Source organism: Scardinius erythrophthalmus (genome assembly GCF_964197995.2).
Source record: "Scardinius erythrophthalmus genome assembly, chromosome: 16".
Classification (NCBI taxonomy): domain Eukaryota; kingdom Metazoa; phylum Chordata; class Actinopteri; order Cypriniformes; family Leuciscidae; genus Scardinius; species Scardinius erythrophthalmus.
Genome location: NC_138236.1, coordinates 27,845,552 through 27,989,730, shown reverse-complemented (window position 1 = coordinate 27,989,730; position 144,179 = coordinate 27,845,552). Strand labels below are relative to the sequence as shown.

The 144,179-nt window shown below is 38.5% G+C and overlaps 3 protein-coding genes across 4 annotated transcripts; 2 read left to right on the top strand and 1 right to left on the bottom strand.

The window, feature by feature from the left end:
* The first annotated feature begins 2,019 nt into the window (after positions 1–2,019).
* Positions 2,020–56,934, top strand: snrka (SNF related kinase a). Its single transcript, XM_081389368.1, has 6 exons — positions 2,020–2,222; positions 13,337–14,053; positions 36,831–36,972; positions 47,535–47,747; positions 49,339–49,473; positions 53,326–56,934. Exons 2-6 carry the CDS (start codon positions 13,465–13,467, stop codon positions 54,653–54,655), a joined length of 2,409 nt encoding a protein of 802 aa, XP_081245494.1. The 5' UTR covers positions 2,020–2,222; positions 13,337–13,464; the 3' UTR covers positions 54,656–56,934.
* A 4,176-nt stretch (positions 56,935–61,110) lies between these two features.
* ano10a (anoctamin 10a) lies at positions 61,111–111,943 on the bottom strand. 2 transcript variants are annotated; one of them, XM_081389676.1, is made up of 15 exons: positions 111,454–111,943; positions 106,487–106,637; positions 104,817–105,014; positions 104,509–104,643; positions 96,260–96,379; positions 95,568–95,901; positions 95,094–95,329; positions 92,359–92,414; positions 91,984–92,058; positions 91,662–91,844; positions 89,890–90,081; positions 88,654–88,782; positions 74,371–74,487; positions 71,954–71,970; positions 61,123–61,733 (listed from the first exon to the last, which is right to left on the bottom strand). In XM_081389676.1, exons 2-15 carry the CDS (start codon positions 106,623–106,625, stop codon positions 61,682–61,684), a joined length of 1,983 nt encoding a protein of 660 aa, XP_081245802.1. In that variant the 5' UTR covers positions 106,626–106,637; positions 111,454–111,943; the 3' UTR covers positions 61,123–61,681. The 2 variants fall into 2 exon arrangements, with proteins under 2 accessions (XP_081245803.1, XP_081245802.1); XM_081389677.1 differs by lacking the exon at positions 71,954–71,970 and having other exon boundaries at positions 61,111–61,733; positions 111,454–111,652.
* Positions 109,631–136,913, top strand: abhd5a (abhydrolase domain containing 5, lysophosphatidic acid acyltransferase a). The gene is made up of 9 exons (XM_081389678.1): positions 109,631–109,709; positions 112,618–112,671; positions 113,007–113,087; positions 114,032–114,117; positions 123,765–124,137; positions 125,754–125,908; positions 133,776–133,887; positions 134,101–134,287; positions 135,726–136,913. Exons 2-9 carry the CDS (start codon positions 112,640–112,642, stop codon positions 135,813–135,815), a joined length of 1,116 nt encoding a protein of 371 aa, XP_081245804.1. The 5' UTR covers positions 109,631–109,709; positions 112,618–112,639; the 3' UTR covers positions 135,816–136,913.
* The last annotated feature ends 7,266 nt before the right edge of the window (positions 136,914–144,179 follow it).

Genomic DNA, 144,179 nt, shown 5'->3' with positions numbered 1-144,179 from the left:
ACTTGGGACTATATTGGGGGAAGCACAGGCGAAGCACTGCTACTTGGGCGCAGAGATATCACGCCCAAGTAGCAGTGCTTCGCCTGTGCTTCCCCCTAATATAAATATATACAAGTATATATATACTTGTATATATACAAGTCAATATCTGCCTAGGAAATCGCCTAGTGTTAATCTGCATCGCTATTTGTACTCGTTGTGAATACGCAGGCCACAAGAAGTAATTAGGTGGGTTTTTATTTATTTTTTATATCACTTTTACTCAGGACATGCTAGCTGGCAACAAAGGAATCCATTCATTATGCTAAGCTAAGCTAGCGCCGACCCTGTCAAACTAAAACAATGCATGCACTGAGACAAAAATGCATTTGCCCACCAATCTAAATGTAGGAAAGAAGGTGAATAAGCCCTATTTCAAAAAAACGGTGCAGTGTTCCTTTAAACAAGCTGCAGTTATTAAATTACATTTCAAAGTGTTTAAATAAATTTTTTAGCACAATTTTCCACCGGACAAAATTGCGATTGTTAACTCATGATTTCTGTTCTGTCTGTGCGCACCAATCTTGCACTTCTATCTACTCCTCAACCAGACCACCTAGAGACTTCGGGTTTTCGGCATTATGTTAAGGAAGGTCTAATCTCGGGAACGCACAAAAAAAATCCAGGAAAAGATTTACTATCTCTTAGTGTTGTGATCCCATGACGTCAGAAAATTGCACTAAAACACTCACTGAGTTTTTATTACTTGTTTTTTTTTATGTCGGGCAGTACAACCAAATAGTTGTGTATAGTTGTACCACCAGACATGGAAAGTTTACCAACTTACCCATGATTGAAATTAGCCGTTTTTACCAGTATTTGTGAGAGATCAACCTTTTTGATCATTGTCCTCTAAATGATGCATTATCATGTGTACTGTTACCTGGTCAATTCATAATAAAAGAGCCATGTTTGCAGTTGTGCCACCCTGACTTATCTCAACAGCTTTAAAACTACTAATATTTAAAAAATTGGTTTATATGAAAGTTTTCAAACCTAAAATGATGCCATAGTATATTTTTTTTAATAAGACACCATTTTAAACAGTTTTCTTAGTCTGTTCATTTGTCCAGACAGTTGCACCACCTGACATTTTGGGGGGTTTAAGATAACAACACATAAAATAACATGTATTATTTAAATGTACTACAAATCTATTTAAACAAAATAAGTTTTATAGAATAAATTGGTCATGAATTTATCAAATAATTTAAAAAGGAAATAATGCACTTGAACACAAAAATATGCAGGTCATGTCATTGACCAGAATACGTTTTTTTTGTTGTTTTTTTTACAGTAGTTGATTTGCTTCAGCTTCACCAAACACAAGACAAATGTCGTCCATATTGTACATTGTAAGTACAATTGTACATTTTCAGCATCCAGACTGCGATATGTTTTTAAAGCATCTTTAGGCGGCGCACAGAGTCGGATAGTTGTCTGGATAAGATACTCCAGGTGAACGTTTAATATACTGTGTGAAAAGTTTGCGTCTCAATGTCTTATTTAAAGGGCCCAGTTATTCCACATAGTTTGTTTTCAGTTTTTGTAAATACCGTTCCGTTTGCGCTAGTTTCGACAGATCTGTGATTTAAAAATGGCGCCACCGGGAAGGCTCCAGAGCCAGACATGCGCAGTAGCGTTCAAACGAGTTTGTTATTGTTTACTTCCTTGAAATAGGTGCGATTTCTTTTCTTTTTTTTTCTTCTTTTTTTTTTACAGAAAAGCTGTTTGAAATGCTATTTAACCTTCCTTAAGCAATACTCAGAATTAAACATATTTAGTGTACTTGTTAGACCCCATTTCAGCATGATTTGGAAGATTGAATGCTCCACCATAATGAAGGAATGTGAAAACCGTATGAAGTCTCTACACAAGCGCGAAAGTCACGGCCACATAGCGCCCTCTGTTGACGGTATTTTTCAGTGCAGCCCGCTACAATGTGACTCATCCAATGTTTCCGTGCAGTTCCATGGTTTCAGGGCGGAGAGCGAGAAGCGCTGAGAGTCGCACTTCCACCAGCAGCCTTTACACACACTGATCAGTACTAACCTCACTCACTCACTCACACACACACACACGGGGCTGGACTCGCACTCAGCCGGGCTTCACCCGTCTTCGGATCCACAGCCGCCGGGACATTTAGGAGTTTAAAGTGGTTTTAATGTTCGCCTTAGAGAGCGGTAAGTCAAAGCTTTGTGTGATAGTGCGTTAGAATGCTAACACTGTTAGCCGGTTAGCATCTGTTTAAGACACAATAAACGTGCGTTAAACAACCTCCGTTAATGTGGATGTGATTTGACAGCTGCATGCATGCTCTGTGGGGGCACACGATGCTGGATCGGCCTGGTTCCAGTTTATCTGATAATCACGGGCTGTGGTAGAAGCGTGTAGCCAGTTAGCCATTATTTATATCCTCTTCCTCTCTATGGATGTATGGAGCTCATAAGGAGCTTATGGGCCAGATCAGGCCTGACTTGCATGGGCATATCAGGTCTGCTTTCACATGATGTGTCCATGATCATCACCAGACATGGATGCTTTTCTCTCTTTGCACTTGTGGTTTTGATAGTATTGATGGTAGAAGAATGTTTAATGATGATGGACTTTAACAAGTCTGCTTTTTTTTTTAAAAAAGGATAAGCTTGGTTAATTGCATAGTATCAAGAAGATGGATGTGGTTTTGCAGGCTTCTGATGTGAGTGTGTGGTTTGATGCTCTCAGTATTAAAGGTTGTATGTCCATTTTTTTGCAAGTTTCATTTAGTCTAATTAGCTTTGTGAACATAAAATGCCTTAATTTGCTTCACTTGGAGTTTTAATGTTTCATCAGTCCTTTCATACTCAATTGCTGAGGCATGTAAGAGTTCAGAAGATCAGGTTCAGCCTAGTGTACTCTGATCAATATGTCTCTTGTCACACTGGAATGTGTAAGGTGTGGAACACGTTCCTTCAGCCTAATTTACTGTAATCATGTTATGCAACCTGAAAGGTAAAACTGGGCCTGGAACTGCAGGCAATATGATTGTGTTGATTTGGCAGGTTTGTCTTATAATTTGTGGTTAGAATGTGATGTTAATATTAAAGAAATAACCACTTCTTGATGCTAAATTGAGCCTAAGAACAGCTCAAGTACATGACTTAGACCATAACTCTATAAAGCCTACTGTATCATGTTTGGCATGGAAGGCCTCTAAATTATCAGCATGATCAGAACTGCTGAAAAACCTATTTTACACAATCTACGGCATGCCTTCTGTCGTCTGATTGATAGTTCTTTTTTTAGTAAGTAAAAAGCTTTTTCGTATAATTCTAAAAGTTATTCAGGTTATGGTACACGTGTCTTTCTGCTGATTTTTTTAAAAAGTAAACGTCAGAACATTTACTGAAGTTACCTATATTTACGTAATTATACTTTTTTTTTTTTTAAATCTACATGTAATGATTGTACTAAGTATCAAATGTGGTACAACATGTTTTTGAGGAGTGTTTATTTATATTTCTCAGTCATTATTGCATTGCATTATGCACTACCCGTGCCCGGCCAAAAAAAGTTGCTGTTTGGATTTAAATAGGCAAATGCTTGGCCCGGTTTCACAGACAGTGCTTAGATTAAGCCAGGATTAGGCCTTAGTTCAATTTGGGCATTTAAGTAGCTTTTATAAACAATCCTTAGAAAAAAAAAAAAAAAAAAACCTTACCGGTGTGTATCATGAGACATGGCAATGGCACTGACATATTTTACGATATGTCGATGCAAGTTGCTTTCAGTTAAAACTTCTCAAACATGCACTAGTCTTAAGCCTTGTCTGTGAAACCAGGGGTGAGAGTCTATGACTGGATCATTATTGCAGTGATTATTATGTGTCTAGGATGTGATATGTTTGGCAACTGTTCTTCTAACCCTAATTGATGGAGTGTGTGGCTTTTCATTTCTTAAACAACTAGCCTATGTAGGAAGACACATCATGGTCATATTCCAGAATGACAATGTCAAGATTCATCAGGCTCAAATTGTGAAAGAATGGTTGGGAGGGAGCATGAAGTGTCATTTTCACACATGAATTGGCACCTCTGAGTCCAGACCTTAAATTCATTGAAAGTCGTTGGGATGTGCTGGAGGAGACTTTACAGAGTGCTGGACTCTTGCATTGTCAATACAAGTCCAAGAATTACCAAAGTACCAAAAATGTATGCACCTCTTGATGGAAATAAATGTTGTGATGTTATTTCCATCAAGAGGTGCATATATTTGATCATAAAACTAAGCATTTAATTAATATATGCATTAATTAATATATGCAGTCTGGTATACTGTTTGTGTAAAGTCTGCTAAAAAAATTGCATATTTTTGTCTCTGAATACAATTGAGCTGTTTTTTCTCTCAACTACGATCTCCATATTCTCAATATATCATACTAAATGGGCCATACAACTAAAAGCCTGATGTATCAAATATGAAACATAGATTTTATTTAAATGTTTAATAACCTTTGGTAAAAAAAAGACTTCATATGTCAGGCTTTACAGGGTTAACTCTGAACTCACCTGTGTAATTAGAGAGACTGTGCAATATTACACAACAGTTACAGTACATTCCTGGCCATGCACAGTCATTGACTGACAGATTGTTGGCTGATACGCTTGTGTTTTAGGAATTCTTTAAAAAAAGGTGGAGCTGTTGATGTGTTATTGTGAAAGGGCTGTAAATGCATTATGATTTTAGTGTTTCACATTGGAACATTCAAGGGGTTGACCGTTCAGCCGGGGTCATTTGAATCCATTACGACTGCATGGTAATTGGTTGGCAGCCAGCATTAGGCATTACAGCGGGATATGATTTATTTAAGCTTTTCTGTAGGCTGTTCAATAGGCAAGCTGAAATCTGAAATGCTATTTGTGGTAATCTTCCATTTTTGTTGTGTACAAAATGGTCTGGAGCATCTGGGCCGCCTTGTTTGGAAGAAGACCAGATTTTATAAATGCATACTAATATTATCCTTAGAAATTTTCACCAATTCAATGTGGGATTTGGTGTCGATATCAGTAATAATCAACCGTTTATGATGACAACATAATCACTAGTGAAGGGGGCCGAACAATCCAAATCCTTGAACAAGTGCTCCTCTTAAACCACAACAAGCTCTGTTTTATGAAAAGAGATGGACATTTCTTTTTCGGTTGAACAAAAGATGGTGTAGTGGCCTGTAGTGTTCATTGTTAATGATCCAAGCTATTATTTGTGTACTATGAAAGCACTATGTAAAATTAATGGATTTTGCTGACTAATTTATGTTGTTTGCTATTAAGGCAAACATGCTGCTGCTTCTCATATTTAGGGTTAGGGGTCTGAATGAATTTCTAACTTTAGGAATTATAGGTATAGGCCTAGTTTTGTATGACTTTTTGGTTAGACAGTTTAATAGGTCTTGAAGAAGGAAAAAAAAAACACTGAATTAATTGTAAACATTGAAAATTGTCTAGTTTTAGTGAGTGATTTTTTTTAAATGAACATGAATGAAACGGGCTGCAACAGTTTATTAGGCTGTTGTCCCTTTAAGAATGAATGCACATATTTTCAGATTTTCCCTAACTGTTTACATTCACAAGAGTGCATTTGGACATAATTTTGTGTGTATTTGACCATTTGAGCGCAATAAGCTGTGAAAGAGAACTGAATTCGGGACCGTATGCATCTGAGAGGCGGCATCTGTGCTTGCGTCGCATTGAGTCTTTCTTCATGGCTTATTGTGGTTAAGAACACTCTTAACGTGTCAGTAACTTTAATGCTGCGTTCACACCAAACGCGAAAATGCGTCTGGCGCGAGTGATTTCAATGTTAAGTCAATGGTAAGACGCGTTTACGCGCGTCTGGAGGTCTTGCAGCGCGAATGAGGCGTTTAGCGCGGCGCGGTAGACGCGAATTCGCCTCATTCGCGCGTCTAGTTCGCGCGAATGACGCGAATTGAGCGTCTGGCGCGTTTCGCGCGTCAAGCGCGAATTGTGCTTTTTGTGCATCACGCGTTTGACGCGAATTTGCGTCTGCCGCCCGAGTTGAAAAATCTGAACTTCTGCGTCAATTCGCGCCGCGTTAACCAATCAGGAGCCTGCCTGCTTGCTGCTGTCACGTGGTGAACTGACAGTTTATAATGTTATTTTATGTTTGGCCTCATTACATTATTTTGTAATATGACTAAAATGCACAACAAAGCAAATCTTTCACTTAAAAACTCGATTTCAATATGAGAGATAGCCTACTCATTTGTATTGAATGCTATTTATTCCATATCTATTCTAGATTAGCCTATATGAAACTTTATTAATCTAATGTAAAGACACCAAACACAATTAAGTGTACAAAAACTTTTCAAAAAAATCACAGGACAGGTTTCACTTCTGGAGGCTGGCTCCATTTATTATCAAAACAAAAATAAATGACAGATTAGGTGCGGGAGAGGGTAAACCTCGCGCCGGGCTGTACAGCGCGGGCTCGTCATGCAGAGACCACTCGAGGCCGAGGCTTTATACGGCCTACGCTTTCCTCGTCAGCGTCCTCACCGTTAGGTCCACCAAACCTACCTCCTGGAGCAAATTGTGAAACTCCTGAAACCCTCCGGAGGTTTTGGTGGACCCGAGTACAGCAACGATGTCCCCTACGCAGCTGTTTCTGCTCTCCAGAGCATATACGAGCGGTGATTCTCTCGATTAATGCTAATGCTATGCTCGATAAACATCTGAAAAAGGTGGCCGCCAACAGCTTTCGAAACTTTCGCCCCCGGGATTCGCCTTTGACGCGCGTGACGCGCGTAAATTTCGCTTCAAACTTTTGATTTTACGCGCGTCAATTTCGCTCTTGACGCGCGAATGCACACAAAGTGGTCACGCGTATAACTAGACGCGGCAGGCGCGAATTTTGACGCATTTTCGCGTTTGGTGTGAACGCAGCATAAGTGGTAGGCTACTGCAAAGTTAAAGTGTAATCGATTTTAAAAATTTGTGCATCGATAGAAGTAGAAGGTAGAATCGCAATTCATATGTGAATCGATTGTTCCCCCCACCTCTATTAATAATTAGTGCTTGTGTTGTGCATAATTTTACTAATTCTCGCAGGTTTCGGGCTCACAACAAAAGCACGCTGACTGATATATATATATATATATATATTAGGGTGCATCAAATTTGAATGGGAAATTTTAATTTCAAAATATCAATTTGGCTGGCATTGCATTTTGTTCCAATTAACATAAAAATGACTTTTGCAAAGTTTTGAGGGATTCCATTGAGATTTAGGGGTGCCACCTAACACATGAACTTTGGCGAAATTTCGAAAAATGTGCAATTTTTAGTCTAATTGCCAAAAGGTTGACCTGGAAATGTTGAGTACAGTGAACTTTTATACAGTAACATGTTCTATAGGGTTATCAAAGTAAAAGTTGTTTGTTTGAACCCTTTGGGCAACTTGGGCATTTCTCAGAATTCAACTTTCAAGATTGTCCATTCATTTGTCCTATAGACAAAATGAATGGAGGTCAATGGGACATGTTCATGTGGCCTTTCCCTGTTAATTTACTGTAACAACTACAATGCTACTCTCAATACACATGAGACATCTACAGTGGGGAGAACAAGTATTTGATACACTGCAGATTTTTAAGGTTTTCCCACTTACAAAGCATGTAGAAGTCTTTAATTTTGATCTCTAAAGTTGACTCTACAAACTGTGAGTGACAGAATCTAAAACAGAAATCCAGAAAATCACATTGTATGATTTTTAAGTAATTAATTTGCATTTTATTGCATGACATAAGTATTTGATACATCAGAAAAGCAGAACTTTGGTACAGAAACCTTTGTTTGCAATTACAGAGATCATACGTTTTCCTGTAGTTCTTGACCAGGTTTGCACACACTGCAGGAATTCTGGCCCTCTCCTCCATACAGACCTTTCTCCAGATCCTTCAGGTTTCGAGGCTGTCGCTGGGCAATATGGACTTTCAGCTCCCTCAGAAGATTTTCTATTGGGTTCAGGTCTGGAGACTGGCTAGGCCACTCCAGGAACTTAAGATGCTTCTTACGGAGCTACTTCATTAGTTGCCCTGGCTGTGTGTTTCGGGTCTCTGTCATGCTGGAAGACCCAGCCACGACCCATCTTCAATGCTCTTACTGAGGGAAGGAGGTTGTTGGCCAAGATCTTGCGATACATGGCCCCATCCATCCTCCCCTCAATACGGTACAGTCATCCTGTCCCCTTTGCAGAAAAGCATCCCCAAAGAATGATGTTTCCACCTCCATGCTTCACGGTTGGGATGGTGTTTTTGGAGTTGTACTCATCCTTCTTGTGGAGTGGAGTTTAGAGCAAAAAAAAAATCTATTTTTGTCTCATCAGACCACATGACCTTCTCCCATTCCTCTTCTGGATCATCCAGATGGTCATTGGCGAACTTCAGACGGCCCTGGACATGCTTCGGCTTGAGCAGGGGGACCTTGCGTGCGCTGCAGGATTTTAATCCATGACGGCGTAGTGTGTTATAATGGTTTTCTTTGAGACTGTGGTCCCAGCTCTCTTCAGGTCATTGACCAGGTCCTGCCGTGTAGTTCTGGGCTGACGCCTCACCTTCCTCATGATCATTGATGCCCCACGAGGTGAGATCTTGCATGGTGCCCCAGACCGAGGGAGATTGACCGTCATCTTGAACTTCTTCCATTTTCTAATAATTGCACCAACAGTTGTTGCTTTCTCACCAAGCTGCTTGCCTATTGTCCTGTAGCGCATCCCAGCCTTGTGCAGGTCTACAATTTTATCCCTGATGTCCTTACACAGCTCTCTGGTCTTGGCCATTGTGGAGAGGTTGGAGTCTGTTTGATTGAGCGTGTGGACGGGTGTCTTTTATACAGGTTCTGAATTTTTGTTTTAGATTCCGTCTCTCACAGTTAAAATGTACCTATGATAAAAATTACAGACCTCTACATGCTTTGTAAGTGGGAAAACCTGCAAAATCGGCAGTGTATCAAATACTTGTTCTCCCCACTGTATACTCTGAATATGACAGTGTCCACTCTAGAATACTGTTGATGTTAAGTTTAATAGCTTAGCTAACATAGATAGCAAACTGGTTAGCAAACTGTTGCTAGCTCACGTTAGCTAGATGTAATGAGCACCAAATACCTATAAATATGACTTAAATGACTTATAATAAATAAGTATACAAAGACACAATTACAGATATGATAGTAATTATGTAATAATACATACCCAACACAGAAAGATCACCTCAAACAGAAAGATCATCTCAGTTTTCTTGAGCTGTAGTATTGTTTACCTCAGATCTCCATTGTGACCATTGAGCACTGTTAAGCACTTTATCCAACAAAAACAGATGTGCGGTGGCACCCCTAAATCATCATGTACTGGACAAATATTTTGCATGTGTTGTTTCTACATATATTGGAACATTTTTAGCACCCAGCCATATCAAAATTCAAGAATTGTGTTTTTTGATGCACCCTAATATATATATATATATATATAATATATAATATATATATATATATATATATATATATATATATATATATATATATATATATATATATATATATATATATATATATATATATATATATATATATATATATATATATACTGTGTGCACATAAATCCGCCTCTCAAAATAAGTGGCTTACTGTTCTTAAATGGTCAACTAAACACAATTATGTCAAAATGCCTGTCTTGGCGAGTATTCAGTCAGTTTTGGAATGTAAATAGTTGAGAAAGAAAATACGTTTTATTCTTCTCAAATTCCGTTTTATTTTTTACCAAATTCTGTGTTTTCTGTTTAAAATTGTCTGGATTCCATTTTAATGGTTACATTAATAATCAAAAAACATGTCTATTTAATTGAATAAAAAAAAACTAATATTAAAACAAATTTATTTTTAAATATTTTTTTTCCATAAATTTTGTCTTGTATTAATTTTTCTGGAAATCAAATGTAGGCATAAAACATTAATTAAATTTATCTTTTATTTATATGAAATTGAACAAACTTTTGTCAAACAAAGTGCTACTCTTAAAATTAAAACATGGAAGACAATTTTTGATTATCCCTTAAAGTTTTAATAATTTATTATTATTATTATTATTAGTGTTAGTACCATTATTACATCGAGACGTAGCTAAATTCTGCTGTACAACAACTGTAATATAGCCTATTTCTGTCACAATTTCAAGCTGAACCGAACTTTTATTTTGACAGGTTGCCGTGAAGACCTTTAAGTTTGTGTGTTTATGATATATGATGATAGTTTTGTCAAATGAACCGGTAAAATGCTTAAGTAGCCTATCTCTCAGAGCGGCTCTGGTGATGAAGTTCATGCATTCATGTTGTGGCGGAGGCTGAAAACAGCGCGAGCGTCACGCGTGCTTCAGTGTGTGGTAAATGAAACCGCTCCATTCATTCACACTGAGAAATGCAGAACATGCAGGATTCATATTTAAGTCTTTTTGTGGTTTAATATTCACAGACACTAGTCTAAATCGCGATTTGATTTAAGTGAACTGACTTGCTTTTTATTAATGCATAAAAAAATTGACAAATTCCGTTAAATTCTGCATTATACAGTAAATTCAGTTTTTACGACTGGATTCCGTCCGTGTTTTCCGCATCGTATCGGAAATCATTGGGCCCTACCTGAATAAGTTTCAATTTGTTTATTTGGTCTTATTTTATTTCTGACTTTTTTGCTTGTTTTTCTTTTTGTGTGAATTTAGTTCAAAGATTTAAATAAAGCCTCTCTTTGCTGTTAAGATATTGTAACAAAATTACCCAAATTATCAAACAATTCTAATATAATATCTGTATGGCAGTATATATGGCAGTTTTCCCTGTGGTATCAAAAAATGTTTTAGTCCCCTTATTGATTTTACACTTCATTTCTTCCTGATGAGTGATATGATTTATGGAGATAAGGAGGATGCTGTGAACATGTGGAAGTCATGGCCGCTCTCATGGCAGTCATCTCCAGCACTGGCCTGAGGTTAATGCTACTGGAATTAAATCAGCCCTTTTAGGAGGCAGCCTCTCTTCTGGAGCACCAGCTTACTTGCCAGCCATGTGGCTTTTTTTTCACTAACAAGAGGAAATCAATACAAATCCATGATGGTCCATGTTGAAGGCCTGTGGCAGTGGGACCACTATGTAGCTCTGCATGATGGGAATGGATTACTCAGATTTTCAGTAAAATCTGTTGGACTATATAAACACGTGAATCCTTTATTATTTGAAGCTAGAATAAAGAGTTAAAATCGACTCTTAAACTTAATTATTAGGCCTAAATTTTTTTATTAGTGGCTCTTTGAAATGCTTGATTCTGATTTGACAAACTGTATATTTGACACTTCTACGCTTTAACTAGCATAACTGGTAGACTGTATGTTACTTGCATAACATGTAATTTTAGAATAGGGCTGCACGATTTTGAGAAAAAACCTAATTGCGGTTTTTCTGACAAATATTGCGATTGCGGTGCGATTTTCGATTTTTTTGGTTTTATTTATTTTAAAGCTTGAGTAAGCAAACTGTACTTTTTATGTAATTTATGTAATAAATATAACCTTATTGTAAAGTGTTACTGATTAGTTATACACCGTTTCAGACGTCTCCTGAGTTCACTGTTGGAAAGATCAGTTGTTTTAACCATTCATTAAAATGAATCGGTTCAAAGGAGTCATTAGTTCGCGAATTGGACGTGTCATGCGCGTTGTGTGATTATCCCAGCAGTTAGGACATGGACATCCAAGATTTCTGTCAACACAGAAAACATTTCATCACTGGATATTTTTTTAGTTTAATTAAAGTTTTTTTTTTTTTTTTTTTTTTTTTGGTCAGTTAAATGTCCGGAATGCTTTTCAGTTCAATTTATTTAGCACGATAATTCAGAAAAAAAAATCTCAGAATGATCCACATGAAACTTTGGTCTTCCGACCTTTTACCACCGTGTCGATTTATTTTGATTAATATGTGCGAGGGAGAGAGAGCAAGACAGCGCTTAGTTTGGAGACGGTGAAGTAATTGTTTACACTTTTGCCTGGCTCCGAAGAGAGAGAGAGAATGCGCGCGCGCGACCGGCTCTCTCTCTCTCTCTCTGCTCGTTCTTTCAGTTAAACATGCGCCCTGTCACTCACAAGCGCAGCTGTTCATCTACATTACTCACCGATCAAATAAGACTTTGGCGGGACAAAAATTCACTTTGGCGGGCGCTAAAACAAGTTCAATGCAGAAAATTCATGCGTGAATTTAACTTAGTAGGCTACATGACCATGCACTCGCACAAATGCGACCACATAAAATTTTAACTCGCACATTCTCAAAAAATGGTCGCAGTCTGGATCCCTGCTGTCGGTGGTGATTTTTAAGATGCTGGTATAGATTGGTAGTGTTTCCTCTGGATCTGGCCACGGCACGTCGACATATTTTAGCACTCTTTTGCTCCACGTCGTTCTTCGCAAATCCAAAATAAGTCCAAACAGCTGAAGTACAAGTGCTCTCCCGTCACCGAAGAAGTGCCTTCTGCTTTGCTGCTGCCAGAAAGCCGGTGCACTGCATACAACCTTGTAACTTTCCATTGCCATTTCTAATTGGCCAGCAAGCCAGGAACGCGAGATTCGACCATTTTGATTGGCTAATAGGTTTGTCACTCAAATGTCAGAGGCGGGGGAAAAAACCTCAGACTCCTGAGGTTAGGTTATTGCGGGAGTTAAAACCTCAATATCGATGCGATAAAGGTTAATCGTGCAGCCCTATTTTAGAAAAGCCTTTATTTTGACTTTTAACGTTGTATTCTATTTCATTATTAATAATTTCTCTTTTTGATATGTTGTAATGTTGCTGTGCATTTCATTCTGGACTTTTTCTTTATTTTTCTTTAACTTTAGTTTTTTGCCCTCCCTTATAAAACGCCTTGAGCAGCTACCTCTAACCGTCTACGTATTAAGGCCTATATAAAATGAAAAATATTTTTAAAGTTGTCTTTTTAAATCCCGCTTTTTTTTTTATCTATATTCACCACAATATTAACTGATTGAAAAACAGTGGTAAAACCTTCACAAATTTGGCTGAAATTGGTTAATGTAATAGCTCTCGGAAAACCATTGGGCCGCATGCAGCTTTAAGGTCTTCAGTGTGACGTCAACATGCAAGATTACAAACAATATAAAATGATAATTGTGGCGTTTATCAATTTATGACTGTTTGCGTTCTAATGACTAATTTTTGTACTGGTATATCTCTGATTAACAGGAACCTGCCATCATGGTATTGCCGTTACCAGCCAGTGTGCTAAAGTGAGCTGGATTTTCCCTCCGGTTTAAACCCCACCCCTCCCCCAGGGGCCACACCCCCTCCATCCCACCGGAGGACCAGCAATCATGGCGGGAATCAAGCGCGGATACGACGGAAAGATCGCTGGACTGTATGACCTGGACAAGACGCTTGGCCGTGGCCATTTCGCCGTGGTCAAACTCGCGCGTCACGTCTTCACCGGCGAAAAAGTGGCAGTCAAGGTAATCGACAAGACCAAGCTTGACACGGTCGCAACTGGTCACCTCTTCCAGGAGGTCCGCTGTATGAAACTGGTCCAGCACCCCAACATCGTTCGGCTCTATGAGGTCATCGACACGCAGACCAAGCTCTACCTGATCTTGGAGCTCGGCGATGGCGGTGACATGTTTGATTACATCATGAAGCACGAGGAGGGATTGAGCGAGGAGCTGGCAAAGAAATATTTCGCCCAGATAGTGCACGCCATCTCGTACTGTCACCGGTTGCATGTGGTTCACCGCGACCTGAAGCCAGAGAACGTGGTGTTCTTTGAGAAACAGGGAGTGGTCAAGCTCACCGACTTTGGCTTCAGCAATAAGTTTCAGCCGGGAAAGAAGCTGACCACCAGCTGTGGCTCGCTGGCTTATTCTGCCCCTGAGATCCTGCTGGGAGATGAGTATGATGCACCTGCTGTGGGTAAGTGCCTGTGCATCTCAGCTCAGTAATACACACTCCAGCGTACAAAACAAAGATTCAGTTTGCCATGGGCGTTTAGTCAAGCACTGTTTATTTCCTCATTATTATTTTAGTGTCTCTAAAATCTGTTTTAGCATTACAGTGATTTTTATCTTGTGTAAAGATGTTGTTTGGCACATCGTTTTTGGATGGTTGAGAAAACTTTCTTTACCCCCATAATAAAATTAAAGGATTAGTTCACTTCAGAATTAAAATGTCCTGATAATTTACTCACCCTCACGCCATCCAAGATGTTCATGTGTTTCTTTCTTTAGTCGAAAAGGTTTTTGAGGAAAACGTTCCAGGATTTTTCTCCATACAGTGGTCTTCAACGGTTATCAACGGGTTGAAGGTCCAAATAGCCGTTTCAATGCAGCTTGAAAGGGCTCTACACGATCCCAGCCGAGGAATAAGGGTCATCTAATCAAATGATCTGCCATTTTCTAAAAAACAAAACAAAAAAAACATACATTTTAACCACAGTTGCTTGTCTTGCACTAGCTGTGTTGCGCCACACATTACTTAATCATGTTGAAAGGTCACGCGTGACATAGACGGAAGTATCGACCCAGTGTTTACAAAGCGAACGTGCAAAGACTAAGTCAAACACCCTTTACAAAAAATGTAAAAAAAAAAAAAAAAGGTAAAATAACGATGTCGGACGATTTTGAAGTTGAAAATGAGAAGGGACCTTTCCAACGTGATTACGTAATGCGTGAAGTCATGGACGTGCAAGACGAGCATTTGTAGTTAAAAAAGTATATATATATATATATATTCTTTTAGAAAATGACCGATTGTTTCGTTAGATAAGACCCCTATTCCTCGCTGGGATAATGTAGAGCCCTTTGAAGCTTCATTGAAATAGCAATTTGGGCCTTCAACCCGTTGGTTCCTGTTGAAGTCCACTATATGGAGAAAAATCCTGCAATGTTTTCATCAAAAACCTTTATTTTCGAATGAAAAAAGTAAGACATGAACATCTTGGATGACTTGGGGGTGAGTATATTATCAGGACATTTTAAAGGGATAGTTCACTTTGAAATAAAATTTTGGTATGTTTTAGCTTACCTCAAGGTAGGGCTGGGCGATTTTGCCTAAAAAAAAAATCTTCGATTTTTAAAGAAAAATTCGAGTTTCGATTCGATTTTCGATTTTTTTTTTTCAATAAACTTAAAAAATGACTGCAGACATCAGATATTGTGTGAAAAGTGCAACTTTATTGCTATGACTGTCCTCAAGAGTTAAAATGCGTAGAATCCCAAAACAAAAAGTAAATGAGGCTCTGTCATTCAACAATTTCAAGCTTTAACCACTGATCTATATAGAATGACATTATATAGATCAGTGGCTTTAACCCAGGTTTAAGCAAAAGTGCAACAACTTCACAGTAGCTTAAATTTTCTGTTCAAGAAATCAGATAATTACAAATTTTGTAACATATAACATTACAATTAAAAAAATAAACTCTTCTCAGTATAGTGTGAACTGTGAATATAAAAAATTAAACATGCATGTGGCAGACATAGCCTGCTCAAAGAGTGAACAAATGTAAACTTTTATCTATAACAACAAAACACCTCGCTTTTCGACAGAATAAATTGGCAGCATGTCTGTGGCAATATAAAACGTGATCGCCTCTGTAATCGCTTTCCATCGCGCTCCGTTCTTATAAGGCACACAGTTTGTAAAGCTCTCAGGAAGTGTAATTTGCTTTTAGCAGGTGTGTTAGAGGAGCCGTTTTCGCTACGGAGCCGGCTGCACTTCTCCCATTCTTCGCGATATTTATTCCTCAGGTGCCATGTTGTTTTGATTGTGTTACGCGCTTCTTTTAGTATCTATGGTTACGCGGGGCGGGGGCCGGCTGGCTCATATCGCGCTATGGTAACGCACAAGGACGAAACGCGGAAAAGTCCGAAAAAACTATTGTGGCAAAAAAACTCGAGTTTGCAAAATAAAAATCGTTTTACACTACAAAATCGATAAATCGATTAAATCGATTTTTTGCCCAGCCCTACCTCAAGGGCATCCAAGATGTAGGTGTCTTTTTTTCCGCAGTAGTTTCAATTTTGATATTTTTAGGTCAAACCGTTCTTGTCTGTCAGTCATATAATGCAGGTCGATGGTCACTGTTTCAAAACACAAGCACAGAGTCCAAATTAAAACAATTCCCCGTCGTCCAAATTCAACAATTCCCCATCGTAAGTACACATTGATGGCCTAAGACACACGAAACGAGAGGTTTGTGTGAGAAAACGAACAGTATTTATATCGTTGTTACCTCTTGAACACAGCCGCGTCCGAATGATCTGAGGGCGCGGGCGGGTATAGATATATACACTAGATGTCGCCTTGGCTACGGTTTCGTTCCAATGAACTGCAGTAGCCAAGGCGATATCTAGTGTATACATCTATACCCGCCCGCGCCCTCAGATCAGATCACTTGGACGCGGCTGTGTTCAAGAGGTAACAACGATATAAATACTGTTCGTTTTCTCACACAAACCGCTCGTTTCGTGTCTTAGGCCATCAATGTGTACTTACGATGGGGAATTGTTTAATTTGGACGACGGGGAATTGTTTTAATTTGGACTCTGTGCTTGTGTTTTGAGGTGGTGACCATAGACCTGCATTATATGACTGACAGACAAGAACGGTTTGACCTAAAAATATCAAAATTGAAACTACTGCGGAAACAAAGACACCTACATCTTGGATGCCCTTGAGGTAAGCTAAAACATACCAAAATTTAATTTCAAAGTGAACTATCCCTTTAATTCTGAAGTGAACTACTCCTTTAATTGTAATCAGGCCCATTATCGTTAACTAAAAATAAACCATTAAAAACATTTCCTGGAAAATAAACGGTAAATGAAAAAATATATGTATACTTATTTTAATTCAAGTTGAAGTAGCCTAGGTGAAAATGTGTGAAAATGAGGTTGTCAGAACAGACACAGAAAGTCTGACTTGACTTTTACCCAAGATCTCACTGGTGTCACATGATCTAATCTCTTTTCCATCACACTGTGAAAAGCACAGGCTGTCACATGATTTTCATTAAGCGCCACCTACTGTCAGAGAGAAAATTTGCTTTTCCAATCAGGCTGTATGTGAAAGTCAGACCAAAATTTCGTGCCGAACATTCGTGTTGGTGTGAACAGGCTTGTACAATTAGCAGAGCTGATTTTCCAGCAATGGTTCCTGTTTACAGGTGACCTCTAAACAAACAAATGACATCTAAATATTGTTAATGTTTCAAACATGCATGCATTTGCCATATGATAAACTATCCCAGTGTGAGCAGGACTGAGCAGCGTCATATTCTATTGATTTTGTTGTCTGTCGCTGTAAGGTATTTCCATACTGCTGTCAAAAACACGGCTTAACCTCTTTATCAGAGAACATGTCAGAACAACCCCCCTTAACCCCAGATAGTGCAAATGTGGTTCTTCTCGTCAGTTATGAAGAGAGAATTTCATTTGAGCCTCAAGTTCTGGATTATTAGGCCATGGATTCCTGAAGTGCGTTGGTGGAATCATTTCATCATTGTTGTGTTGGCTCTTTGAGATAGTGAACACTATGCAAGTTGATGCAGGTTGAGACGTAACCTTTCCAAGAGTAAGAGGTGGTAGAGGCTTTAGACATGTCATGACATGCAAAGCTCCAATCTATCCACTGGCCAGGACAGGCAGGCAAAGGCGAGTACTCAAAACAAGCACTTCTTTGCACTTGATATGAAATATTCAAATCAGATAATGCCTTATTTAATGAAATACTACAACTGTTAAAAAACAGCACTGATATGATCAGTACCATATCAGTTATTGGCAACTATAGAGATTGTTTTTTTTTTTTTTTGTCTCTATATTTAACTGCATGTTCATTTGTTTTAAAATTTAAGGTGTCCCTCTTACAGTGTAATTATACATTTAAGTACTGAGTAATATTAACTATATGAACTTACTAAACTAACTTGCTTGTAATTACGCATAATTTAAAATTATTATTATAGTAATTATATGCAACATGTGTAACAAGGACACTGTAAAATAGTGTTACAGTATTTCACTTGTAGCATTTGAATAGTTTTGAATGTTTTATTTTTCATTTATTTGGACAAAATGCCAAATTTTGTAGGCCATTTAAAGAAATGTACATGTTATCTGCCATACCATAAAAAAATGAGTATCGACTTGACTGTATAGACCACAATTGTAATATCTCTAGTAATAAACGTAATATCCATAGAAAAGAGGTGTGGTTGTGCTGAAGAGCTTTAATCTAAACATGCAGTGTTATTCCTGAGCAGATAGGCTCTTGGTTAAGCTTTGTACACATTTGTACAGTAACTGTCACAACACTGCAGTCATAGTGACATGGTCTTGGGTTAATTGTATTTCCAGCCCTTATACAGGCACCAGGCAGGTGGTGGGACAGTTAATCTGCTCTTTGTTTGAGCCGAGCTTCCCTGCCGGAGTCCTGGTTAAACACTTGTTATTGACACTGTCAGTGTGATCAAACAGACATTGTGCTCTGATGCCGGCGGGCTCCCTGCTGAGGTGATTTCTGGTTTCGCTTCCTAATCGATAATAATTTGTCCAGTGTTTGGCTGGGAAACCTGTTAAATACCTCATTGTGCGACTGGAAAGATGCACCTCTGTGAAACAGAGACATATTTGGACCCTAACTGACAGGCCCTGTGAGCACTAAATATTTGTGTTAATATCTTGTGCAGTTCATACTATGGCCACGTGTACACAGCAACAGCATACTGTTGTCAGTCCTGTATCTGAGTCCTTAATACGGTTACGTTCATACACAGTTCGGATATCTGCAACAACTGCATTCACACCAAATAATTAACCGATGATAAAAACATCAGTCGTAGCAGCTCTGTCTGTAATATTGTGATATAACTTCAGTGGTTCATGCGTATTTATTTTTTGGAATGCCTTTCACATTTCTCCAATATCTCTCTCTCTCTCTCTCATTTGTCAGACTGCAACTAGTTAGTTTGACCATTCTCGACTGAGTGTGATCCTGATGCATCCCTAATTTATTTTTTTATTACATTTAATTTTTTACCTTAGCATTGATGCTTTCTAGCCATCTACTGTAATAAAATGAATAAACTAAAGAGAAGAACCGGCTTGTGAAAGCGACCGCCGTTTGAAACGATGTCAACTCTAAAAAGGAATTTGACTTTTCACATCAGTGAATTGATTGATTGCGTGATGCCTATCTGATTAAAAAGACTAATAAAAATGTTGAATCATGCCATGACATGTTTGTTGATGTTGGTTTCCTTCACTTCTCAATTCTTTACTTCAAGTCAAGCCAAAGATAACTAAGTCTTTTGTCGGGGAAACTTTGCATAGCAGGATTTGAAAACAAATTAACTCCAGGTTTCCCACGGTCATGGAAAACCTGTAAAACATTGTGATTTCCAGCTATGGAAATTACATTTATTTCAATTTTCCAGCTTTATTATTATTATTTCTTTTCATTCTTGACCTGATCTTGATGCTTGATCTGCAATGATCTGACTTTATTTTAATTCTAATTTGGTTAACGCTAAGAACAGTGTAATATTTGTCTAGCACTGTCTGTTTATCTAGTTTTTAATTTAGCAGCCTCAGGCATAGACTATGGGCCTATTTACTCCTGGTCACTTCATGCGTTTTCTCTGATCCAATAGCTATCCAATCGTGAAAACACCAGGTATAAATGCCCTCTGAAACTCTTTCGAGAGAGATTTAAATCCGATCGCTCATACCACTTCAGAAGGTGGTCTGAGACGCCCAGACGAAACTGGACATGTGTCAATGCATCTGGTTGTTGAAACCGCAAACTCCTCCCAAAATGAAAAAAAAATAAACGTGTGAGAGCTTGTTATAGGCTATGTGACATGTTATAGCCTTATATGACGGTGCTGCTGCAATGCATCGCCGCAGAAATATCGGCCCCTGTTGAGATCACAAAAGTATTTGTAACAAGCAGCACATGGAAAATTGAGTCCTTGTTAATTAAATAAATGTCTTCATCATGTTATGGCAAACTAGAAGCTTCTTTACACCAACATTATGACCTCTTAATCTTAAATATTTATTATTTATAGCAAAGCTGAAATTTTCCATGTTTTTCTTAGGCTCTGGAGTGTTGACGTTTGTTCGATTTGTTGTATGATAATCTAAACACCGGAAACAAGCCGAATTCCAGGACCATGAACACTGATGTCTGTAAAATTCAATCTTGACTCTGGTTGGTTGGTTTATTGGCACTGTAACAGTAGAATTTTGTTTTGTTTTGAACGTAACATTCCTGCATTATTCTGCTTTCAAAATCAAGATTTATCAAAAGGACTAAACGGACCGACTAGACTGCAAATTCCTGCGACGCATTTAAAAAATGTGCATCAGTACAAATGTACTCCTCGTCCAGACAGATAATGCAAATGTCTCCATTTTGCACATTCAAAAAGTCACATCTTAAAACTTTCCAGTGGCCTTGTGTGCATGTAGCCTCATTCATCTAGAACCCTGTCCATTCAGTCCTCTGAAACCATCACCAAAGGCAAACACGTACACACTGCGGGACACACACACACATAAATAAAGGCTGGTGGCTGAAGTGCAGCTTGTGTGTAAATGTTCTCCGCTTTCTTCCACACTTCCAGCAGAGTCCCTCAGGCTCACCTCCTAGAGCGTCTCACGCCTGCTATAAATGACTTTATTTGACGTTAACTCTCACCAGAGCATCATGAAATGGCACACACACTATAGTCATTGCATTATTTGTTAATGCTTTTAGGGCTCAATGCTAAGGATTTGTTTCTATGGTTAAAATTTTTACTTTTTTCAAAATCTCAAATATGATATTGGCTAAGTAAAGTAAACGGGAATTAAATAAGAACAAATAAACAAATCAAAAGCAATAGCACAAATAAATACAAAAGAACAAAGATGCAAATTAAATAAGACGTTTTTTTTATTAACAGGTCTAACAGTAATATTCAGATTCAAAAAATGAATAGGCTAATAAATGTAAAACAACACTGCATTGTCTTCACTTTATAAAGTCATTATAGAGTCATTCATTTCTCCTAATTGGCTACTTGTCAAAACAATACCTGTTACTCGAGTACTCATGGTTTATGTTACCGTTTTTAACGACGTATATTGGACAATGTGCATATACATATATTAATAAAATTCATTCTAACAGTTAGCCTAGGAGTATTATACAACATTAGCCTCCTCCATAAAACATTTCACAGGTCTTTAACAGTAAAAACAAGAACTGATCTGAACTCACACCACTTAGATCCTCACTCAACTGCTTCAAAATAGTTTTTAATAGAATAAGACAAAATTCATGTCAGGTCACCTTTATTTATATAGCGCTTTATACAAAACAGATTGTTTCAAAGCAGCTTTACAGAGATAACAGCGAAATGATTCAATGATGCAAATGGAGGTAATTTCGGCTGGACAGCAGCTAAAATATAGAACAGCGGTCTCCAACCTTTTTTCATTTCAGAGCTACTTTTTAAAAATGAAAGTGGCCGAGAGCTACTCATGTAATACAATACTTAAATCTCTTAAATAATGTCTCATAACTCTCAAATTAACAACTATTCAAACTGTTTTAGACCTAAAAGAGTTTTTGAAGGCCTATGTCACCCTTAAATGTCAGAGAAAAGAACAGAATCAGAGATAAAAAAAAATACTTTGCATATTATACTGTAAAAACACATAGTTGATTTTAGTTGAACGTAGTTGATCATAACTAGAGATGAAACGGCATGAAAATTTCATTTATTATTATTTCATGACCAAAATGATCACGGTTATCACAGAGTCCTGTTAAAAAAGTACTAATACTACACAATGAAATCATCTCACCAAGTTTTATGTCGAAAACCAGCAAATGACAAATAAAATTAGCATCAATATACACTTTTTGTTTACATAAACATTAAATTAATAACATTAAAAATGATGACCATTTTAAAGGAGGGTCTTGCAACATGTTATCTACTAACATGTACAAGTTCAAATAAAGTTTTGACAAAAAAAGGTTTTATAAAAAGATAATCCTCACATATTTCAGCCTTTAAATCATTTTGTTAAAAAGAATGAGTCAAAAAAGATAAATTACTGACATTTACAATGCACTTTAGCTTATCTCTTATTATTAATAGTAAAATTCGGTCCGATTTTCCCGTGGCGTCTGTCGTTGCTATGCAACCGTTGTGTTGCTAGGCAACTCTCCACAACAACAAAGAAGTTTTAGCCAAGTAGCTAATGGATTTCCACCACCAAAAAGCGCTTGCTGTAGCTCTACTACAAGATTTATTTAACACCCGTAGTGTTTGGGTGCACCCCCATCCTTCATGTTGACTGAGCTTTCAATGTTGGTCCGAAAAGGGTGAAGCTGATTGGTTGGTTCTTGCCACATGACCTGCGGTAAAATCTTAAAGGTTAGATTTTTGCAGTTTTTTTTAATGAAAGATCAAAAGGATAAACAATGCTGATTTATTTTTTTACAGCCATTTTTGATCATATTTACCAGGGGTGCCATCAATTCTGACCACAAGTGTATATGTAAAATAACGCGATCATCAAAATAAAACCACAGTACAGTCTTTCTACAGTATATAAAGCTCAATGTACTGACATTTGTACTGTTGTCTGACAGACAGGCGACTCTGTTCGAACAATCAGTACGTGCTCAATGGTGAATGTGCGTGGCTTATGGTATGCGTGTGAACAGTCTAATGCAAATTCCTATCTTGGTGAGATATTAATATAAACAGTCAAATGGATCAATGCATTAAGCCTTGGCAGTACATTAGGCTAATAGACCTGCCACTGTCTATTATATCATTAATATTAATAAAGCAACAATATTGGCAAAAGAAAAAAACTAACATACACTGCATTTCATTTATTTCTTCATTACTGACTGTTTGCTCGAATAATGATTTGAAAAACCTTGTAACACATTGTTTACTTGAGCAATACTTTAAGGCAATGTGCCATTGTTTTAACTTGTTTATAGTAATATTAAACTATTTAAAGTATTTGTGTTTAGTAGTGCTTTCGTTTTTGTTAGCATTGGAATCAATATCTAGAGAATGACAATTTCACTGCTATTATTATGGATTAAGTTGGTCAAGACATCTCTAACCAATAGAATGAAACTGGCAAAAGTGAAGGTTGGATAGACAGTTCATTGGGTAATTCCTTTGGCTGTGGCTGTTGATGGTAGCCTAGACCCTGCAAAGTGTCATTCAAAAATGTTCAGAAAAAATAAAAATGATTTCCCACAATTTTGTCAGAAAAACCCGAGGCCAGCTGACAGCTCATAGAGCCAAATGTGTGTTTGGTTCAAAAAGACTCGAGAGACAACTAAGTTTAGTATTCACACGCTGTTTGACAGGCTTTTAGTGTGTGCGCTTTGAGAAAAGTGCATGTTAGAACCACGCGTCAACAAGCGAATGACATGTTTAACCGGCAAGGCTTTAAAAGCACATGCAAATAATGAACGTTTGTGCATTGCAGTTTCCCGTGAGTGTAACTCTACCTCTACAGTATGTTGGGACGGAGGCGCCAGAACTGCAACTGATAGAATACACTGTAGCACGATACTACGATATTTCTTTATATTTCGTCCACGATAAAAAATCGTGATGTCACACACCCCTAAAGTGACTCATGTGCGCAATTTCCAACGAAAACCATCCTGACAATTCTAAAAAATAAATGCTCGTAACAGAATGAATTTTGAAGGATCGTGTGACACTGGAGTAATGGTTGCAGAAAATTCAGCTTTGATCATCACAGGAATAAATTACATTAAAAAAGTTATTTTAAATTGTAATAATATTTTACAATATTACTGTTTTACTGTATTTTTGATCAAATAAATGGAGTCTTGGTGAACATAAGAAACTTCAACATTTGAAAAAAAAAGAAAGCAAAAAAAGGGAGATTTCCCACAATTTTGTCAGAAAAACCCGAGGCCAGCTGACAGCTCATAGAGAGCCAAGTGTGTGTTTGGTTCAGAAAGACTCGAGAGACAACTAAGTTTAGTATTCACACGCTGTTTGACAGGCTTTTAGTGTGTGCGCGCTTTGAGAAAAGTGCAAGTGCTATGTATCTATCCAAAAATGCAAAAAAGGTCTGCACTGACGAAGACAAAGAGCCGAAACGTTTGTTAACGTTATCTCCTGTTTATAATAAACTATTTTTTAGAGTGCAGACCTTTTTTGCATTTTTGAGCATAAGAAACTTAAATGACCCCAAACTTTTGAACAGTAGTGTGTGTATAAAAATAGAAAGAAGGAAAGATCCCTGTTTTAACCAACCTTTAGCACAGACCGAAGTCTCCAGGACTCCTCTGACTGGCGAGGTGTTGGCCTACATCAGTATCGGGATAGGCTAGTTTACAGTGAAGGACTCTATGCATGTGTTAGAGGAAATGATGCTTTCTTTCTGTCGGAGCCCCACACTGCTCTTCTCTGAGCCGCTCTGAAGATAGTTACTGGTGCGGTGAGCTCACCAGAGAAAGTTGCCAAGTGACTAATCCCCAATCACTAATTAAAGCACCAGCGAGGCACATATGCTGCCTGCACGCTTACACGGGTCCCACCACAACCAGGGGACCTCTACCCTCCTCCTGCGTCTCTCTCTTCTCTGGGTTGGAAAGGGAGGGAGCAGAACATGAATGTACCGTAAGATGGATGGTGCAGTCTATTAAAGGAAATGGAGGAACTATGTTTAGAGTGGCGTCTTTTGGTGATTTTTGCCTGATACTAGTGTGCAGTGTGAAATCCACCCAGAGGGCCGCTGGTTGCTATGGTAACCCCTGCTGCCGCTGTTGATCCAGGTGTGTCCGGGACACGTGAGGTTTTCAGGAGACGTGTGCCCCCCGTTCAGATCACTCATCAGACCTGACACAAGCACACAAGAACAAGACTCCAGGTGCCGGGCCACTGATGCGTTCCACTCTTTTATAGCGCTCAACAATCATTTGTTTTGTTCCTAGGCCCAGTCAGACAAGTAGTTCAGTTTGTGCTTGCCCAGACAATATTTACTCACACCGTAAATAAACTAATTACATAATATTAATGCGTAATAAATTTTAAAAATGTAACCGATATTTTACTTTACTATTATTATTATTTAATAAATAGTATGTGTCAGTAAAAAATACATATTTTTATTAGTGAAAAAAGTCTAACTTGTAACAATTTGTATTTTTTTTTAATTTGTAAATAACTTTTTAATTTGGAACACTATTTTATAATAATATTTTATATGTATATATATATGTGTGTGTGTGTGTGTGTGTAGTACTGGCTATATATTAATAAAAAAGTAATAGAAACAATTTTATTTTTATTTTAACGAATAAGAATATTAAAAATAAGAATATTTTATAAATGAAAAAAATAACCATTATTTGACATTTTTATGTGTAAAAAAAAATCTGTATATTTTTCTTTAAAACTTTTAAAAAACTTACATCAATTAATTTATTAAGTTGGAACACTAGCTAGAAATTGCCATAAACCAACATCTATTCATGAACACACTTTATTTGAAAAATAAATAAAAATAATGGTATTTTCTTAGTTTAGAATTATTTTGTGATTTTAAACTCATTCAACTGATCAATTCTTCCAAAATGTATGAGATCGTTCTCACAATTTGAACAACTGCTTATATATTGTATTAGCCACCTAGATAACATTGCCTTGGTGAATAAAGTCAGCAGTGTTCTTTGGATGCCAGTTATTTTTTTCCTTCTCTGCTCTTATCAAGATTGCATTCCCTGGTGCTTTTAACGGATTAAATGTTTTGGTTCATCTGTGTTTTTTTTTAAAGACTGAGGATTCGGTTAATATCAAGCAACATCAGCTGGTGTCTAGTTGTGTGAGCTGAGAACATTATTAATGTCTAAAAATAAAATCGTCCGCCCTTCCCCAGTTGGTATTCTCTGTTGTCACAGGTGTCTATGTGCAGTGATTGGGCACTTTATATTTTTTGTGTGCATGTTTTTGCATGCAACTTCCTTGTGCAGTCACACACACACACCTTTCTCCTTAGACAGTGATTCTTTTCAATAGCTGACCTTTGATTCATTAGGACTCTTTATTTTGTGTAAACACACAGGAGGAGTGTGTACAGTGGTCAGAGGTGATGGGACAAATGAAGGCAAAGCTTTCCTCTTCCTCATGATCCTATTGCCCTCAAACAAGGATGTGCTACAAATCTGTCGCTTTCAGTTCCTGCTGGAGCATCAGTTGAAGCACACAGATGCCACAGACATACAAAAAACCTGATCTGAAACTTAAATAGTCCTTATTGTTTTGGTCCCCTTGGGTTCAGGTCAGCAGTCGCACAATGTTATGAGACCATTGGATGGGTTTGGTGTGGGTGTTACAGATTCAGCAAAACAAAGGTCTTGTTTGTTTCAGTTAATACGCCACATGTGGCAACCTTGTCAGCGTTCTAAAAGGTTCTTAAAATGAAATACCAAATGCTTTCATAATTTGCTATTTAATGAAATTACTTTCATTTGTTTTTACATGTGTAAGTGTTTAAACACCCTGAGCTATTGTATATGTCGCAAAAAGTTAGTTGTGACTTGTTATATAAGCATAGGGTAACTAACATTTAACCAAATGTTTGTTGAAGGTACTTTTTTATCACTTTTTGGGAAACAGAGTTGGACCATTTTTGTTTAGCTTGATGAATTCGACTTTCTGAAAGCCAATTGGCCATCGAGTCTTATGCAATAGTAAAAGCACCAGTGTGTTTGAAACTGTCATGCTTTCTGTAACGCATTTCTGCAGATTATGTATTACTATTACTCATGGGGTCAGAGAATTGAACAAAACGTCAGTTAGTAACTCGAACCACACTGTATTTTATTATGAAAATGTATGATAGGACTCTAATTGTGTGATTCATTATGTCTTGCCATTACTTTTCTATGGTTTTCGAATGGCGGATAATAAAACCTGCAAAACAATGCCACAGACTCTATCTAAGTGGGACTTCAGCCATACGCTGTGAAAATATCCTATTAAATTTACGGTAAAAAAATGGCAGCAGTGGTTTCCATAAATATGGTAACAATGTTAAACACAAAGCCACATGATGAATCAGAGTCCATCGTAAGTGGCCGGTGCATAAAACAAGGTAATAATTTACTAATTATTCACAAAAGTCAAAACGCCAAAAGGGTAACACACGACACAGAAATAATGCAGTGAACATTAAAGGCAAACTATGTAACTTCTGACCCTCTAGCGGTTGTAACGAAACTGCATGCATTCTGCAGAAGAACATTGTTCTGGTGGTGGTTTGGCTCTGCGTGACTGCGGATGAATATGGTTATCCTACTTCTCATAAAACATTCACTATACTAGGCTTAAGAGATATAACCAGTTTGGTTGGAAAGGATCTCAAGCTGACTAGCTGAAGACATTACTGTCGCTATACTCGTTAATAGACACGTTATTTCCCTGATGTATTTACTCATTGTGTTAATTTTGAACAAAAAAAGATAGTGTAGATAGATAGTGCCTTTAACTAAATGACAAAATGTAACACAAAACACCACAATGTACATGCCTGATATAAATAATTACAAAAAAACGAAATTATTTGTATAAAAATATGATCACGTGATGTGTCATTCAATGTCATTCATATATTTATATATATTTTGCAATATATACATTTTTTTAGGTGCAAGAACCATACATTTGACATTATTTTGCAGCAAAATTACAGAATGCAATTTTAAACCATACAGTTTTTTTTTACTGTATATGAAACTATTATCAAGATTGTACTGTAGCATATACATATATATATATATATATATATATATATATATATATATAAATGACCTAAAGTCGCACCATCTGCATTTAGACTGTTGCACCTGTGTTATGTAATAACAGCTCACCTGTTGCATTCAACAAGAGAGCATGACTGTCATTCCTAAAAGCTCCCATAGTGGGATCTCATACTGAACTGGATCTTCTGTTTTAAAGTCGGCATGAAATCAAAATTGACACTAATGTTAGTGCACATGACTAGTCTTAAGAACAATTAACCACTGCAGTTTTCCGTGTGAGCTTTTTTTCATCTGAATTGTAGAGAGCTCTAGTTTACGGCAAACCCCAGAGGTCTAACATGCTGATTTTTCACTCACATTATGCATGTATGGAGCAGTCGGGAGAGCAGCATCCGAAGACTGTGGGAGACATGAGCGATACGGACTTGTGCTTTCACACAGATTCAGGATAGAAGTGTTTTATACATTTTGTAAGAAATGCTAGTGTGATTGATTACTGGAGTGACATTAAGTGTTTGTCATGTTTAAATGCAACTTTTATTTTAGATTTTTGAATCTACTTGACTTGATTAATTCATGTTATTTTAGGTGTTCAGCAGAGCATTGAGAGGCTTAAACAAATCATTTGAGATTTAGAGCTGGCGTGTGTATGTGCTCTTCATGCTGTCGAATTATACTTGGATTACATTATCCTGTAAATATTTTATGTTTAGTGCAGGCGTTTCTAATGCCAAGGTTGTGTAATAGTCTTAAGATGCCTCCAGGCTTGAGTATTGTCCTGCCCTGAGGTTAAAATAACCCAGGTTTTGCATAATGACTTGGTAGAGCCACCAAATGCTGGCATAATGTATCCCAAGTTTCAAGCAGAAGGAACTGGTTGAAATATTCAGAAGGATATTAATCCACAATCTGAATTGTGATGCAGCCCGGAAATAACTCCATGTTGGTTCGTCTGGCCAGAGGAGAACTGGACCCCGACTGAGCCTGGTTTCTCCCCGGTTTGTTTTTCTTCATTCTGTCACCGATGGAGTTCTTGCGAGATTTCTGGAGATCTCTGCCACTGTTTTCTTTTGGCTTTCTTAGTTGGGGACACTTAATATTCTGTAATATTATTGACTTGACTGCACTAACACCTCCATTCAGTTTCTCTCCATAGGGAAATTGGTTTTTAACAATAACTTATAACATTTAAAGACAGCCCTACTGTGAGCAATGATGTTGTTAATCGATGGTATTTGCTTCCGTTTAAGCCGTCAGCCTGCATTATTTCAAGTTACTTTTAAAGGTCCCGTTCTTCGTGATCCCATGTTTCAAACTTTAGTTAGTGTGTAATGTTGTTGTTAGAGTATAAATAATATCTGTAAAATTATAAAGCTCAAAGTTCAATGCCAAGCGAGATATTTTATTTAACAGAAGTTGACTACATCGAACGGCCCGTTTGGACTACATCCCTCTACTTCCTTCTTTAATGACGTCATTAAAACCGTTTTTTGACTAACCTCCGCCCACAGGAATGCTCCCTCAACTCTACCGAAATTCGTTTATGTAGGCCTACTTGCGCACTTCTAATAACTTGCTGTGTTTACTCAGCTCTTACGGTGATTTTCTGAAGTAAAACTGACGCTTCATCTTTTGTGTGATGTACAATAAACTTTATTAAACTCATCAGTATATGTTTGATCATCATTCAGACAGCAGACTTGTAGGCTATTAATAAATAATGGATACATACAAGCAGATGACAAATACGTTATAATAACCGTAATTAAACTACTAAACCATACCTGTTTCATCTCTATACAGCACTCTGACTCTGTAGGCATTATTGTCCGACTCGAAATGAACACCGTTACTGAGAGTTTCTGATATTATCATTATTCCGTGAGATGAAATTGTCATGAGAGACTGAGCACGAGCTCATGAAGCTCCGCCCCCTGGGTCGTCCAGCAGCAGCTCATTTGCATTTAAAGGGCACACACTAAAACAGCGCGTTTTTCTGAGCCCCAAAAAATGACAATTTAAACATGCTGTAAAAAATGATCTGTTGGGTATTTTGAGCTGAAACTTCACATACACACTCTGGGGACATCAGAGACTTATTTTACATCTTGTGAAAAGGGGCATAATACGGGACCTTTAAAATAATCGTGTTTATCAGCAGAATCCGTGGTGTAAAACTATATAACCCATGATGCTGTACAGAAAATTCCACCTATCAGAGTCGAAATAAGCAAAACATGCTCTCAGATACTTAAAAATATATGTGCACTGTGACAACGAACCGTGAATAGAGCTGCATCTGACGGCTTGACACAAAGAAAAGCACTCTAGACATCACGGGACGCAGTGGTGTTGGCATCTGTTAAAGACTTGCTACAGTTCTACGGCAGACTTCACAGACTGTGCCATTGTTTCTTTATAAGGGAACTACATTTGAAGTTCATCCACAGCTGACAGACAGAGCACCACAGATCGACTCGTACACTAAAGCAGCCCTTTGTTTGGCCACAACCCATTAGTCTTTGTCTAGAGCTGGGGAGAGTGTGTTAGAGGCCTTGTCCTGTCGCCAAATGCATTCATATTTGAAATACACAGACGGTGAAACGAGTTGTTTGATTTATTTTGCTTTGATTGATCTTTTTGATGGGCCAAAGAGCTGTGAATATCAGATTTTGTCTCTGAATGACTTCGTATTGTTATGATTCCAGTATCTCGATGAGAGCCTCAGTGTCTTTGTTTGTGTGCGCCTTTTGTTGCAATTTATTTTCTCTAAAGAATTGGCAAAGGCATGATCTATCAATAACCTGATTATGATTGTTATAATAGTGTGCTGAATAATAGTATCCTGTGTTATAATAGAAGCCATCAAGTGAATAAAGGTGTCTTCACAGTATACGTGTCAAGCGTTAAGCGTCAAGTGTTGAAACAATGATCAAATTATTTCTACTTTGCCCCTTTCTGCAGATCTTTAAACGCGCAGCCTGATATTTTGGGTTATTGTTTCATAACATATGGAGTGCCACTTAAAAAATAAACAAAAAAAAATTAAATCTGCGTATTAATAAAAAAAGACAAATAAATATACATATTTAAAACTTTAATTAATGTTGTTAAACAAACATAACATTAATACCATTGATACATCACATTACAAGTTACAAATTAATTGACATTTAAATCTGTTTATTTAATTCTCATTAACAATAAAATTTAATAATTAGGCTATTAAAAGCATTAATTAATTCTGTCATTTAATTACTTAGCCTCATGTTGCTCCTCTCAAGGAGATATATTTTAATAACAAAATATTACACATTTCTTTTTGCATGATAAAGTTTAATTCAGAATAAATAAATAAAAATCATAGAGGCACATTCAAACCATTATGTTTATGAATTGCATTTTTAATGGATATTTGAAAGAATTAATAGATCCGGTACATGGGGAAAAATAGACACATTAGTCGGTGTGACCTGTGTTTAAAGGTCCACTGACACCAAGGATGAGAACTATAACAATAACTATTTTAATACTTTCTAGTGCCACCACAAATTACCTGTTTAATTCAAATGTAAGAATCAGAAATGGCAACGCTCATACAATCACACTGGATAATTTAAAGTCCCCCTGTGGTGAAAATCAAGCTTTTAATGTTTTAACACTGTCTATGTGGTGTTTTTAATATTAATTCATAGGCCAACACCATTGTTTAATATTTTCTCTCTAAAACTGCAGTGAACCAAAGACGTGGTTTGAATTTGCTGGCGTTTTTGACATCACAAAACTACCTTGTAACCAATCAGGTCAACGTGTGATCGTCAATGAATGGATCTCTGAGCTGGTGTGAGTGAGTGGAGGCGGGGCTTATTTTGCATATTCATAGAACCGCATATATAATGAAGCAAGGGTGTACAAGTTACATTCAAGCTATTTTAAGGCATGAAGGATTTTTTATTTAAAAAAAGCATTTAAATATATCATTTTAGTGATCAAAGATGAGTTTAAAGGGAAAATAAAAATACTACAGGGGGACTTTAACCTCTTTGCTCATATGTAGAGCATGCTGTGTGTTTGCCCTCATGTGAATGGTAGAGTTTGACATACTTCAGGATTTCTGGCTATACAAAATACCTCTTGCTGGGCCAGATTTGTTTCTGATCCATCTGTCTGTCAGTGGTCAGAGCAAAACCTGTGGCCTGTGGGTGTACAGGTCATTACAGCCGAACAGTCCCAGCAGGGACAGAAACGGTCCGGAGCCACATAACCACGTCTGCTCTGAGCCTCAGGTGTACTTCTGCACACTCCACAGCAGATTGGAGCTCTCCGCGGGGCCATTATCAGATAAAACATCTCCCATTACCTCCTAGTAATGCACCCCTGCCATCTGTGCAACCTCGAGCAAGAAATCATGCCTCTTCCATTTTCTTGACTGTGTTGTCAATTTCATAAATGGGGCTGTTAAAGTGGTGCTTCTTGCCAATGCGAACTGCAGTGCCACTGCCACAGTTGTGCCGACATCCTCTGAGAGTGAAGGGCTAATGGAAGTTTTGCTTAAACTTCTTTTTCATTAAAGTTACAGCTGCACTCGGAATTTCTGATTTGAGATTAAGTTGTGAATGTCACTGCAACTGCTCATTCAGTGGTTTTGTTTTATGCTGTTTAGTTATTGAACATTCCGTAGCATTTGTTAATTACTTCCCATGTGTTTTGACAGCCTGGGCTCGTGTGGTAGATTTTGGCTGCGACAAAACAATTTTTCTTATTCTGTGGCCCACCCACACTGCTAAATTGATTTAATGTCTGCTAATGGGCTCAACCACTTCTTCCAAACTGTGTTCTTTTCGGCTGCTCACCACCAAAGTGCACATTAGATGCTGCACGATTACAGACAAATTTGAATCAATGAATATAATCACACACCTTTAAAGCTACAGAGTTTTACTCAGGGAACTCAGGGAAAATTCCTGTGCCAGGCTAGTCATTCCAACTTACACCACCTCACAAGATGATATTTGACAAAATTACATGCATACACCCACAGAGTTTTCCCAACTGTAACCAGTGGCGATTCAATTTTAATTTATTGTCACAAATGTTCATTTTTTGCAACTATTGTAGTCAGTCTAAAACTCTGTATTCCAGTCCTAGTTTTTTTCTGGTTCTTGTTCACGCAAAAATAAACTGTCCATTTATTTAAATCTTTCTTCTTTAGCATAATACATAAGAAAGAACAGTTTGAGATTTAAATCAGAGTGACAATTATGACAAAATTTATTTAGGTGTGAACTAATTAAACATTGTGTTCACACATGGTACATTTGATTGGCTCTGAAACCGAATTCAGTTTGTTTCCCTTTTCTTCAAAACGCTCTTTTTCATATATACTGTATATATAACGTTATATATGTTACATATATAACGTTATATATATATAACGTGGGTAATTAAACCAACAAAACAACAACAACAAAAAAACAACCCAGACTAAAGTCTCCAAAATAACTACAATTAGACCAGTGGCAGAATCTAGCTGCTTTAAATGTTTAAAGGTTTTCTGCTAAGAAAAATGACTTTTGCAAGCATCGGCTTTTCATTTCAAAATCGTCATTAATAAAGTGCACCGTTAAACTTAAGTAAGGCTCCGATGTTCTGCTTGACCACATATCTGAAGTAGTTGCGTAGTATTTCACTTGTTTTAACTCCGATTCAACACTGGCCTTGCATTTGGAATAAATCTCAGGGATGGCAACTCTTGAAAAATAACTTTGCGATGGCAGTTGATATCTCTTATCAAGGGTCTGTATAATTTTTTGGAAGCCGGCTTTACTGACGATATTTGCGGGCACCATATCTTTGCATAAATGATACGTGACAGCGTCGGTTATTTCTTTATGCCTTTTGAACTTCTGTCGTATGGTGTGCAGTTGCAAATGCCTGTATTATCGATTTTTGTTCCGAATGTGTTTGGGATGTACTTTGGTTTGTGTCCAGGGATTTTTTTGCCATGCATTGGTCATAAAGCTCTGTGTGGTGCTGCCTCAGGTGTTGAAAAAGATTTGTTGTGTTACCCTGTTTTAGAGTTCTCAACGGGCCTGAAAATTACAACCCGACCCGACCCGGCCCGTGGCTTTTAAAGCCCGGACCCGATGTAACCCGACACATCATCATGAATTATCTGCCCGAACCCGGCCCGCGGCCCGACGATAACTTTTTTTTTTTTTCTCTCATACACGTATTCTCATGACCAGCAGACAGGAATTCAAATCAACCTTTAATGTTCATGCCTTTAACAATACAAACAACTTTTCCAGACCTCTGATTTTCCCACTCCTGTAGGAGCGACGGTGAATTCACCTGCGGCAAGTTTACTTTTCACCAACTCCATCTTCTTCTCCAGGCTAAAGGCGTGCACGCAGCGGCCTCAGGTCTGCCCCCGCCCCTCTCCATGATGCACGTTGCACGCAGCAGCCAGACTTTCTTTACGGTGAACAGCAGCGATGATTAATAAATGTTTTTTTTTTTTGTTTTGTTTTTCACTGAGCGGAAAATATTAAGCCCGAGGTCCGACCTGACCCGAGTCATTTGCTTATATTTTCGACCCGAACCCGGGCCGAACCCGCGGGTCCCGTCGGGTTTGTCGGGCCGACCCGACCTGTTAAGAACTCTACCCTGTTTTGCCGCAATGACAGATTGACAGGTCTTGCAAATTACCTGACTCTGTGATAAATAATCTCTCTTGTATCCAAAATAATCCCACACCACAGATGTTGATTTTTTGGGGGGGGCACTAAGTCCTTATCCTGTCCTGAACTTATCTTCCCTGTTTCTGTAGAATATCTGTCGTTATGCCCAGTCTGTTCTGTTCACGCGCTCAATTTAGGCGCGCTGCATTCTGATTGGTTCAGATAGCATACTGGGAGGTTGGAGCCGGGAGCGCGGAAAAAAACGTGCTATGAAGCGATTTAGAAATCGTGCATGCTCAAATCGCGATTTTATTACGATTTCGATTAATTGCACAGCCCTAGTCGTGATGATAGTTTTTCACTTTGCGGTGAACTATTTCTTTAAAATTTTGTACATTGGTGTTTGAAACCAAAATCAGTTTGTCCCCATTTCCTTCAGTATGCTTTTTTTCCAGATTGAATCATACAGTTTTTTTGTATGCAATTATGTTTCAATGACAGCTTTCACACTAGGGCTGAAAAGATTCATCGAGTTACTCGATTAACTCGATTACAAAAATTCCTTGAGGCAAAAACTCTGCCTCGAAGCCTCGTTAAATTCCTATGACGCGCACTATACGCGCAGGGATCTGATTGTTTCACACACACCGTTGTTCATTGTTCAGGAAGCACACCATAGCGCGTGATACATTTGGAATTTAATTGGCACGATGGCGGAGAGTAACGGTACGTGTCCACTACAGCAGCAAAACTCCGCTCAGTGGCGCTGGCAACGCTGTAACGTCTCCGCCTTGGGGTGTGTCTGTTGCGAGTGTGTTTAATCTAAGTTTTTTTGTTTTTTTTTTTACACAAGGACAGTATAATCATCAGCGATGCACATGATTACATTTGGAAATAGACAAGCTTTGTTTCCAAATGCACCAAGCAAAGATATCCTTTCAATTTTAGAAACTTTTATAAACCCAGCCAATATAATCACAATGAACACATCCAAAATGAAATATTTAACATTTATATAACAACTGCAAAGCGTCTAATTTGTAAACAAAATGATTTACGCATTAAATCCAGCATAAACTCCAGCACAATTTGCATATTTTTAAACTCTCAAAACAGACGTCACATTCCGAACCTCACAGCAATTGGATTTAGTGCGTGAATCATTTTGTTTACAAATTAGACGCTTTGCAGTTGTTATATGTATGTTAAAGATTTTATTTTGGATGTGTTCATTGTGATTATATTGTCTGGGTTTATAAAAGTTTATAAAAGTACATTTTGATGTTTGTTTTGAGATTACAGCTGAAAAAGTCTGATTCTTATTTATAATTGTTTTATTTACATTTATTTTTTTATGAATTGTATACATTGTGTACCTGTTTGGCTTGATATTTTATATTCATTTATTTTTGTTCTCAGGTGGGTAATTTGCAGAAGGTGCAATCCTTTTTTTGTAATGTTGTATTAAGAAGACAAAACTAAGCCCAAATGGCCTTTACTTTTTAAGTTTGTATTCATAGTTTTACATGTTATACATGTTTTATAGTAAGTTGACTTAACTGTATTGTTATATAATTGTTGGCACTGGCACTTATAAACACTAGATGGGTAAAAATTGCAATAAATAGGCTTAGTTTTGGAGCCAAATGTTGGAGTTGGAATAAATACCTGTTTTTTTTGTTTGTTTTTTTGAGAAATAAAAGCCAAATGCTTGATCATTTTACAGCCACATCATTTTCGTTATGCATTATTTGATTTGGTTGTTTAAAAATACACAAAAAAATATCCAATTAATCGATCGATTAAGTGCTAGATTAATCGACTACAAAAAGAATCGATAGCTGCAGCCCTATTTCACACTAATCAAAGTAACCGAAAGTTATGGTTGGTTGAAAATAGGTCCGCACCAAAACCAGAAACACAGCTGCTGATTTCTTGAGAAGCATAAATCAATTCTGAACATAAATGCAAATAATGTGCCAGATGTTACTCTTTGCCAAATTCTTGCTTGTCATTGACTGTGTGTAGACCTTGACATGCACTCATGCACTCAGTCACGCTTACCGTGAACCAGTTTAAGGTGTCAACCACAAAAAAAAAAAAAATGTGTTATGCATTAAATTTGGTTTGTTTCATTCTGCCTGATGACATTTTCACCCTCTTCCCTGTAGATATCTGGAGTCTAGGGGTCATCCTCTTCATGCTAGTGTGTGGTCAGCCCCCCTTCCAGGAGGCCAACGACAGCGAGACCCTCACTATGATCATGGACTGCAAATACACTGTACCTGCCCACGTCTCCAACGCCTGCAAAGAGTAAGCCACTGCCTTAACCTCTGTCTCAGACCCAGTCGGATCATCTCTGGCATTTCCTGCATCTTGAATGTTGACGTTTTTTCCCCTAGGCTATTGAGACACAATGGCTTTTTGGAGCATTTCATCGGACATTCATTATATAGAAAGCCAGACACAGTATTGTTGACATGGATGTTAATGAGCTACCTCAGACAGACTTGGAATGACCTTCGAGGAATCGAAATATCTGTTCTGCTTGACTTTTTGTTTTTTTTACTTCTGTGACTAGTTTGAAAAGGTCTTCTGTGGAGCTGTCACGATTTTATGAGTTTTGTCAGTTATTAATTGTCATACAAATAATTGCAATTAATAATTTAATTCAAGGGTTGCACCACTACTCCAAAAGTGGTGGGGCCAAATTGTATGCTTTTAAGGTGTATAATGGGGATTATGAATTTTGGGTTGTGTAATGGGGATTATGATCTTCATTTTTTTTATAAAATACCATTGTCAAAGATGCCCTTTAAAGCTAATCGCAGACTTGTATGGCTGCAAGCCATTGAATGGACTGGACTGATGAATAAAGCATGAATTTGATGTAAACAATAGATCTACATAATATTAACATACACAGTTAATAGAGGGAATAAACTATTAGCCCTACAGTTATGACAGCATGAAATATTTAAACCTGTACCATTTTACATTGACTATAGTAGCAGCAGCATTAGTTCTAGTGTTTTATCCTGAAAAATAGTTAATAACCTTCTAACCCAGACATGCAAGTGCTGTTCTCCACAAGTATAGTTGAATGACTTGTTTATAATAGCACACGTCATGAATAGCTGCATTTGGTGTCCTTGACACTGGATAGGCACTGGCAGTACCTCATCCATAATACACAAAAAATAACATGTTCAAATGTTACAAATATCAGTAGTCCTATTCAATGTCCTGGACATGTGTCAAGAGATTTTTCTACAAGGTATATGGAAATGTCCACACATTCCCCTTGAAGACCTAAGGTAAAAAGAGATCTGATGTGTCCTTAAGGTGTCAGGGTGCTTGTGATTGGTTAACCGGGAGTCAGAGTTTGCGTTGTGACGTTAGGCTGCTGCAGCCAGACTGATTGTATTGAGGCAAACAGCACGGTTATGTAACTGATAAGCTCCGGGTATCTTTACAGAAGCCAAAACTAACCTTTCTCATTCACTCACCATATTTTCCCCCCTCCACTTCAAACTGTGTCGTTTAGCTCTCACTACTAGCTATCTCTTGCGGTCTGTCCTTAGGAACTTGATGTCAGGCGAGTCTCTGTTTTTTTTTTTTTCAGTTCTTTGTCCGGGCTTTGTGAGCACACATGTTTAGTGTTAACATCTTTCAGAACTACTGCCAACAGCTAAAATTAGACTCTGCTTATATCATAGCTTAAATGGAAAGTCTGTTCACAGAGAAACAGCGCAGAACACACACATACATACGTCCAGCTGGTGGACACGCTACAATCTGGTCCAAAATGGTTTGTGATTTACATGCCCTGCCACTGTTTGAGCAGAAATTTATCTCTCCAGCTGTAACTGATTTTGTTTGCAATATATGCAAATTAATTTGCATGACATATGGTGATTATTTGCAATTAATTGCATGTATTAGTATTTGCTCCCAAATTATTATCAATACAAATTTGATGTCTTAAATATTAAAAGATTTTTCAAAGACACTACATTGTGTACACCAAACCATTGAAAAAAATATTGCATATTGGGGGTGCTCTTTAAAGGTGCAAATGATACAATATGCAGATTTAAATATATCAAAGCTGATTGAACACTGATGAGAATATTGCTTGAGAATAAATTATATTTACAACACATACACAAAACCAAATTGGGAATGTGAAAAAAGTGAATGACAGATTACACATGAAAAGGCTTAATGTCGAGCCCTGATATGGGGTTGAATAATTTCGATTACAGCTATATACACAATTTATATTGCACTCTCAGGTTTATTAGTTGATTATGTTATTTGCACATCCTTAATGCCTTTTGTGCCTTATCACAGTCTCTGTTTAAGATAAATTTAAGTACCAAATGCATTCAAAAATTCTGAAAAGTTAGCTTGTGTTCTGATAATGCTGCAGACTTCTTCCTGTCATTATCACTTTCAGGGTGAACTAGGTGGAAACTGTGCGGCGGGGTAAGGAAATGTGTTGGGTCTTGATGTCGTTTCTCAGTGGAATGCAATTGTTAGGCTGTTAAAAGTTTCACACAATGCTCGGTTGGAAATGACATGAACAGTTGGGCCAGTTTAGCACAGAAACGAAGCCTGTTTCACCGGTGGTAAATATGTCAGTACATATTTGCGTAAAGAGCAATTGATAAACTCAACTCATTGATGCAAACTACTCTTGGAATGAAAGGAATTTTAGGTTTTGTCTTTGTAAAGGTGACCGATTGTGACCTATTACAAAGATGATGAGGTGGTTATTCAAAGCTGCATCAGAATGACTTCAGAGTAACCTAGTTTAGCCAGTTTCTCAAACTGAGTCTCATTTAGAGCTGCATGATTCTGGTTAAATTGAGAATCACAAATTTTCAAACATTGATCACGATTCTCCCACGATTCTGAACAGACAACTAAAAATAACATGTAATTAACTAGAGTTCGGACAAAATGTTAATTGACGCAGTCTATTTAAAACGTTTAATTAATCTGAATGAATTATTTTAACAACTGTTTGAATGAATAATTCAATGACTCGATCCTAAATATTTCACTTGTTTCATTACTGGATGAATGAACGACATTGGCAACACATTTTTTAGCAGTCACTTGTCGCTACCCTGTGGCGTAACGATGTAATCGATACAATCTTTATTACTTTCAAAAGGTGTTTGCTCTTTTGATCGTTATCGTAGACAACGGTGTTTATATCAGAACTATAAACTTGTATCTAGGCCTGTCGCGATAGTCGATAAGTCGATTAATCGCACGATAAAAAAAATGAGCTCGATAATTTTTCCGGCCGCGATAATTCCATTTGCATGCTTGTTTGTTTTCCTCGTCTCTCTCTCTCTACCAAAGAGACTGGATGACCACTCTCGCTCGGTTCTTTAGCGTATAGGAGGAGTGAACCCTCTTGTTGTCAGTTGCATGGTCTTTGTGTGGGGAGGCGGCGCCGCGGCGCTTGTCAGTCACATGGTCTTTGTATGGGAAAGCGCCGGCGGGAGTGTTTGCGGCTACTGCCGGGAGAGAGAGAAGACGCTAGTTGTGAGTTGCGACAGCGAGCCCTATCACATGAAAATGCGTATCTATACCACGAATGTTATTTCTCGTGCCATTTATACGCCAAAACTATTTTATTTATTAACAGACATTTATTTTGTTAACAGACACTAAGAGTCCATTGCTTTCATTGTTTTTGGTTGTTTTGTTCATTTTTTTGGATATTTAAAATGTTTTCCGTTTTCAATGTTTAATATTCTTTAGAAATAAAAGTTTATAGATCGTTGAAAAGGTGTACCTGCATTATTATGCCATTATAATTATATTAAATGAAAATGGTCTCAGAACGGCAATATTATCGTTTATCGCGATAATTTCTTGGACAATTTATCGTCCAGCAAAATTTGTTATCGTGACAGGCCTACTTGTATCATAGTAGCCAACTTCTGTGATGATATGAATATTTGTAACACAGAAATAACAAAACTACATGTTGTCACATCTGGTTCGTACATGGTGCTAAAGCGTAAGATTTATTTTTTTATGCATACGTTAGAAGCAACAACACAACGTAGACCTGTAGAGGCAACATTAGTACTTGTTAATAAGGTTAACACAGTAAGCTGTGGAAATGTTCACATGTAGAGCACTGGGCTAATTGGCTGTTGGCATGTGAGCGAACTTTCAGTGGGGATCCAGTCAGGTCCAAAAGTTCACTGAGCTGAATCTCCTTCATTCAGCAAAGACCACCATAACAATTTATTTTTATGAGAGTTATTTTGGTGTCCGTGTCAAGATTTTTGTTAGATTCTTATTTATTTTTCTAATTTATTGTATCTTACGTGATGAATTCTTTTTCTTTATTAACATTTTGCAGTTTTTGCCTTTCATAGTCCTCAAATTAATAGTCCCCCTTTTGTTATTATTGTCTGGAAGTTTAATAAATATGGTAATATTGGATGATAATCATTTAATGTGCAGCTCTCTCGGCATCTTCAAATGCGAACAAGTGATGCATGAAAAAATGTAAGCATTCCATTAGTGGTTTTATTTGTTCATTTTCATTTTTCCCTCAATTAGTTTTCTATTTTTGTCCTGTGCTTTCACCCTTCTCATTTTATTTATTATTTTTTTTCCTCCACATTTTTTGGTGTTTGTCATTTTGATTTTCACGATGGAACTGCATCAGCTGCACAAACATGCTCTCTGTTACAGTGCAGTGTGGCAAATGTGATTTATGGCTTTATCAGCAAACTGCCTCCACTAAAACCAATATTATAGAAACTTATGCTTTTCTCTGAAAGGATTTCCTTTACCTTTCAGCATTATGTTTATACATTCCATTACTTAAAGCATGCTTTTAAGCATGCTTTTAAGCTCTTTAAATGTCCAGTAGATAAGAATAAACCTTAAAGGTTTTTTTCCCCGTTATGTTAGAATACTTCCTTAAACATCCTTGGAAAAAAAACAACAACAAAAAAACGTGAGTAAACTTGATAAATCGTTACATTTACAACTCACTCAGTGTCACTAAAGGCGCTTTTCCACTGCAGTTTAGTGTGTGGGATTATAGACTGATCGTTATAGTTGTTCCGCCTCTACTGCTCCTCCTCGGCTACCACCGAGAGGAACGCCTTCACCTCATCTTCTGACCATGTACAGCCATTTCTTTTGAAACGGTTGTTTAAAGGGGTCATATAATGGTACATGCACTTTTACAAGTTGATTGTAGTAATCAACGTAATATAATCGTAATATAATATAATTTGTATAACCGCTTGCACGCTTCACGATGAATGCGGCTAAGGTTTACATACACTCAGGGTACATTACAGCATGTTTTCTATGTACGACGTTCTCAATATAATTCATAATCCCACGTTTATAATGAACAACGCGTTATGGTTATTGTGTTATTATTAAAAGCGGTGTACGCACAGAACAGAGGGGCGGGGTGAGCAAAGCTCATTATCATTTAAAGACACATGCACTTAAACGGCGTGCTGAAAACAGAGCTGTTTTTGACCAGGTAAAATTAGTGTTTTCTTACAATACTAATGAGAATTTTTAATTAAAGTATATTACAAACTTTTCATTTAGACCCTTAAGAATCATATTAGCTTGTACAAAAATGGCATTATATGACCCCTTTAAATCAAGTCGTTTAAAAAAGTCATGCGAACAAATTATACTGCTGTGGCTGTTACTGACTATTGAAACATGGTTTGGTGTCTTGTCTAGCAAATCCAATGATGTTGGTACTAGTGACGATTCTCTCTGACCAATCAGTGACCTGCAGTGTTTACACGTCACATTTTAGTATCGGTACGGCTCGCTTGGAACCTCAGCCGAGGTGGTACTAAAAAAATTACCGGGTACTAGGTACTGTACACCGTGGAAAACCCCCCAAAAGTGAGCCGTACCATGCCGTGAAAAAGCGCCATAATGCCTAGGGTTATTATCGTTGTCTAAAACTAAAACCATTAAAAAATAATTTACTTGAACTTCAGCATATACACAGAAGGCAATGTAATTAAGTTGTGCAATATGAGACAACTATGAAGTATGATAAAAGACATGATTATCCTATTACTAAATCATTCCAGTGAAAATGTGAAAAGTGCAACATCTTGGTTAAATCTTTCCCTGGGTTTCTCATGACAGTCTTTATCAAAAGGTGTTCCACATAATTTAAACTTGTTATAAGTTTATTTATGCTAGTTCACAAGGCAACATTTCTCAAGTTCTAAAAATAGCTTAAATAAACTAAAACTAAAAACTAAATTTTTTTTTTAAATATATAAATCCATATAAAAAAAATTAAAAAAATTAATACAAATGATGACAACACAAAAACCTAATAAAAATTAACTAAATTATTGCATTGCTCCTTTAAAACACTGTTAACAGAAAAAAAAGGAACCCTGGCCTGTGTGTCAACACAAGGAAAGATTCTTCAGCAACTAGAACTAGTTGCACTATCTGTCATTTTGTCTTAACATCTCCTCTCATCAGGGTGTGTCCCGCTCTACGTCCAACCCTGCGGGGCACTTCTGCAAATTCCTCCCGTGACTTTACTTTATTCCTTTTTCCGTGTTTAGTTTGGCTCATGCAGCATAAACTTGCAGTGTTTAAGACTGACATGCACGTTCAGTGTGTATTTTGGCCGTAAAAAGAGCCAGCTGTGTGATTTAGCCCTCTCTATACCCCTGGGACTGCTGTCGGGTTGCTTTCTTTCTCAGCGTTGCAGAATCACAGATGAATTTGATAGGCATTGCAGCACACCATGTGGTTAATACATGCACAAGCAGTGGTTGGCTCATCAACATCACTCTGCTTCCATCTGCCACCATTTTAATGTCAACCATCATTAACATGAATAATTCATCATTATTTGGTCACTTTTGTTTACTCTACATTCCTACATTCTTTGAGGAGAAAGAGGGTTTTGAATTTCATGTGGATCTCATCCATATTCTTGTTTCAACACTAAAAGAAAGCATCATTTGGATTGTTCAGCCTACAGCCTATATTTGTGCGCTGGATGTTGTGTCTTCTGTGATTTTACATGCAGTGATATCTGCTGTAGTTATCCTCGGAAGCCTCGGGAAGAGCGTAAACATTCCAAACAGATTTCCACGGTTCCTCCTGCGATGGCCTTTCCGCTAGCAGAGAGACTGGAGATAAATTTAGACTAAACAATCAAAGTGCCCATTTCTCAGCTGGGCTGGGGTGGGGGGGGGACATCCTTTACAAATCTCTGCTGAAGTTGAAGTTAAGGCCTCGATATGCTCACGGCAAAGTTCTTTTTCGTTCTTTTGCTTAAAAATAAGTTTGAAATATCTGAGGGAAGCTTTTAGATGATTATGTTTGTGCTGCGTGCTCCTCTCAATAACACAATAAACACATAATGATGACAGCGGTGAGAAAACAGCCTTCTGATCATAGCTATATGTATATGTTTGTACAAGCTCTCGTTTATGTATAACTTTTTACAATCGATTGCTTTAAAGCAGTGTTTCTCAACTGGTGGGTTGCAAGACCGTTTTGAGTCGAGTTTGAAATGCTGTCACCGGTTTGTTCTTTGATTTCTGTTGAAGTATATTGGGGCCTTACATTTCTGCTTCACTTTTATTTATTTTTCCCCCCTGGACTGTTGACATTCACTTTTGCGTTGGGAATATAAACCACCTCGTGTCCCAAATATGAGATGGCATGTGTGCTGTAAGTAAGCTGTAGTGGTCTGCTACACTGTTTTGGACCGTTCAGCAGCGATAGAGTGATTATTAGGCTCGAGTAGCAGTCTTATCAGGGTTGCCTGCCATGCTGGAGATCCGTGCAGTGTGTGGAAGTGGTTGCTGACAGCAGTCTGGTATCATAGAGAGATAGAGTCAGTCCATGAATCCAATGCTGAACCCACTGCAGCAAGATGACAAATCACAATGTGACATGTCGACTGGTTTTTACTTTAAATTTAAGCTTTGATGTTATTAAAAATGCTTAACTCTGCAGTGTCATTTCTTTAGCACAAGTGTCAACAAATGGAATGGTAAAAATTGTGAGGGTGTGTGCAGAGGCACATTGTCGTGAGCTTTTTCTTAGAAGTTTCTTATACTTTTGGATATTTTTGTATTTTATGTTTACTGTTTCAATGTTTTATGGATTGTCTTAAGTATGGTCTGCTGAATCTCCTGTCTGCACAAGAAGTTTACCCTTGGGTACTAATAAGACACCTTGACCTTGATATAGTTTTTTTCTAATATTAAGCTCTATATATTTTAAAACAGAGCAATTCCAATAGTGACCATCGGTGCTTGGACTCTAATTATATACCTATTTAAATACTTATCGAAAGCAATGGATTGGAATTCGATTTTAAATGTCTAAATTATTGTCTGAATCTCTTTATTGTTGACATTAAAATGTAATTGCTATGTTGGCAGCATTTTATTATTTCATATGAGCATTTGATTTGATTCCTCCTTCACTTTAACTGTCTTGCGGCTTGTCAGTGTCTCTCTGATTTCTGTTTTAAGCTCTTTTGTTTGGATTTGGTTTTATCTCCAGGGCTTTTCAGACTGGGTATTTTAAGGAAATCGCGTCAGGCAGATTAATTTAGTCACTGCCTGCTTGCATAATATTCTCACTCTCATTAAACAACTACCTCTATTTTCACACATTTGATTCGCATGTGAAATTCAAGCTATTGAGGTACAGCCCTCCACTTCAACTGCAAGCTACTCAAATGTCTAGCTTTTGTGAAATCTCAATTTGTCTTTAGCTGATAAGAACATTGAAAGTAGTAAAGTGACCTTCACAGAGAGGCCGCGGACAGTTAGCAACTTGGCATAATTGTCATTACCAGATTGAGACAAGAGTGTAAATCCTCACAGAAAAGGAATAACAGTTTTAGATAAAGCCCTGAAGCATTTTCTTTTTGCAGAAGGAGCTTTTTTCTACTGTGGAGTATAGAAATGGAAAACTCTTCTGTTGCATGAATATTTCATACACAAATGTGTTAAAAACAATGACAGGTTAAAAGTATATAGTTGGCTATATAATAATGTTTAATTCCAGAGAAATAAGCCGTTTTAACCGCATCGCCTGTCAATGACATCATACCCACGTTACGCTCGATTTCTGTTTTTTAATCATGGAAACAATGATGCTTTAATATATTATGATTTTATTAAGCAACTGTTTGGATACATTCATAGACAGAAAACTAATCATTGTTATACAGCTCAACACAGTTAGTCTTTTTGTTTAAATCTCGATTTCTTGATTTACCGCGAGTACCATATTTACCATGCCTAATATCGCTCTAGCTTACTGCAGTGTGCAACAAGTGTCTCATATAGTAGCCGCCGAGCGAACGCACTATAACAACTTTCAACACACTCAAATGTATGTAATCTAATATGATAAAACAGCGCTGCGTTAGCCCAGATACGCATGATCCGGAAGAATAATTAAGTAATATTGCGGAATAATAAAAGCTCCACTGCCCTCGAGCTGTGTCGTGCTTGTCTCTCATTAGCAATCGCTCCAGCGGCTTTCGTAACGTTAATAAATATTTAATACATTACCGGTCATCCATGAATATGACTTCTGCCTGAGTCCCGTCGTATTCTCCACCGGCTGTAAAGGGGAAGACAACAACTCCCATGATTCTGCGAAATCAAGGCGTCATCAAGCCTATTCTTTGTTTTGAATAAATGACCTCTAGTGGTGACAAATTACATAGTGTGCCTTTAAACTGCAAATGCACTTTACCTTTAAATGTTTCAACAGCATATTAATAAACTCAGGCAGCCTCGATGACAGGAATACCGAGAAATCATTTATCCACAGCCTTTGAGATGTCAGACACAGTGCATAGTTTGTTCTTTTGGGCTTTTTAATGTTGACATTGAAAGGTCACATCTGGACCCCATTACTTTGTCCCATAGCCTTTGATAACTACACTCTTATTACGTTTCACTAATGACAGTTGTTGTTGCCAGAATGCCCAATGACTAGTTATTTCTGAAACCCTGGAGAGGAAATGTCATCATGACAGCTTGCAGTCTCGTCCCCTGTCATATTGTGATGGAGAAATTGTGGCTTTAATCACTTAAATTCTGTTCTAAAAGAGTCCTGTTGTTCTGAATCCCATTTTTGGCATTATAATGGCAATTTGAGATGTAATGTTGGTTGATAAGAGCCTGGCAGCATAATCAAGTGGAGACGAACAGGCAGATTCTCTCGCCAGTTCTCATATCTATTTATTCTCTCTCTGCCTTCACAAATTTCCAGCGTGCAGATAATGACTAGAGCGGGCTGGCTGCTCCTGCAGCTCAGTGGTGCTGATTTTCAGACTGCCGCTGTAAGCCTGCTGAATCTCCTCGGCTCTTTCATGGTGGTTGGGCTGTAATTTTGCCACGTACGTGTGCTGAATGCTGATGCTCCCCGGTCGAACTTTGCCTCAGCGGCTGCTCACAACAACAGCAACTCAAGTCATTTTCAGTCAGCTAATACAAGTGTTATTGGCTTCTCTTCAGTTAATGATAGAAAGCCCCTCTGTGGCAGCTACATCTTAAGCATGTCCCCTATTTGCTTTCAAAACATGTAAGATGCCTAGCTAAACTTTTAGCGAGTTAGAATTTTGACCATTGAAACATGAGAACTTAATAGTGACATGAATATCATGGAGCATTTTCCCCCAAATAAATATTTGGACTAGCCCTCAACTAATCCTGGGTTTCCAGCAAAGAATGACACAGTCCTGGGTTAAGACTTGAACAGTGTCTAGAATTAGGCTCACATGTTCAAGAAACTTTTGATGTGCATCCTCACCTTCTCTTTCTTCACAGCCTGATAAACCGAATGCTTCAAAGGGATCCGAAGAGGCGAGCGTCACTGGAGGAGATCGAGAGCCACGCGTGGCTTCAAGGGGTGGACCCATCTCCAGCTACCAAATTCAACACCCCACTGGTGTCTCACAAGAATCTTTCAGAAGAGGAACACAACGGCATCATCCAACGCATGGTGCTGGGAGACATCGCCGATAGAGAAGCCATCATTGAGTAAGGCTTGTTGTAGGCTTGTGATACAGATTTTAAGAAGCTGAGATGTACAACATTTTCCACAGAAGTGTATCTCTGTTGTTCTTATATTTTTCCTTAAGCAGGACTGTCTTGAAATCAAAGACTGCGTTAGAAAGAGCGTCCAGGTTTATGTCTGGTCACCTTAAAGAATGATCAGTTAGCCGGACAAGGAATAGGTAGCATTAAACTTGAGTGTTCAATCCAGTTTCAATGACACCTGTCAAGTAATATGTCTTAAACCAACATCTTAGGCCCAAAAAGTACTCTACACAATTCAAGAACACAAAAGCTTCTAGCTACACAAGCTAGATTTCACACATTCTTATAAATTCTTATTATTTTTAGTGTTGCCACAGCATGCACTATAGCATAGAGTTAGCCTGAACTGTTGTCTTCTGTGTTAAGTTTTTTTTTTTTTTTTTGTAATGGGAGAGCAACAGTTAACAGAGTCTTGTCATGGCGTGGCCTCTTGGCTGAATTAAAAGAATGATATTTTTGCCATAATGTCAAGTAGAGTGTATATTTTTTACATTTTCAGTGAATTACTAAATGTTATATGTTGAATTAATGTCATCATATCACGACCGCTGCAGTGTCCGAATAAATTTTGCATGCTCAAAGTCTAGTGTGACCACGGCTTTAGTTAAACCTTAGACAACTTCATGACTATCAAATCAAAATGATTGATTGTGTTATGTTCTATTCTGTTGTGTCTGTCTAAGCTTTTGTAAGATAACATGGTTTTATTATTAGTAGGGTACCATTTTTCACAAGTTGTTCATCCCGCTGACAGTGGAGCATGAAACGAACATAGTGCAGAAGACTCCTGCTGTACAGTCTTGTAGAAAGATGCATGCTGGGTGACAGTTCAAAACACCCATCAGTCTTTCTTTTGTCTTCCATTCCACTCCCTGACAGCTGGGGAACCCCACTATGAGAAACGGCAGTCAGTCTGCCTTAAAGGAACCCTCAATCTGTTTTAAAGAGGATGTGTACTGAATGATTGCATTAAAATCCCATGTACAAGTCATTCTTCCTTTTCCAAAATGTTTCATGTTTCCTTGTTTCACACACACAAAAATAAGTTAGATCAGAACATAAGTGGGTCTTACTTCTTTGCTCATGTAAATCGCTCAGTGCATTTACACATAAGAGCGGAACTGGGCCATGAACACAGGCCATGACGTGAACTCAATCCTTGCCAAAAGATTGTCGCTGCATGGTTCAAACTCATTTGTTCAATTGTTGGTATGCAATCCCTGAAGAAGCAGTGTAATCTCTGCTAACATGCCCAGGCTCGCCATCTTAAAAAGCTGAATGCAGAATGTCCCATTTGTATTGGGACAGTGTGCTATCTGGGATTTTTCAGTTATTTTAGTCTCAGGTGTTCAAAATGAATGCCGCTATACAAGACCTTTTGAACTGATAGAAGCCACATGGGTCTCTAGTTGTTAGAGCTGTGGAGTTTTACTTGTTACTGTCATGCCAAATTTCATTGTCTAAACTGGTGTTCTTCTCTCACACTCTGTATCTCTTTCTCACTTGTCCATTCTCTTTGCTCTGCCTCCAGAGCCCTGGAGACAAACAAGTACAACCACATCACTGCTACTTACTTCTTGTTGGCTGAACGGATCTTGAGGGAAAAGCAGGAGAAGGAGGTGCAACCTCGTTCTTCCAGCCCCAGTAACATCAAGGCCCAATTCAGGTACTTCATGGGGGTTCCTCCATTTCTGCTGTCTGTTATTTATACACTCATGTTTTGTCAGTAGAATGCTATGTAGTTTTGAGATGTATTGTTAAGTCCTCTACGGTTTCTTAGTTTTGGTGCAACAGGCAAAAAGTCTTGCTCATATTATTTGTTGTTAGTGTCAAAAATATTATGTTTCAAAAGAGTTGACCATGTCATGGTGTACGCAGGCAGGCTAACTGCAGGTTTGTTGGCTCTTGGGAGTAGGTGTTGGTGCTCAGAGGGGGGCAGGATTCACTATAAGAGGTTGTGAGAGGTCAGCTCTGCTAGATGTCAGTATTCCTGTCTGTTCACTGTGCTGTGTGTGGACAGCCAGCACATCCTCTGAGCGCCGCACCGGGTGACAAATGTGTTTAAAAGATGAGGCTGAAATTGGTTTGGACTGACCTAGAAAAGCAGCGAGGCTGCGGATGCTTTTTGAAAGGAGCTGGGAATGGAAGAAACGAGAGGATGCTGTGTGGGAAAGTAGTAAGAGAGGAATATGTCGGATGGGGTGAAGAGAGGAAAGAGTCCTCAGGATGCAGCAGGGATCATGAAGGGTGACATGATTGTTTTATGGGAATCCACATAGAAATATCAACAGAATGGAAAAGCAAACTGAGCCTCCCAGATTCTTCCCAGAATCAATTCGGTCGTAGCCATTGGTTACCCAGATCACGATTGCATTGTTCTCGTTCATCAGTGTGCCCTTCATAGACAGAAATAGTTTATAGGCTGTATGTACTCAGAATTGTAATTCCTCATCCTAGTGGAGAATATAGATGAGCGGTAGAGTATAAATTCTGCCTGAAACGTTATTTCACTGTATGAGGTTGACTTTTGAAGTTACACAGGTATTTCCGCATGCATAGACTGACAGCATCATTTGCAACAGCCTTAAGCCATTGCAGAAATTATCTTATTCTTTTCTTTATGAAGAACAGATACAGAAATGTTTACAATCATTTCTCATCAGGCCTCTAAACATAGCTATAGTTTCATGAATCAGACTCGGTCTAAGTCCACTTATTCATTATATCCTGAAAATAGTAATACAAGTAATGCAAAAACGGGCAACATTTTACCAAGCCATTTTACAAGTTTCACCCTGTATCCTTGTTAACAGATTTTCTTTACTGTTCCCTCTGAGCAAAAATGTGATTAAATATTTGTTTAAACAAGGCATTTGCTTCATTTGTGTTTGCCGTAGGGCTGTGCGATATAGCTAAAAAAATGCATCACGATATAATGTTTCATATCGTTCGGTATCAATAATTATTGAAATTTTTTATAACATTTTTTTTTTTTATTTAAAGGGGCTATATGCAACTGTTTCCCCAAAATAAACGTAACAATAGCCTTTTTATTTGACCATGTATTACTCAAACATCTCCTGATGAGCATACTGACACCTTGTCAGCTCACAGTGGGTGCACCTATAAGCCTGTATCCTATTTTTCCTATTTTCTGTCGGGTCGGATTTTTCGCGCGCTGTCTGCGGATGTGACGTCAAGCGCGTTCATGTTAAACGTTTCAGATCACTCTGCCACCACCGCTAGTCAGCAAACAAACGTAGTTTCTCAAACAATATATGTATTTGACTGTTCTTACCTCTGTAAACATAATGTTGACTTCTTTGCAGCGGATGACTTGTGAAGTGTGGACGTATGAGAGCGAGCAGAAAGGAAGAGCAGTTCCGTTTTTTGGCCACAGGTGTCAGTCGCGAGTTTAAATTTCAGAAAAAAGCATATAGCCCCTTTAAAGACAAGTAGAAAAGTTTGAATTTAAACCACTTTTTTGTTTTATCCACATTAAGGCAAACAACAAATTATATTAGATTTAGCAGACAAAAACAAATATAAAATGTAAAACATAAATATCTTCATGTCTTATATTAATATAAAAGAGTAAGTGTTAAAGGAAATCTTGAACTTAAATAAAATATTTAAAACAATCTCATAATCTCATTTAATACAGTTATAATTTTTCAATGTAAATTATTTAATTTGATTGGTAACAGCCTAGTGTCTTATTATTTTAATTGAATGTATTGATAAAATGTAAGAATTTGAAATGAAATTTAGAGCATATATTAAATAAAATTAGGGGAAAATGCTCTTTATAAAAGGTACAAAAATTATTCCGATAAGAGTGTTTTCAAAAATGAAACATTGACAATTTAAGTTTAAAGGGAGTAAAGCCTCTGTTTAGGCTATAAAGGAAATGTAATTTTGCCAAAAGAACTTTTAATTTAAATAAATGTTAATTTTAAATCAGCCTACTTCAGTGTGATATGTTACCATATTATCATGCTTAATTGAATAATTGTAATGTGATGATCAGATGCAGATATCTAAATCAAAGAATATGGGTGGTTGGCGGGTGGATTATTATTCATTTTTAACAACAGATTCGAGTGACTCAAAGTGCACCAGATTAAGGAATTTATCTTTAAAATGTACAAAATTTTCTCCCGGGGGGGGCATGCCCCCGGACCCCCCTAGTGTTACGATTTTACCACCTCCGCCTCATTTTGAGCCAGGAAAAACCCTGTATATATATATATATAGCCACTCCGTGATGACACCGTGATGTCATCGTCCAGCTCAGTTCAGTTCTTGTATTATAGTGTCAATGCAGGCAGATCAATATTATTGTTGAATATTAAATGAAATGTTAAATGTAATGTCCCCAACTAAGCCAAGCAAATGGCTTTTAGTTTTATAAATGTGGGTAAGCTTTGAAGGATGAACAAATAATTTTTTAATGAAATGACATTTAAATATGCTAATATTTGAAGTACTGGAAAAAGATGTGTGACGTACTTGAAAGCATTTTACTATTCCTGCCAAACTTCCATGGTTACAGTTAGTGTTACTACATTAAATCCATGGTGAATGTTGCTGATCTATGATCTTAAAGCCTATAACTAGTTCATTCACGGCACAATGTTTCTCCTGGTTTCCACGTCAGCGCTGTTTGATCCGTTAATAACAGAGAAATTTCAAGTGCAAATTTTCTCACTAGATCTCGCAGCGATGTTATTACTTCATTGGCGAATTCAAATGCTTACTTTACTGGATCTCTTAGCGCTGTGTAGTAACAGTGTCGCGCAGCATTGGTCCAAACTGATAAACGGTCCGTGAAGCACAAACTGAGTAGTGCAGTTTCGTTGCGATTTCATTACGTTTACCATTTGATGTTGGGCAACGTTTTGGTGGTCGCGCCATTTTAATGAAAATATATCGCTATATCGAACATTTTTTATATCGTTACCGACAATGGTGTACCGTCGATAAATACCGATACCGTTTTATCGCCCAGCCATAGACCAGCATAAAGTTTATGGAGTGTTGATGTGGTTATGACAACCAGGGAGGACATTGTGGAGCTCTGTTTCACTTTGTTTCAAAAACCTAAAGTATCACCTTAGCAAAGTATCTTTCCATAGCAACTTGCATAAATGCACACACTGTGCTGTGTAAATGATACTCTAGCAGGAAGGTAAGGATATAAGAAAAGACAATAAAAGCAAGTTGCAGCATCAAGTCAGAGATATATTTCTGAATTGCCATGTTTCTTGCTTGAGTGCTTGGCACAAGAAGCAAGTCTGGCTTTTTTGTCAAGGACTGTCATTAACATTTGGATTGTTTTCCTAAGGCACTCTCGAGCTTCTGTCTTTAAAAATAGTTTTTGGCAATGTCCACCTGTACTTAATATTATCCTGCTTTTAGTCACCACCTTATGCTGTTTTTTGACTTTAAGGGAGATTGTACTCTATTTAAAGCAAGGTTATTTATATCAAGGACTATGTTCTTCTCTTTTTTGCAGGCAGTCATGGCCAACTAAAATCGACATGCATCAGGATATCGAGGACAGCTTAGCCTCTTCGTCCATCTCTCATGCTGGGGGTCCACAGGCTCCGGCTCGCAGTACAGAGAGCCTGCTGAACGGTCACCGCAATAAAGGGCTTATGGAAGTGAGCCGTAGAGAGGAGATCAGCGAAGCCTCCAGCAGCTCTGCTGTCCCTGCTGCTCTGCCCCCAAACCCCCTTAAGCCTGGGGTCATGGCCCCTCTTGCATCCGCTTCAGCCAAGCAACGAACTTCCCTCTTTCGAGTGGAGGAAGATGAGGAGGAGGAGGAAGAACAGGAGCCTTCACCATTGCCGACCCAGGTGGTATTGCGGCGCAAACCACTGTCCATCACCAACCGACTTACATCTCGAAAAAGTGCCCCAGTGCTCAATCAGATCTTCGAGGAGGAAGGCGAGTCAGATGATGACTTCGACATGGATGAGAGTCTTCCGCCCAAGCTCAGCCGGTTGAAGATGAACATAGCATCTCCTGGTACAGCCCCGAAGCGCTACCACCGCCGCAAAAGTCAGGGCCGTGGTTCAAGCTGCTCTAGCTCGGAGACCAGCGATGATGATTCAGAGAGCCATCGCCGACGACTAGACAAAGACACAGGGTTCACCTACAGCAGAAACCGCAGGGACAGTAGTGAGGGTCCACCTGGAAACTCTGGGGGTAATGGGGGCGGTAGTAGCGGAGGGCAGAGCAAACCACCTGGTGAAGGTAACTCAGGACCAGACAAGGGCAGCCCTCCAGGAGGAGGAAATGGTGGTAGTACAGGAGGGAGCAGTGGAGGTGGCGGGAGTACAAAAGGACAAGGAGGCCCTTCCAGCTGCTCGCGTAGCAACAACAACAATGCTTCATCTGGCTCGACACGTAGTGCAGCACGGAGTGCAGGGGAACTGGTAGAAAGTCTAAAACTCATGAGTCTGTGCTTAAGTTCTCAGTTTCAACATCGCAGCTCTGGAGGGGGTGGTGGGGGACGGTTTATCCTTGATCCTCAGAGCCTGTCCAGCGTTAAAATCCAGGAGAAATCCTCCTGGAAGATGTGCATTGGCTCCAACAACAGTCTGGACAAAGTGATCAACCCTGCCTTGAATGGTGGCGTTGGGGCAATGGAGCATTATCAAGACCAAACAGCAGTCATGTTAAATGAACTTGGCCTGGTCAAGGAGAACAATCTGAACTTGAAAAATAATGTTCTCCAGCTACCTCTGTGTGAAAAGACCATCTCCGTGAACATCCAGCGAAGCCCCAGGGATGGGCTACTCTGTGCCTCAGCCCAGGCCAGCTGCTGTCAGGTCATATGATGGCACAGCACACAGCTGGTTCTGAGTGGATTGTTCCAATTGCCACATTTGTAGCATATGATGACTTGAGTTCTCCACCAGTAGCTGTATATGACCTCTCTCGATCCCAACTTGACCTTTAAACCTGCCTTCTGTGTCGTCTTAATCATTCTCACAACTTATTTATTAAGTTTCTCTTCTCTTGGACCCATTTGTTTTTAATGAAGTGCACGCTGCTATCCTTTTCTTTATGTGTGTCTTTATTCGTTTTGCCCAGTTAGACTTTAATAGAATTCAACATTTGTTTTGAAGTCCTGTTTATTTTGCTTTTATAGCCCTTGAAATGAAACACTCTTAATTAGAATTCCATGGTTCCAACACCACCCAATCAATCAAGAGTTGTGAAAACTGTATGTATAAATAAAATGACCTTTTAATAAAGTGAGGTATTTAAATTAAGACCAACAGTATGTGATAGAGCAGAACATGGCAATTCATAATGCAAGCACTTAAAGAAGCTCAACCTGTAAATACCACAATTGGTTTTGTAAATTTAAGCCCCAATATGATTGTAACGAGATGGTAATACAGTTAAAGCAATAGTGAGAGTAAATAACAAACCCTGCTTGAATTCATAGTGCTGTCTGACGAGTCTTAAACTATACGACCATTTTGCTTTTTATTTTATTGTTTCTCCCCCTCCATTTTTAAAGTGCTATTGAAGTGTTTCCTCGTCACCTTTTAGAAATGTTCAGTATAACAACATTTTTGAGGTTAGTGACAATCAGTTGCAATAACAAGGGGAAATTCCCTAAAGGGGCTACGAATAATCCACATGACTTGGTTTGAATTACATTGACACACACAAGTCACAACACATACGTATATTTGAGGGATCTTTTGGGATTTAAGTGCAATTTATCCGTTCAAGCTGGTAAATATTGTTCTGCGAAATGCCCACTTAAGTAATAATGTTTGCCAAATTCGCATCCCAGACAGCACTGTGGATACACCCACACATTAATGTGTTCATCCTAGTTTTTATCAAATTATCAAATTAAAATTGCACCACGGTATAAGTAAAAGTCTACAATTAGGATACTTTGAATCACAGTGGGGATAATTAGCCTTTACAATGCTGCTTCTGCCAGAGCGAAAATCAAACCCGCAGACAGCGACAGTATTCAGCTTGTTGCACTGAATACTTTAATGAGAACCGTTGAGCCAGTACCCCTCTTTTTAAATGTCATTATTACAAGACGAAATTTTGAATGGAGAAATGATTTTATCTGCTTTGGCTTTAAAAATCATTTTCGGTTGCAGATTCCGATCTCTTTCAACCCTGTTGTTCTTGTACCATTCAGCTTTGAGTTACTGTATATACCAGTCTCAGAATTGACTGGCCTTAGGGGCTGTTAATAAGTATGTACATATATTTTTTTGAAAGTTTATTTTTTTGAAAGGACTGCTGTTTTAAAATGCTGTTTTGGATGTGAGCCTTAAACTGGCTTATAGTTGGGATAAAATGGGGCTTTTTTGTCACCTGGCCATCTGATAACAGATAAATAATTCAATGGTATGTCATCTATTCAGTGGATGGCCACTCTTTCAGGAAATATGGCTCAAGAGTTGGCCATTGGCTGACCATCATATGGTATAGAAATAAGTCAAAGCTCTACAGGACTGAGTGTGAAAGAATAGGTTGAGAGATTTAAAGGGCATTTGCAATAAGCTAAGCTATAAGTTGCAGCTATATGTAAATATATTTTTTTGTTTTGTTTTTATATTTCAAACCTGTACATCCTTCAAATGGCTCATTTGACCCAAATTTATCTTAAGTGTTTCTGTTTGTTTTGTCTCTGTTTTAAAAATTAACGTCTGTAAATATTGGTGTAAATATGGTGCTCTACACTTAGAAATGCAGTGTTGGACTTCTTGTTCATAGCTGTAATATAGCCTTATTAGATATGAGTGTCAAGAACAGAGCAAGGGAGGGTGAATAGAAAACAGTGCTATATGCATTATGTCAGTCTCTGACTTTGTCCTACCCTTATGTAAACAGCTAAACGACATGTGCATGTGTTGTGCGTTTGACATTTTTGATCCCCGTTCATTCAGAGGAAAAGAACCACCACAAAATGTTACAGGACCAAACCATGTACTGACGTTAAAAGAAAAAGAAAAAAAAAACAACTTTGAACAAGCAAAATGATTAAATGTTCTGTTGCTGAAACTTGTCCTTAAAAGTTACATATAGCTATGGTGATGTCCAAAATTAAATGTGAAATATGTTGTCTTTAAACCTGGACTTCTTTTGTCCTTTTTTTCTGTTGGTGTGTGTGGGGGCACTACGGTTTTCTCATTGAATATCTTGTTTCACTCCAAAATACGTCACGTTATGAAAGTAAAATGATCCAAGTCATTTATCTGTGGGCTTTCTGTACAACAGTAAAAGTCTCGGTTCAGAGGACTGGACGCTGTGGAAAGAAGTTAAACTTAACAAGAGTAGCGCTGCCCACGACTCCCCGCTGCTGAAAGGTATTTGCTCCTAATTTACTGCCCGCTTGTGCTGCCAAGGAGTTTCCAATAACCCAGAGCTTTTCAGGGGTGTCTCAAGTACACACTTCTCATCCAAGTCCATGTCCAGCATCAGTTTAATGGTCAAACACACTATATGTGTTGTCAGTAGAGCACCTTGCGAGCGCACAGACACGTTCCGCATGGTGTCATTGCTGCTCAGTGGAAACTGCTGAGACCGCATCAGTCTCAGAAAGTGTGACAAGCTGTTCCTCTATTAGAGTTGTAAGTTGGCTAGTCACACTGCCCCCTCAGTCCTCTGCTTTAGAAAACATCAAGTGTGAAGACGCAAAGTTATTTGGCTCCTAAAACCTGGAAGTACTTTTAAATACTTTTCTGTAATGTCAAATACAACTTTAATCAGCAGTTTCGAAAATGACTTTTCATGCATAACACAATTCTGTGCAATCCCATATAAAGTGAGCGCATGGATTTTACTCCTTAGTTACCCTAATGAAACAAAATGCTTGCCTGTTGTGTTAAAATGTTTGTAAAAATGGAAAGTGCTGTAGACCTGATCACCCAAAACTGTAACTAACATTCACATTGAGATACTACCAAAAAGCTGCTCAATAGAAATTTGCAAAGAATATAGTATGTGTGTGTAGAGTTTCTCTGAAACCCCCCTCCTCCCCCAGCTCCACCTTTCTAAATCTGCTACGGGATTTATATATTACTATGCAGCAGCAGTATATCTTACATGCTCAAAGGACTGTGAATCCTACAGCAGCAGCGCATGTTAATGACCAAATACATTAACTCTTTCCCTGCCATCGACAGAATCTTCTGTCATATATGAGACAACGCTTCCCTGCCTGACTGAATTTCCTGGCTTTCCGTGTTTTCACCGTTATATGGTAGGGGGCGCTATTAAGCAACTTTTGAAAGAGACACTCTCCGGATCAATACACATGCAAAAAAAGAAGCAGAAACAAGTGATGGCATATGTAAGCAGATGCATATGTAAAAATAACGCGATCATCAACGTTAAACAGCATAGAAATTAAAACTGGCTAAAGTTACTGAATGAAATGTCGACCCAGGACAAGCTATAGGACTGTGAAGCTTTGGGGGTGTTGATGGAGTCAGTCTACTCCATCTATGTTTTGATCATCATTCTGAATAGTCTTTGATAAAAGCGTGATTTTCTCAGCTTTTTGCTCAAAATGTTGCTTTTTTTATGAAACTTGCCCATATTCAAGTCTTGATAAAAAAATAATGCATGAAGCTAGAATAAAACAGGTTTTCTTTTGATAAATTGCATGTTCAGATATTTATACAACAAAATATTCTGGGGGCAATGAAATTTTGTAAAAATGCTGGCAGTGACTGGCAACATTAAGAATAAATGCTGGTGGGGAAAGAGTTAAATAACTGAAATTAGCATTAATCAATATACAGATGGGAAAAGAATTTCAGGCCCTATGTTTTATGCTGTTGTGTGCTATTGTCAAGGACATGAATGAAAATTTAGTAAAAAATATCTGTGTAATGGCAAGTATGAGCATTACAGGAAAATAGCGAGAAAAGAACGTGCATGCTTTAACTTATTCAGAATATGGAGCTAGTCACATATACAGATACACTGAAAAAAATATAGCTGCAAGCAGCAATTACCGAGGCCAAGCAGAATAAGACAAGACATGCCAACATTGCTGAAAGTGTCAGACCAACTGCAACAATGAGCAATTAAAGACATTTAAAGAGGATTTTAGGCGAAATGGCTGAAAAATCATAGAAACAGTAATTAAAAATATGATTTAATGGATTATCACTTTTTACCAATAGGTGGCGCAGTCACAAAACTGATGTGATGTGGTCAGAGTGAAGTGACAATGAGACATACAAAGTTTTGTGTCAATATATCAAGGCATTGCAGAGATAAAGCCTGAATAGTCCTTTTGGCATCATGCCTCAACTTTGCTGCTGCGGTATACGAAAAAGGTTTCGTCAATCGACACGAAATCCATAACTTTTAGTCGGCACGGTCTGGAGATGATACGATTTGAAATCGGACAAACGATCTAGGAGGAGTTCGAAAAAGTAGGTTTTGAATGAAAATCAAGATGGCGGACAGGAAGTTTGGCCAAATAAGGTAAACTTGGTATCTATGTTACAATAGGCTAATTTATTCATAAGTTATTAGCAGTTTTGGAAATTTTGTTATAACTTTTGACCACTGGGTGGCGCTCTCGAAATATTTAGAGCACTTTCAGGGGATGGTGCTGATGGCACATTCTGAGTTTCGTAATATTACACCAATGCATTTGTTTAGTAGCCTATAGCATTTCATTTCACAAAACTGTATTGAAGTCAATGGGAATTTCATGTTTTGTTCTATTATAGCGCCACCAAGAGACTGAGTCCCACCATTTTTTTTATGTGTCCTCAGAGTGAGCCCATACATATGTGTGTCGATTTTGGTGAAAATATCTCAATTCGCTTCGGAGTTATAGACATTTATATGAAAAAACATGTAAAAAATGACTGACACATGACTTTGATTGGAATTTACTACCCCTAAACATCAATATTTTCGCATTTGGGCATTGACGCTTAGCTATCGACCTATGTTTCCAAACTTCTGACGGTGGTTTCGTCTCGATTGGACTAGCGGTTTCGAAGATATAGCCAAATGTTTTTTAAGCGCTAAATCACAACGCTACACAAACCGTAAGGCAAAACCTAGCATGTTTGATATCGTGGGACTCGGCAACGATTCAGGAGTCTAATGAGATGAGTTTCGTGAAAATAAGTCGACCACACCCAAAGTTATAAGCATTTGAAAAAAAAAATTCACCACTAGGTGGCGCTGTTTCAAAACTTCTCAGGCTCATTCAGGGCATCGTGCTGATAACCCATACCAAGTTTCGTAACAATCCGTTCATGTGTTCTTAAAATACAGCATTTTAGCACAAAAATCAAAATGGCCGACAGCCAAAATGGCCGATATAGTCAAATTGGATATCAGTCGACTCAGCATGTTGCCCTGAATCTAACGAGACCAATTTTAGGATTTTTGGACAAACTGTTCAGAAGTTATAAGCAAAAATAGCCATTTTTCATATCTCAGGACCAGTAGATGGCACTGCGCCGAAACACAGCATGTAACCTCAGGTCATGCTTGTGACAATATGTACCAAGTTTGGTCTGAATCCGATAAACCGTTTCGGAGATACAGCCTTACGACTGTTTTTGCTAGCGCTACGTAAAATTTATTCGTGCGTTTATCAAAAACTGTTACGCGGATCATCTTGAATTCCATAACTTTTTGTCGGCATGGTCTGGAGATGATCTGGTTCAATTTTCGTGAAAATTAGAGAAACGGCCTAGGAGTTCGAAAAAGTAGGTTTTTCGGAAAATTCAAAATGGCGGACAAATTACCATGACGGAAAATTACGTCATAGGGTGCAATCGAATTGTCATGAGCTAGGGAATCAGAAGAAAAAATAATTTTGTTGATAGGCCTTACGGTTCAAAAGTTATTAGCATAAACATGAGTGAAATTTTGGACAGTTGGTGGCGCTAGAGGGATTAGTTTTAAGACGCCAAATTTGCTATGGTGACTTTTTGGACTGTCTTCTATCAGTGTGCCAAATTTCATAACTTTCCCGCAAGCGGTTCTATGGGCTGCCATAGACTCCCAGAGCGGAAGAAGAAGAATAAGAACGGGAACAGATACAATAGGTGCCTCCGCACCTTCGGTGCTTGGCCCCAAAAAACATTTTCAGAATGACCTTCTGCTTACCCAGAATATGGACCTCAGATCACAAAATTATGTCATTAACGATAAAAGTTTATTTTTTGGTAAGGCAGCTGCTGGGTTTATGACTGATAGAGGACGTATTCTAAGCACACACAAGCTCTAAAGGATGTCTCAAGGATGAAGAACATGTTATCTCATGTTATTTAAAGTGTTTATTTTCAGGCAGAGAATATTGAATATGCTTAATTCAAGTACAGTACAGGGTGAAGTGGCCTGACTCTGTAAACAAAAGACATAACAGGTAAATGTGATAGTGATGTTTAAAGGCACTGCTCTATCTTTGGTAGAACTCAGAGTCAATGAAACCGGTCAATTCAATACCTCAGAAAATTACAATACATATTTTTGTTTGGGATTTTAAAGACCCAAGGTATAACCATCTCTTTTTTTTTACAGATTCAGACATTTAAACAGGAATAGAAATGACTAACCAAATTAACCTGGTCATTTGACCCCATCATACATTAACTGGATTCCCATTTTCACCTCTCTCATTATGTCAGTAAACGTTTTATTGACCAAGAGAAATCATAAAACAATGCATGCAACTGCAATGCCTGGAAAATATAATAAAAACCCTGTCATTTTCAATAAGCCATTTTGTGGATAACATGGCAAGGAGTGCATATTTAAATTCAGTGAAATATATAATACTAGATAGTTTACAGCATGTGTACACCTTGAGTTCTTTCGTTGCGTTGTTGTCACATGTCACTTATTCCATGTATTTCTGGTCTCCGCAACTTCCAGTATTTTCTGAAAAGACAAACAAAATCAAAAATTAATGGTGGAACTTATTTGGAATCCAGACCATTATGAAATTAGGATTCTCTATTGGCATCAAGAGTTCCATGAAGAACATTAATGCATCCTTTCCATTCCACAAATGAAAAAAGTTAATTAGATATTTCAAATGTTGTTTTAAGAACTGTTCTCTGAAAGGTTCTTTGAAGTACCAAAAAGTCTTCTATGGCATCGCTGCGAAAACCCAGTTTTGGAACCTTTATTTTTAAGAGTGCAGGGGGTGAAAAGAAAATCTTGGATGTTTGTGCACAAAAAGTCTCAGAATATGATGTACAAATCTGGGGTATGTTCCCCTTTATCCATTTAATCTCTTCTGAGAGATTTCACACAAATAACCAAGGCTTATACTCATAATCTTTATAATGTGAGAGAACTGATTTAGGCTGACTTAGCATCAGTTCTCCATGTTGGGATATAAAAGGCAAAAGCTGATCTTAGTTCAGCATACATACAGCCTCAGGCAGGACTGCGCTTCAAATGAGTCACGCTGGGTTTTCAGCGATGGAGAGAAGCAGGGATGCTGTAGGACTATATTGAAAGCTTTTTAACAATAAAAGAACATTACAGAAAGCTACTAAATCTTCTTAAAAAGACGATCAAAATGAACCCATCTGCCCATAACAGTTTCTCTCTCTCTCTCTCTCCCATTCTGCAGTATACACACCTCCCAGACTATGGCATATACCGAGTTTCATTTAATCAATTAATTTCACTGCCTCGAGCAAACCAGAGCAAATTACATTCTCAGTGAAAAAGTGTTAGGTGCAATTAACTTTTCAATCCAAAAGAGAGATCGATAGGGCCGGAGCTGCTGACGCTGTGATTCTGTGCGTGTAGGTTCAGTGAGTCCACGCTCTGCTCTCCTCTGAGGAAACTGCACAATAGCTAGGCACCAGATGTAAAGGAGGAATGTGGTGAAAGAAAAACTTCTTTCAATAATTAAAGAGGTCTACAAAACAGTTTTGATACTGTGGCCTCCACTGGAATCTTCAAGTCATATTTCACCAGGAATTAAATGTCAATAATATGAATAAAAAAATAAATAAAAGGCAGTCATAAAATCTCCCATTCCTTTCCAGTAATGTAAAAAATGATGGATGGATGGATGGATGGATGGATGGATGGATGGATGGATGGATGGATGGATGGATGGATGGATGGATGGATGGATGGATGGATGGATGGATGGATGGATGGATGGATGGATGGATGGATGGATGGATGGATGGATGGATGGATGGATGGATGGATGGATGGATGGATGGATGGATGGATGGATGGATAAACAAATAAATGGATGGATGGATGGATGGTGGATGGACAAGTGGGTAAACAAATGGATGGATGGATGGATGGATGGATGGATGTATGGATGGATGGATGGATGGATGGACAAGTGGTTAAACAAATAAATGGATGGATGGATGGATGGATGGTGGATGGATAAGTGGCTAAACGGATGGATGGATGGATGGCTAAACGGATGGATGGATGGATGGATGGATGGACAAGTGGCTAAACAAATGGATGGATAAATGGATGGATGGATGGATGGATGGACGGACAAGTGGTTAAACAAATAAATGGATGGATGGATGGATGGATGGTGGATGGACAAGTGGGTAAACAAATGGATGGATGGATGGATGTATGGATGGACAAGTGGTTAAACAAATAAATGGATGGATGGATGGATGGTGGATGGATAAGTGGCTAAACGGATGGATGGATGGATGGCTAAACATGGATGGATGGATGGATGGATGGATGGATGGATGGATGGATGGATGGATGGACAAGTGGCTAAACAAATGGATGGATAAATGGATGGATGGATGGATGGATGGATGGATGGACGGATGGATGGATAAGTGGCTAAACAAATGAATGGATGGTTGGACAGACAGGTGGATGGATGGATGGATGGACAAGTGGTTAAACAAATAAATGGATGGATGGATGGTGGATGGATAAGTGGCTAAACGGATGGATGGATGGATGGCTAAACTGATGGATGGATGGATGGATGGATGGACAAGTGGCTAAACAAATGGATGGATAAATGGATGGATGGATGGATGGATGGACGGACAAGTGGTTAAACAAATAAATGGATGGATGGATGGATGGTGGATGGACAAGTGGGTAAACAAATGGATGGATGGATGGATGGATGGACAAGTGGTTAAACAAATAAATGGATGGATGGATGGATGGTGGATGGATAAGTGGCTAAACGGATGGATGGATGGATGGATGGATGGATGGATGGATGGCTAAACAAATGGATGGATGGATGGATGGATGGATGGATGGATGGATGGAGGGAAAGTGGCTAAACAAATGGATGGATGGATGGATGGATGGATGGATGGATGATGGATGGATGGATGGATGGATGGATGGACGGACGGATGGATGGATAAGTGGCTAAACAAATGAATGGATGGTTGGACAGGCAGGTGGATGGATGGGTGGATGGATGGATAAGTGGCTAAACAAATGGATGGATGGATGGATGGATGGATGGATGGATGGATGGATGGATGGATGGATGGACAAGTGGCTAAACAAATGAATGGATGGATGGATAAGTGGCTAAACAAATGGATGGATGGATGGATGGATGGATGGATGGATGGATGGATGGATGGACGGACAGATGGATGGATGGATAAGTGGCTAAACAAATGGATGATGGATGGATGGATGGATGGATGGATGGATGGATGGATGGACAAGTGGCTAAACAAATGGATGGATGGATGGATGGATGGATGGATGGATGGATGGATGGATGGATGGACAAGTGGCTAAACAAATGGATGGATGGATGGATGGACGGACAAGTGGCTAACAAATGGATGGATGGATGGATGGACAAGTGGTTAAACAAATGGATGATGGATGGATGGACAAGTGGCTAACAAATGGATGGACAAGTGGCTAACAAATGGATGGATGGATGGATGGAATTTGACCTTCACATGTTCTTGGCATTATTCATGAGATTCACCTACAAGTACAAGTTAATGTACTATGTTTTAAGGCACGGGTGTACTTCAAGTTCAGCAGAAGCACACTATCTAGTGGACTTTGTTTTCAAGTGCACAAGTCACTCACACATGCGCTGTTGTACGCGCACCGTACGAGCAGACTCAAAAGTTGTGCTGCACACGGACAAAAGTTGTGCGCGCGGACCGTCGCGGAACGCGGACGGCTGAAGTATACTTTGGGGCTTTAGTAATGGTTTGTTATAAGTTAAAAGCATGCAAATTCCATAAATCTGATTATTCAGATTATTCAGATTTTTTATTGAGCGCATGGGATTTCAATCCAATCAATGTTTTCCTCTAAAAGGGTAGTATTTTTTTTTTTTTTTTTTTTTTTTACAATCTAATACTCAAAATGAGAATTGCCTCTTTAAACTTTCCGCTTTCTCTCAGACACTGTCTCTGTTCACACAGTGAGTCAATCTTTCTCAGATGCTCACAGAAGCCGAATTTTCAGGAGCTCATCTCAGGAGACACTTTTCTCCCTTTCCTTCCTGCAGGCTGGATTAGCATTAACAACAGTGAGAGCTGAAGTTCAAATAAAGGTGGCTGACATGCGCCTAATTGGAGCAAATATTCTGGATTTCAAGGGAGGTCCTGATGGGCGTACTGGGATAATTGACGGGACCATGTCAGTATTGATTATGTTAGAAGGAGGCAGGGTGGGTTAAAAGCTTTAAAGCTTCTACAACACCAACATACTATCACTCATGTTAACAACTCTACTCAAATACAAGTGCAAACTCAGGGTCAATGAATCATTAGAGGTTTAACAGCTGTGAAGAATCCCATCACAGTGATAAGATATCGTCTCTATAGCCTAATCATTTATGAAAAACCGTCAAGGTGTTTTCAGTTTAATGTCTGATTCACAGTTTGTGAATTCCCTCAGTTCCAACACCGGCTATATTAAAAGTGTTATATTGACTCCATTTTCCCCAACACCATTAAAGGTTAATGCGGGACATGTCACATTCTCATGGACTTCAGCAAGTTGACAGATTCCCTCGGATGACTGGCTTGTTCCACTCCCTGTGACGGTGGTCAGGCAATGATGTGAAAACAGACTGAATATGACGAGGTCCATCACACAAATAACATTCTTTGACACCAGGGCTGGTTTTTGAACTGGGCCAAAGGGACCTCAGACTTAGCCTGGCTCCGCCCTCCTACGTACTTCCGCTCAATTTCATTTTCCTTCAGTACTACGTCTGGGACTGCTGTATATTCTTAGGTTTCCAGAAATCAATTTTTTGTAGGACCAATCAGCGAACAGAGGGAGTGGCTGAGAACGATGACGTTGATGTAGTGCGTCAGTTTGAGTTGGAGTAATGGCAGCGGAGAAAGATGTGAGAAAAGCTATTCGGTCCGTTGTTGCAAAACTGCCGAATATACAGAAGTTAAAGCCGGAGCAAGAACAATGTTTGCTAAGTTTTGTTGGTGGCCATGATGTTGTGGCCCTCCTCCCCACGGGGTTCGGGAAAAGTTTGATTTTCCAGCTCACTCAGCACTAGAAGTGCCAGAATTCCATAACTACTAGAACTGCCACAAGCGGTCATTTTGATCGCTATTCAAAACTCTGTATCTTTAATGATAAATCCCCAATTGAGAGATTAATGCATTTATTGTATTAGGATGTCTTTTAAAAACAAAACAACACCAAACTGTACATTTAAACAAGTTTAATTATAATTTATAAATAAATAATATTCGTAGATGCCCTGAACAAAATGACGGAGATGTTTTCATGTTTCCACTGTTCGATCGCGCCCGCCGACACACACACCATATTCCAGCATTGCAGCCTGTTCATTATAGCCATAATAAAATATAATAATAAAATAGTCAACCTAACATATAAAAATTCCACTGCTCTGTTTCTCAGTACTGGTAGGCTACAATTCGTACCATTTTATGCGTGTGAAGAGGATGATTTTTTCCGTCGATATTGGAACGTGAGTGAAGTTCAAAGCCTATATGATAAAGAATAGTTTAGCATCCAAATACATCGCAAATGTTGAAACATTTTGATTCTAATTAGAGAGTTACGTGAGCCCAACGCCGCTTACTTTCACTTTCGCGTATAAAGCATTTCATTTTGGCTTTAGTTATTTTTTCATTCTTGTTCTGTTCTGAATATCATTAAATTTAAATGATTTGTTGTTGAATATGTTAGTGTATTTTTTACCACATTTTATTGTTGCGTATATTGGTATAATAATACCGCGAAATTCAGTGCGGTCAATATGACCGTTTATGGCCGAAATAGAATGTTCATTTGTTTTTTGTTTTTTTTGCTTTATGTGTAATTTACATAGGTAATTTATATGAAAAACATTTTAAATGAAAATACAGACACTTTTAGGAAAAGTCAGGTACCAGCAGGATTGTATTTATTTTTTCAACAAAGTTATTGCAGATATAAAATTCAAAACGGTAAAAATGACTGGCAGTTCTAGTGGTGAATGTGTTAGCTAAGGCGAACGATAGGGATGCAAAGCCGATAGTTGTTGTCTTCTCCCCTCTTGTTGCACTAATGGAGGACCAAGTGAAGGAGGCAGAAAAGTTGTTTCCGTATCGCGCAGTAGCCGGTGATCACTGTACAGCATTTGCGGCAGATCCGAAACGACCGCAGCGGCGTATTGTTAATGATTAGACCCAGCTTCGACAGTTGACTGAATACATCACTGTCCTTATACATTTTGAATTTGTAAATGTTTCCGGCCGGTTTCGGCGCATGACATACGTCACGACCACACGTTAGCGATTGGCTATGGCAGATCCTGAGTGACTCTGGGCAGATCCAATAGTTTTGAACTTTAACAGAGAACCCGCCTACAAGGAAGTAAACGTTTCTCAATGGAGAGATTCCAGACTCTCTGTACAAATGAAATGTACGAGAGTCTGGTAGAACCAGGCTACCTCAGACTATCAAGGGCCTCCAAAAACCAGTCCGAGACTTTTAAAAGAATCTCAGCCATTAGTGCACAAAGTGCGAGCTGACAACTGTAGCCCCTTGACCCCTTAAAATATACAAAGGGGCCCGGGGCCCTAGCACACACTGCAAGTTAGGGCCCCGAAAAATATTTTTACTTTAACACTGGCTACCAAAACATGGATTTTCTATTAATTTAAAGAAAGGGCTCTGTCACTAATGTATGCAGGGGTTGGGGGCCCCCTAACACATCTTTAGGAGCCTTGCTTGACAATGATCAGGCCCTTTTTGGCACCATTTTTAACTTAGCTCTTTGTTTTTTTTCTACAAAGTTTAAATTATCTTCCAGAAAAGAAAAGAAAATCCTGAAACAGAATCGGATCAATGATAATGAATCACCTCCTGCACGGGTGTTCAATCCTGCTCCAGTAGTAGATTCCTGCAGAGTTTAGCTCCAACCCCAATAACCGACAAGGTCTTCAGGATTACAAAAATCTTCCAGACTGGTATGTTGGGACAAGTTGGAGGTAAACTCTGCAGGATGTGTGGTACAGTATGGTTTGATGTGTTGCATGTAATAGCAGCCGGACAGCACTGAATACGGATTGGCAAAAGGTGGTCACTAAAGCTTGAATTGCTCCAGAGGTAGGACCATTTCTCATTAAGGAATTTACTTAAGGGTCGGGTGGCATGATCAATTGCATTAATTTGTAGCACATTATTTATTTTTATAATTACTCACACTAAATGAATGTGTTAAACTGACAGCACTGGTTCTAAGATAAATGGCCTTCACATCATTTAACAAATTGACATTGGTTGGAAAAAACAAACCATTAATTCTCAGTTCTGAAACGAAGCAAATCAAAACCCGGGACACAACATGAATGCATAATACAAGCTGCCTTTTAAAGGGAGAAATTTATCTCATCAAAGCTTTCTGATTATGGATTACCCATGGATGGGAACCAATATCTTTTCAAGATGCCGTGTCTCTCTACTGCCACATTGTCAACCCATCTCCGTAGGAACGCTTCGATCAACCTCAAGTATTGATGTAAAGTGAGATAAAATACAAATGTGAATCAACACAGATGTTTCCCACCCATTTCCCTTAGTCTTCTTTGGAGAGAGTGGGATGTTTGCCATTGATGTTTAGTAGGAAAAGCAGACATCCCCCTACGTTTCACTTAACTCATCACCTGCGACCAAACAATTATCACAGGGGTGTCCGATCCTGCTCCTGGAGGGCCACTGTCTCCGTCTTTGTTTTCTATTCCTATCAGCCACTCATACAGTTGTTATGGGTTAAACAGATTCAACAGAGCAGGAAGGCCAAAATCCCCAGTTTCCATAATAGTTCCATGCTAGTGTTGGCAGCTTGGCCTTTTCCTGGAGTTCACCCCGGATCCTTTCCAAAGACTGGCCACTAACAGGGGGTTTCCATTGCTGCCGCAAGTGCCGGCTATTTTCAGAGTCCCTTTGCCCTAGAGCAGTGGGAACTTTTCTCCTGACAGCTGTCTTCACCCTCTCAAGCTGCTGAACACATGGAAATACAGCTAAATGGCGTCATGTGGTGCTTGCTCAACTCTAGCGCCCTCAAACCACTGGACCAAGTACCTCCCTGAAGTCCTGTAGTCTTATATCACCAAACAATCGCACCGTTTAACTGCAGTCGGCACTTTTGAACTCTAACAGATCAGGACGAGTCCGCTGAAACGATTAGCCACCGTCCATCATCCTGATGGAGAGACTCAGCGCAGCGCCAGCCAACGCAGAGCCAGCATTGGCAGAGGGATGAGCCGGTGTCAGGTGAAGTTTGTGAGATAGAATCGGAGGGGCAGAAGCCCAGAAACATCACGTCTTCAGTCATCCTGAAACATAATCAATACGTGTTTTACGACCTGCGTCTCTCTGCTAAATTAAAAGAAATGTTTGACGGATGAAACTTCGATGGAGTCCCGCCTTCATCGCAGCTCGTCAGCCAAGTGCTCCATCAGATCATTAAATGTGCTGTCTTGATTTCGCTGTGAGAATGGTCTTCCCTTTCCAGTACCTACATTCCCACAGATCTTTGACGACAGTCTTCATGAATCTGAAGCCATCAATATGCTTTCATTGCTTCCTCCTTGAATAAATATCTAGGTATATTAATGAACAAACAATCATTCCAATCAGGATGTTTCCTTACGCAGCAAATATCAGCCTTATCAGTTAAACACTGAATCTATCCATCCTTTCTCCAAACCGTTTATCCTATGGTGGGTGGTTAGTTTTACTGCCGATTGTGGATTAATTATACTATACATATATGAGAGTCTATGACTTGATCATTATTGCAGTGATTATTATGTTTCTAGCATGTCAAATGTTTGGCAACTTTTCTTCTATCCCTAATTGATGGAGTGTGTAGCTTTTCATTTCTTAAAGGGATTGTTCACCCAAGAATGAAAATTCTGTTATCATTTACTCACCCTAGTTGTTCCAACCCTGTATGAGTTTATTTCTTCAGTTGAACACAAAAGAAGCTATTTTGAAGAATATGGGCAACCAAACCCATTGACTCCCATAGTATGGAAAAATAAATACTATGGAAGTCAAATGGGGCCCATCAACTGTTTAGTTACTGACATTCTTCAAAATACCTTCTTTTGTGTTCAGCAGAAGAAAGAAATTCATACAAGTTTGGAACAACTTGAGGGCGAGTAAATGATGACCGAATTTGAATTTTTGGGTGAACTATCCCTCTAAACAACTATGTAGGAAGACACATCATGGCCATATTCCAGAATGATAATGTCAAGCTTCATCAGGCTCAAATTGTGAAAGAATGATTGGGAGAAAGTATTAAGCAACTCCGAATCCAGACCTTAAATTCATTGAAAGTCATAGGGATGTGCTGGAGGAGACTTTACAGAGTGCTTGACTCTTGCATTGTCAGTAGTCCTTGACCAAAAATGGATGCACCTCTTGATGGAAATAGCCATCACAACATTTATTTCCATCAAGAGCTGCATCATTTTTAGCAATATTTTTTAACAAAACCACTCTGCTTTTGAATTTTTTTTATCTATTTATTTTCAGAATTTATAGTTGGATGCTTGGTCACAGTGGGAAATATATATTTTTTGCAAGCAGCATATGATTTCAAATTCATTATATTTAATGTGCCTGATTTTACTGAAGGGCTCTTAAAGAACCCATTCAATTACTTTTTCCAGACCTGTCATCTTTCCAGTGCTGACACATTTCCTATAGGATGTTTGGGTAAGACAGATCTAAGAGCACATCCCCTCTTTAAATATCCACATGGGCTTTATGTCACAGCAATAAACCATGATTTGCTACTTCCTAGTCAAAGGTGATATAAGGGGGATGGATATTTTTAAATTGGACATTTGATTGGACAAAAATCTGTATAGTACAGGCTGAGTCATCCATATGAACTAAAAGTAAAAAAAGTTATTAAAAGCGTACAGTAAAACTGTCTTACATTGCTACCATTCACTTCACAGTATGCTATTATAGCTATTGAAGGGCTTGGGGGGGGGGGGGTCACCTACAGCCTGATGTCAGGATGTCCCTTTTCATCGGCTAAAGATTAACTAGTCACATGGCATTTACAGCTTAGTCGATTACCTTAAAAAAACCCTGTCTGGAACTGAGTGCATATGAGCGATATGGCATGATTCAATTCACATTCTTCTGAGGGGTCCTGCACCAGCTGAGCAACTGCCATTGAGATAAATGAGACTGCTAACAAATAGCACTCTCCAGGTATTATGAACTTGCTTGGCTTGCACATATTTATCAATGTCTGCTTTTCAGCAAATAAAGCAGAACCAATTGATATTCAGAAGCTAGCTGATTTTATAATCTGCCCCCCACTATGTTCGTCCCTACGCCCGTGCACACCAGTGTTGCGATTAGAGAAAACCAACACATAAAAATGCAAAACTATTAGAGTAGTGCTCATAATGTACCTAAATTAATTGGAAACATTATAATCCACAGCATTAGGAGGCAAAGGGGGGCCGTATCGCACACATCTTATCAGCTGTTAGTGAAGGGAGGAAACACAAGGCCACATTAAGGATAACGCTGGATGCCAACAGCACACGCCAGCTCATTGTCATTCACAATCCAACTGTGCCATATCACTAGAGCCATGGCAACGGACTTACCGACCGAGGGCTCGTCTCTGCAGAAATAAAGCCATTGAATCCTGTTAAAGCGTGTCGATGATGTCGCTTTTACAGACATTGTATGGAATCATTCTTAATACTTTAGACAATATATCATGCCTTTTCCTATTTTAGAAGAAGGACAGTTGTCTGAATTCATTACCACAAATGTTACAATTGTGAATCACTCTTTCAATCTAATTAAAACTGGCTACGGTTCATATCCATAAACAAATTACTGGCACCACCTACCTTGACCTTTGAATAACAGTAAAAATCAATTTGTGGATGCGGATATCTTCCAGGGATAGTTAACCCAAAAATGAAATGTATTTACTCTCATCATCATATCAGTCCAAACCTCTATGATTTTCTTTCTTGTGTGAAGCATTAAATTGGATATTTTAAAGAACATTTAAGCTGTTTGTGTCCACTGAGACATTTTTCTTCAATATATTCTTTTGGGTACCACAAAAGAAAGAAATACATGCAGGTTTGAAATGACATGTGGGTGCATAAATGATTTTAAAGAATTGTCATTTTGAACAATCCTTTTAAGGCTTTGTACAGAATTGCATACTTACATACTAGTGCATCAGTAGTGATTCCAAAATCCTTATCTGGGATTTTTTTTAATCCAATGGACAGTAAATTCATATATGTACACTACTGTTCAAAAGATTGGGATCAGTATGTTTTTTTTCTTTTTTTTAAAAAGAAATGTATACTTTTATTTAGCAAGGAAACGTTAAACAAACTTTTGAATGGTAGTGTACATTTATATATTCATTTTCACTGTACACAGTTTTTGAATGAAATCACTATCAACAAGCAATAAATACTATAATAGTAATATGTGTATATAAAAGTGTATATTCAACTGTCTCATGACTTATGCATTATTAAACATTTTCATATTGCATTAAAAAATAAGAGCTTATGAGTCCCTTTCAAAACCACCTCACTCACAGATTTACAGTTTCATCAGACAGATGAATCAAAAGTAATTTAAATCATTATTATGCAAATAAACATATTTTAACAGCAGAATATTTCATTATTGACTTATTTCATTAAAACAGAAAAATTATTATTATTATTATAAATTATAATTTTTTTGATAAATGGTAAATAACCATATTTATTTCTGAGACTCACTGAATTAAAGATGCAACATAATGAGGTCGTGAGCACATACTGCTGTTTAAAACAACAAAAACATCCACGTCAAATGCTGAAGGAATTTATAGACAAATTACTTTGGTGCGCGAGTTACTTTACTTAAGTATCTTTTTGGCTACTTTGTAGGTTTTACGGAGTATTGAAGATATTAGAAACTTTCACTCTCTACTTAACTACATTTTTGAACAAGTATATGTAATCTTTAATACATTTGTGATGAGTAATGCAATTAATTTTTACATTTTGAATGAAGAGACCTTATTGAAAGATTTTGGTTTACTTTTGCCATTTCTGAGCGCTTGAGCTTAACTGACACTTGAGTGTTTGCAGACGTTTAAGAGGCTGTTTTGTCGACCTTGATTTATTTCAATTTTGAGGTGTTCAGTTTTTATTTCAATTTTAGAAAATAAACATGATTGCTCTCCTCACAAATCCTTGTTTTTCACTGGCATGTCTCTTAGTTGTTGATGGCTAGTGTATCTTTGAGCCTACATTCAGTGTGAGTAAAATACTTAAGTACTGGTAAAATCAGATAATCTAAGGCTTTTACTCAAGCCGTATTGGAATTGGAGACTGGTAACTGTAAGGTATCTATACTTTTACTCAAGTATGTTTTTCAGGTACTCTTTGCACCTCTGTTTTTTTTTTTTACAAGAATTTTTCTACAATTATGAATGCGAGCTCCCCTCCTTGTTGCATTCTACTGTTTGAATTATTTATCACTGCATAATACAATCCCTCTCACTGTTATTTTTAAAAATAGAAGATATTTTGCAGCAAGCAGTATGTTAGTATTTCATTCCAAACATAGCCTTTGTCTTTTAAGGAAAAAAAAAAAGTTTTTTCCTCATTATTAATTCTGCCTGACTGCTAAGGGCAGTCTGCAGTGTGTGTTTCTTTGTGAGTGACCTACTTCTTAAGCCGCATGTGAGGTGATAAACATCTGCCCAAATAGCTAAACCTCATTAGCAAACACTCTGTATGTCAGTAGAGCTTCTCAGCATGTACAAAGGTCTCTCTGGATCATTTAATGATCAGAAAGCATGTTAATGCTGCTCTCTGCCTCTCTGAGCAGAGGAATAATGGTTGCCGCATAACCGCTTCTGTTGATGCAGACGTGTGTTGTTGACTCGGTAAAGTCCACAGAGGCATGTACGCGAGTCGCTATTTGCACTGAACGGACCCATTTCCTGTTTGCATGCTACAGATATGTGCACATGTACAAACGTACTCACCCTTTTCTTAAGAGCTTCTAGGGAGTCAAACTCCAGCTTGTCTAGTTTGACTTGGATGCGTTTAGGAACATCTGGAATGATGAATGCCAGGATCAACTTGAAGGCCAGGAGAACATGCTGCAATAAACAGAAAAAGGCAAGTTTAAAACACAGCTTTCATTTCATATCTATAATTATAATCAAGTGCTAAATACACCTCGGATATTCTTTTATGATTCGTTTAAGGGTTTATTTAGCAATTCATACTTGCAATCTAACATCTCACACTTTCCAGACAGATCAATTGCATTTAATGGACAGGCTTTTTTTTATATTGAGAACCTCTCTTGACAAACAGAGACACGTGAAATCAAAAGGGAACATATTTCAGTCATACTGAATGGCTGGATGAACTTTATGGCTCTCGATGTCTTCAAAGGCCACATTAGTGAGATGAATACTGCTGGCAGAGTGTCAACTGTCATTGCAGCTCCAGTGTATTAAAATGAATCACCACATGCCCACTGCCTCTGAAACAGGCTCACTATTCACCTTTGTGTGATTTAAAGAGATTTGAAGAACTATTTTTATACAGTTTAGGTAACATATAAATAAGAATTGCACACTTTAAACTATTTTAATATAAGGGAGTCCTGGTTGTTTTTAAATTCTGACCTTGAACATGAAATGTTTATGTTGTGCACTGAATACATAAAATTAACGTTTTTGAAAACGATAACATTATTGTCTCCGTGTAAACTATAAAAACATGAATTTGTGAAAACAGTGACATCATGCACATGACTTATTGCAGTCTACAGGCGCGTAGTTTTTCTCTACAAATTGACATCGCCAACTACTGGCCTGGCATGCATAATACAGCGCTTTTAATCGTCTCGAAGTTTTCGTTGATCTGTGCGAACCTTTTCTGTTTTTAGCACATTGCTAGCTTTATAAATGAAAATAACTGGCTTCCGGGAACGGTCGACGCGCGTTCACGGGAGATGGATGCCGGCGTATGACGTAGGACGTAGCGTTTGATTTAGCTATACTTCGTTCTACGTCACGACGCTTCCTACACTTAGAAAAATCTGTAGAAATTACAGTATTACTGGCAGCTACTTGCCAGTAACTTACTGTAGATTTAAATTGATGTTATTTACTGGCAACAATTCGTTCAAAATTAAATGAACATTAAACATTAACAAGTCTTTATCTTTACAGAATAAAACTAAAATAACATCCTCATGCAAAGCATTCTGGGAACCAAAATCTGAAGGAAAAAAACAGAAAAAGGTTGATGAAGATTTCTGGTTCCCAGAATGCTTTGCATTAGATTGTTATTTTATAATTTTATTCTTTAAAGACAAAGACTTGTTAATGTTTAATGTTCATTTAACTTTGAACAAACTGTTGCCAGTAAATAACATAAATTTAAATCTACAGTAAGTTACTGGCAAACAGCTGCAAAACTACAGCAAATTTTTTACAGTGTACGCTACGTCCTACGTCATACGCCAGCATCCATTTCCCGTGAACGCACGTCGACCGTTGCCGGAAGCCAGTTATTTTCATTTATAAAGTTTTAAATATGTATATTTTTATGACAAAACCGCACGGATTACCCTCAGAAGGCCTTCGTTTATCCCCCTGGAGCCGGATGGATTACTTTTGTGAAGGATGCATGCACATGTTTGGGACTTGAAGGAGTGGACCCCATAACTTGACATTATAACCACTGAAAGATCTAAGACATTTTCTAAAATAACTGAATGTTCGTCTGAAAAATGATTGACATATGCATCTCGAACGGCTTGAGGGTGAGTAAATCATGGGTTTAATATCATTTTTGGCCGAACTATCTCTTTAATGGTTCTTGAAGAAGGTCAAACATGTCAAGCAAGCACGTTTGACATTCCATTTACCATATTCGACGTGCTCTATGTGCGTTGATCAATGTTTATATGTGAATAAAAGTCTAAATTAATTCTGTTCATCATATAATTGTCTCTCTTCAAAAGTCTTTATAAACCTTTTGAGGTGTCAAAGTGTTGATTATGTGGAATTTGTAGGGATTGAAATCTCTAAAAATATCTGTGTTTCAAAGATGAACGAAAGTCTCATGGATTTGAAGCAACATGAAGGTGAGTCATTGAGGGCGAGTAAAACCCTTTAAACATTTCTTAAATGCAGCATACTGTTGTTAGCTCTCATATAAATACAAATAATGCAAGTGATGATGGTCTACAAAATTCAACATAAACTGCATCTGTCTTTAATCTCTCTGTCAGTCAGCTATTGTTGACTAATGTGGAAAATGTACCAGCTCTGCTTCGGATGGAGTAGTTTAGCTTAGATATCAATAAACAGTCAACAATGTTAACACTTTAAAGCCAGAGAATAGACATTAGGAAGCAGATTTCTGTGAAACGCAATACAAAAATCTGCTTTTCTTGTGTGGATGACAGAATTATGTCATTATAAATGATGTAGTGAAAGGCTGATTATTTTGATATTGGTTGGGAAATACACAAAAAGCCAAATCGCTCTTTTGAGACACTTACCATACAAGCACACACATATCTAACGTCATTATTTAAGGCTCTGAATGATAACACAAATGATCCATAAGTATGACAGCAACATTAGCTTTATTGTGCTGGCAAACCACCCTTTCACCTCATTCTCATTCATATATACCAGTCTAAATGTGTTCACTCCACAGCTAATAACAATTTGAATATTTCATTTCTATATTCATTTCTAGACTTCATGAAATATACAAGTAGTCGCAGCATCATTAAACATTTTGTAGAATGTAAAATGACATGTTGACTAAATGAACTCAACAAACCTTGCCTCATCCTGTGCTAGACAAACGTATGGTAATTATTAAAGACCGGAGTAACCCAGATTCAGAAAGGCTGAGGAAACAGCCCAGGGCATCAGCTTCAGAGTTACTGCTGTGTTGGCTGAGGAAACCTCAGGACAACTGAACATGAGCGACTCGTCCTGGAAAAGTCGAAATCGAGGTAAATCTTAAGGAGTCATGGCAGAGCCTCAACTGTCCTCTTAGTGTAAGACCTCAACTGTCTTACACTAAGAAACTCATCGAAATCAAATAATAATGGTGACATAAAACAAATTATGTAGGCCTAGATGAAAGAAAAATCAAACAAAAATGTTTCACTTGTTGACAAATATCAAATCTTTGCATGTTAATTTAACTGAAAACTTTATTCTTTTGAGAAATAGTTTGAATGTCAATTAATAACAAAACCCTGCTGTTCCAAATAGTGAGTTTGGCTTGCTTCCTACATAAGGCTTCTAAAGCAGCATTATAATTGAACCTCATAAAACCTCATACTTGCGGCTGTAATTAGACCACTTAATCATTTGAAACGCTCTACAAAAGCAGCAATTCGTATGGTATACAACAAAAACATCATTGCTCATGTAAGGCTAACATAAGTCTTAATTTACACAACTGCTTCCAGTCTGATGTAAGCATATTGCAAAGCTGATAATGGGATAGGCTAATAAAAACACAGTATATGCAAATATTGGGTGTAATTGTCAGCTTTAATGGAGCAATGTATTTCCATACTTTTTCAGTTTTTAATTAAATGGATTTTAAGTTGTTAGTAAAACATTTTTTTTAATGTGCTTGTGGCAAATTTGCGTGACCAACTTGAACCTGATGCAAAATCTGTCTGCGGAAATATTTCGCCCTCACTAGAAATGACAGATTGTGTAAATTGCTATTGAAAAGACTGGATTTCGCCTGCGAAAATTCATTGAACATCGGTAAATGTCATCACACCTTTAGAATTTGGTTAAATTTGGTCACTTCTGTCGTCTATTTCTTGGTTTTGTGACAGAGCCCGGACACTCCTGTTTTGTCTTGTCTGTGTGCCTCGTTTCATGTGCTTTCATGTCATGTTTTGTCTTGTGCTGTGTTGCATTGCAGCTTGTGTCTTTTACTGGCTGCGTGCTTTCATGTTGTCATGTTTTGTGTGAACACGTGGCTTATGAGTGTTCTCATTAGCTGCGTGTTCATGTCTTCTTTTGTTGGGGCACATGGCTGGTGATTGTGTTTGCAGCCCATGTGCTCATGTGTTTGTCACGTTTGGTGTGAGCACATGGATTGTCATGTGTTTCCTTGTGCTATGTGCTCTCCTGTCGATTGTCTAACCATCTTGTTACCTGATTATTGGTTCATTTGGCCCACCTGTCCTCCCTCGTTACCTGCTTTGTTTGTGCTCCCTATTTATTCTCCATGTGTCAAGTCAAGTCAAGTCAAGTCATCCCCCTCGTGGCAGTTTTTGTTGTCTGTTTTGTTTTATTTTATTATCATTAAATACCCATTGTCCTGCACTTGAGTCCTCACTCCTTGCACATACCCAAAACCTGACACTAGGTAAGTAGCTCACCAGGATTTGTAATAGAACTACCGTGTTTTTATAAAATTAAATGCAAATCTCCATCAGCAAGCCTAAAAAAGGACTCTACACGCAGAGGTTTGAGAGCGCTGACTGAATGATTCATCAGTGATTTTTCACAACAGTACATCAGTAACAGACAAGCACAGTCTCCTGCAGGGCACTGCTTAAAACACAGAGCAGGTGCAGAAGTGTGACTCAAAATGATGTTGCATTTGAGCGTGAACTGTGGAAAATGCCACCCTCTCTTCAGCCTGATTGCTGTCTGAGAGCGAGAGAGAGGGGGTGTGATGCAGACACTGAGAATCTAAGATCTGATATAATGAGAGAACAAAGCCCTGATTATTTCTGTAGTCACATTTTTCTCCAAGAGAAAAATTTGTCTTTAACAAACAAATGTATCATGACTGCAGATGTACATCAAAGGGCAGCAACACTACAGATACAGACAAATATAGAATTGTTTGAATAGGTAAACAGAATAAAGTCATATTATTAAAGGAGCTATACTATCAAAAGCAAACATAGACTCATTGGGAGTACACTCGAATAGAATAGAATAGAATAGAATAGAATAGAATAGAATAGAATAGAATAGAATAGAATAGAATAGAATCCTTGTAGTAAAAGGGCAGCAACACTACAGATACAGACAAATATAGAATTGTTTGAATAGGTAAACAGAATAAAATCATATTATTAAAGGAGCTATACTATCAAAAGCAAACAGACTCATTGGGAGTACACTCGAATAGAATAGAATAGAATAGAATAGAATAGAATAGAATAGATTCCTTGTAGTAAAATCCTAATATTAAAGGAGCTATACTATCAAAACCAAAGAGCGACTCATTAGGAGTATAATAGAATAGAATAGAATAGAATAGAATAGAATAGAATAGAATAGAATAGAATAGAATAGAATAGAATAGAATAGAATCCTTGTAGTAAAATCCTAATATTAAAGGAGCTATACTATCGAAAGCAAACAGCGACTCATTAGGAGTAGAATAGAATAGAATAGAATAGAATAGAATAGAATAGAATAGAATAGAATCCTTGTAGTAAAATCCTAATATTAAAGGAGCTATACTATCAGAATCAAACAGCGACTCATTAGGAATAGAATAGAATAGAATAGAATAGAATAGAATAGAATAGAATAGAATAGAATAGAATAGGAAGGGGTGTGGTCACATTTACCGCTGTTCTCCAAATTTTTGTTTGCTGTTTGTGCGAAATTCAGTCATTTCGATTGGAATCACAAATTTCACAACAGATTCAAGTTGGTTGCACATGTTCAGCGCACTGACCAACAGAAAGCTGTTTGGCTTCTGAGTGAACTGTGCTTTATGGATCACTATATTATTGACAATGGACAGTGGACCTTTTTTGCCCATGAAATTTCACTCATTTTAAAGACAACATTGTATTGCAATGTAGTATATAACTAAAGAATTGTGAGAAAGGAAATGGTACAGCCATTGATTTGTTCAGCCTGTTGGTGACCAATCTCATGTGTGACCGGTGAACTGGAGGGATATGCGTGTCGGAGAGGTGTCAGAGTGTTTCCAGGCTAGCCGTCATCCTCTTTAAGACGTGAGAGAGAGAGAGACACATCTGATCTTGCAGCATGTCAGACATGGTTAGGGAGTCATGGAACATAACAGTCTTCAGTTAAACAGCCCTGGAAGAGCCTGTCAGCCTGTTAACATGAACACTCGCTGGGTGGGGTGTAAACAAATACACACACTCTCATCTTGACCGATTGCTAATTTAACCACTGACATCTAGACAGTCGCAGTCAAATCATATTATATGAAAACCGTATTCACTCTTTGAAATATTCCCGTAGAAAGCCATGCTGCAGATAATGGCAAAGTTCACAATGAGAGATTCTTAGATATATTATAGTACGACAATAATGTCACACAATGTCAAATTACAAAAACGTGCCGTATAGAGTGCTGCAAGGATGATGTATTTTTGTAGGCCAAAACCCGGAAACGAGTTCACATTTTAGCACCTCCGGTTCCATAATCCTGAAGTTAATGGGTTTTTTGAATGGGTTTTTGTGAAATGCCTGAAATAAGATCTTTGGTGAACACAAGCTCAAGATATTTTCATGCTTTATGTTTTACCGCCATCCAGCGGTATGTTATTCCCCGATTTAGTAAGCTTATAAATATTAAAACTCAAATCAATATTTTGAGTACATTATTTAATGATGTCATCCGGTACCACAGACTCGCTCTCTCGTTTCACACAAACGCATCTGCTGCCATTTTGCAACGGCTGGATGTACATTATCCCTTATGCAACAGTTTGTTTTGGTTCTCAATTCTGATTGGCTGAGAGCCTTTTCCAGCCATGCGATATTCTACCAGTATCACCATGGGAACCGCTTCACCCTTTGTATCACTCCGCTTGCAGCATTTCTCAAAAAGAGCGTCATGGCGGACGAGCAAACCACCATTATTTTACGAATACTACTGTTGTTGTGTCGCAGAATGTAGTTTGGGAATCTTCAGTCCTTTGGGAATTTGCCGCTGGCTCTTATGTAGATAGTGTTTAAACATGAAGGGCCCTATCATACACCCGGCGCAATGCAGCGTCAAGCGCGACGCAAGTGTTTTTTGCTAGTTTCAGCCCGATGCAGTTATCATTTTCACGTCCTGCGCCACGTTGTTTAAATAGCAAATGCATTTATTTATATGGCTATGGGCATGCTGGTCTGAAAACGAGGCGTGTTCAGGCGCATTGTTGGAGCGTTGCTATTTTGAGGCAACCGAAATAGACTGTGCAATATTTTTTTTTCGTTATTTAAAGAGCGTGTTAGTAATGTGAGCCTATAGGCGGGTCCACAACATGCTTACACTGCTTATTACACAGACACACACGCAGCAGCACACAAACATGCCAAATATTAAAAATAAAAGGATTACAATGTAAAAGATTAATATTGTGTACATAAAGATATGGTGGAATCCGGCTTGTCTCGTAGATGGTCTGCTTGCGTGCTTTAACCTCGCGCACAAGTTGATCTATTTGCGCTCTGGAGAAGCGTTCAGTCTTTCCGCTTGCAAATTCTGTCATGTAAATAGCGAATCCGCCATGGTGCGAGCGCAACTGTCTTTTAAAGGGAATGGGAGATGAGACTCTGGTTGGTTTATTTCATGTTACGCCCAAATCACACCCATTACTCATTAAGAGAATAGGGACAACCTTTTAGACCAAGCGCCGGGTGCGTCGACCATTTTCCCATCGTTAAACTAACAAAAGTGGATTCGGACATGCCCTGAGTGCACTTGCTTGCATTCATGCATTAGACCATGCGCTTAGATCGTTAAAATAGGGCCCGAAGTATAAACTTGCAATTCTGACTTTTTTTCTCGCAATTCTAACTTTTTTTCTCACAATTGCGAGTTTATATCACGTAATTATGAGAAATAAAGTCAGAATTGTAAGATAAAAAGTTGCCTTTTTTACTTTTTATTCAGTGGTGGAAACAAGCTTCCATACATAACAGATACATTTACACAAGTATAAAAAAAAAACTACTTTAAAGCTAAAATTCAGTTAAGTTAGTAAGTTATTTAGTCAAAGCAATACATTGCATTTGAGCAATTTACACCCCTGAATTGCCCCTGAAAATGAATTCGCCCCTAAAACATCCAAAATGTTTGAAAAATCATTGTTTTGCTTTATTATGTGTGTGCATTTGCTTGTAGACAAATCTCTCTCTCTCTCTCTTTCTCTCTCTCTCAGAGGTCACAGTCATCCTCTCTACCATCAAGCGTTTCAGTTCTTCCTGATCCTCAGCCGTCTCCTGTCACCGTGGCTACACTGTTGCCTAGTTACTGCTCTCTGAGGCATGTCATCGTGTAATTACCTGAGTATCGAATGGCCCAAAAATAGGCAGCAGTCATGGCTCTGAGAAATACCAGCAATGACACACACACACACACACACACACTCACAAACCTCTCTGATTCATTCCACCGTGAGCCAGTGACACTGCACACAAAAGCAAAGTAAAGAATAGATAACAAAGCGAGGGAACATTTGCATTACCCATCATTAAAAGATGACCTTTGAGGGCACAGATTATTTCTGCATTAATCTTTTTTGGATGATTTTCTCATTTATGCAACAAAAAACAATAACTCCATGTTTTCCTATATTTAAAACCCATCAGACCTACAGAATATCTGTTACAATGGCTCAAACCTATGGTTGAAAAAAACGCTTAACCTCAAGTATTAAACACTAATCCTGCACTGTTTGTGCTACAGACATGAATATCATCTCAAATCATGTGTCTTTTTGAGGTAAGATGCGCTATTACTTTTCAAAACGAACACACTTATGATTTTGTCCTGGTAGGTGAAAAAAGTTCTCATATAATGGTGTCAATGAGGGCAGATCAATAATACTTTTGAATATTAAGTTATAAAAGTGATTTTTTTCCTCACAATTCTGACTTATTTTCTCAGAATTATATATTTATATCTCACAATTCTGAGAAAAAAAGTCGGAATTTAGATAAGTCGCAGTTACTTTTTTTTGTGGAAACAAGCTTAAATAGCAAGAAGATATTTTTCAACAGTAATTATGAACCATCCTGTTTGATCATTTCATGCCATAATGATAATTTAATGTCATACTATTGCAATGGTTTGCCTGTGTTTTTCTGCCCTAAGGAGGCCATTCACACAGAACACGTATTTAAAATACAAAACGTTAGACGCAGGTCAGTGGAATGAAAAAACACACGTTTTTTTTTTAAAAGTCGAACCTAACTTGAGCACTGTTTCTTGAAAAGGGCGTGTCATGCGCCAGACACTGCAAAAGACACGAGATACACATTCAATTGTCAACACATGTCCGTCTAGAGCGTATTTCCATTGGAAAACAATAGAAAGGAAGTGCAGTGGAATAGAAAACCGTGCTCAGTGTGAACAGACCCAAGACTCTTATTTTGACGTTTTTTTGTTCTGTCTTTCCTGTGTTCACAGTTCCTTTGTTTATGCTGCGTCACGTCATGTCGTAATAGAGGGGTGCAGGTATGACATCACTTTGTAGGCCAAAACGCGGAAGCGAGTTAGCATTTTAGCTCCTCCGGTTCCATCGTCCCAAGGTCAATGAGTTTTTTGAATGGGGTTTTGTTTAAATGGCTGAAATAAGGTCTGTGGTGAACACAAGCTCGAGACACTTTCACATTCTATTCTACGACATAAAATACATCAATATTACCCCACTCGTGATCTTTTTAAGCTGTAACATGTCTTGGAAAAGGCGGTTGCTAACAAGTGGCTAAATGGGAGGCTGTCGAAGAGATTAAAGGTCATCAAGCCGAAAAGGTCAACTCAGTCAGCTTTTACAGCATCGTTATGTATATAATTGTGCTCTTATAAACTATTCAAAAAAGTTTGGGGAAAATGTTTTTAGATAAAAACTGAAAGAGTTGTTGGAATCATATTGACGGTGACGTTGAAGTCGAGCGACCGTGATGTAGTCCGTTTATAGCCTACCTTTAGCTTATTACTTCTGGCGACTGCCTTTAGGCTTCAAAATTAATAAAAGTTGTGTTCATCTGTGATAATTATCTTGATGGACAAAACATGCAAGTATCATTACCGTTTGTCGACCACAGAGCTTGTTTTTAGCGATAATCCAAAAGCCTATGGGAAAATCCTATTGGGTTTTTGTGTGATGCTAACTGCTGGTTGGCCTACAAAGTGACGTCATACCTGCATTACTCTATTGCCGTAAATAAAGCTCTGTTTGCTTTCGAATCGCTCTCGCACTAGTTAGACGTCATACATTGGTCTGCCGCTTCAAATACAGTGCTATGCATAAGTTTAGACACCCATACTAAAGTTGACTAAAAAGAGGAATAAAAAATCATCTTTTGGAAACTGAACTTAATGCCTTAATTTAAAAAATTAGGAAAAATCCAACCTTTACGGACACCAATTTTCTTTGTGAATGAATAATGTAATTAATCATCAATCATTGTAATAATAATTTTTTTTTTTTTTTTAGGATACTATGCATCCTGATAAAGTTCCCTTGGCCTTTGGAATTAAAATAGCCCCACATCATCACATAGCCTTCACCATACCTAGAGATTGGCATGGTTTTATTTCAGTTAGCCTAATAGCTAGTTTGATTTGCATTGAGAGATGATCTTATGGAAAGTACCCCATGCCAATCTCTAGGTGTGGTGAAGGCTATGTGATGATGTGGGGCTATTTTAATTCCAAAGGCCAAGGGAACTTTATCAGGATGCATAGTATCCTAAAAAAAAATAAAAAAAAATACTTAAAAATAAAAATCTGCCTGCCTCTATGGGAATTTAACATAGGGGTGTCCAAACTTATGCAACCTGTATTTTAAGGAAGAACATTTATTTATTTACGATACATTATTCATTCACAAAGAAAATTGGTGTCCTTAAAGGTTGGATTTTTCCTAATTTTTTAAATTAAGGCATTAAGTTCAATTTCCAAAAGATGATTTTTTATTCCTCTTTTTAGTCAACTTTAGCATGGGTGTCTAAACTTATGCATAGCACTGTATAACACACTTTAAATCTGCAGTGGTCAGGTGGTACAGCAGCGGCCATGTGGTACAAGCCGTAGCTCTCAGAAAATAACATGTTTACACGTTGTAATTACTAAGTACTATGTTCTACAAGCACATGAAGGCTTTTTACAGTTCAGAATCATTATGGTAATTACGACATGGCATGAACGCACCTGATATTGTGTTACAGTGAGTAGTAAACACTGTTACTACTTCTGAAAGAATCTATACATCAGACAGTGCTCTGCAGTCCAGAAGAGCCAGACCTTCCCCCATCCGCTTATGCTGATCCAATGCCAATCCCTGCTCACTCCACTTAATGAACTAACAGACTCAATAAAATATATAAAGACAGCCTTGAAAAGCACCCTGCATAATAGACAAGAGAATGTGATTTGCTTGCAGCTTATTGTGAGAGCTGTATGTAGCAAATGTGCGCATACACACAGTACAGTGGGTTAGTGAGACAGAATCTTTATAGATATTAAGGAAGATATAGTGGAATCTTAAGGAATTTATAGGCTCCTTTACAATTCCATTAACAATTTTGATAACACTTTATTTTATGGTGTCCTTGTTACATATGTTGCATGTACTTACCATAGTAATAACAGTAAATTATGCATAATTACATGCAACTAACCCTCAACCAAATCCAAATCCTAATCCTATCCTAACCCTATAGTATGTACATGTAATTAATTAATATTACTCAGTACTTAAATATATAATTACACTGTAACAATGGCACCTTAAAATAAAGTGTAACCACATTTTTTTTTTTTTTTTTTTTCAATTTTGAGGAAGCACCTTGCATACAACAGTTCTGACCAGTTGTACACACATAAAAACAAAAACAAAAATATTTTATGGAATAACACCCAAAAAATTGTTTGGTAGTGACGTTCCTTAAAGTTACACACAGATTTTCAGACTTTTGAACACATTTCCCTCACAATGATGGTACCTATTTACAATGAAAGAGTGGCTATGAGAGAGAGGGATGTAGGGGGGTGTGGTTAAAATCAGTCTCAGATAATGGACTAAAACACACACTGTTTCGGTAGTGACATGAAAATGCAGGACACATTTTTTTCATGATTTAAAAATAAAATATAAAATAAATGTTTTTGTTTTTTTAACTTAACTTTTTAAAAGAAATCAAAAAGATATTTTTAAAAAATCAACAATGGATAAAAAAAAAAAAAAACATTTCAATATAATTTTCACAAGTTGAAATTTAGGGGTTAGGGTTTGGGACAGCCACCTCCCAATTGAAAGTATCCAATAAATGATGATTTTATATTTATTAAAGCTGCAGTCCGTAGTTGTTCTTCTTTGTCGCCATCTCTGTTCGAAATCTGCAATTGCAGTTATTCGCAGAATTATCAACTTTACGTGGGTTGTGCCTCGGCATGGCACAGCGCGGATGAATCCAACGTTTTGAGGAGAATGTGGATGTGGTGTGGAAACTGTCATTCGCAATCACAGATTCTACTTTTTGGAAGTATGACCAACATAAGAATTTTCACTGTAAAATGTCGTCTGAACAAGTACCGTAAGTAACATCCACTTTTGTTCTGACCAACTAAGGGGAAAAAAGCATTGCAGTAAATCACGCTGATTAAATCTAACGCTCGCTTATCATATCACGTCAAACCGTGCAAATTATACTTTGTTCTCAAATTGTTAATGTTAACGACATCAGCATTGCGTGACTACATTTAATGCCCTTCCGATATTTATCCTTGTTTTCGCATGGGACGGTTGCAATCTCTTTTTTTCTCGAAGTCTTCGTGTTTTACAACGGGTGAATCTCCAGTTGTCACTGGTGATTGTCGTTTGAAGCTTTCTGGTCCGCCATCAAATTGATAAGTTTAATTATATCAAGTGCTGCGAGAAAATGTTATAAATCTCCACCTCCAACATCCTCACACGCAATATAGCCTACTAGCCGAGACTCCTTCTTTATGTGTACAGATGTGACGTAATGACGCAAAGACATGCTCGAAATTCCAGCGGAAATCCACCAGTACCACTGAAATCAAAAACATTATTACAAGCTTATCGTTTTGAATCGAGCTACGGCAAGCAGATAGTTTTGAACACTGGCTGGTTATGTACTTGCTAAAAAATTTATTTTGGATAATTTTTAACCCAAAAACGTTACGGACTGCAGCTTTAAGCTTACTGATATTTTAAATATTATTGTGGGATTCAATAGATAATAGAAGGATCTTTGTAAACCTCTAAAATTTTAATACTTAAATGTTTTTAAAAGTGTTTTTTGGTTGTGGGACAGCAGTTTGCACCAAATCTGTAGAATGGCCCATATATATATATTATGTCTGTAGCATCCACCATCGAAGGTTGAAAGCGTCATGACCCTCACAGGAAATGAATAGAACACGTCAGAGAAACAGTGTAGCCACACAATCACCCACAAACACTGTTGATTTAGAGCAGTGCGTCCTGTGTTCCCAGCATACCCGTATCCCAGCTGCACCAGCCCTAAACAAATCAATTCACAGCAGCCAAACTCAATCCAATCAATCTAAATTACAATTTCTGACCAACACTACCACTTGCTTTTGATTTAACATGCACATCCTCTCTGACTTCAGTCAATTTGGATAAAGTTTACTGGATTTAATGTTGCAGAACGAAACAACAAAGCCACACACAGACTTTTGAGGTTTGTAAAGACTTTTCTATTCCCTCAACACTCCTGGTTTCGAGTTTTATTTAAAATTCTGTCATGGTACACTGATGCTGTGCGTGAATCAGTGTGGCCTAATTACAACTCCAGTGATTACTGCGAAGTTTAATTAGCGGAAAACAAGACATGGCACAATGAATTCCTCCCCAGATCCCCACCAGGATCACACAGAATATCAGGAGTTCTGTTTTTCTCTCTCCCAAAAAACACCCATCTCTAGTGTGTGTCTGTGTGCGAGTGTGTGTTTCTCTCCACGCTTCCTGTTTAATTCTGATGTTAACCCATATGGACTGGAGTTTCACGGTAGTGGGGTTCTGGATTCTTCTGTTACACAATCTGACAATGTCTAGCACACTATGTTTCCTGCATTATCCAAACCACTAGGATGGCGGTTAAGGAAACAAGGACTACAGGCCGAGTTTAGAACCCTTTAACACTCATATACACACAGAAAGGAAAGCAGCTCACTGATGCCACCTTATGGACAATTTGGGCCATTGCAAAAGGGGGTTATGGGTTATCATGTTGTGAGGAAAGGAGAGAATATATTACCTCTATCGCCACCACAACGAGGATCAGCTGAGTCTCTGATTCAGGGAAGTACGCGTTCACTTGTGGAGACAAACCAATCAAGGCACAGTTGGTCACCACGGCGATAACACTCATTGTCTCGAATGCCAACTGGAAGAATAAAAAGCCCAAATGTGAGTGTGCGCACGTAACAGTGCTAAAACATTTTAAAAAATCATTTACATAATTGAAATATAGCTGAAATAAAATAAAATCTAAACATTAGATGACAATCTTAAACTTAAAAAAAATGTTCAAGTTGCAGTACTAAAATTACTAAAATGCAAATAGAAATCTTTTTGTTAGAAATAGAAATATAAAATAACTAATAAAAATCATTAAGGCACATAAAAAAATGCAAAAAATCTAAACTCAACTAAAGTGAAAACTGAAAATATAAAAATAAAAGCTAATTCAAAATACTAATAAATACCATCATAGTTTATAAATAATACTAAAACAACACTGGTGTGTAAAATACAGCATTGTTTAAGTATTGTGACAGACTTAACTGCAGGCTTCTTATGATCATAAAGACATTTCAATCTAATAGCTTTAAATTCTTATAAATATTTTTAATATGCATACAAGTGGACAAAAAAAATAAATTCATACAGACCCCAAACTTTCAACCGGTACTGTATATAAAGTCATATGGACTACTTTTTTGGTGTCCTATGGCCTTTTTAACTTAACATTACTTAACTACTTTAGTTAACATGAACTAAGAATGAACAATAGTTCTACAGCCTTTATTCATCTTAGTTAATATTAATTTAAACATTTACTAATACATTACTGCAATCAAAAGTTGTATTTGTTAACATAAGTTAATGCACCATGAACTAATATGAATAAACAATGACCGACAGTATTTTTATTAACTAACATTAACAAAGATTAATAAATACTGTAACACATGTGTGTAATGTACCTTTAAAGAATGAGTAGGTGTGGGCCAATTTTTTACTGCTAATGTATATTTATAATAGCCCTTTTATTTTTACAGAAATCCAGATGACAAATTCCATTATTATTATTATTATTATGACTCATATGGGCTATTATTGACTCTTATAATATGCTACTATTGAAGTTTATCAGATTGTCCTCTGCTTTCTATACCACTGTACATGTTCTGTGTCTCTTAAGCCTTCTTTAAAGTACAGAAATGATCATCTCTTCTGGAAGTGAGACTTTCTCACAAGGTTTTCTCACCTGCCACACCCCGATGTTCGCGGCTGGTTCTGAGAAGGGACGCTTGAAAACATGGCACATCTTGAAGGCGTCAGAATAAACCTCAGTGATGTTGTTCAGCACCACCAGCACGGCAGCCAGCGGGTACACACAGGAGAACAGACTCACGTAGCCGAACAACAGGAACTGCTCAAGGTAGTCGTCAAACGTGCCCTGGTGATCAAAGATACAGTATTTCAGAGATTCAATTCTAAAGGTCAAAGAGGGTCATGTCAAACTAAATTATGACTGTTTTTGATGCAAGAAACAGTGGACAGCAACACAGTATTTTTACTTTACTTTTACTTTTTAAAAATGAAAATTCTGTCATCATTTACTCACCCTCAAGTTGTTTCAAACCTATGAATTTCTTTCTTCTGTTGAACACAAAAGAAGATATTTTGAAGAATGTCAGTAACCAAACAGTTGATGGATCCCATTGACTTCCACAGTGTATCTATTTGTCAATCTATGGAAGTCAATGGGGTCCATCGACTGTCGGGTTACCGACATGCTTCAAAATATCTTCATACAGGTCTGAAACAACTTGAGGGTGAGTAAATGATGACAGAATTTTCATTTTTTAAGAGAACTATCCTTTAAGTATACATTTATACATTTATAGTAGTACATTGTTCAAGTATCAGTACTTTATCAGAGTATTTTTATAATGGAAAACTTTTACTTCACTAAATTTCAAAGCATAATATCTTACTTTTCACTCCACTACATTTCATAAAATCATGTCGTTCCTCGTTATTTTGAACTGAAGAAATCATCACTCGCTCAGACACGCACGCGATAGCAGTGTCCGATTCGTGAATGAACTGATTCTTTCCAATGAATCTGTTAAATCGGTCCGCTAATCTCACTGAGCGATTCATTTGTAAATTGGACCAATCCGATTGCATCTGTTCTCGGGTCAACAACTCACTGATTTATTCAAAGATGATCTAGACAAGTACCCTGGCAACTTATGTGTCTGTGTATCTTTCTGTCTTTTTGTTGTTTCCATGTGCTTTGTAATGTTTAAAAAAAAAAAAAAAAAACTCACTTATTCAAATGAAGAGGTCAGAGCGAGACCCCAGTTAACGGTTCATTGAATTTACAAGTCTGACTCAAAAAGAGCCAAGAACGGGAAATCCTCTGAGCTTTAGTACACGTGCAACTGATGCTAACTAATGCAGAATTATAGGATTTATTATTGTAAATGAAAATCAAATTTAGGTCACGACTGTAGGTCTGTAAAAACTAGGTATAAACTAAACATAACATTAAAATAATGCAAATTAATGCCCATGCATCATCCCCGCTGCCGAACACATTGTTCCCTATGAGACGTTTGTTTTTGTATTGTATGTTCATATTTTTTAAAACACACATTATGGTTTTCTTCATTTCTATGTAATATATGGTATATTATGTTACTGTCAGTTGTTTGCACACTTGGATTTTCAGTAATTATCAGTGTATGACAAATGTTGGTAATAAAAGTCTTCTTACTGGCAGATCAACTCATATTAAGTGTCTGCATAATCTTCCTTATTGACTAGTGCTGGCTCCTTGACAATTCATAATACTTCATAATGATGTCAGACTGAGCTGTAACCTATTTAAGCTCTGTGTGTGTGTGTGTGTGTACACAGTATATACTAAGTGCTCGCTCACAAAATCCAGAACATAATTCTACTTGTTTGGTAATATTACCAATTATTTTAATATTGCCAACTCGAGGCACCCAAATGAGGACCTACCAGATAGGTGTTCATGTCAGTCTCCAGCTGAACTTGTTCCAGCAGGGGGAGCTCTTTATCCCCCATCAGCCTCCTCATCCTCTTGTGCACCTTCTTGTTCCTCCTCCTCTGCAGCCAGTATGGCAGGAAGGCCTCCATCACTTGGTTCAGGATTTGAGAGGTGATGAGCAGAGTGGCCAAACTCTGAAGATCCACACACAAGCAAGAGGCAAAGTTGCTTGCATTTAAAACTATAATGCAACTTGTAAATCATAGGTTGTTATTAAGTCATTTAGCTTCACTTGATTTATTTGTGGATGCAGCTGAGCTCTGAAATACTCACCTGTCTAAGAAGCACCATATCTTGCATGACAAAGGCAATATAGAAGAGAGAGGCAAAGCAGTTTACGAAGTTAAACTGGAAACAAACAACAACAACAAATCCAATAATTAAGACTAAATTTGCACTTTAGAGATTTGCTTAATTTTAGTTGCAAGGGTTCCCACACATTTAACCCAAAGCATTTGTACTACTTTTACTTTCATTTCAATAAAGATTTTTAAATGTAATGATATAGAGATGACTTTTTAATATTTTCACAATTTAAAAATTAGTGGGAATATTGCAGGCATAAATCCATTAACATGAGGTAAAATATCAATCAATGAAATAGTAAAACATGAAGTATAAAAACACGCAAAAAACTTGAAAGCATACCACCAAAACCTTGAGCACGAGGTGATTTTGAAATGATGACTCCAATCTGTGGTTTTCTGAACAACAAAATACATGAAATGGGATTTAACTCCATGTTGAGAAGAAACAATTTAATTTCAAGAGTAAAAAAACAAAACAATTAGAGTGGGGCATTAATGCCATTTACATGGAAGTATGGATAAGTCACATATAATTTAGACAAGGGGCAAACTTCCTCAGCAAACTTCAAAGAAGGGAGCAGGATGACTTAAGTATTTAAATTAATAAATAATTAATTAAAATTAATATATTAAATAATAGTCTAGATAGATAGATGGATAGATAGATAGACTACTATTTTAAAATATACATTTTTATTAAAATAATATATTAATTTCTATTAAAATAATAGGCTATCTATCTATATTTATATTAACTAATAATGTCAAATATTAAATCCAAAACATAACATGGGTAATCCAAATATGAATCATGGTTATTTAATGTAAAATGTTAAATAATTCAATACATAAATAAAAAATTTGAAAACAAACAGCTTTTTTATAATTACAGCAAAATTTTGGAAATATGTTCACGTATATATAGGGGAGGTGGGCTTCAAATAAGAACATACATTTGGAATCATTATTTTGACTTTATTTCTCATAATTGCTAGTTAAATCTCGCAATGTGATTTTACATCTTACAATAGAGACTTTATATCTCACAATGTGACTTAATATCTTGTAATAGCAACATTATATCTCACAGTGTGATTTTATTTCAGATTTTAAATGCTGTCACTTTTTTTTTTTTTTTTACTTTGAGGCAGAAATGGGTTTCCTTAAGATAGTTTAAACTTAACCAAGATAAAATTACAAAATAGCGTTCAACTATTATTGAGCCAAGATACAAAAAATAAATAAAAATAAAAAAACCTAAAAAGAGGATAACACAGTAGAATGTCTAAAGTGGACACTGAAATAGGCTACAATCTATAAGCAACTACACGTTAACTACCGGTTATTAGAGTATTAGTAGACTGCTAACACTTTATCATGATGCTCCCCAACAGACATTCTACTGACTGCAAGTAATTTGGCAACTACATGTCAACTTATTCTGCAAACCTGAACTCTAAAGGCCCAGATATACTCACAGCGAAGTTCTTTTTCGTTCTTCGCTTTGGGGTAAAAAGAAGTTTGAAATACCTTTGCAGCGGTATAGAGTTACTGAACATCCTGACGCCGCCAACGCTCCTGAGAGCGGCGATTAGATGAATATGCAAATATGTGATGTGCAGTTTCCTTTCAATAACAAAACAAATACACAACAAAAAAGACAGCGGTGAGAAAACAGCAGTAGCGATTTGGATGTTTGCACGAGCTCTGCAATTCAGCACTCCAGTAAAGTCACGTGACTTTATATACCACTTTATACAATAGATTTTTAAACCAAGCAGCTTTACTGTATTACACATGAAAAACAGTGTCAGTATCTCTTTCAATTAGAAATTGAAAACAACTTAATTTTTTACCATAAAGCGACTCTCCAGTCTGTTTTTACTCGCAGACGTCTGACCTCGTCGGACTGAACAGAGGAAATGAAGCGGAGAAGATTTCAATGTCAAAGAAGACGGAGCCTCAGAGCACACCTAACTATTATCCGTATCCAGGCCGTATCCAGATCTGATGAAGGACCTGCGCCTGGACACGACGACAACGCAGTCCTGAAGTGTCAACTAGTCTCTACCCATTGAAGGCCTCCTTCCCTATCCCTTGTCGGGATAATTCCGGTTCACGTGGCTACGCGGAAACGATAAATAATTCTGTATTATACATTTTTAAGGCCAGACAAGTAATTTGTTGAGGGTTGGTTTGTAAAGAAGGACTACACGCCTGCGCACATATATATTCAAACACGCATACCTATAGACTAAACACGTAATACACATGTGCATGCCGTCAGCGTTTTCGCAGGTTCGCGTTTTTGAAGTTTGCACATAGATAACCTTTTTTTTTTTCAAAACATTTTCAAGGCTTGCACCTTGGAATCTATTTCAGGGTTTGCGTTCTCGAGCCACCAGGCACTGTTTTGTGCGGATGAGCGGGCCGGAGCACGTTGTGTGTTTTCTGTTAGAACGGAGTCGTGTTAGCGGCCCCTAAGTTAATAACTAATGATCTTTGCAATGGAAGTGAATCAGTCAATCAAAACTAACATTAGCTAGACAATAACTTTATTATAGAGCTGCTGTAAAGCCAAAACAATCTCTGTTACTGTAATTTCCTATTATCACTGTAAAGCTGCTTTGAAACAATCTATTTTGTTAAAAGCGCTTTATAAATGAAGGTGACTTGACTTGACTACGGACCAATGGTAGTTTGAAGGTGTTTACCAGCCAGAGCAAACTTTTCTGGAAAATCTCGAAGTCTCGAGTTTCGAACTCCCGAAATAAACACAAAACGAACTTTATTTTGGCCTGATTTTGTTCGAAATTACGTCACACCAGTTCGTTCTTACATTTCACTTCCAGTGTATCGAGACCTTAACACCTAACCCAAACCAAACAGTCTACTAATACTACATGTACATGTACTACATTACATTACTAATACTACATGTACATGTACTACATTACATGTAGTTGCAAAGTTACTTATTGTTAGTACAATGTCTAAAGTGGACCACTGAAATAAAGTGTAACAGAAGATGATAGAAGAAAGAAAGAAAAAAGAAAGAAAGAATTTCAGGCTCACCCCAGTTTGTGAGAAACTCAGCAGCATAGCGATACAATAAGTTCATGATCTCAATGACCACTGCGTAGATGATACTGGGAACAAACATCAGAATGCCGGACGCAAAGTTTGGATTTTCGGTGTATATACTTATGGCCCAGTTCTCCATGTCAAAGTAAACCATCATCACGTAAAAGGACAGATACAGGCACAGCAGAACGAAAGGAACCGACACCAAATATATCCTCAACTGCCGCCTGTCAAGGGGAAACAAACACTGTCAAAACAAATTGAGCATCTAGAACACTTTCCATATTTATCATGCTTGTATTTGTTTGATGTTGATTTAGAATATGCAGTTCTATGTATTATTATTATTACATTTTAAAGGTCTGAGACATGCAAACCAGGTTTTAGTGCCAATCAAAGTAAAAAAGATGTGCTTAATATGCCTTTTTGTCTGCCAAAACATGACAATATTTCAAAAATTGGTACTTGGAGCTAGGGTAGACTGGTTCCTCTCGCCCCGTGACTGGATTAAACCCCAGAGCTCCATGGAATCCAGGCCTCGGTTCTTCAAACGCTTTCTTGCGGCTCAGCGTTCCCCACCCGTACGCTAACGTAGCGCTGCATCTCTTCCACACTTCCAGGAAAACCGTAGACCAAACCAGGTTGAAGACAGCAAACAGCACGTACTTGTCATAGTCCTCCCAGTCAAAGAGGTAGTAAGGGATACCAATGAGGGCCATGGGTACCAAGGCAAATGTGAAATACTCCAGAAATCCAAAATAGAGCGCCATACCCTCGCCAAAGTAACATCTGATGTCATCTACATTATGGAGGACACAAAGAGAACATCTTCAATGAATAAAGCACAGTGCATTGTGGTTTCAATGCAATTGTTTGATGATCTAAAACACCAGTTTTAAGATGGAGCAGGTATAAATTCTGCTTCACTTTACATTTGCATTAAACAAGCAATCTACAGTATTCGTTGAATTTCCACTGTAATTCAAGAGAACAGCTATAAATCACACCCACCCACCAAATATGACATTCAGCTGTACTTATATAACCAAAATTCTTGTGAAATTCTTTTCACAGTAAGTTGTATCAACAAACTGATATAAAGGCTGGAGTTGGGTTTAAAGTTCATGCTGCCAGCGCACACAGACAGAGTGACTCACCCAGTGGCTGGAAGGATAGTTTGATCTTTTTGTACCATGAGAACGAGAGTCTCTTAAGGTCTTCTTTGTTATGGAGAGGGAAATACTGGACTAGGACACCTTTGGATTGCAATCTCCGCACTGAAAAAGAGTTTACCATCAAAATGTAACTTATTATTCAAATGACGAAAAAAACATTGTGGACAATTACAATTACATGTGCTTTAAAGGAACACTCCACCTTTTTTTGAAATAGGGCTTATTCACCTTCTTTCCTACATTTAGATAGGTGGGCAAATGCATTTTTGTCTCAGTGCATGCATTGTTTTAGTTTGACAGGGTCGGCGCTAGCTTAGCTTAGCATAATGAATGGAATCCTTTGTTGCCAGCTAGCATGTCCTGAGTAAAAGTGATATAAAAAATAAAAATAAACACATAATTACTTCTTGTGGCCTGCGTATTCACAACGAGTACAAATAGCGATGCAGACTAACACTAGGCGATTTCCTATGCAGATATTGACTTGGGACTATATTGGGGGAAGCACAGGCGAAGCACTGCTACTTGGGCGCAGAGATATCACGCCCAAGTAGCAGTGCTTCGCCTGTGCTTCCCCCTAATATAGTCCTTAATATATTATAAGTCAATATCTGCCTAGGAAATCGCATAGTGTTAATCTGCATCGCCATTTGTACTCGTTGTGAATACGCAGGCCACAAGAAGTAATTATGTGTTTATTTTTATTTTTTTTGTTTTTTATATATCACTTTTACTCAGGACATGCTAGCTGGCAACAAAGGATTCCATTTATTATGCCGCCCCAATATATCTGAATTTCAACTTTGAATCAAGTAAATAAACAGGTAATTAAACACATTTGCATCAATAATGTCAAATATTTGTGACCAGCTGGAATTTAGTTGGGTCACATGGATATTGGATTGTTTGTATATATTTCTTTCTTTCTTTCTTTCTTTCTTTCTTTCTTTCTTTCTTTCTTTCTTTCTTTCTTTCTTTCTTTCTTTCTTTCTTTCTTTCTTTCTTTCTTTCTTTCTTTCTTTCTTTACCTACACATGTCTATTTCAGTTTACTTGTATATATAAGTTTTATTATTGTAGTGAGTTTACATTGGGCAGCTCAGCTGCATTTTCCGAATTCTGGTTGGCAGTTGAGAGAGTGGAGTTGCCGTGACGATTGCGGTGCATCCTCAGACAACAAAAAGGACCTTTAAGCAACCACAAACTATTGTCTCTCTCTCTCTCTCTCATTTACTGTTAAGGTTAGTTATTAAATTCATTCATTTTCATATCAAATGTTTAAGTTACATGTTTTAATGTCGTATATATATATATATATATATATATATTAGGGCTGTCAAAAGATTAATCACGATTAATCGCATCCAAAATAAAAGTTTGTGTTTACATTATATGTGTGTGTACTGTGTATAATTATTTTGTATATATAAATACACACACATGCATGTATATATTTAAGAAATATTTGCATGAATATACTGTATATATTTATATTTAATTTATATTATATATGAATATAATTTTTTTTATATATAAATTACAAATTTTTCTTAAATATATACATGCATGTGTGTGTATTTATATATACAAATTTAATTATACACAGTACACACACATATATTATTTAAACACAAACTTTTATTTTGGATGCGATTAATCGCGATTAATCTTTTGACAGCCCTAATATATATATATATATATATATATATATATATATATATATATATATATATATATATATATATATATATATATATATATATATATATATATATATATATATACGTCATATACATACCTGTACATGCTTTTGTCATGGACCTTTAAGCAACAACAAGGACCTTTAAGCAACCACTAACTTTTGTCTCTCTCTCTCTCATTTACTGTTAAGTTTTTAAACTGCTTACAGTCCTCCCGACTGCCCGGGACCTGTAACATGTTATTGGTTAAAAGCATTTTCACCACCCTCCCCTCAAAAAAAAAAAATTATTGCAAAAACTTGGAGCAACTTATTACATTTTGTTTAAAGATTATGAGGATGAACAATTTAGAAGATAAATAACACCTAGAACACATAAAGAGGTCGATTTTGTCAAGTCAAGTCAAGTCAAGTTTATTTATATAGCGCTTTTCACAACACAGGTTGAATCAAAGCAGCTTCACAGTAATAAATTAGAACAATACATCAATGTTTGTTTCTAGTGGAACGTCTACGTTTGGTAATGCTGATCAATAGTATCGTTGATTGATTAATTAAATTAAATATCCCCAAATATCCCCAACTGAGCAAGCCAAAGGCAACAGTGGCAAGGAACCGAAAAACTCCATCAGGTGACCTAATGGAGAAAAAAAACCTTGGGAGAACCCGGGCTCAGTCGGGGGCCAGTTCTCCTCTGGCGTTTATGAACTAGAGGTCGGATTTAACTGTAGGATTAAAAGTATTATATGAATGCCTGGCTGAAGAGATGCGTCTTTAATCTAGTTTTAAACTGGGAGAGCGAGTCTGAGCAACGAACAGTATCCGGAAGACTATTCCAGAGTTTTGGTGCTAAATGTGAAAATGCTCTCCCTCCTTTGGTGGACCTAGATATCCTAGGTATGACCAAAAGCCTCGAATTTAGTGACACAATTTAGCGCGATGGATTATAGGGCGATAGAAGATCCGTTAAATAGACTGGAGCTAAGCCGTTTAGGGCTTTATAAGTCAGTAGCAATACCTTGTAATTAATACGGGACTTTATAGGTAACCAATGTAGGGATGATAAAATCGGTGTTATATGATCATATTTTCTTGATCTAGTTAGAACTCTAGCGGCGGCATTTTGGACTAACTGTAGCTTGTTTATTGAGGATGCAGGACAACCGGCTAATAACGCATTACAGTAATCTAGTCTCGAGGTCATGAATGCATGAACTAACTTTTCTGCATCAGAAACAGATAGCATATTACGTAGCTTAGCAATGTTTCTAAGGTGGAAAAAGGCTGTTCTTGTAACATATGAAATATGATTTTCAAAAGACAGGTTGCAGTCTAATATAACACCCAGGTCTTTTACTGTAGAGGATGAAGTAACAGGACATCCTACTATGTTAAAGTTGTATTGTGAGAGGTTTTGTGGGTGGTTTTTTGAACCGATAAGTAGTACCTCTGTCTTGTCTGGATTTAATAAAAGAAAATTATGCGTCATCCAATCTTTTATATCTTTAACACACTCTGTCAATTTGGATAATTTAGCGTTTTCATCTGGCCGTGATGAAATATAGATTTGAGTGTCATCAGCATAACAATTGAAACTAATTCCATGTTTCCTTATAATATTTCCAAGTGGCAGCATATATATTGAGAATAATAGAGGGCCTAACACAGATCCTTGCGGCACTCCATAGTTTACTGGAGTTATGATAGATTTTTCTCCATTTAAATAAACAAAATGGTAGCGGTCAGATAAATACGATCTAAACCAGCTTAATGCTTGTCCTTGAACACCAGTAGGGCTGTGTATTGGCAAGAATCTGGCGATACGATACGTATCACGATACATGGGTCACGATTCAATATATTGCAATATATTTCGATACTGTGCATAAGGCGATATATTGGGATTTTTTTAAAGTAGGACTATAATTTTAGAAAAAATAATATTTAAAAAAAGACATGATGTGCATAAAAGTCAAAGAAGTTTACTTTAAGTAAACAATTCAGTTCACAGAAAATCAGACTGCCAGTTTGGTATTGTGGTTCACAGGTTCTTAGTGAGCAAATTTTTATATTTCTCAAGTAGGCCATAATAAAAGAAAATACATAGCCCCTGTCACAATACAAAACAACAACGTGAACTGGACGAAAATGAATGAAAGTGAACAAAATGAATGTGTCATATAGGCCTATTGAAATCAAGTTTTTATGTGATAAAAGATTTTAAAAGAACTGGACGCGCGAATGAGGCGAATTAGCGTCTGCCGCGCTAAACGCCTCATTCGCGCCACAGGACCTCCAGACGCGCGTAAACGCGTCTTTGCATTAACTTAACATTGAAATCACTCGCGCCAGACGCTCTATTCGCGTTTGGTGTGAACGCAGCTTCACGGTGCGCCGTCCACTACAGCTAAGCGGCAAAACTACGCTCGGTGCCGCTGGCAACGCTGTAACGTCTCCGCTTTGGGGTGTGTCTGTTACGAGTGTGTTTGTTTTTTTCAACACACGGACAGTATAATCATCATGCACGCGATTACATTTAGAAATAGACAAGCTTTGTTTCCAAATGCACCAAGCAAAGATCCTTTCAATTTTATAAACCCAGCCAATATAATAACAATAAACACATCCAAAATAAAATATTTAACATATAAACAACTGCAAAGCGTCTAATTTGTAAACAAAATGACTAAATCCATCATAAACTGCCGACCGCGTTTTTCCGCTTGATATTTGCATAAAGTCGAGAACTGCCCAACCTTTTGACGCTCTCAGTCGCTCTCAACGCTTTCTCCGGTCCGCTGTCACGGTGCGTGTCCACTACAGCGGCAAAACTCCGCTCAGTGCCGCTGGCAACGCTGTAACGTCTCCGCTTTGGGGTGTGTCTGTTGCTGTTGTGTTTAATCTAAGTTTTTTCAACACACGGACATTATAATCACCAGCAATGCACGCGATTCCATTTAGAAATAGATAAGCTTTGTTTCCAAATGCACCAAGCAAAGATATCCTTTTAATTTTATAAACTTTTATAAATCCAGCCAATATAATCACAATGAACACATCCAAAATAAAATCTTTAACATATACAACAACTGCAAAGCGTCTAATTTGTAAACAAAATGATTTACGCACTAAATCCAGCATAAACTCCGGCACAATTTGCATATTTTTAAACTCTCAAAACAGACGTCACATCCCGAACCTCACAGCAATTGGCTGCCGACCGCGTTTTTCGCTTGATATTTGCATAAAGTCGAAAACTGCCCAACCTTTTGACGCTCTCGGTCGCTCTCAACGCTTTCTCCGGTCCGCTGTCAATCCCAAAATGCACTGCTGAGCGTGAAGCTCGACTTCCATAGGAATGAATTGAAAACGCTTGCTCCGCTCGCTCTGTGCCAGTGGACACGCACCGTTCGGCGAGCCTTTTAAACAACATAAACGTGAACCACCGTCTTACCATGAATATTTTTGGACGTAAAAAAAAAAAAAAAAAAAAATCGATATTGCGTTTTTGAAAATCGATACAGTATTGCAAAATAAAATATCGCGATACTCATGTGTATCGATTTTTTCTTACACCCCTAAACACCAGTATAATTTTGTAGTCGATCTAAGAGTATTGTATGATCTATAGTATCGAACGCAGCACTAAGATCAAGTAAAACTAATATTGAGATACAGCCTTGGTCAGAAGCTAAAAGTAAATCATTTGTGATTTTAACGAGCGCAGTTTCAGTGCTATGATGCAGCCTGAACCCAGACTGAAACTTTTCATAGGTGTCATTTTCTTGTAAGAAAGAGCCCAGTTGAGCGGACACAACTTTTTCTAGTATTTTAGACATAAAAGGTAGATTTGAAATGGGTCTATAATTTACTAGATTATTCGGATCTAATTGTGGTTTCTTAATGAGAGGTTTTATAACTGCCAGTTTAAATGTTTTTGGAACATAACCTAAAGATAAAGACGAGTTAATAATATTGAGGAGAGGCTCTTCCACTACAGGTAACACTTCTTTCAATAGTTTAGTTGGTATAGGATCTAGTAAACATGTTGTTGTTTTAGATGAAGTAAAAAGTTTATTTAACTCTTTTTGTTCTATAGTTGTAAAGCACTGTAATTGTTCTTGCGGGGTGATAAATGAGGCTGAATTATAAGGCGCGATTGAGGATTGAGCGTTTACAATTGTGGTTCTGATGTTTTCTATTTTCTCAGTGAAGAACTTCATGAAATCATTACTACTAAACTGTAATGGAATATTTTGTTCAGGAGACATCTGTTTATTTGTTAGTCTCGCCACGGTGTTAAATAAGAACTTAGGATTGTTATGGTTGTTTTCTATTAGTTTGCGTAGATGCTCAGCCCTGGCCGCTTTTAGGGCCTTTTTATAACGTGACATACTGTCTTTCCATGCGATTCTAAAGACCTCTAAGTTGGTTTGTTTCCATTTACGCTCTAAATTACGGGTTTCTCTCTTTAGAACACGCGTAGTATTGTTGTACCATGGTGCTTTACTTTTCTCTCTGACCTTTTTTAATCTAATGGGCGCAACAATATCCAATGATCCAGAGAGAATGGTGCTCATAGTGCTAGTTAATTCCTCAAGTTCATCTGTTTGTTTGGGTTCACTGAGCAGCTGAGACAGATCCGATAAGCTGTTTGAAAAATTATCTATGGTGGATGGAAGGATTGTTCTGCCTAATCGATAACGCGGCGCAGCATGATATATTACAGGGGTACGTAATATGCAAGTTACCATGTAATGGTCAGTGACATCGTCACTTTGTGGAATGATATCTATATCGGTTGGATCGGTTCCATGTGATATAATTAAATCGAGTGTATGATTAAATCGATGAGTCGATCCGCTAATGTTTTGCTTGACCCCAAAGGAGTTTAATAAATCTGTAAACGCAGCCCCTAACGCATCATTTTGATTATCTACATGGATATTAAAGTCTCCAACAATTAATGCTTTATCGAAGTTAACTAATAGGTCTGAGAGAAAATCTGCAAACTCTTTTAGGAAATCAGCGTAAGGCCCAGGCGGTCTATATACGGTAGCCAAGGCTAGAGATAATAGGGATGTTTTTCGAACATCTAAGAGCGTAACATTTAGTACAAGTACTTCAAATGAAATAAACTTATAACCCGTTTTCTGAGTAACATTGAGAAAATCTCTATAGATTGTTGCAACACCGCCGCCACGACCATTCAGACGGGGCTCGTGCTTATAGGAGTATCCTGCTGGAGTAGACTCATTTAGACCGAAATAATCATTTGGTTTAAGCCAGGTTTCAGTAAGGCAAAGTACATCGAAGCTATTATCTTTGACTATTTCATTTACAATAACTGCCTTAGGTGTGAGTGACTGTAGTTGACTGTAACATTCTATTATCTGAGGTAATGTAAAGTTAATTTCAACATGAAAAAAGTACACAGCAGATTTAATGTTTTAGTGTACTTACTGTAGGGCTGCAAGATTAATCGAAATAAAACCAAAACTGTGATAAGACTTAGTGCGAATATCAAATCGCTAAGGTTGCGATTTAATAATAAATATATGTGCTGCGTATTTCAGAGAGAAGTGCAGCGCTGTGTTCTTTCACATGAGCAGCTCATGATCGGCCAGTGTGTGCAATGTCAAAGCGGCTCAGTTCACAGTAAATGTTGCTCCATACGAACTCCATCTTTATATCTTTTATAGAGTTTGGGTTACTCTAAGGTGCATTTGTGCCAACCATCTTCCCATACTTGCAATAGGAAGTGCTTATCAACATTAGAGAAGCTTAAAGCTACACTGTGTAGGATTTTCTCCCATCTAGCGGTGAAATTGTTTATGACTACCAACTGAATATTACTTTCTAGCCTCTCCCATTCCGATGGCGTTTTAACTCCTACGGTGGCCGTATTATTTCAAACATGCCGGCAGTCGCGAGTAATCTCCCCCTCGCATTCGTCACGGTGGCACTGAGTGTCAAAACGCGAAAGGCGAAGCTTGAAATTCAAGGTATGTCCCTCTTTGGCTAATGTATTTTCAAGATGGAAGCGCAACATGGCTGCCGCCATTCGAGCGACTCACTCGTATGTATTCTAAATGGCAGTTTACACTTACGAGAATAGTTAGTTGATATAAGTAATTACACATTAATGAGTACATGTCATTTTGAAAGAACAAAGTGTTTTTTGCAAAGAATCAACTTAAAAAATTACACAGTGTAGCTTTAAATTGCTTCATGTGGTTTTCCATCAAAATAAAAGTTTGATGGTTTAACATCTGAAATTAAATGAACACAGCCATAAATATTAGTATTGTATTTTTTTCTTAAATGCAATTTTTTCTTACAGTAAAATATTACAATAGTAATTATTATTATATTTTATTGCAAACCTGGATTTGTTTTAACACATTTTAAAACCGCAGCCGCAAATTTTAATCCGAAAAAAAAAATGCAAGTCGATTTTTCCCCAAATCGTGCAGCCCAAAGTTGCTTTCTTTTAATCTAGTGCAGTAGGTAATACAAAAAAATACACTTACCAACTGATTTTCCAGGGTAGAGCTTCAGCTTAGGGTATCCTGGAACGTGTTCTTCATTCTTAGCCCTAAGCGTATCCAACTCATGTTTGATAATGTATTGACACTCCGCATCACTGAGAAATGCTTGACCATCTCCTATGAGCACAACACAACAGTCTTATAGAGCAACCAGGACCAAATCTACGTAAAGCCTATGTGAGGAACTAATGCAGCCAAAATCCCCAAAATGGTTTCTTAACATACTGTGAAAAAAACAGTACAGCAACACACTATCATACTCCTTATATTCGGTTATAAATGAAGCTCACCCTCAAAGTCTCTGAAGCTTTCTCTGTTGGCATAAGTGAACCCTCGCATTGTGCCATCTTGAAACTCCTTAAACAACCCAACATCCTCAGCTCCGTTTAAAAGCCTCTGTAACGTGGAGCCCACCACAAAGACATTTGGGTTAGACTTCTGATCATCCTGAATTGGAAGAAGCAATTGATCCACCAACAACTCTGCTCCTATAAAAGAAATCGCAGTTTTAGGAACTGTGTATTTCCCAAGGTCAATGTCCTGATAAATGACACACATGTATTGCTCAGTGTTAGAAAGAAAACTACATGTGATGACATATCATAATATGAAATATGTATATCAAGATCACTGACATGTAAGTGTGCCCTCTGTAGTCTTAAAAATCTAGTTATACCATGTTCTTACATACGGTAATATACTTTATCTGTATTCATGTTGGTTTCATTTGGTTTTGTAACCATCAAGTAAAAAAAAGTATAAAACATATTTTCCTTACACCTTGAATACATATGAGAGTACACACTTTTAGATTAAATCTATTTTTCAAGGAAAAACGTATTTCAACAAATATCCATTCTTAATAATATACATTATTAATTTATAGATATCACTACATGTTGTCATAAAAATAAACATTTTCTGATATTTTGAGTTATTGATCTTGATACACATTTGCATTTATTCATTTATCCATACAAATAAGGAAGATCACAAGCAATTTCTCATATGGCCAACAATTTTCATTGCACACAATGACAGGTTTAGTAAAAATCTAATTTAGTAAAAAAGATAGAACAGAGGTGAGATGCAGAAAGGAAAAGAATGATGATGGAAAGATTGGGTCGAAAATTGGGTCGAGGTTGGCAGCTCATTCCACCAGAGAACAGAATCATTTCCTGTTTTATGTTGGTTGTTTTGCATGTTGGCTGCACCACATGATGTTGCATATTGCAGGCAAAAGTTGTGAAATATTATAGGTAGTGGCCGTTTTTTATTATGATTTTTATTATGCAAAACTCTTTTAAGGAATTAATTACCAGAACAGTTGCATCACCCCGAAATATTTAACTTTTTGCCAAAAATGGATCTTAATACAGAAAAGAAATTGTAAACTTGCTCATCAAAGAAGAGGTAGCCTATATTCAAAATTACATTTGTAATGATTTTCTTTTTTTATAAACCAGCATAATGTCACTGAACAACAATCAGTTCTTAATTTTCATATAAAACCACCTCATGTTACTGCTTTCTAGTATTTAAACGTCACAGCATTACTTTATCGTTTACTGCAGCTTATTTAATTGAGCTGAATAAAAATGAAATACAGAACTTGTAATAATATCTATTTAATATATATGTCAGGCTATTTTAATTAACAAATAGAGTTAATATGCTACAGAGTTATTATTTTTAATCAGGACCAAGTGTCTGTGCAAGCAATCTGTATGAAGCAACTTCAAAAGAGAAGCATTTGCGTTTCCTCTACAGGCAGAATCTGATATTCTATATCTGTGACCTCTGTGAAGGGCAGGGTTCACATTTGGTGGGTCACAGTGGTTGAGTAACACTGACAGAGGCACTTCAGACACACACAACTTCAGAAGGCAAGCAGATATTTCAGAAAATGTTCAGTTCCTGTCAACCTCTATCCCTAGATGTAACATGCCAAGGGTCTCACCTCCATTTTGCTGCTTGTCTCTGATCCTGTTTAGTAACCAAGTGATGGCCTCTGCTTTAGTGTCATCAGCAAGCTCCAGGACCACCAGAGGGGTGAACGAAGAGACATCACTGTCAGAAACCGACATGCCGAGATGCATTTTTCCTGATCCCTGTGTTATACACAGACCAAGAGAGGCAAGGGGCAAAACAAATTATAAATAAAACATATCACTCTCCTCAAGAAAGATTCAGATGCAGAATATACCCCACAAGAAACACCTAACATTTCACCCGGTGAAGATCGAGCTTTATTTGCATCCATAACTGTTTATGGAAATATTTTCCTGTTACCGAGAAGTATCAAATGCAAATTGGTCATTCTAAAAATTAGGTGCCGCAATAAAAGTCACGCCACAAAAAAAATGTCATCATATCACACATTGCGTATTGCTTGATGATGAAGACATATCATATAAAAGTCACTGTGTGATATGACTCACTATTCCAATATCCTCTACCATTAAAATCGATTTCAAATAAATGCTGTTTATTCATAAAAAAATCTTTAAAAAATTACCTTGGTTTCCCACAAAAAAAAAATATTAAGCAGCATAACTGCTTAACTTTAAATGTTTCTTGAGCACCAAATCAGCATATTAGAATAATTTCTGAAGGATCATGTGACATGGAAGACTGGAGTAATGATGCTGAATGCAAATTCCGATGTACCACCACTGGAGTAAATTACATTTTTAAAATACATTAAACTATGAAACAGATATTTAAAAGTGTAATAATATTTCACAATATTACTGTTTTTACTGTATTTTTGATCAAATATATGCAGGCTTGGTCAGCATAGGAGATACATATCCATTTTGATAGTCAAAAAAAGAAGCAATAACAAAACTGATGACAGAATAGAATAGAATAGAATAGAATAGAATAGAATAGAATAGAATAGAATAGAATAGAATAGAATAGAATAGAAGATGCTCTAAAGGAGCTGGTGTTTTTAACTATTGCACTAGTTTGCAAATACTTATCTGTGTTTATACACTGTTAATTCCACACTATGAAATATTGTCAATCGTGGCATGGAGCAGTCAATGATTTTGTATCATATTTTTGTAGAAATTTTGTAACTACTCCATATTTCACCTGACCATATACAGTAGAAACATACCAGTGATATTTTCATGTCTCTTGTATCACTGTGTGGTCTCTATCTTTGTATATCCTAAAACCAGCCAACAGACCAGGGTTATTAACTTTGCGATAATAATGAAGTGACCAACTGTACATTATCCATTATGTATTCAATGTCTGTATTGTGCCTATGCTGTGTGTAAAAAGGGTGAAAAAGAATCAAATTAAAATTTAAAAGCATAACTATTTGTATAAAAAAAAAAAAAATATATATATATATATATATATATATATATATATATATATATATATATATTCATATAAATATGACACTGACATTTCACCAGTGTCGATTTATAAAAGTCAGCTTTTAACAATTTACTCTTCAAATGTACATTATGTTATTTCAGTGAAAAAAAAAAAAATACTACAACTACATTTACTACATCAAGCCTAAAATTAAAATCCAGTTTAAAGGGATAGTCCGTCCAAAAAATGAAGTTTAGGTTACCATTGATTTACATTGCATAGACAAAAAAAAAAAAAAAAAAAAAAAAAAAGACACATTTGAAGCTAGTCAACCAAACAATTTTGGTTACCAACTTTAAAAAAAAAAAAAAAAAATCTTCTTTGTTGTTCCATAAAAGAAAAATAATGTTTGGAACTACTTGAGGGTGAATAAATTATTTTTGGGTGAACTATCCCTTTAACAAATAGTAGAATATTAATTAATGAGGAGGAAAAACCAGAGGAAGACCTTATTTGCAACTCAACAAACTGGTCTGGTTTGGACATAATCAAGTACATGACATCCTTCAACCTCAGAAGGAAAGTTGAAGGAATGTCTGGAAAGGGACTTCTACCACAGCACTCCAGAGTAGAGATCAAGGAGCTTCAGGAAGTTGGTGTGATGCTTCAGGGCCTGGCAAAATTGAATTCCACATTATACCAAAGAAGGCTTGGGAAGAATGTGAGACGATCAGTAAAAATGTTGAAGCTGAGTTTTGAACATAATAATTACCCAAAACATGCAAGCAAATCCACAAAAGAATGGCTCTGAAGCAAGAAATGGAAGGGTTAGGAATGTCAAAGTTAAAGTCCAGACCTCAATCCAATTGAAATGTGGTGGGGTGCAAGAAAACCCTCCGATGTCACACTGTTAAAGGGATAGTTCACCCAAAAATAAAAACTCTGTCATTAATTACTCACCCTCATGTCGGTCCAAACCCGATAAGACTTTCTTTCATGTTCAGAACACAAATGAAGATCTTTTTGATGAAGTAAGAGAGCTTTCTGTCCCTCCATTGACAGCTACGCCACTACCACTATGATGCCTCAAAAAGTTCATAAAGTGATCACTTTATATGATGAACAGATTTAATTTAGGCTTTTATTCACATCATCAACTCATACATCAGTTGTGGTAAACGGAAGCTCAAGCATGTTCAAGCTCCAATATGTAGGGATTTTGTAATAAAATTTCCAAAAATAACTTGCACAGTGTGATATATTTCCTCCAGTTGTGTACTTACAATATCTCAAAAGTCTCCAAAGATTTTTTATTTCAGAGAAATTCCGATTTTAAATAACTGGCCGTCCCGGAAAAGAAATGTCGCGCCTCAGTGACGCAATGTCCGCTCTCTCTATCCTTCTTTCCGGTGTGGACCATGTGATAGGATATTCCACCACACCGGATTTTTTTTTTTTTTTTTTACAACTTTATTGAGGTTTTTTTCTTATCACAATAAACAATAAAGACATCTGACAAAGAATAAAAAAAGGAATAAAATAAAAAATATGACCCACATCACCGGAATATCGCATGGTAAAATGCGGAAGTGGTGGTTAAAGCGTTATAGCCATAGACTGTATGGTTATAGCTGTTATGGATCACGAACTCTTTGGCGAGTATTGAAGTGCCAACAAAACGAAAGCGTCCATATTCGGATACACGCGGAGTCACGGACTGTGTGACAAACGGAGGAATAAAACCCGGATATATATCACTGCGGATATCGGCAGGCGTTTTCGAGAATGGAGAGAGCTGCGCGTCTGGACTTGTCAGAGACTCTCTCGCGAGTGTATTGAGACAGGTAAGACATGCAACTGTCAATAATAGCACTTATAAACAAAGTTATATTGCTCTTTGTACTTTGGTAAGGCTTTTTATCACGTGTGGTGACCGAGATTATGGCAGTACAATTACAATCGGAGATGATGTTAAAAAAAATATTTAGTCATTACTTGCAAATGTTCGTTCAAATTTACTTTTAGATATTGGTTTGAACACGTTAAACAACACGGCATTAACCATAAAAAACGTAAAACTGCACAACATTAACCAAACAAATCATTTGACAAATAGCTGTATGTTGTAACGGGATAGCCTAATATAGCATAACATTTCACGTCCCTTGCAGTTCATTAATTATGATGACATAAAATAATACGATAAGACATACAGGTAATACAAAAACGAATAAATTACCTCATCCGTGATCATGATTCATTAATTCCATTTAGATACATCGCTAGATGGTGAAAACGCATTATAAACCACATCTCCCATCGTCACCTCCTTCATAGCGTCATCAAGCTTCGCCTTTGTTATTGTTGGAAACTGCGCCCTCTTGTGGTCAAATACCAAAGTCACATACTGGAGCTTTCACTTGACGAGCAAGAACCAATGAGGTTCATTCTCGTGTTACGCAGCACGTTTGAGCTTCAGCAAGAACCAATGAGGTTCATTCTCGTGTTACGCAGCACGTTTGAGCTTCAGCAAGAACCAATGAGGTTTGTTCTCGAGCATCAAGCAGGTTCTGTTGAGCTTCTGTGTATGTTCACATCAGTGAACGTAATGTGAATAAAAGCCTAAATTAAATCTGTCCATCATATAAAGTCTTACGGTTTGGATTGACATGAGGGTGAGTAATTAATGACGGAATTTTCATGTTTGGGTGAACTATCTCTTTAACAATTTTAAGAAAGACCTACATAAAAATATTAATGCAAGGGGTACTTGTTCTCTTCAAAATCAAATTTTCATTGTTAGTGTTAAATTATATTACACATATATTTGCAATATGTTTCTAAAAGCTTTCTATACGGGTTAGGTTTGGGGGTAACGTTAGGGTTAGGAGATCAAAATTGCGTTGGTTCAATATAAAAACAACTTAAGTCAATGGAAAGTCCCCAAAAACGTACAAAGCGAATGTGTGTGTAAAACACACTGTTTTGTATATTGTGTCTGCCTGCTTTTATACTGCAAATTGTCTGATGTGATTAATAATGCATTTAGCCCATGTATCTATACAAATGAATTGTCTCTGCCTATTCAAAAAGGTTGAATAAACTCTTTAACAAAACCTTATGTTCTACCCAACATCACCAATTTGAAGACATGCATCAATAAACATGCAATATGCAGTTCAGATAAAAACCTGAAAAGTAACTGCACGAAAAGGTGTGGCAAAAAAAAACAAAAAACGGAAACCTAAAGAAACTAAACCTGGAAGACTATCCCGGTGTTTTGGACATGTCTCTGGAAACACAGCATGTGATTCTTATTACAGTAAACATGAAAAACACAATCTCTCTTTTCTTTGGACGCTTTGACAGATCACTGGGCGGAGCTAAACACGCATGCCATGCCCGACAAGGAAACATACAAAGACAGAATAGCATATGTGATCCCAGTCACATTTATACGGAAGGTTTACAAAATGTAACCTCTTTTTACCACTTTGCAATGCTTAAACGCTTGTAAAATAACATATTAATGACACAAAACCGCATGACAGGCCTGATACCCCACTGACATGTAAACTGTCTACTCACAGTGTTGCACGCGCAATCAGCTGTCCGGAACGCGAAACAGACGTCAGTCCTGCACTTCAGACGCCCATTTAAGCTAGTTTAGCTAAAAACCTTGATTGGGTTTGGGTATAATTCAAGTGTATGAGCAGGAGAGGTTTAAAGTTAAGGCTGACTTGAGTTCCTCCACGTCATCGAGATGACACAGCCCTAATTCTAGATCACACCCACCCACCGTTCAAACCTGTTATACAAACACATGCATGGTCAACAGTGAGTGATTTATCAACACTGATATAAAAAAATGCAGACAGAACCTAGAGTAAATGCGCTTGAAATATATCCGCTTAGTTATTCGTGCATACGCCGTTTCCATTATCGCGTTTTAACATAAAGAAAATGTAAATATTTGTGCCTTCAAACAATACGTGTGCAGGGAAAACGACTTCTGAACTGAACATTTAACGCTGATAATTATCAGTAGACAGCTGAGAAGACCCGATCAAAGTTCACTGTTGACGTTTTGTCACGTGATCATTGTTAGTGATGTACGAGTCGTGAGTGAGTTGACTCTCTTGGACCGGTTCTTTGTAATGAACCAGTCTGAATTGATTCGTAAACCAGATACATACATATCGCGATCTGGGGTGCGTTAAGCTTCACTAGCATATCTTCGAATTAAATTAGTTTATGTGTAAGCAGTTTTCACAGCTACAATGGACACTATTGCTTATGTGTAGCCTATATAACAAGATAGAGCAATGCATATCAGTATAAGTGTTATTGTGTTTTGTGCCCTTATAGAAGTTAGTAAGTGATTGTCAGAAACAGTAGAGAATACTATTCTATTCAGCCTAAATTGGTTCAACAATTTGTTTAAAGAACTGGTTAAAAAGAAATCAGATTATTTTACTCCACGATTACGTACTCACGCGAGGTTAAACTTCCACAAATATTTTATTTTTATCATTTTTTTGTATCTGACAATTTACTTTTTTTTTTATCCCAACAGTTAATCACCCTGCAAATGCTCCTACTATCATTTTACTCGGGTTTCTGGTTTCTGGTTTCTGCCCATTATGAAGGAGACATTAATTCAGTCCGTTTTTTTTAACTTGTTCAACTGATTCAATAAAAGATTCGACTCATAAGAACATAATGTACACAATTCTCTGTCTAACTGAACAGTGAACAGCACTGTCTCGAAAACATGGCTGAGGAGACAGTGTTAGCGGACACTGGGTAAGTGACCCTCTAAGCACACATTTGCTTAAAAATGTTTAAATGGTGTGAATTATATGTGCGTTCCTACTGTTGTTGTTTAGTTAGATTTATTTGTTTTCGTTTGCACGCCGTACGCGAACTGTTTGTGTACTGTCAGTGTATATCAATAAAACGGTTGTTGTTAATGTAGGCTATTTACTTCTTACAATTATTTCTGTCTGCCAATTCTTTTTTTATTAACAAACTCTTTAAATTAATACAAAACTGATTTCTAACTAAATTATGAATTGCCTGTATTGTAATACAATTATTACAGTATGTCTTTGATTGACAGCACTTTCTCTTGGCTTTAGACTGGCACAGCGTGTACTGATGTTTCTTGGTATTCGTAGTCTCTTCTACAGTGTTTTCTCTTTCTTGGACAAGACAGTGAGGTAAAATGTGTCCAAATGTTATTCATAAACTAACTCTACCAAGTGCCTCTAAGTTTTGGTCACTTACAGTGTTCATGTTATTACATAACCTACATTGTAATCCTAGCAACATATGGCTATACTAAATGTGAACCAATATTCTAAATCAAATTTAAATTCTACCAAAAATCTTTTCCCTCCTATTTATGAAAAATTGTAGTGTTTCAGTGGCATTGTTTGGCCAAAGTGGGTATTTTATGCTGGCACTGAAAAACATAGGCCTATTCAGTTTTGTTCAAGTTGATTAAATAAAGTATTTTGTCTCAAGATAATAGTATCAGAGATTCTCATTAATTGTCTAAATAATCAATATATAAAAAAAAAACATGTAGGCTAATCAACGATTTGTTCATTTAATAATCATGAATCAGTCATTGCTCCTGTCATTGCTCTTGATGACCTCATGGTAAATTAGGGCAATTTCACTGTACATAGCAACAGTCAGGTGTATAGTACTAATTAGTTTTGGTTTCTATTTAGTTTTTGGAAGTTTAGCCATATTGCACCTTACTTATTAATATGTGATTATTTTGTCAGGATGAGCACAACTACATATACAGAATACATATTCAATATATCATTAACATAATATGTGTAGCCTAACATGGACACTGTAATGTACAATTCTGTTACAATGTCCAATAAGTTATATGAAGTAATTCCTCAAGGTCTAAGGGCTTGTGTCCTCTGAAAGCAGATTTGAAAGCCTACTTAATATTTCCTGTATATGTTATTTATTAATTAGCCTAATGAATTTATTTTGCTCTGAAAGCAGATTTTAACCTGTCATTATTATCATTAGCCTAATTGTTGTTGTTGTAAAGAACAAACATTTTCAGCCATCTCATGTTGGTTTCTTTCTAAGTGAAATAAGAATGAGAAGCTCACATTTAATTTTATTGTAGGTCATGGTGGATTACCGACTGGCTGCCGTCCTGGAGCCCAACATCTCAGAGCCAACTGAAGGAAGCTGAAGAGAGGATGCTGCACTGTGAGTAACACCAACCATTGTCAAATCAAAATTTAAACTCCAAACTTTTCAAGTTTTTGTTAGGTATTGCAAATTGTCTCAATGATCAATATACAGAGTGGTAATAATAAGTTTGTGAACCCTTTGTAAAAAATGTCCGGAGTGTCTATTTACACCAAAATCAAATAGTTGAATTTTGCCTTGTTGGCAGAGGCTATTTACACTAGCTCTGCCCACTATTGTCTGGTTGAGTGAGACAAAACTACAAAAGAAACCCATTTGAAAACAGGAGCAGTGGTGTGGAGAGTAAGGGAGCGTTTACAAGACCATTTTTAACTAAAAACGTTAAACTTTTTATTCGTTTTGGCCATTAATTTACTCAACAACGGTGTTTTGGGGGCCTGAAAACGCAAACTTTTGAAAACAGGTTTCAAAGTGGAAGTTTTTTAAAAGGTAACTAAACCCTAAAACATCTTTTTTTTTGTTAATGATCTGTAAGACTGGGGCTTTATTAGTGCTGTTCGTTGATTCGAGTACATTTTTTGACATTTGGGTATAAAGTGTTTTAATTCTACAACATATGGCGCAAAAATGTCTAAGTGCTGCCCTCTTCAGGTTGAACGGTGGCTACTGCAGTTGAATTTTCCTACTGGAAGTTGTGGTGCTGGTACCCTGTGATGTGAGAGGGCACCAGCTCACCATGCCCTTGGTACAAGCTAACCATGCCCTTGGCAGCCCCTGTTATAAAAGCATCTTGTTCTGTCAAAACAAATGTAGTGATTCAGGAGTTGGAATTGCAAGTATTGAAAACGATCAGGATAGCGTATATTAGCATCTAGTTAGCATAGCATTTATATAGTTATTTAGATTATTTCGTTTAGCCTAGGTAAAATGGGCTTCTCCAAACAGCCCGCGCTGAAAAGCAACGCATAATACCATAGTTACCCTTTAAAACGATACCGTTATCATCTCCATGTAAACTACACAAACGCGAATTTGTGAAAATGGTGACATCATCATGTGTTCAATCTATAGGCGCATAGTTTTTCTTTACAAAGTGACAGCGCCAACTATTGGCGTAGCAGCAGAATACAGCATTTTGAGTCGTTTTCGATAACGTTGTTGTCTGTACGCAAAAAACTCAAAGGAAAAACATTTCCTTTTTTAGTACATCATTGTCTTGTAAACATACCCTCAGATGTGTACGGTTATGCGACCAACACAAGTTCGAATCTGCCTTTTTAATAGTGGGAATAAAGTGTTCAACATGTTTTTAATTGACCTATAATTGAAATTGGATGTGGTGTCCTCATGATCGTTTGATCGATGTGCTGGAACTACGGACGAGCTCAACCACGACACATGTAGCTCATATTACCACACTCAAAACCATGGTTTCTTTACTGGACCTTCGAGGATACATTTACTGATCAGCAGGTTTAGTATGAACCTCCAACATAGGTGTAGAGGTGTGCTTTAGGGATAAGGACAAGTAATGTCCTAATATGGCACCATCCATTATGTTGTTATTATTGCATACTGTTTTATAATTACTACAATACACTGAGGTGTAAATAGTATATGCCACTGCTGCACTAAGTATAAATAGCATCTAACTACAATGTGCACACTTAGGGTAAAGAAATACCGCTATTTTCTCTTAGAGTAAATGACATTTAATGCTTTTTGCATACAAATAGTCTTTGCCAAACATATGTGGATTTCTGCATTGATTACTCAAAACAAGTTATAAAAACTCGGTGAGTGTTTTAGCGCAATTTTCTCACCTCATGGGATCACAACACTAAGAGATAGTAAATCTTTTCCTGGATTTTTTTTGTGCGTTCCCGAGATTAGACCTTCCTTAACATAATGCCGAAAACCCAAAGTCTCTAGGTGGTCTGGTTGAGGAGTAGATAGAAGTGCAAGATCGGTGCGCACAGACGCACAGAACAGAAATCATGAGTTAACAATCGCAATTTTGTCCGGTGGAAAATTGCGCTAAAAAGTGGTCTCATCTTAATTTAACTCAATTGTTGACACACACAATCTGACTAAACTAATAAAGCACACACGATTATACTTTTCACATTTTTATTAAATACTAAATACTAATAAATACTAAATACTAATAAAATACTTTTATAAAAAATGTAATTAAATTAAGTAATCATTCACAGTGCATTTAGCAGAATTTTACTTGTAATAAAATAAGGTCTGCACTAGATATGAAAATGCTTAGCTTGTTTTATTTATATAGGTAAAAATATATATTTAAAGAGTGAAGATAATAAACTTATTGATATTAACTTGGTATGTTTTAGTATGAATATATACTCATATTTGTCACATACATATTTGTGACAGTGTATGTTAGGGTGGTCCTTATCAAGTCCAATTTTTAATTTTTATTTTGCAAAATGTTAGTGTCTTAACCTCTTAAACTGTTCCTCTTAACTTCAAAATTAGAAATATGCAAAAATGTTGACCAAAAAAAATGATATTTAGAGGTAGCTCGATCATGTGGAAGATTGCCTACTGTATGTTAAGCTGTGCACCGTTATTGTGATATGCAAGTAATATTAAAAGATGCTGCAAATGAACTACATTTTATTGAAATCAGAGCAACACTGACATGACAACAATGACAACAATCTCAAAAAAAGCACTAAGTTCTCTTACGAGAGATACTCTCGTACTGCGTAGAATACGCTAGGGGAAAATCCTTTTCCACGAGAATACTGAAGCCAAAAAAATTATCCTTTAATTTTGTATTAATGTAAAACGCGTTGCGGCAGCATACAGACATAGGCGAGGCAGCTCGCGCGCCTATTGGCTGGTCTGCTGGCAACTGCTTAAGCCTATCGAGCGAGACCTAGAGTGACGTCAGACCCAATGAGGGCGCTTCGCGCCCTCTGCGTCACGTCCCGCCGAAACGGGCGTGGCTTAGGTCTATAAATACCGCTCGCAGGCATTATTTCTCTGATTTTTTCATCCTTCAGCGAAGCAACTCACATCGCTGGATCCGAGAAGAAGCCGCGCTGTTGAAGGAGCACCTCAGCGGGACGAGTCGAAGAAGCTGCTGGCCGCGCCGCCTTCATCGCCTTCCTGCTGCGCTATCCAGCGCCTATATCCTTTTCATTGCACTGTGTGTGTGTGTTCGCCGGCGCGACTCACACTATCTAAAAGAGCTGCGTCTTTTTCAAGATGCCTGCTTGTGGCTCGTGCAGAGCCGCACTCAGCGACGGGGACCGCCATGTCATCTGCGCTTCCTGCCTGGGTCAAGAACACGCAGCTCTCGCGCTCGCTGATGGCGGCTGCCATCACTGCGAGCTGTTGCCTTTAGCGACTCTGAGGACTCGCTTGGCACTGTTCACCGAGACTGCGCCCACACCTGCTGTTGTGCCGCGCCGTAAGAAGCGCCGCGCTCAGCGGATCCCGGAGCCCTCTCTCAGCCGTCAAAGCTCGCCGGTGCGCCCGCCTGCTTCTCCGGTTTCATCAGCTTCGCTCACGGACGGACAGCGGCCGCGGTCTGCCGCCGCTTCTGTCGATGACGCTGATGAGATCGACGCGCTGCTTCGAGAGGAGGATTCCTGCTCTCTCATAGCATCAGGCAGTGAGGATTGGGCGGGCTCTGAGGACCCCACCCCTCCTGCCCGTGCTTCTACGGGAAAGAGAGCGAGCATTGAGGCGGAGCTCATGCGCGTGCTCACTCAGGCCACGGCGAGCCTCGGCCTCGAGTGGATTACGCCTGAGCAGCCTGCTCATAACCGGCTGGACGGCTACTTCCTGCCTGGGGAGCGCGTTTCACCTGCATCCAAGCCAGCGCCCTTTCTTCCTGAGCTTCATGAAGAAGTCGCTAAATCTTGGGACTCCCCTTTTTCGGCCAGGACTCGGTCCTCTGTCTCTTTGGCGTTCTCCGCTGTTGACGACGCAAAGAACAGAGGCTACCACTCCCTGCCGCCGGTTGAAGAGGCTATCGCAGCGCACTTATGCCCGCCCTCCGCTGGACGGCGTGCTAAGATGGCGCTGCCCTTAAAAGCCTGCCGCACGACGTCAACCCTGCTCCGCCGCGCTTTCTCCGCCGCCGGGCAGGCCGCGTCAGCGTTGCACACCATGGCCACGCTTCAGATATACCAGGCCGATCTCCTCCGCCAGCTGGACGAGAAAGGACCTGACGCAATCTGTGTGCCGGACTTGAGGAGCGCTACAGACCTCGCTCTTCGCGCCACCAAGTCAGCAGCACAGGCCATCGGACGGAGCATGGCCTCGCTCACCGTGTCTGAGAGACATCTGTGGCTTACGCTCTCTGACATGTCTGAGTCGGAGCGCACCGCGTTCCTCGACGCGCCGCTTTCCCCTGCCGGCCTCTTCGGAACCTCGGTCAAAGATTTCGCCGATAGGTTCGCTGAGGTGCAGAAAGCGACCCAGGCCATGAAGCACTTCCTCCCGAAGCGCTCCAGTTCTGCAGCAGGCCGTGCGAAACCGTCTGCTCAGAGCTCACAGCCTAAGCCTCCGCCCGCCGCCTCCTCTTCTCAACGCCGCCAAGCCCAGAGCTCGAGACCGCGCTCTCGCTCATCCGGCCGCCGCCCCGCCCCGCGTGGCCCGCGGCAGAAGGTTGTGTTGAAGCCAGAGGCCCCGAAATCATCCTAGCACGCCTAGGAAAGCGACGGTGTCCAAGTCCCGCTGCGGCCGGACTTCCACCAAAGCTTGTCCAGTTCCAGGAAATGTGACTGGTCCAGCGTATTTAGCAGCCAACAAGCCGGTTCCATTACCCGCTTGCCTGCACACAAAAGCCGTTTTTACGGCTACCCAGATAAATCCCTTAAAGAGTGTATTTTCTGGTGTCCCGGCCACGGCCGACGGTGTTTCATGTGTAGAAAAAATGCCCGCTACTCAGCGCCCATTCCTACACACAAGCACAGCCCTTCACACAGGGCGCGCGCACATAAAATCGACTCAGATCGATTGCGCTTCAAATGTAGCAAAAGTGCCCACTACCCAGTGCCCACTAACGCTACTTCCCACATGTCTCACGGTCCCTGTGAATACAGGACCCGTATGCATATGCTCTGCTCACGCGAGCAATGCTGTAAAGGTGGTGTACGTGCCCGCCGCTCCGCGCCCACGCCCACACACAGACATGAAACTAGCCCAGCCCTCCTCCTCTCAGCTAAACAAAAGCACACAAAAGCCGCTGTATCGCGAGCCGATCAGAGCGCGCTTCGCATCCGGCCCCTAGCTACTCGCGCACCTGCGTGGGAAAAGCTTCCCGGGGTTTCGAGATGGGTGCTGAACATCATAAAAGGAGGCTATTCGCTGCAGTTTCGCCGACGCCCTCGCCGCTTCATGGCGCGCGTCGAGACCACGGTAGAATCGAAAGTAGCCCATCTACTTCGAGCCGAGATTTTGAAACTGTTGAGCAAAGGGGCTATAGAACCCCTATCTCAAGCTCAAAGCGAGGGGGGGCTTTACAGCAGATACTTCCTGGTGCCCAAAAAAGACGGGGGTCTCAGACCCATACTAGATCTGCGGCAGTTGAACAGAGCGCTTATGAAGCGCCAGTTCAGGATGCTCACAACCAGAAAAATCCTCGCGCACGTCCGCCAGGGGGACTGGTTTGTGTCAATAGATCTAAAAGACGTGTATTTTCAAATACAGATAGCGTCACGTCACAGGCGATTTTTGAGATTCGCCTTCGAGGGCCAGGCATATCAGTACACAGTCCTTTCGGCTTGTCCCTGGCACCCCGTACATTTACGAAGTGCATGGACGCAGCGCTCGCACCCCTCAGATTACGGGGCATACGAGTGCTGAACTATCTGGACGACTGGCTGATTCTAGCCCAATCTCACTCAGAGCTCGTAGAGCACAGGACCATTTTACTCGATCACCTCGAGAATCTCGGTCTCGCAGTGAATTGGGAGAAGAGCTCACTTTTCCCCAGACAGATTATATCTTTTCTGGGAATAGAGCTGAACTCGCTGCTAATGACAGCACGCCTGTCATCTCAGCGCACACTAGACATTCGTCGCGCAGCCGGCGCGTTCCGCTGCGGCGCGATAGTCCCTCTCAAAGCCTTTCAAAGGATGCTCGGCCTGATGGCCTCAGCATCTTCAGTTCTCCAGTTGGGCCTTCTGCGCATGCGCCCACTGCAGTTCTGGCTCAGAAAGAGAGTACCACGCTCAGCGTGGGCCTCCGGTCAGCTTCGCGTCAAGGTCAATCGAGCATGCATTGCAGCTTTGAAACCTTGGGAGGCAAAAGACTGGTACCAATCAGGTGTAAGCCTGGGGACTTCCTCGAGAGTGATGGTGGTGTCCACGGACGCATCCACCTCGGGATGGGGAGCGCTGCTCGAGGGCAGACCGCTTTTTGGCCTATGGTCAAAGCGGGAGAAGCTCTTACATATCAACTGCCTCGAAATGTTGGCAGTGAGCAAAGCGCTCACGCGCTTTTGTCCCCTCATACAGGGGCACCACGTGCTAATACGTTCAGACAACGTCTCAGTGGTGTCCTACATAAATCGCCAGGGCGGCCTCAGGTCCCTGACTCTGTACAGGCTAACCAGGCGCCTCCTGATATGGGCCCGCAGCAACCTGCTCTCGCTGAGAGCAGCGCACGTGCCAGGGCTCCTAAACATAGGACCAGACAGACTGTCCAGGAACCAAGTTCCGACAGGAGAATGGTCTTTGCACCCACAGACAGTCCAGCTGCTGTGGAAGAAATTCGGCAGAGCGGAAGTAGACCTGTTCGCGTCTCAGGAAAACGCTCACTGTCCAGAATTTTTCTCGAAGAGCAAGGACGCGCTGACCCACGAGTGGCCTCGCCGTCCTCTCTACGCTTTTCCCCCCGTCTCCCTCCTGACTCAGGTGATAGAACGGGTCAGGGAAGAAGGATGCTCAGTGCTGCTTGTAGCCCCGCTTTGGATGAGCCAACCTTGGTTCCCAATCGCGATGCAGTTAGCAAGCACCGCCCCGTGGCCAGTGCCTCTGAGGAGGGATCTCCTCTCTCAAGCCAACGGCTCGATTTGGCATCCTCACCCAGAGCTGTGGTCCCTCCATGTGTGGGCCATCAACGGGTACCCGCTGACCTCCCACAGGGAGTGCTAAACACTATCACACAGGCCAGAGCTCCGTCTACGCGACGTCTCTATGCCTCAAAATGGTCAGTGTTCTCTAGCTGGTGCACAGCTCGTGGTGTGTCACCCCTGTATTGCGGTGTGACGGAGGTTCTTTCCTTCCTACAGGAGCTGTTGGATAAGGGCAGGTCCCCTTCCACGCTCAAAGTCTATGTAGCGGCCATAGCAGTGTTCTCTTCGACCACGCTCGGCCAGTCTATTGGAAGGAATGATTTAGTTATTCGCTTCCTTCGTGGAGCTAAGAGACTGAATCCTCCCAGACCTCCCACAGTCCCTATATGGGACCTTTCTACGGTACTGGAAGCCATGAAAGGTCATCCATTTGAGCCCTTGCAGGAGATTGATCTTAAACACCTGTCTTTCAAGACGGCGTTTCTTCTGGCTCTCGCTTCAGTGAAGCGCATAGGGGACTTACACGCGCTCTCAGTAAGCGCGACGTGCATGGAATTTGGGCCGAATGACTCTAGAGTTATACTCAAACCTAAGCACGGTTATGTTCCTAAATCCCTCAATACACCGTTCAGAGCACAGGTCATTTCCCTGTCTGCCCTGCCGGTCACTGAAGGAAATATGGACGAAAGCTCCCTTTGCCCAGTCAGGGCGTTAAGAGCTTATGTGTCTCGCTCGTCTGTTTTCAGACAGACGGAGCAGCTATTTGTTTCTTTCAGCGGACGTTCTAAGGGACAAGCCGCTTCGAAACAGACCCTATCCAGATGGGTAGTGGACGCGATAGCGCTAGCTTACACAACCAAGGGCATGCAGTGCCCGCTGGGTGTCAAAGCGCACTCCACGAGAAGCATGGCTTCATCGTGGGCATGGTCAAGTGGGATTGCCTTGCAAGATATTTGTATGGCGGCAGGCTGGGCCTCTCCGTCTACATTTATAAGGTTTTACAACCTAGAGGTTCCCGCACTACAGGCCAGACTACTGTCGGTCTAGTATGGCCAAAATCTCATAGCTGGCGCTGTCAGTTATGCAGCTATTGAGTATTGCAATCCTTGCTCTATGCTGCTATAAGGAAGATAGTGGCTAACCCCCCTTTCTTCCAGGATTCCCTGTGGGTCCCCTGGGTGATTATGTACTGTATGAACTCCGGGCTGTCGCCCTTGAGTCTATGGTATCAGATCCCAGCACGCACGGCGTTTTACAGTAGGTTCCCCTAGCGTATTCTACGCAGTACGAGAGTATCTCTCGTAAGAGAACGTACTCGGTTACTAACGTAACCTCGGTTCTCTCTAGAGAGAGGAACGAGTACTGCGTATCCTGCCGTGCCTGCACGCGCTCTGGTTGCTTCGACTATGAAAAACCAGAGAAATAATGCCTGCGAGCGGTATTTATAGACCTAAGCCACGCCCGTTTCGGCGGGACGTGACGCAGAGGGCGCGAAGCGCCCTCATTGGGTCTGACGTCACTCTAGGTCTCGCTCGATAGGCTTAAGCAGTTGCCAGCAGACCAGCCAATAGGCGCGCGAGCTGCCTCGCCTATGTCTGTATGCTGCCGCAACGCGTTTTACATTAATACAAAATTAAAGGATAATTTTTTTGGCTTCAGTATTCTCGTGGAAAAGGATTTTCCCCTAGCGTATTCTACGCAGTACTCGTTCCTCTCTCTAGAGAGAACCGAGGTTACGTTAGTAACCGAGTACGTTTTCAACAATCCCTCATTTCTGATGCTCAGCAGCCAGTGTTGACTTTTTGCAGTCTGGATAGATCCGTCGGTGATCTTCCAGCACATGAAGGAGAAACTGCTATTGTTCTTCAGAGTGTGTGAGATAGCCATTGTATTCTTGAATCAGAGCCACTCCTCTCTCGGCGTGATCATTGACTACTTTCATTGCATGTATGGTTGCCTGTGCCTCCTGATAATCTGCTTGATTCGGCCAAAGTTCCGGGTCAATTTCAAGGAACGTAATGTAATTTTTTTAAACCAAAAAATGTGCTCTAAACCCAAACAATAACCAAGGTGATCATCAATAGAAATATGTATTGATTCCACCAGGAAAGGTAAATCTGCCAAACCGGGTCATGGATGGATTAATTTGGATTTAGTTTCTACAATAAGTAAACTGAGATTTGTATCTAAAATACATATTTAGGAATATATGGTGCAATAGATGCTTTTATGGAGATTTTTTGGGAATTTTACTAGCCAGGTACAATACCAATTCAAATGATCTGTTTTTACGAAAATCATCAAAATCTCAGAAAGTTTAAAGCTATTGAGCTACCAGTAATTATTATGTTACTGCCATAAAAATTGGCATGCTGTATTTTCTTACAGTATATAAAGGAACAATTTGAAGGGTTAAGAGCATGACAATTGGAGACTTTAAAAATAAGGACCACCCTAGTGTATGTGTGCGTCAAACTATGTGTGTGTGTGTGTGTGTGTGTGTGTGTGTGTGTGTGTGTGTGTGTGTGTGTGTGTGTATATATATATTATATATAATTTTCTGGTAAGATGTAACCTTTGCAGATACATTTTCTGTGCCCTTTATAATACAGAAACCTTTCCTTTTTATTCCTTTCAGACGTCACAAGCAAGTTCTGCAGGCAGTTTGTTCACATATCTGACAAAAACAGACTGTGGACTTTGGTATTTAAGGGGCCAGTGGAAAATAAAACCCCTCTGGTTCTGCTGCATGGATTTGGGAGCGGTGTGGGATTTTGGGCCTTGAACCTGGACTCTCTCGCTCAGCAGAGGCCCGTTTACGCCTTCGACCTGCTGGGCTTTGGCCAGAGCAGCAGACCTCACTTCAGCTCGGACGCCCAGGAGGCTGAGCTCCAGTTTGTTGAGTCCATCGAACAGTGGAGGAAGAAACTGGGCCTGGAAAGTATGATTATGTTGGGCCATAACCTGGGAGGATATCTGGCTGCCTCCTACGCAATCACATACCCAGATAGGTTTGTAACTAAAAAGACAGAAAAGAGTTCAGCTTTAGCGAAATATATATTTATTATGATCCTCTAATTGAGTGAGGGATTAAATACTATGCAAGCACAAAAATGAATAAGTAAATATCTATACATTAGAGTAGAGTGTCTTTGATTGATTTACAATCATATTGATTGATGAATGGCTGTTGCATTTTTGATAATCATAAACATTTTAATGATACTCCTGGCAGAGTTAACAAATGTCCGAATTTGAGAATTGGCTGCCTTGCATTTCATGAATTTGAATTTGAAATGAATTGGCAATTTACCACAGACACAACAGAGAATTACATTAGTTTTAAGACAAAACATAACAAATTACATTATTAATTTTGACTAATTCTGCCTATTTATTACTAATTCTGCCTAGATACATTTATCACATCTAATTTGAATGCTTATTACTTAAGTTAACTGCTAAAACAATTAACACATTAAGCAAATATAATATAAAATAAATATTGACACATGTAAATTAGTATATTAGAGCAGCGTGTAAACGAAGTGTTGTTTCCTCCATGGTCCATAACAATTATTAATGTTATCTAATGTTTCTGGAAATACCCCATGTGATGTGAATGAGATCATATATTTCTGCATAATTCGTACAGAAAAATTAATTGCATTATTGAAAACTAAACATTTATTTCTTAGATTTTTGTTCCCCATTGTAGTTCTACTTCTATAAATTCTAATTTATAATTTGCCATTCTGTATCCTGTGTCTTACCTTAATACAAATTTAAATCTGATTTCAAATCAGCCCCTTGATGAATAGAAGCTCACTTCTGTGTCGTGTTGTAACTGTGGCTCTGAATGCAGAACACTGTTTTTCACATCCTTCCTGTTTCCCCATTTCCCACAACCTTTATATCTGTCAGCAGTTTGACCTCAGCATTTGATTTGAAACTATTTTTGTTAGCATCTGATTTCAACAAGCATTAGAGTTACTGCATATTCCATATTTTCGCTTTTTTTTTCTTTGTCTCTTTGTATCAGGATGAACACAGATTACTTTTAAAGTCCCCTCTCTAGTCAATAATCGTATTCCTTAAAACTTATCTTTGATCACCAAAGTGAGATATTTAAAAGTTTTTTCCTTAAAATTGAATTTTCTTCATGCCTTAAAATAGCTTGAATGTAACTCTACACCCTTGCCTCATTTAGTATACGTGGTTCTATGAATATGCAAATGAGCCCCGCCTCCGCTCACTCACACCAGCTCAGAGATCCACTCGTTGGCGATCACACGTTGACCTGATTGGTTACAAGGTAGTTTGTGACATCAGAAACACCAGCGTGTTTTTGAGACTGCCTTTGGTTCATTGCAGTTTTAAGGAGAAAATACTCAGCAAGGGTGTTGACTTGGGAATTTGCACATGGTTTGTCTTAAAGCATATTAAAAACACCACAAAGACATCTAAACAACATTAAAAGCTGGATTTTCACCACATGGGGGCTTAAAAAATTACATTTGGTCAGTGTAACTAGTTGTAGCTTGGTGTAAGTCCATTTAGTTGTGATTCAATTGAAAATATGCTACAGATATGTTACAGTATGTCCTTCTATGTACCCACTGTCCAGAGTAAAGCACCTGATTTTGGTGGAACCATGGGGTTTTCCAGAACGTCCTGACCCAGGAGACCAAGATAGGCCCATTCCTGTGTGGATCAAAGCGGTAGGGGCAATGCTGAGCCCATTCAACCCCCTCGCTGGTCTCAGATTGGCTGGACCTTTAGGTAAGATTTATTCTAATCTGAGAGTGCAAATCAAACGTAATAAAAGTATTAATGAGAAAAAGAGAAATTACAGCTTAAGGCTCAAGATATGCTTGTATATCTTAAATGATGTGGAACACCATGTGATAAAGATTGTCAGTAATGAAACCAGGGACAGATTTAGCCAAGACGTCGCACTTGCAATTTCACTGAAATGATTCACTCAGAAATTGGAGCATGTCTTTTTTCATACGTCATACTCGTCTCATATCGCATACCTTAATCACATTGCCTTCTGTGTATATGCTGCAATTGTTTTGCAAGAACAAATTGGCTTTGGAAAAAAACCTAGAATTATCAAGGATCTGAAAATTTGTGTTTTGAATTTCATAGATTAATATTAATGATATTCCACTCATATTTTACCAAGCTAGCTTTTTAATATCTCATCTGAGAACATATTTCATATCTCTTTCTCTCTTTTCCTTTTTTCTACACTGATAATGTTTATTTTTGTTTTTGTTGTATATGAATTTCAGATAGATCCAAAAATGATGTCATCTCAGTGTCCTTGAGTCCTAGTTTAGTATAAAAGTATCCAGTATTTTAGGATAACCAAAACCTCATACCCAGAAACTTCTTCAGACTTTCACATTTTATGGGCTGATTTCTTAGGGAAATCTACAGAATTATGTGGAATGGATATTAAAGGCATAGGCTAGTTCAATCAAAAATGTAAATTATGTCATTAATTACTCATTGTCATTCCAAACCCGTAAGACCTTCACTCATCTTCAGAACACAAATGAAGATCTTTTTTATGAAATCTGAGAGTTTTCTGTCCCTCCACTGACAGCTAAAGTAAGCCACTACGCTTCAAAAAGATCATAAAGAGATCGTAAAACTTATCCATATGAATAGAGCAGTTTAGTCCAAATTTTCTGAAGAGACATGATCGTGAATATGATGAACAGATTTAATTTAAACATTTTAACATTGTTCATTGAACATAAACAGAAGTTTAACCGAACCTGCTTGGCGCGCAAGAATGAACCTCATTGGTTCTTGCTGAAGCTCAAACGTGCTGCGTAACACGAGAATGAACCTCATTGGTTCTTGCAGAAGCTCAAACGTGCTGCGTAACACGAGAATGAACCTCATTGGTTCTTGCTGAAGCTCAAACCTGCTGCGTAACACAAGAATGAACCTCATTGGTTCTTGCTGAAGCTCAAACGTGCGGCGTAACACGAGAATTAACCTCATTGGTTCTTGCTGAAGCTCAAACGTGCTGCGTAACATGAGAATGAACCTCATTGGTTCTTGCGGAAGCTCAAACGTGCTGCGTAACACGAGAATGAATCTCATTGGTTCTTGCTGAAGCTCAAACGTGCTGCGTAACACGAGAATGAATCTCATTGGTTCTTGCTGAAGCTCAAACGTGCTGCGTAACATGAGAATGAACCTCATTGGTTCTTGCGGAAGCTCAAACGTGCTGCATAACACGAGAATGAACCTCATTGGTTCTTGCGGAAGCTCAAACGTGCTGCGTAACACGAGAATGAATCTCATTGGTTCTTGCTGAAGCTCAAACGTGCGGCGTAACACGAGAATGAATCTCATTGGTTCTTGCTGAAGCTCAAACGTGCTGCGTAACACGAGAATGAACCCAATTGGTTCTTGCTGAAGCTCAAACGTGCTGCATAACACGAGAATGAACCTCATTGGTTCTTGCGGAAGCTCAAACGTGCGGCGTAACACGAGAATGAACCTCATTGGTTCTTGCAGAAGCTCAAACGTGCTGCGTAACACGAGAATGAACCTCATTGGTTCTTGCTGAAGTTCAAACGTGCTGCGTAACACGAGAATGAACCTCATTGGTTCTTGCAGAAGCTCAAACGTGCGGCGTAACATGAGAATGAACCCAATTGGTTCTTGCTGAAGCTCAAACGTGCTGCGTAACACGAGAATGAACCTCATTGGTTCTTGCAGAAGCTCAAACGTGCGGCATAACACGAGAATGAACCTCATTGGTTCTTGCAGAAGCTCAAACGTGCTGCGTAACACGAGAATGAACCTCATTGGTTCTTGCAGAAGCTCAAACGTGCTGCGTAACACGAGAATGAACCTCATTGGTTCTTGCAGAAGCTCAAACGTGCTGCGTAACACGAGAATGAACCTCATTGGTTCTTGCTGAAGCTCAAACGTGCGGCGTAACACGAGAATGAAGCTCATTGGTTCTTGCTGAAGCTTAAACGTGCTGCATAACACGAGAATGAACCTCATTGGTTCTTGCTGAAGTTCAAACGTGCTGCGTAACACGAGAATGAACCTCATTGGTTCTTGCAGAAGCTCAAACGTGCGGCGTAACACGAGAATGAACCCAATTGGTTCTTGCTGAAGCTCAAACGTGCTGCGTAACACGAGAATGAACCTCATTGGTTCTTGCAGAAGCTCAAACGTGCGGCGTAACACGAGAATGAACCTCATTGGTTCTTGCAGAAGCTCAAACGTGCTGCGTAACACGAGAATGAACCTCATTGGTTCTTGCAGAAGCTCAAACGTGCTGCGTAACACGAGAATGAACCTCATTGGTTCTTGCAGAAGCTCAAACGTGCGGCGTAACACGAGAATGAACCTCATTGGTTCTTGCAGAAGCTCAAACGTGCTGCGTAACACGAGAATGAACCTCATTGGTTCTTGCAGAAGCTCAAACGTGCTGCGTAACACGAGAATGAACCTCATTGGTTCTTGCAGAAGCTCAAACGTGCTGCGTAACATGAGAATGAACCTCATTAGTTCTTGCTGAAGCTCAAACGTGCTGCGTAACACGAGAATGAACCTCATTGGTTCTTGCTGAAGCTCAAACGTGCGGTGTAACACGAGAATGAAGCTCATTGGTTCTTGCTGAAGCTTAAACGTGCTGCGTAACACGAGAATGAACCTCATTGGTTCTTGCTGAAGTTCAAACGTGCTGCGTAACACGAGAATGAACCTCATTGGTTCTTGCTGAAGCTCAAACGTGCGGCGTAACACGAGAATGAACCTCATTGGTTCTTGCAGAAGCTCAAAGTGCTGCGTAACACGAGAACGAACCTCATTGGTTCTTGCTGAAGTTCAAACGTGCTGCGTAACACGAGAATGAACCTCATTGGTTCTTGCAGAAGCTCAAACGTGCGGCGTAACACGAGAATGAACCCAATTGGTTCTTGCTGAAGCTCAAACGTGCGGTGTAACACGAGAATGAAGCTCATTGGTTCTTGCTGAAGCTTAAACGTGCTGCGTAACACGAGAATGAACCTCATTGGTTCTTGCTGAAGTTCAAACGTGCTGCGTAACACGAGAATGAACCTCATTGGTTCTTGCTGAAGCTCAAACGTGCTGCGTAACACGAGAATGAACCTCATTGGTTCTTGCAGAAGCTCAAAGTGCTGCGTAACACGAGAACGAACCTCATTGGTTCTTGCTGAAGTTCAAACGTGCTGCGTAACACGAGAATGAACCTCATTGGTTCTTGCAGAAGCTCAAACGTGCGGCGTAACACGAGAATGAACCCAATTGGTTCTTGCTGAAGCTCAAACGTGCTGCGTAACACGAGAATGAACCTCATTGGTTCTTGCAGAAGCTCAAACGTGCGGCGTAACACGAGAATGAACCTCATTGGTTCTTGCAGAAGCTCAAACGTGCGGCGTAACACGAGAATGAACCTCATTGGTTCTTGCTGAAGCTCAAACGTGTTGCGTAACACGAGAATGAACCTCATTGGTTCTTGCTGAAGCTCAAACGTGCTGCGTAACACGAGAATGAACCTCATTGGTTCTTGCTGAAGTTCAAACGTGCTGCGTAACACGAGAATGAACCTCATTGGTTCTTGCTGAAGTTCAAACGTGCTGCGTAACACGAGAATGAACCTCATTGGTTCTTGCTGAAGCTCAAACGTGCTGCGTAACACGAGAATGAACCTCATTGGTTCTTGCTGAAGCTCAAACGTGCTGCGTAACACGAGAATGAACCTCATTGGTTCTTGCTGAAGCTCAAACGTGCGGCGTAACACGAGAATGAAGCTCATTGGTTCTTGCTGAAGCTTAAACGTGCTGCGTAACACGAGAATGAACCTCATTGGTTCTTGCTGAAGCTCAAACGTGCTGTGTAACACGAGAATGAACCTCATTGGTTCTTGCAGAAGCTCAAAGTGCTGCGTAACACGAGAACGAACCTCATTGGTTCTTGCTGAAGTTCAAACGTGCTGCGTAACACGAGAATGAACCTCATTGGTTCTTGCAGAAGCTCAAACGTGCGGCGTAACACGAGAATGAACCCAATTGGTTCTTGCTGAAGCTCAAACGTGCTGCGTAACACGAGAATGAACCTCATTGGTTCTTGCAGAAGCTCAAACGTGCGGCGTAACACGAGAATGAACCTCATTGGTTCTTGCTGAAGCTCAAACGTGCTGCGTAACACGAGAATGAACCTCATTGGTTCTTGCTGAAGTTCAAACGTGCTGCGTAACACGAGAATGAACCTCATTGGTTCTTGCAGAAGCTCAAACGTGCTGCGTAACACGAGAATGAACCTCATTGGTTCTTGCTGAAGCTCAAACGTGCTGCGTAACACGAGAATGAACCTCATTGGTTCTTGCTGAAGCTCAAACGTGCTGCGTAACACGAGAATGAACCTCATTGGTTCTTGCTGAAGCTCAAACGTGCGGCGTAACACGAGAATGAACCTCATTGGTTCTTGCTGAAGTTCAAACGTGCGGCGTAACACGAGAATGAACCTAATTGGTTCTTACTGAAGCTCAAACGTGCTGCGTAACACGAGAATGAACCTCATTGGTTCTTGCTGAAGCTCAAACGTGCGGCGTAACACGAGAATGAAGCTCATTGGTTCTTGCTGAAGCTTAAACGTGCTGCGTAACACGAGAATGAACCTCATTGGTTCTTGCTGAAGTTCAAACGTGCTGCGTAACACGAGAATGAACCTCATTGGTTCTTGCTGAAGTTCAAACGTGCTGCGTAACACGAGAATGAACCTCATTGGTTCTTGCTGAAGCTCAAACGTGCGGCGTAACACGAGAATGAACCTCATTGGTTCTTACTGAAGCTCAAAGTGCTGCGTAACACGAGAATGAACCTCATTGGTTCTTACTGAAGCTCAAAGTGCTGCGTAACACGAGAATGAACCTCATTGGTTCTTGCAGAAGCTCAAACGTGCTGCGTAACACGAGAATGAACCTCATTGGTTCTTGCTGAAGTTCAAACGTGCTGCGTAACACGAGAATGAACCTCATTGGTTCTTGCTGAAGCTCAAACGTGCGGCGTAACACGAGAATGAACCTCATTGGTTCTTACTGAAGCTCAAAGTGCTGCGTAACACGAGAATGAACCTCATTGGTTCTTACTGAAGCTCAAAGTGCTGCGTAACACGAGAATGAACCTCATTGCAAGCATACTTGAGCTTCCATTTACCACAACTGATGTGCAAGTTGATGAATTTTTATATGAGAATAAAAGCCTAAATTCAGTCTGTTCATCATATAATAAAGCGATTGAGTCTCTTTGGAAAATTGGAAGAAGAAGAAGTTTTATTTATTGCGCCTTTCCGTATCTCAAGGTCGCTTTACATGTACATTACAAGGTCGCTTTATTGTACATTACAATTAGAGATGCACCGATTGATCGGCTGGTGACCGGAATTGGCCGATTTTCACGTGATGGGCCGGTCAGTCTGACAAATGCCGATTTTATGCCGGTCAAATGCACTCGGGCGCCGCATGATTAACATCGCGCAACATCAGCATTACACGTGCACACGGAACACACATGTAGAAAACCTCGTGAATTACTGCCGTTTCAGACCGCAAGCGCGTATTTTTTTTCGCCGTGCGTGTTAATCAATGAGTGCATTCACAACGGGAGCAGGAGCAGCGCGTGAGCGTCAAGCAGGAGCGTCGCGAGCAGTGAAGCGCGTGTTTCGGCGCCGAGTCTATTTGCTGCACTGCTCACGCTCAATTAAAGGGAAAGCACACTTTTGATGGACAAAATAGCCTAAATAGGGTTTCACAAAAAAGTGCCCAAAATGCACAGAATTTGAGTGTTTTAACAAGAACTGGAGTAGGCTATTTCAGAAAAGAAGACCAATATTTATAGAAAATGTACCCATTTAAACTTGTTTTATGATTCAGTTTGTACAAGAGATTGCAATAGGCCCGTGTGTGTGCTTTGAGAAATATCTTTATACTGCAAGGCTATATTTTTTTATTTTTTTATTAATATATTATTTTATTGCCATTCCCTGTTTTCATACAGACGTTTAGTTTGCTAAATACATATATAAAAAATATATTGGATATTGAATGTGAAAAGGAAATGGTTCTTCCATAACACTGCACTGTAGATGTGTGTGAACTATGCAAATTGTAAAATGTTCTATTACAGAAAAAAAAAAAAAAAAATATTTGTGTGTGCTGTAAAGTGGTTAGAAAAAATGAAATCGGAATCGGCTAAAATCGGTATCGGCAGGTCAAACTTAATGAAAAATCGGAAATCAGAATCGGCCCAGAAAATTGTAATCGGTGCATCTCTAATTACAATACATTTACAAACTAATTTGGACTAAACCGCTCAATTCATATATGCATTCGTTTTATGATCTCTTTCTGAACTTTTTGAATGGTTAAAGTTGTAGTGGCGTAGCTGTCAACGGAGGGACAGACATCTCTGATTTCATCAAAAAGATCTTAATTTGTGTTCCGAAGATAAACGAAAGTCTTACGGGTTTGGAACGACATGAGAGAGAAATTAATGACAGAATAAAAATTTTCGGGTGAACTATCCATCTAGCATAGTGAAAAGTGTTAAATGGAGCTGAGAGTACTATACTATTATTAAGAGCTGAAAGATACCAAAAAAAAATCTAATTATCCAGAATATGTAATAAACAAAACACAATAGTGATGTGCAGTGGTGGCTGGTGGGCTTTTTAATAAAGGAGGCACACTAAATCTGAGAACCCGGATTATTATTTTGTTTAATTAACTGCTTAAAATGTCTTTTAGATGTAATAAAATTACATTACACATACACAGCAAGACAATATAAATACAATTTCATTCTCCTATCATGAAATCCATACTACAGTATTGTTCTGTCTCGCACCCTCTGCTATTTAATGATAATGATTGCTGTGTCAAGCTTAGGCGTGGGTCTTTTGCTCGAATGGTAGCTTGGTACATTTTTGGAAAATATTCAGTATTTCTATAATTCATAATTAGGTTGTCGAGAATAGATTATCAGCGGGAGCAGTTCAAACTAATATCACATGCTTTCTAGAATGATTGGTTGTTATACTAAGAGAGGCTAATCACCTCTGTAATGCTGAGAAAGTGAAATACTTACTGGTGACTGGTGGCTAATTTTCTTTTACCAACGGAGGCAAAAATCTCGGGATATGGATTGTGCCACCCCTCCTCCCCTTCTCTGTCTTCAGATTCGCCTTAGCAATCACATCGGCATATCACAGTGATGAAATAAAAACAAGAAATACACATACTGAACACATAACACAACAAATTTATTAACATTAAACTATTCTTTCAAAATTTCGAGTGGGCTGTGCCTCCCCTGACGAGCCGCCTCTGGTCATGTGTAGAACTTTGTGAGTGATGGACGTTCCAATTCCTTGAAATCTGCAGAGCTTTCTATCAACTTCTGTAGGATTCTGAAGGGGGCTGGATATTAGTCACTGACAATGGGAACATGTGACACATGAACTGAAGAATTAATGATAGGATGAAAAATTTATGGGTGATCCATCATTTTTGGATAGATCGATTTTTGGTGGATTTTCACTTTTTAGTTTTTTCAGATGTGTGTTTTGCATTGTCCTGTAGGTCCCACTCTTGTGCAGACTCTGAGACCAGACTTCAAAAAGAAATTTGCGGCTATGTTTAATGACAATAGAGTCACAGAATATATCTTCCATCTTAATGTCCAAAGTCCAAGGTACCAAATCTATCTATCTATCTATCTATCTGTCTGTCTGTCTGTCTGTCTGTCTATCTATCTATCTATCTATCTATCTATCTATCTATCTATATATCTATCTATCTATCTATCTTATGCTTTTTGTTGTGAATGGCTTTGATATATGTCTGAACGTTGAAATTCTCATAACGGTCTGCTGTTTATTTTTTTATTATGATCCTAATATTTTAGCGGTGAAACAGCCTATAAAAACATGACCATTCCGTATGGCTGGGCAAAGAGGCCCATGCTGCAGAGAATTGGCCTGATTCACAGCGACATCCCCATTACGGTGATCTATGGCTCACGCTCCAGCATAGATGGCCACTCCGGCAATTCAATCAAAGAAATGAGGCCAAACTCCCATGTAGAGATCATTGTGAGTTCTCCATTCACTGCTCAGCACACACTGCCACTCAGAGAAACTTTTCTTGATCTTTTGCGATAACAGCTTGATGTACTATGAAAACATACTGCAACTTTGCAACATCACACAGATCTGTATGATTTCATACAGAAATGCATTTGAACACATGGTTGCCCACATTTACATGTCAGCAATGAAAACATTGGCCCACCTAGTCACAGTGAGGTAATGAGAAAGCCAGGCTGTGTAGTTCCTGTCAGTGTGTAGCACCTACAACCCTGCATATCCTTCTGAAGGATCCCAGTGTTTCAAATGTGTGACTGACGTTTTTTTTTTTTTTTATTCCTTATTTCAATATGATCTTAAAGGAAAACTTTAACTTTTACAAAATATTGATTTTGTTTTGGGGTCTACTAGGATAGGCCTATATTTTCATGCTTGAATGTTCAAAAAACGTATTTTTCAAGTGTGTTTCGGAAATGGTCATTCCCGTAACAGCATTAGATCGAAAAATCATGGTCATGGTGACAGCACACAACTAACGCAACTCAATAAGGCCTCGACCCCCCTTTTTTTGCAAATACATTGGCGGGAAATATTTAAATGAGGAATATTGTGACATATTGTTAATTTCCGGACTACAATCGAGGCATTTCAAGGAGTTCAGAAACAGCGCTTACTGATAAAAATGGACTTTGTGCTTTGTAACTTTGCAGTCCTTTTTCATGCTCAAACAGCAACATTACAACGTTGAAAATGTAACAGTTTGTGAAGCACATTGCTTTGTGATTCTTTAATAATGCATGTAGGATTTTCAAAGAAGCTATTATTGAAGGATGGGGCAGTTAAATACAAATACAAATCTTAATCTGCATGCAAACGTGATGATTCTGAAAGGAAACTTGACAGTATGACTATTTTTAGCACAATAAAAGGTATTAGTGGACCTCAGGACCTCATGATATGACCCGTTAGAGCATGATGATGGGCAAGATATCCTTCATGGGATTTCATAGACATTTGGAGCTTCCACAAATAACTTCTTAATTCCAGTGGGAGTTCTTTTGCATGAATTCTAATAGATTAAAATGCTGAGAGCAAGCAGTATTGAAAAAGTACAATTTGAATTGGCAGGCAGAACAAAAACAGAAGTCTTTGTACAATGAATATGCTTGTGTTCCAGACTGACCCCTCTCACCACCACAAAAACTGAGCTAATTATTCTAGTTCTGAAAGGCCATTGTGTAATCTTCGAGTTATTAGGGATGTTAAAGCCAAGTGAAAATATTGCAACATTTTAAGTCACAATCTGTGGCACTGGTTCAAAATAAACACCTACATTTTATTATGGCACTTCTGGTATACACAGATTATTTTCTTGGTAATCTTAGTCAGTGTCTGTCTGCTTTTAACTAATGTTAAACTTCTTATTGCCTTGCATTGTTTTTAGGCCATACAAGGTGCAGGACACTATGTGTATGCTGATCAGCCAGAGGATTTCAACCAGAAGATACTTCATGTCTGTCAAACCATAAACTGAAGAGCGATGAGGAAGGTACTTTTCTTCTGGAACTATCCAAACATGGCTTTCTGCAGAGCTGTGTTTCTCCACATGCACACACTCTCATGCGTGTCAGCAAATTATCTTTGTTGAGTCCGATATTGGGATCGGAGAGTTTGGAGGCCACTTGGTTTGAAAACCAGATGCTTGTTTTGCACCATACTGAACCTTTTTTTTTTTTTTTTGGTCCTAAATATTAAGTTTCCATGTCACATAATTATGATTATATAACAATGTGAAAATTTCATTTTTTTTTTCAAATCTGTTGTTATAATATTATGATAATTGTTCATTATTATGACAATCAATAACATTTTGTGGTACATACACTAAGGAATTTAGTGACCATAGACAACTGAGAGCAATTAGGCACTTTAATTAACTTAAATTTCCACATACATGTAACCCTATGGTTTTCATTTAAAACATTTTTTTTGTGTGTTTATAAACTTTCATGAACCTTTATCAGAATGTGAGACAGTAGTGATTGTGTTTTATAGCTTTTGAAGCCTTTTTGTTTTTTTTCTACCTCATGAAATTGTAAAAGATTCTTTGTTAGGATCAGAAGGGAGGCAGACAGGTGGATCAACAGAAAGCATGTATATCCTCCGGTCATGCAGTTCACATGTATCACTTTACTTATTGTATGTATTGTATGTAAAATTGCCACAAAATCTTTTTAAGTGCCTCAATTGCCAAAATACGTGCACATTTTTGTAATATCCTCAACCGTTTAAAGTCCATCTTGCCTTTATCTTCGCCTGTAGGCTGGTGTTTTCACAAAATTGAAATGGTACTGAGCCCCAGGTCAGAGTTTAAGTCTTCAGGCAAAATAAATGCAACATGCCTCAGGGCAAAGTCTATATACTGTAAACGCATTCAGTGCTTAATAGGCATTATTTTGTAAGGAAACATTATTTTAGTATCATTATTATTGTTTTGGAGTAAATTGAGGCTGTCATAAAAATTTTGTAAATAATAATTTATATTTTTCCAGGTTTGACAAATCTATTTTTCATGTGTGAACTTGATGTCTGTTGTTAATTTTAATAATAATAAACAAATTTTATGAGTCTGAATGCAGCTGTCCCCTGTCTTAAAGGTCATATACAGTAAAACACCATCATCATATGACTCACTGAGGCCAGACCGTTGTCTGGAAACCGATATGACACGGCAGGTGGAAAACGCTCTCCTGATCATTTATATTATACATCAAATGTCTTTTGAACAGAAAAAGCATTTCTTACAAATTTGTAACCCTATTTTTGTAGACTCTCCTTTTGCATAAATATTTCTTAGACTGTCACTACTGATTCGATATGTGCTCAGTGAGACGAAACATGGTCGCCATTCTGAAGGTCTGCGCACAATGTCTGTTCATATCCACAAGAGGGCACAATGCAACACTGCAGGGATGTTACCGCCCTGCACCACCCCCACCAACACACACATTTAGAGTCCATGCAGTTAAATCACACACACTTACTGACACTGACTATAGAGTCAATGCAGTTAAGCATCAAGGGCAATGTTAAGCCATCATAACATCCGCTACATCAATAATATGACCCTCCAGCTCAACCCACAGGAAGCACTTTACAACTCCACTTCCTCTGCATGTGGTAATGCTGAATGAGCAAGAGTGCTTTACTGAATTAAAGTAGAAAGCACATTTAAGCAATGTACTAAGTTGATAGTTTTGTAGTGCATGGATTCTCAAATTGTGCATCACAAATATTTGCTGCTAACGGATGTTCCGGGAAACCTACAGTACGTTCCTAACATAATGGAACAGACCGTGTGTGTTAGTTTACTCGATTACAACAGTACACAGACAAGTGCATGCATTATTACGTATTATGTAATATTATTAAAATTTTACAGTAAAACTGCTCTATTTTAATGTATTTTAAATGATCATTTTTCCTAAATTTCATCAGCCATTACTCCAGTCTTCAGTGTCACATGATCCTACAGATATCATTGTAATATTGTGATTTGATGCTCAAAGAACATTTCTTATTATTATCATCAATGTTGTGCTGCTTAATATTTCTGTGGAAACCACGATGCTATTATTCAGGATTCTTTGTTGACTAGAAAAAGATCAGAATTTAGTTGAAATAAAAACCCTTGCTACAATATAAATATCTTTACTGTCACTTTTGATCAGTTTAATGTGTCCTTGCTGAATACACGTATTAAGTTCTTTCAAAAAAAATCTTGTTGACCACAAACTTTTGAACAGCAGTGTACATTACCAAAGGATTACGTCTGCAATCAAGAGTCAGTGATTTAAATAGGAACTCAAATATTCCTCATCAAATTCTTCTAAATTATCTGAGCTATGCTTATCACATTAATTTCATAGCTGAACTGCATATCAATATTCATTTGTATTTATTTATATTTCTCCTACTCTTCGAAATACAGGTTCTTATTGCCGTTTATGGTTCAGTGAAGAACCTTTAACATCCATTAAACCTTTCCATTGCACAGAAGGTTCTTTATAGTGTAACAAGTTTCTTTAGACTATTAAACTGTCCTTCCCAATAAGAAAAGAAAAAAAGTTTTTTTTTAAGAGCTGTTCACTGAAATGGTTCTTTGGGAATCCAAAAATGGTTCTTCCATGGCATCATTGTGGAAAAAAACCCTTTTAAGAACCTTTATTTTTAAAAGTGTAAGGAATTTTACCCAGACAAATTTAATTCAGTTTTACATAACTGACAACTTAAAATCTGAGGTCATTTTCAAGGGGGAAAAAGAGAGCCCATTCAAAATACTGTAATTTGGAATACTGAAGTGAATACTTAAAGAGGTAAAAGAGGCATTTTTAAAATATATTTGTGTTTTTTGACCATACAATGAAAGTCAGTGACTTCCAGTGGTGTTTTAGATCCCGTTGACCTAACACTGTATGGACAAAAATGTGCCGAACACCTGATCGCCCCGATCTTGACACCGCGGCTCCATCTCAGGATCACTACTGCGCACACTCAGGCTCCAAATGACGTCATTGGCAGCGGCCATTTCTGGGATATTTGGTTTCATTTCTCTACAGTGGAAGGGTTGAAATATTCTTCAAAATATCTTTATTTTGTGGGTTCCACAGAAGAAGAAGAAAATAACAGGTTTGGAACAACATGATGGTGAATAAATGATAACTGAATTTTCATTTTTGGGTGAACTATCGCTTTAAGACGATGTCAAGTCACCTTTATTTATATAGGCTAGTGCTTTATACAATACAGATTGTTTTAACATGATAAACATGAACATACTTATTCAGTCATGCAAACAGATTTCAGTTCTGCTGTAAACAGTCATTATTCAGGTGAAATCAGTTCAGTGTTGATTCAGTTTGGTTCAATAACTGTGTAAAAGATCATTAATTACGGAAAGAGTTTAATTCGTCTATAAAGCAGCTCTGGAGAACACAGTGATGACATCATCCATCTCAGTTCAGGTCTAATCCAATAGTGTCAGTGCAGGCAAATCAATAATATTACAGAATATTAAGTGTCAACAATGTTCCCTCATAACGCGACTTTATGAGTGCTTTTTTTATTATTATTATTATTGAAAAAATACCACGTATGGTGCACCTCTCTTGTAAATGTGTTAAAGTATTTTCATATTGTTCATGCACCAGACTGCGTGGTGTTTACCCAATGCTGTAAGCTGTTTAGTTTACTTTTAAGAACACCTGAGATGTGTCATACCGCAGACGCCACAAATTTCTCAACCTTGCGAGTTCATTACGATCTCTGAGTCACACACAGATATGAGGTTAATCTGTGGGAGTGTGTTTTGCTGTCTTGAGGTATACGAGAGCAACAGAGAGGGAGGAGATGCAGTGCACTATGGGTCGTCTCAGCATACGGCCGGAGGAGGTCTTCACACAGCCCTCGGCAGACAGGGCTCTGGTGGGTTGCTAGGAGACCAGCCCGGCGCCTATATTAGATCTAATTTATTAAATTCCCCCTTCTCTCACGCCGATTTCTCACCGTCTCTCGGCTGTCTCTCTATTTCACTCTCTCTCTCTCTGCATAGGCACCATACACACAGAACTGCAATAGTGTTACAGCGTCATGATGCACAAATTCACATGATGACACCACTTCCACTAGCTATGACTTATTGTAAGCTATACATTTGTGTTTATAATAGTAGTTAGATTGAGATCTAGACTGTGACATGGCCAATTCATCAATTGCTGTTTGTAAAGTTGGTATGAAATGGATATTCAGTCTGTTTTCTAAATGCATGTTCTCGATCTTTTTGTGAACGATTCATCCGTTTCATTTTTTATTTTTATTTTACTCCATCATTTTTAATCAGAATGTCTTAGCACAATCCCTGATGCCGGGTTTCTCGAATCGTTTAGTCTGCTTAAACCCCGTCCATTTCTTACTGTCGATTTTGCATTCAGATCTGCCTTCAACTATCCAATCATCAACGGACAGATACTGTAGAACCAAGTCCCCATTTTTCAATAACTCACTTCACTTGAGTCTACGTCACAAATATGGATGAAAAGATATATAGCTACTTCCATTATATTGCAACTTTAAGTAAGAATGCACACAGTATTAAAATCCTGGCCTTAAAGGAGAACTCCGGTCAATTTTAACATTGAGCTCATTTTTTTGTACATCTGGAGTGCTGTCAATACAGAGAACAACGACACAAATTGGTGTTGCCTACACCGAGTTATTATATTTTTAAAATTTGCACCCTGTTGACTTCAATGGGGCAAGTACTAAACCTGCTTTTAGCCTCTTAACATCCTTGATGTGTCATTACAAGTGCACAGAAAATGTGAGTGATTCCTTCTGAGTGAACACGAGTGAATCTGACTGCAGTAGATGTGAAAGATATGTATAAAAATGATGTTATTTAAGCCAGAGCAAATACCTGTGTTTACATCCTGTTTTTCAGTTGAAGTCCAAAGTAGTCGATTGCCGAGTTCACGTGCATAGGTTTAGTTACCTATGATCACGCGCGTGAACTCGGCAATCGATTACTTTGGACTTCAACCGAAAAACAGGATGTAAACACAGGTATTTGCTCTGGCTTAAATAACATCATTTTTATACATATCTTTCACATCTACTGCAGTCAGATTCACTCGTGTTCACTCAGAAGGAATCACTCACATTTTCTGTGCACTTGTAATGACACATCAAGGATGTTAAGAGGCTAAAAGCAGGTTTAGTACTTGCCCCATTGAAGTCAACAGGGTGCAAATTTTAAAAATAGAATAACTCGGTGTAGGCAACACCGATTTTTGTCGTTGTTCTCTGTATTGACAGCACTCCAAATGTATAAAAAAATGAGCTCAATGTTAAAATTGACCGGAGTTCTCCTTTAAACTTAAAGTTTTTGGTATATAACAATAAATTGCAGATAAAATGTTACTTAGTTGACAGATCTCTGAGATGCAGTTTAAATTGCCCTTGAAAAACACGTTTTAGAAATTTCAGGTATACCCTTATGTTATGGGAACAAAATGTCCCCTCAAAGATGGCAATCCTTGTCCTTATGGGGACGTGAGGAAAACCAGCTTATAGATCATACTAAGTGATGTTTTTTGAAAATATAAAAATGCTTAAAGTTTTCTGTGATGGGTGTAGGGTTAGGGGATAGAATATACAGTTTGTGCAGTATAAAAATCATATATTTTGAATGTCCGCATAAAACATGACAACATGACAAACATGGTCAATGTCACTGACCTCCCAGTCTGAATTCATGTATATCTCACATAATCTAACATTAATCGCATCTTTTTTTTAAAAAAAAAGGCGGTGAACTCACAACAGAGCCAACATGGTGCCTAGTGAGAAAAAAAAGACTAAAATGCCATTAATTTGAATCCTCTGCTCAAAACCCAGCAGTAAAACATCACAATAACATTTTCTTTAAAAAGAGAGACAGAGAGAAGGATAAAATGTTTGTAAACCTCAGGAGGAATGGGGAGAGTCTGTTTGCTCGGTGTTCATATGTCTATTCATTTATTTAGACCCTCATTAGTTAATGCCTCAGTGATTGCTTCCTGTGGTCCACAAGGAGCCAATTATTAGGCATCACAGACAGGAAATGACAGAATGTGGAATCACTGGAGGGATTTTAAAAACCAAAACTATATGTATAGCAACTATAATAGTCCACCAACACGAGTAGTCTCTTTGCCTCTCTGACTGTGATGTGTCTTATGCAGCTGGGGATTTTTCATTCTGATTAATAAATTAACGAACGCCAAGTAGGGTCCGTGTTCTCGTTTCTGCCTGTCACCTCTCCACAGCGTGACTGAGGCAAATTACAGGCAATAAATATCCTAATATTCTTCCTAAAAGTCTCTTCAAACACAGCAGATGCGAGTAACATGGAAGGAGACTCGTAAAAGCTGCTGGTCTCATCATCAGTAAATGAGGTTATCGTGCTAAAAAAAAATTGAGATTTGGAATGTTCGCATAACCACAGAGCAATTTGTTCATCTTAATTTGATTTTGAAACAAAATAGCAACATGGAAAATGTTGGTAAGATGACAGGTCATTACAATTACACAAAACCATGAAGATTAAATAATGGTTCTCTCTGGCAGTTAAATGAGAACTAGGCTAATTAAAGAAAAGAAAACTGTAAGAGGTGTGGTCACACTATTTTGAGTACTTAAAATGTCTACATACACTAGAACAGTCCTACTATGATATTACCCTTTGCTTAGTTTTTTTTTTTTTTTTTTTTTTTTACATAATTCAACACACAATACATCCAAAATCTAAAAATATGCGATAACCTCCACTTTACTGCAATGCTGAAATCCTGCAGATTTAAAGTTTATGTTCTATTAACTCAGCTAAGAGGTCACGTTGTGACAAAACAAACAAAGACAAAAAAATTATTCAGTTTCACTTTATTTTGGTGCTCTGATTAACACAATCTGTTGACTATAACTAAGTAACGTTGCACCTACATGTTTACTAACTCTCATTAGTGTTAGTGGAGTATTAGTAGGCTGGTAGGGTTAGGATTAGAATAAGTTGAAATGTGGTTGCAAAGTTACTTATAGTCAGTGGAATGTCTGTTTTGGAGTATCAAAATAAAGTGTTAACAGATATTAAACTTTTTCCTCACACCTTTGTCCTCTTCCTTCATCAACTGTAACTAATGACAGCTTTGCCACATTCTTCATAAATAAAACAACCATCAGCTGCCAATTCTCCACACCACAAACCGACAAACACATCTTAATAGAAAATACAAACACTCGCCCCTCCTTCTCTCCAATCCAAACTCATCCTTTTCACTCACCCTACTACCTGTTCGCGTGTTCCTATCCTCACTCATCTCCTTTAAGCCATTTCTTCTTCAGTTGTACTCACACTCACTCACATCATCAACACATCTCTTCACAATGGTACCTTTCCCACAGCATTTAAGCAGGCTTGGATAACCCCACTGCTTAAGAAACCCACTCTAAACCCAGCAGTTTTAGAAAACTACAGACAGGTATTCCCTTCTTCCATTCATTGCAAAAACAATTGAGCGAGTCATGTTCATCCAAGTCCTGGACCTCCAGGACAGCAACCAGAAGTAGCAAAGTCTGGCTACAAAAGTGGCCACTCAACCAAAACTGCCCTGCTCTTGGTTATTGAAGCTCTGAGACTATAGCAAGAGCGGCTTCCTAGTTATCAGTACTTATCTTGCTGGATCTGTCTGCTGCTTTTGACACAGTTAACCACAAGATCCTCATGTCAACCCTCATGACAAAGGGTATCTCTGGAAACACACTCCAGTGGTTCCAGTCTTACCTCTCTGGTAGGTCCTTCAGGGTGTCTTGGAGGGGTGAGGTGTCTAAGTTGCAACATCTAGCTACTGGAGTGCCTCAGGGCTCAGTGCTGGGACCACATCTCTTCGCCATCTACATGTCATCACTAGGATCTGCCATTTAGAAACATGGCTTTTCCTATCACTGCTACGCTGATGACACACAACTGTACCTCTCATTCTAGCTGGATGATCTGACGGTAGCTGCTCGCATCTCAGCCTGTCTGGCAGACATTTCTTTCCAGATGAAGGACCATCACCTTAAACTCAACCTTTCCGAGACAGAACTGCTTATGGTTTCGGCCAACCCAACACTTTATCACAACTTCTCTATTCAGCTAGGCTCATCAACCGTAACTCCTTACAGGACAGCTTGAAGTTGTGATTGATGATCAATTAAACTTCACTCATTGCTAGAACTGCCAAATCCTGCAGATTTGCCTTACACAACATTAGGAAAAAGAGGCCCTTCCTATCGGAGAATGCTACACAACTCTTTTACCAAG

Excerpts from the sequence above, each read along its gene's own strand:
- snrka (XM_081389368.1), top strand. The coding sequence starts at position 13,465 with ATGGCGGGAATCAAGCGCGGATACGACGGAAAGATCGCTGGACTGTAT. Across the intron at positions 47,748-49,338 it reads GATAGAGAAGCCATCATTGA|AGCCCTGGAGACAAACAAGT; the intron begins GTAAGGCTTGTT and ends CTCTGCCTCCAG. Across the intron at positions 49,474-53,325 it reads AACATCAAGGCCCAATTCAG|GCAGTCATGGCCAACTAAAA; the intron begins GTACTTCATGGG and ends TCTTTTTTGCAG.
- ano10a (XM_081389676.1), bottom strand. The coding sequence starts at position 106,625 with ATGCATCTCGGCATGTCGGTTTCTGACAGTGATGTCTCTTCGTTCACC. Across the intron at positions 91,845-91,983 it reads ATATGGTGCTTCTTAGACAG|AGTTTGGCCACTCTGCTCAT; the intron begins GTGAGTATTTCA and ends GTGGATCTTCAG. Across the intron at positions 74,488-88,653 it reads TCGTTGTGGTGGCGATAGAG|CATGTTCTCCTGGCCTTCAA; the intron begins GTAATATATTCT and ends TGTTTATTGCAG.
- abhd5a (XM_081389678.1), top strand. The coding sequence starts at position 112,640 with ATGGCTGAGGAGACAGTGTTAGCGGACACTGG. Across the intron at positions 114,118-123,764 it reads TGAAGAGAGGATGCTGCACT|ACGTCACAAGCAAGTTCTGC; the intron begins GTGAGTAACACC and ends TATTCCTTTCAG. Across the intron at positions 125,909-133,775 it reads CAGATTGGCTGGACCTTTAG|GTCCCACTCTTGTGCAGACT; the intron begins GTAAGATTTATT and ends ATTGTCCTGTAG.